This window comes from Eulemur rufifrons, chromosome 4 (genome assembly GCF_041146395.1).
Source record: "Eulemur rufifrons isolate Redbay chromosome 4, OSU_ERuf_1, whole genome shotgun sequence".
NCBI classification, from domain to species: Eukaryota; Metazoa; Chordata; class Mammalia; order Primates; family Lemuridae; genus Eulemur; species Eulemur rufifrons.
In genome coordinates, this window is record NC_090986.1 from 5,778,450 (window position 1) to 5,922,628 (window position 144,179).

Consider the following 144,179-nt stretch of genomic DNA (forward strand, 5'->3'; position numbering starts at 1 on the left):
TGCTAATGCAATGAGAAATGGTTTTAACTTGAGAATTTGAGGCCATATACAGGCTTTAAATACAACATCCTGACCATTTAATTGAAATAGGAAGACAGCAGTGTCAATGATACCACCTCAGCCCTATTAGACTGTCTCTTATCCAAAAGACCAATGATAACAAGTGTTGGCAAGAATGTGGACAAAAGGGAACATCTGTTCACTGTTGGTGGGAATCTAAAGTGGTACAACCATTCTGGAAATGGTGGGGAGGTTCTTTAAAAAACTAAAAGGTAAAAGTATCTTCTGATAACAATTCCATCATGGGGTAAATATCCAAAGGAATGTAAATCATTATGTTGAAGAGATATCTGCTCTCCCAGGTTCATTTCAGCATTATTCACAATGGTCAAGATATGGAAGTGACCTAAGTGTCCACCAAGAGGTAAACGGACACAGAAAATATGGTTCATATGCATGATAGAATAGTATTATGACTTAAAAAATGAAGGAAATTCTGTCATTTGTGACAATATGGATGGAACTGGAATATATTATCTAAGTTAAATAAGCCAGTCACAGAAAGACAAAGTGTGACCTCACTGTTATAGGCCCAACAGCTTCTTGCGCTTTGTGCAGTAACAAACCCATACACTAAAAGAGCAGTTGTTGCAGAGAAAGAGTTTATTAAGTGGATGGACACCAAATGAGGTGGGAGGGAACCTCAAATCTGCCTCCTCAAGGGGTCTTGGACTGGGGTTTTATAGGTCATTTTGGTGGTTAAGAGGCTAAGGGGCTGGGGTCACTGATTGATTGGGGCACGGGAGGTGAAATCATTAGGATGTGAAAATGGAATCAGTTCCTCAGACTGGCTGGCAACAGCAGACCCACAGGAATCCAGGATCTAAAAAACATCTCAAATGGAAATCTTTACATTTCTTAACATTCAAGATGTTATAGAAAAAATTAAGGGTAATGCACTGTGACAGGATCTACTTGACCTTAAGACAAAAAGCAACTATAGGAGAGCTAATGGGCAAGCTGTAAGTAACTACAAGGAAATGGGCTAAAGGGGCAGCTGCTTGTGCTCAGCTGTGTTTCTACTGAAAGTCTATATTTTGTTTAGATGTTAATGTTTGCTTTTCAGTACGATGGTTTCATCACTTATAGGTGAAATCAAAAGTCAATCTCACAGAAACAGAGACTACAGACAAGCAAGGTGTTTACCAGAGGCTGGGGCAGGGGGAAGGGAAGGATGGAGAAAGAGAAGTGTTTATGCAGGAATACAAAGTTTCAATTAGACTGGAGGAAAAAGTGATCTATTGCACTACATGATGATCACAGTTAATAATAATGTATTTCAGCTTTCAAAATTGCAAAAAATGGAAGTTTAATGTTCTCACCACAAAAAATGATAAATTGGTGAGGTGATGGATATGTTAATTAGCTTGATTGAAATTTTTCATAATTTATACATATATCAAAACATCACATTGTGCCCCATTCCAGAAAATTAAGAAAAAAATAATATGGTGTACTCTTGTCACAGACATGTGAGAAACTCAATTTCCATGTATTACAAAAGAGGAAAAAAATACTACCCAGATTGAACTGGGGATGATACCCCATTGTACCCCATAAACATACAAAATTATTATTTGTCCAAAAACAAAAGTCACATGACCTGCAGCTGGTTCCAGTTCCAGTGATACTGATCTTCAATCTTTGGCCACCACCTGCTGACACCCAGATGTGAGCCCCGGATTGTGGATGGGGATGTGTTCTTTCACAGAATTCTCCCTGGTTATTGTCTGGCCCCAACAAGGACCTTGAATCCTCCTTGGAGCCCCCCACCCACTGCACTGGCTCTGCTGGCCATGCTCAAAGGAGCTGAGGCTCACAACTGAAGGTGGAGAAGAAACTACCAGCTGTGGAGGATTCTGGGGCTCCATAGCACATTACTTTTATTTAGAATCATAGAATTGCCTTTAGTTCAAGAAGGCAGCTTTTTGATATTCGATGGCAAACGCTACACACTACACACACACACACACACACACCCCATGAGTAACACTTTAATCTATTTGAGTGCGCTTTGCTCCAGGGGTGATAAGTCCCATCCCCAGTTCAATCTGGGTAGTATTTGTTTTCCTCTTTTGTAAAACATTGAAATTGAGTTTCTCACATGTTTGTGACAAGAGTATACACCACATTATTTTTTTCTTAATTTTCTGGAACCCTGTACTCAACTGGAATAATTTCCTGGTAGCAGTTTTCAGCCAATCATTGCTTGAAAGCACAGATGTGACATCCACATCCCAACAAGGACTTTGTTATAGAAGATTCTTTATGCTTTTTAAATAGAAATAGGGGGCCTGCAGGTTTCCTCTTTTATTTCTTCTTTCTTTTTTCTTCACTGTTGAGGAAGAAAAGTTCTATGTGTCCATGAAGTGGAACTTCCATCTAACTTCACAGGCTCCATCTTTAGTCTCCCCTGTCACCCCCTCCAGCTTGTTATGCAGCACTGTCCTTTTCTGAGCTCCTGCACTTCTCAGCTGACCCTGACAACAGCAGTCAAGGACAGGTGGCCCTCTGCACTTCCAGTCTGTTCTTTCCTTCAGAGCAAAAAGGAGGATGTTCCAGTCTCTGTCTGTTGGGTTTTGTCTGCTGATAGAGCTTCCCTGTCCTTTGCAGTTGCATTCAATGGGTTGCCCTCTGTCCGGGATGCAGAGTCATTTAGTATCACCCATGGGTTGATCCCCAAGAACAATTTATGCCTATAATTTTTCTGGAAGGGCTTGACTCTGGAAGTTGATGGGGACCTGGGAAATATTCTTCCAGAGGATCTTGAGCCAGGGTTGGCCTGCATATGAGAAAGACAACATCTTCCCCTCCATGTGCCTCCTGGGCAAAGACTTGGAAATCTTACTAGGGCACACTGCTGGGGCAGAAGTTGGAGGAGGGAAAAAGAACTCAGAAGGTGCTGATGGTTTCTGGGCTCCTAGGTAGATAGAACTTCCTGTAGACAGAAACCCCTCTGTCCTCCTTTTCAGTCCAACTGACACACTTGGTGGCACGAGAAACTTTGCTCCATGTTTTATTCTTATATTTACACATTTTTTAATTTTTTCCTTTTACACAGGGTGTGTATTTAAACAACCAGATACTCAGTTTCAAAGGGAACATATATGAGATTCATCCTGGTAAGTATTGTTTAGCCCTATGTAAAGACAAACTTGCTCTGTGTATAGCAGCTACATAGAAAAAATTATGAAATTGTTCTTGGCATTATAATGACATATAAAAATATTAAAGTTCTCCAATTAAACAAAAAATGCAAAAATTATTGTGTTTTGTTGTTTTTTGTTAAAATAAAGTCTGGAATATAGAGATAAGAGATGAATGAGCAGCCACTGGAGAAAGGGATTGTTTTCACAGAATCAGTATTTCCCCCACCCCATCTCCATTGTCTGTCCATCGACACTTACCATTGGTCATTAAGTACAAACAAACAAAAGCAGTAACATGTTTGTGCACTTACACTAGATTCTTCATGTACAATAAAGGAGTTGGGAAGGAGAAAGTAAAGGAATAGAGAAAATGATACTGTACCATCAGGATGTGGTGGAACCATGTTGAGGCTTTCCTCATGAGACTATCTGCTCGGTCTGTGGAAACAGAGATCTGGGGCAAAGTAGCAGGTTCATTCTTAGCAGGCACTTTGCTGATGGAACACAGCAATTGTATCTCTGTCCCCCTTTCCAGGTGTGCGGCTGGAATCTGATCTGCCCCATGGACAAACCCTGTGATTCACCACAGGCTTCCCCTCACTGGCTAAGTGGTGTGTGTCCCTTCCCTTCACCTGCACCCAGAACCATCCTACCCTCCACCTTCACTTTCATAGGATCATAGGTCTCAGTCTTGACTCAGGCTCTGCTTTGTCCATAGCAGAGCCTGAAGTCACTTCAGCTGCGTCTTCACAAAAGAGGTCTGGGGTCTGCACCAAACTAGCAAGTCAGCAGCACCAGGGTGGAAGGAGGAGGAGGTTTATGGGATGTTTTATCACCATTTGTAAAACAACAGCAGCAGCAGCAACAACAACTACTACTTCTAATATTGGCAATAATAATTATAGTAAAAATAATGATTGTAATTATTGACATGCTTACTTTATATATAATTGCATTATTTTTTAATGTTATAGAATTTATTTTAGTAATATACATGTTACTTTTGTTATAAACATCAGAATCTAAAACACCCCACCTGATGAATGGGTATCACCTATGGTCCTATTGCCACTCACTTACTGGTGCAGGTCCCCTCACAATCCCATCCCCAGACCTACAATCTCTTTGGTCAATGTTCTGAGATGACAGCATTACCTTAAGAGTCAAATGATCTTCTGGGGTCTTGTAAAATAGCTCTGCCCTGGTAAAACCTAAGGATGCCTTCAAGACATGCTCAGCTGCTTGGCTAAATTGCAGCAGAAGAAAATGTCTTTTCAGCAGATTTATCTCTATGCCACTTGCTTTCGGAGGAAGAGGTGGTTCAGGCATGGCAGTTTGATTCGTCTGTGTTGAAAATCATAAATAGCCTACAAATACCTAAAAGAGATGAAAAGAATTTGCAACATGTGGAGTGCATTATAGATGCTTTCAAATTTCTCCTATGATGAGAAATGAAAAATGGAACATTAGGCTGGGATTTCCTAAACTCAACCCTCAGCCATTTTCTCAAATTATTCCATGAACTTCCAAGATGCTTCAGAAGCATTCTCTATAGGGGGTTATTCCCAATGGTAAAGAATATTAGATGGATGAGAATCTCCCAGAAATCCTGCTTATATTTTCTGCAAGAAAATGCATAATAATGTCCATTGCCAAAAATAGCAGTAATTATTCATCCCTCTTTGTATTCATTCCCTTTGCAGTGTGCTCTTTACAGCTGCTCCCATCACAGAATGTTTCTGGAACCTTTCATCTGGTTGAGCTTATTTGCTCAGGCCAGATAAGCTGTGAATATGACAGTGTGCCTGTTTTTGGCCTAGCGACAAATGTTCTTACACTGTCATCTCCACAAGAACAAGCCCATGTTAGCCTGATGGATCATGAGATACCATAGGGAAAAGAACTAAAGTGACTCAGTCGACAGCTAGCTTACCCCAAGAAGCAGAGCTACCCAGTCAACCAGTCGTTGACCACACATGGCTGAAGGAGCCCAACTGAGACCTGAAGAATGGCCTAGCTGTGCCCAGCCTACATGGCTTACAATTCAATAATAAATTATGTTTTGGAGTGGTTTGTTATGTAGCACTAGCTAACTGACACATATACCCAGTGCAGATAGAATGCTAGAATTAAATGACAGGTTGATTACTAGTTACCTGAGAAACAGAAAGCACTCTATATGTTTTGGGTTTTTTTTTCCTCCTTATTTAAAGTTGGATCTCTTGTTATATGGTGTTGAGTTATACAGAAATGCATGTAGACGTGTGTCCATGTGATTGGCACTTAAACACACAGTGCCCCACACCATAGGAGGAAACAGACAGCCACAGCCTGATCACTAGGGCCAAGGCCAAAGTGTAAAATAAGAAGTTTGCCTTTAATCTAGTCCCTCTACATCTGTACCCTCCAGGTCAAGGATGTAAACATACCTGAAGACATGGATTCCCTCCTCCTGGCTCCTCATGTACTTTGTTCACTCTGTGATCTTTGGAAGTGGCCTTTGCCCCTGGCAAGCAGCAGGTGGGCAGCAGTGGTCTACCTGTGGACAAATACCTGCTTGCAGACACTTCTCTTTTTCTGGGCACTGTCTCTCCCACACTTGGGCCTGAGGAGAGATGTTGGCAGGAAATGGGTGTCCCCTCACATCTGGAAGAAGGGGGTAAGATCCTTCATTTCTCTGAGGTCAGAGGAGTCAGAGACCTCAGAGCTGCACTTCAATGTGGCAGCCACTGGCTGCTGAGCATCTGGAATGTGGTTGGTCTGAATTGGGATAAGCTGGAAGCTTAAAATACAGAGTGATTTTTGAAAGATTTATTACCACAAAAAACTTTGTTAATAATACCTCATTGATCACATATTTAAATGATAATACTTTGAATGTATTAGATTAAATAATATATAGCAATTAATTTTATCTGTTTTGTTTTCTTTTTTATTTATTTATTTTTTGAGACAGAGTCTCACTTTGTTGCCTGGGCTAGAGTGAGTGCCATGGCATCAGCCTAGCTCACAGCAACCTCAAACTCCTGGTCTTAAGCGATCCTCCTGCCTCAGCCTCCCTTGTGGCTGGGACTACAGGCATGCACCACCATGCCCGGCTAATTTTTTCTATATATCTTTTTAGTTGGCCAGATAATTTCTTTCTATTTTTAGTAAGATGGGGTCTCACTCTTACTCAGGCTGGTCTTGAACTCCTGATCTTGAGCTATCCACCCACTTTGGCCTCCCAGAGTGTTAGGATTACAGGCGTGAGCCACCGTGCCCGGCCTGTTTTGTTTTCTTTTATGTGGTTACTAGAAAACTTAAAATGACATGTGGCTCCAATTTTATTTCCACTGGCCATTGCTGCCTAGGTGGTTGGCCTCACTTTTCAAAAATCAGACTGCCTCCACAAAAGACCAGAGTCGCCACGATGGTTATGTAATCATAAATTTAAAATAATTGTCATTATATTGTTTCCAATTTTAAATATTGTTTATATTATTCATGAATGAATATAACTTTATATGCAAGGTTAAATGGGAATGTCCCTCAGGTCGCGGCAGGTTCCAGCACTGGGAGGAAGTCCTGACTAAAAAGGGACTGGATAGAATATAGAGCTTGAAAACTAAGACCCTGTTATTCTGACCTCCTTCAGCCACGCCTGGGATCGCATCTACTGTCACTCTGGGCATAAGGGGGCGGGGCCTAGAGCCCTATCCAATCAAGGCCGTGGGGTGGGACTTGTCTAATTTGGCGCCAAGCCGGAAGGGAGGGGGCGGTTTCCGGGTTCTGGCTGGGCGTTTGTCTTCTTTGCCCCAGTGTTCGCTGCTGAGGTCCGTTTTCGCTGCTCCTCCTTCTGGCAGGGAGTTCCACGTGGGTCTGTCGCAGCCTGTGTCACCCTGTGACTGGCAGGTACTGGGAGTTTCGTAGGGAGGACTCCGGGGCACCCCGGAAATCAGGAAATGGTGAGTTTAGAGGCCGCGTGTCGGAGATGGGGCGAGGGGCTGGTTGAAACCCCCCAGAACCGGCTGTGGCGGGAATTGGGCCTCCCCGCGGTGAGCTGTGAGGTTAGTGGGCCTCAGTCGCTGCTGGGCCTTCAGTGGCTTCTACCCGCAGTGGGTAGCTGGGCTGGCAGTTGGGACCCTGGGCGTCCTGTCCCGTCCCTGCAGGGTGCATTTGGCCGTAGCCCGGAGCTCTCTCTGTGCAGCTCTGCGCCCGCATCCCGGTATCTCCCCGAGATTGTGAGATAGTGACGGGAGGGCCACCAGGGGAGGACCCCGACTTGGTGTGCAAGTTCGTGCATGGGAGGAGCTGTGGTCCCAGGGTCTCTAGTCCCTGTGTTAGGTAGATTGTAGATTTGGGCTCTCGGAAGGTGCCCACCTTTGTCCCTACTAGAGCCGGAATACCTCACTATCCACCTAATTCCTTTCTCCTGTTAAAAGTTAAATTGAGGCACCATTAAAACATTAAAGAGTTTATTTGAGCAAATAGCAATTTGTGAATTGGGGAGCATCCAACCGTGTTTTGTTAATTGGGGGTCCCCCAGAGGGGCATACAGGATAGGCTTTCGTAAGGTACATGAGGAAGCAAACCCAAATCAGTAATTGACCGGTTACTGTTATGTATTTGCCTTATTTGGACTATCCAGGTGGCTATTTTCTGGTTATATAATCAGAAGTTAATGGATGACTTATGGTTGGTTAAACTTAAATTTTGTTTCTAAGTTAATAATGTACAAAAAATGCATTTGAGTTAGATATTGGTATTATTAGGTAGGAACCCAGGGCACTAGAGTCATTTCAGTCTGATTGCCTCTTATTTTGTTATTTAATACTCCATAGAAGGAGTAGATCAATTTAGATCAATTTGTGAAGTATTGACATTATATTACATATTGTTATCCTTGAACATTAGATGTCTTTCTATTTATTCAGTTCTTTGATTTCTTTTGTCAAAAAGTTTTTTAAAAAAATCAGTGTAAAAGCCTGACACTTCTTTTGTTAAGTTTTTCTAAGTGTTTATCGTTCCTTTTCTTAATGCCGTGATGAGTGGAATTGTTTTCTTAATTTCATCTTCATATTGCTCATTGCTATTGTGTAAAAATACAGTTGAATTTTTTGTGTTGATCTTGAACCTTATGACTGCTGAACTCATTTATTCTGGTGAGTTGTAGTGAATTTCTTACAAACTTATATATGCAAGTTCATGTTATGTGCAATAAAAACCCAATTCTATCTGTTCTTTTCTTCTATGGAGAATTTTATTTGTTTTTCTTATGTAACTTCTGTGGAGAATATTTTTAGTCCTATCATGAATAGGGTGGTAGAGTGAACATTCTTGTTCCAAAACTTTGAAGTCTTTTATAATTAGGATGTTAGCTGTAGGTTTTTCATAGTTTCCATTTAGCAGGTCTAGAAATGTTTCCTCGTATTACTAGTTTGCTAGGAGTTTAATCATCAATAGGTGTTGGATTTGACAAATACTCTTCTGTGTCTATGAAAAGTGTCTTTTCTTTATTCTGTTTGTGTATTTCACTGATTGATTTTTGAATGTTAAGTCAACATTGCATTTGTGAGTTAATTCAATGTGGTAATGATGTACAGTCATTTGTGTGGCTAGATTAAATTTGCGTGCTAGGTTATTTTTGTGGCTTCTCTGTGCATATTCATCAGGGATATTATTCTGTAGTCATCTTTACTTCAAAGCTTTTCTCTGGCTTTAGTATCAGGTTAATACCGTCCTCATAGAATGAGTTGGAAAGTATTCCCAATAATGTTCATTTGTTTTTTGGAGGCGTTTGTGATGAGTTGGCATTAATTCTTCATTAAATGTTTAGTAGAATTTACCAGTCATGGAATGTGGCTCTAGGCTTCTCTTTGTGGAAAGATTTTAAATTAATTTAATAATTTTACACATATGTCAATTTATTAATATATAGTCTACTTCTTTTTGAATTTACTTTGATAATTTGTGCCCACCAAAGTATTCATTTCAAATTTATAATATTCTATTTTTGTAGATTTTTCTAAATAGTTAACACTGAAAATTCAGGGAGTACAATGTAGGATGAGACTTTAGTGTAATCAATGATTGATATAAAATTATCTCCATTATAGGATGAAACATGACTAATTGCTATACCTAATATATAATTCATTATATAAGCAAAATGTGTTATTTAAGCTAAAGAAAACTAGTGAAGCATGCCATTTGACTTTAGCTTTTATTAAGACAGCATACTGAGCCTCCCTCATCTTTTTCATCAATATTTAGATAGGGCAATAAAACAAATTTTAATAAGAGCAAATGCTAAATAAATACAAAATAATGAATGGTATTAAAAATGGAAATTTGATGGATCAGAGTGGTAAATAATTATTTTGTCCATATACTGTGTTAGCTACTATTCTAAGTCATTTACACGTATAGATTTATAGAGAGGTTAAAATGCATAATACAATGGTTTATAGACAATGATAAATTAACACATTTATAATATTAGTTAACACTTAAGCCATCATAGAAATAAAATATGTTTTGGTATATAATACATAATTGAACATAAAATATTAAATAATTTTATTAGAAAATTTGACTCATTAATCATAGTGACAAATGGACACTGGACAAATGGACACAAATATTCACCAGAAAACATGAAATACATATTATTTTTCAGCAGAATAGAAAATTATTTAAAACAGTAATGTTTTAGGCCTAAAATGGCATTAACTTTATTAAACAAGTCACTTTTTTTTAGGTATTGTGAAATGACTATATAAATTAATATAATCATCCAGTATAGCTTTCCAAATATAAATTTCATTTTTCTCTTTTAATGAACTTCTTGATTAAATGGAAATCCTACCTCAGATTATTTTTAGAGTCAGGTACATGCTAAAGAGGAGGCATGGGGATTGGAGCCAAGAGACCTGAGTAATGATTGTACACTGTTATCTCATGATGATATAAACACAGTAATTCTGGCCATATGCAAGTACTGTTCACTGAAATGGAGTATGTCTTTTCAAAATTTGCATACAATATAAATTAGAACTTTGCATGTTAAAAAATAATCACCCTTTACAAATTATTTTTACTGTATGGTATATCAGAAGAGAAATGTTCCAAGTGAAAAAAAATTGCTGTGTTTCATGAGGTGCTGTTGTCTGCCAGAAGATGGCTATATGAAATATTCTACTCATGTGTACACTATGGATATTTGTGGTTATATAAAAAATTATATATAGCAAAATCTTTTAATAACAGGCAACTAAAAGTAACAAGAATCTCACAGTTCTAAATAAAATTGAAAGAAAAATATGAATACTCCTCAGGAGCAAAATTAAATAAAGGAAACAATCCAGAGGAGTAATCAAACTAAAAATCAAGTACTCCCTTCACTTAACTAACAAATCACAATGATGACAAATTCATGTGGGTTCTATCCAGCTTCCAGCAGGGCAACTGGAAGAAACAGAAATCAACTGACCAAAATACACCCTAAATATATTATCTCCCAAATATGAGAAGTAAATTGTAAATTTTGAATCACAAAAAAAATAAACTACCAGGATGAAGGGTCAGAAGAAACAGATGTCATATAAAATTCAGATATTGGAATTATGTTGTAAATATTAAATACAGCAGGGAAAATAAAAAATCAAAATAATGTCAGAAAAACAAGAAACACTTAAGTGTAAACAACAATATTTAGAAATAAAGCAGAGAGCAAAAAATATAAGAAGTAAACTTAATATACAAAGTATAAGCTAAACATTTAATTAGACTGAGTTGATGAAAGGACTAGATATGAAAATAGGATGAAGAACAAAACAGTCTAAGTTTTACACTAGAATATATAAAAAGAATGAAAGACGATAACCAAAAAATGATAATTTATAAATTTCTAAAAATAATCATAAATAAATCCATGAATTCAGAATTTGTGTCAAAAGAGATTTAAAAAACTACTTAACAGAAATTACAGTAAAATTGCATACCACCAAGAGAAGTGAGAAAATTAAAAGCAGTGAGATAGATAAGCCACAAAGTTGAAAGCAAAATCTCCAAATCTTTAGAAGCCAGAGCACAGAAAGAAAGATTGAGAGAGGTACGAAAGTATTTAGACTATTAAAAGTAAAATTTTGTATATTTTTATTGAATGAAGTAGCACATCCTCTCATACTTGAATAATTTAATTGATGGAAGAATAATCTTTTTTTTTCAGGAAAAAGTTTCCATAACTAAGTTATTAAAAATTGATGGCATTTCTAGTGCGTATTTTGCAGAATAATGCTTATTCTTTTATTAGAACTGATTAGCACCAAAGGACTGACAGTGACATAGACATTGACAGTAAGACTCTGGACACGCAGGATGACTGGGTTGTACATGCAAAGCAGGGTGCAGGATTATGTGATGATTGAATTTACCTAGTACATGACTACAAAGAAAATCACCAGCAGCCGATGGCATGGGTGGGGGCCCTTTACTCTGGGGAAACTCTCAGGGGGAGGATGGTGCTGTGAAGGTGCTGGGGATACCTCTGATGCCTAGACAAAAGAGTCACCACCATGTATGCACCTGAGAGTAGCGTAACTCCTACAAGGAAGGTATCCCTGGATGTTGTCAGTGTGAACATCACAATCCTGATGGTGTATTATAGCTCATGGGGGAAAGTGAACAGTATTTGTTCCAATTCAAAAGATTGGTCTGGGTCACATTGGAAGAAGCCACAGTGTTGAAGATCAGGTATCTACCGCAGGACAAACTAAAGAACCATAAAAAGACAAAAACATGTAAAATGTTTTATGTATGTGTATTCAAATTTTTTTTTTAAGCCTTGCCAACCAGGTGGTGCTGGGACTGATGGTGATGGCCTGAAACATACTCAGGAGGCATGTGCTGCAGATGGAGAGGCTCCTCATCACCCTGTTAATACAGAAAAAAGTGAATTAAATTTGAAGTCATTCTGAAAATTCAGTGACGCACACAGACCTGGGAAAACACCAAAACAGTACAGTGAGGAGCATCACTATGTGGATGAGGGCCAAGTGACAGGTGATCAGGTCAGTGGGCTTCTGCCTGCAATGGAGGAGTGTGAAAATATGGACAAAAAGAAGGAAGGTGCTGGCTGAGTGTCCAATACCAGCTTGGAAAAGAAAGATAGTTTTCAGTGGTAACATATGGTAAGTGTGTTGAACTAATGACAGGGAGGAAACATACAAGGGCTGTTGGAAAGTATCCAGCCATTGTTAATACTATTTTTCATATTACAATATATGGCTGCATACTTTCTGGAGAACCCTGAGATATCATGTATCTGGAAGAAAAATAGAGTTCACATCATCAATATTCTTTTTTTAAATAGTCAAAATTTTTACCAACTGCCATCATTTTTACTTCACCCAGTTATTCTTAATAACCCTGACTAGCTCACTATAATTATTGAAAATACAGCCTACTTACTACTTTCTACTTAACATGACACACACATGCACGCCTGTATCAAACACCAACAATTCATAATCTTGCCTATACACAGTATTTACGACACTCCAATTTGACCAATGCCGTTCTCACTTTAGAAAAGTTTATTTTCTGCCTTTTCTCATTTAATATTTAGTACCCAGAAGAATGATAGGTATATAAAATTATTCTATTGTATTTATAAATCTGAAATGAACAAATTTTGTGTTAATAAAAAAAGACTCAACAAAACAAAGAACTGGAATAAATTCACTTGTCTTACATATCACTTCATTTTACACTTTCTATTCTTCATCTTTCTTTTATGTTTATAAAAATCTATATTTATACTCTCCTCCCTGATAATCTGGATAATCTTTCTGTTTAGATCAGCAGATTAGCAAACTTGGTTCCATCTGCAATTTTATTTTTCCTTTGCCGTGAAACTTAACGTATTCCTAAAATCTGGGGATTAGGGAATTAAGACTTAAGCATCTTTGGGAGCATTAGTACACTTACAAGTACTTTTTTTTGAGACAGTCTCCGTCTGTCACCCTGGGTAGAGTGCATTTGGCATCATCATAGCTCTTAAGTTGAAATATGTTACAAATTATAAAAGTCCTTTAAAAAAATCTATAAATTTATGCCTTCATTAGACCCACAAAAATGGTTTTTTTAACCTGGACAAAATCAACTGTATTTAGTTATGTTCATTAAGATATAACTGAAATTATGAGAGGAGAATTTTAATACTTAATTGAGGCAATCCTACCTCATCTTGCAGTTGCTATCCTCAAGGGTGAGCACTATACTGACATCTGCCAATGGCAGCTTTTTGGTGGCAACATTCCCTCAGTGATTTCAAGTGAAAACTTAATATTTATATTCATAGAGTGGGGGCAGGAGTGTGTCCACTGCCACCACCTGCCTCTCGAATGTCTTCCAGGCGATTATGGTCAGTCCTAGTAACCTCAGGTGGGGCAGAGCTTGAAGGAAAATCTCCCAAATAGGATGACTCTTTCATATTCCTGCGGTGGATCCTCCAAATTCTGAAACATCATTTTTCCTATGTATGTGACTGGCAAATGAAGTAACAAAAATAGCACAAAGACAAAAAGATTTGAGATACTATTCTGCATTCTGCTGTTCATCCTGACAAAACCAGTCACTCCATGCAGCACTGTGATCATGCCCTGGTGTTTTATGTTTAGAGACTACACCCTGGGCCAGTGGCTTCATGGTTTTCATGTGTACAGGTCAAATACATTTGACTATTGTCTCCCCCAGATCCTTCCTTGAGTCCAGAGCTACTAAAGCCATCCTTCTTCTGGTGAGCACCTTTGGATCTTTTTACAGTCTCCTCATCTTTCAAGTTTGTTTGGCCCTTTTTCATAATCCCAGTCAGTTGAAGGTGCACATCTCTGTGATAACCAATGCATTTTTCCCACTGTGAGTCCTTTATTCTTATGAGCAGAGATTCCAATGTATCCAAGTTTGCTATTCGTGGATAAGTAACCTAAAATTCCCCAATCTTCTCAGAAATATGTGAGTTATATGAATTTGTTCAATGTTGTTTGTTCAGTCATCTCTATAGGATTTTAAACACAATTGTGAAGTAATCACAGCACAAGAAACTGACAGTATATACATACGTACATTTGTATAAGCATAAATGTGGGTGTACGTATTTGTATTGGACAGTCAGATCATGCCTATTATTTCAAGCAATAATATTGGAAAATTTTACATTAAGAATGTAAAAGTAGTACTAGTTGTGACAATGAGAAAATGCTTTACCATAAAGTCTGTTATATTTGATATTTATATCACTATGGTAAGTGATTAATGGTTAATTTGTCTTTAAATTATCCAACTGAATATGGTCAAATACTTTTTGTCTTTAATAGGAACAATTGGTCTATTTTGATGATATAATAATGAATACATTTGGGACTGGATTTTTTACTTACTGTGTGGTTTTCATGATAACCTGTTTCAGTCTCTTATTTTTGATATTCTTTTGTATTAATTTTTAACATAATTCAACCTTTTTCCTCTTTGTAATTGAAAGTTGTATATTTGTTTTTTCTTAGATTTTAATTTAGAAATTACACCTTGCCTTTAAACACTAATAACAGGGTCAAGTGATTTAATACCTGTGTCCTGTGGATAATGTGTTTGCCTTTCTTCAACTTAAAATATTTTCCCATTTATTTAAAATAATTAAAGATACATGCGGAGGTTATAACTGGGTAGTGAATAAATGGAAATTTAAAAAGTTGGATATGATTCTGTATGAGACTTTTTAGATTGCAAAAGGACATTTTTAGCCCACAGATGTTTCCTGTGATCCCAGCCAGTCACTATCCTCAAGGACGAGCACTATACTAACATCTAAGAGCAGAGGCCACTTTTATTCCTTTTATACTTTGTGTAAATATTATGCAGCAGGAACTTTTTGTACATGGCTTTTTTTCTTTTCTTTTTTTTTTTTTTGAGACAGAGTCTCACTCTATTGCCTGGGCTAGAGTGCCTTGGCGTAAACCTAGCTCACAGCAACCTCAAACTCCTGGGCTCAAGCAATCATTCTGCCTCAGCCTCCTGAGTAGCTGGCCCTGCCCGGCTAATTTTTTCTATATATTTTTAGTTGTCCAGCTAATTTCTTTCTATTTTTTTAGTAGAGATGGGGATTTCACTCTTGCTCAGGCTGGTATCGAACTCCGGAGCTCAAATGATCTGCCTCGGCCTCCCAGGGTGCTAGGATTACAGGCGTGAGCCACCGTGCCCAGCCTATACATGGGTTTTTAAATTCCATAGGTTGTTTTTAATTTATTTGCATATTGTTGTGGATTATTTCTTAGCATTGAATTCCATAGTGTAAATATCAATTCACTTAATTATTCCACTGTGATGCACATGTGTGTTTCAGTTGGGGCTATTAGGAAAAGTGGTGGTATGCAAATTCTGGAAAATTTTTTGGTGATAAATGAACAAATTTCTGCTGGAAACATAAGTAGTAGTAGATTTTTTGTGGGTTTTTTTTTTTTTTGTTTATATGTCTTCAGTTTTAGGTGATACTGTCAAACAGTTTTCCAAAATGTTTTTTTCAAATTTCACACCCACCGACAGTGTGTTAGTTTTCTGGTGTCCCAGCATCCATGCCAACATTTAGTGTTTTCTGTCATTTTCATTTTAGTCTGCTGATGGCTGTGTGATTATATCAGGCTTTATTTGTATTTCTCTGATTACTAAGTGGAATATTTTTCATGTTTTCATTCGTTGAATGACCTCTATTTTGAAGATTGTTATTTTATTTTGTCCATCACCCCACTATTTCTTTCTTAGCACTCTCTCTTTTTCTTTCTTTCTTGCTCTCACTCTTGCTTTCTGTCTCTATCTTCCTGTCTTTTGATGAGAAATTCTTAATTTCAATATAATCTCATTTGTTGTTTTTTCCAGTGTAGTAAACTTCTTTTGTTTTAATGAATCTTTTTCTATTTTAACATCACAGATATTCTTCTTTTTTTAAAAATCAGGATTTATGTTTAAATTTTGATTTTACATTCCCTTCAGAATTGTTTGTTGTATAGCTAATGATTTAAGTATTTTTCCAGTAAGCTAACAAAATTCAATTTATTCTAAAAATGTCTTTTTTTATTTGCTGTCACCTGTCATTGCCTCACGCAAGTTAACATCACCTCATTCTCTTACCCTCGCTGGAGCTGGAGCCCATTTTACTAAGTGAAGTATCACAAGAATGGGAAAACAAGTACCACATGTGCTCACCATCGAATTGGTATTGATTGATCAGCACTTATGTGCACATATGGAAGAAACATTCATTGGGGGCCGGGCGCGGTGGCTCACGCCTGTAATCCTAGCATTCTGGGAGGCTGAGGCGGGTGGATCGCTCGAGGTCAGGAGTTCGAGACCAGCCTGAGCAAGAGTGAGACCCCGTCTCTACTAAAAATAGAAAGAAATTATATGGACAACTAAAAATCTATATAGAAAAAATTAGCCGGGCATAGTGGTGCATGCCTGTAGTCCCAGCTACTCAGGAGGCTGAGGCAGTAGGATCGCTTAAGCCGAGGAGTCTGAGGTTGCTGTGAGCTAAGCTGACGCCACGGCACTCACTCTAGCCTGGGCAACAAAGTGAGACTCTGTCTCAACAAAAAAAAAAAAAAAAAGAAACATTCATTGGGGTTCAGGCAGGCGGGGGAGGAGGGGATGGGTAAAGTCACACCTAATGGGTGTGGTACGCACCATGTGGGAGGGGCATGCTTGTAGCTCTGACTTCAGCGGTGCAAATGCAATAGATATAACCCAAACATTTGTACCCCTGTAAAAATTTTGTAATAAAAAACACTTGCACAGCTGATGTTTTTGTGAAGATCATATATAATTATTTCTATTTCTTTCTTCCTCTTTCAGTTTATGGCAACCCCACAGTACAAAATAGCTAATGTTACTTTTGGTCAAAAATCTTCAGTGGGACTTTTTGCTCAGCAGATAAATTATTTTTACATTTTATTCTATTTTTTATTTTTCATTTTGAAATGTTAATTGACAAATAAGAATTGAATGTATTTAAGGTATACAATGTGATGATTTGATATATGTATACGTTGTATAGTGATTATCAAAATGAATTTAATGAACATACTTGCTATTGTTTGAATGTTTGTGTCTCTCCTAAATTCATGTTGAAACTTAATCTCCAAAGTACTAGTATTAAAACATGGGGCCTATAGGAGATGACTAAGTCATGAGGGCTCTGCCCCCAGCAGTGGGATTAGTGACTTCATAAAAGAGATTGAGGGAGTGAATGCTACCCTTTTAGCCCTTCTGCCACATGAGAACACAGCATTCAGTGTGCCATCTTGGTGTAGCAGAAACTGGGCTCGGATCAGACACTTAACCTGCCAGTGCCTTGATTTTAGACGTCCCAGACTCCATAACCACAAGAAATAAGTTCATGCTGTTTCTAAATTATCTATTCTAAGGTATTTTGTTATAGCAGTAGAAATGGATTATAACTACATCCATCACTACCCATGCTGTCCATTAAATTGCCAAAACTTGTTATAAAATATGTAACTGAATGATTATACCTTTTGGCCAACATCTTCCTATTTCTCTCACCCACCAGCTCCTGGAAACCACTGTGTACTTTCTTTTTCTGTGAGTTCAAAGATTTAAGGCTCCACATATAAGATCAAACAGTATTTGTCTGTCTATGTCTGGCTTATTTCACTTAGCATACTGTCCTTCGGGTTCATTCATGTTGTCACAAATGACAAGACTTCCTTTTTTGTGGGAGAATACTATTCCACTGTATATATGTAACACAATTTTTTTTTATCTATTCATCCATTGATGGACATTTAGCTTGTTTCTATATCTTGGTTATTGTGTATAATGCTGCAATAAACTTGGTACTGCAGATGTCTCACTGAGATACTGATTTTTTTTTTTTATATGTACCTAGAAGTGGAATTGTTGGATAATATGATAGTTCCATCTTATATATTTATTCATTTATTTTTTTTAACCCTGTACTGCTTTTCATTATGTCTGCATCAATATTCTCATATTTTTAAGAGAATGTTGTACCCTACTCAAGACAATTCTTCCTGGATCTCTCGGTTCAGTTTATCACATCTTGTGTAAGCTTCTTTTTTAAACTATCGTTTCAAGGATTTTTTAAAATAACAAATACCCTTGGGAGACGCCAGTAGTATCTCTCTCCTGCATAAAGGGTAAATAAATACCTGAAAGAATTTAATAGAGATTATGTCTCTGTGTGAGGCAATGGTTGGAAAGATTTCCTTTGAAACACATTGAAGTATTGGAGTTTCTTAATCTTGAGGTTCCTCAGCCATGATACAAGTGTGTTGTGCATAAAATATCCAGCTGGGTCTATTGGCATCATCTTTATGTCACTTGGGGTGAACATAAGGAACAAATGCAAATGTGAGACTTTATTCCATTTGTATGATGAATAATTATTTTTTATCAGACCCAGAGTCTCATGCCTTCTTTTGGCATGAGATACATGAAACCGACAGTCCATCTTGTTGGCTTGCAAAAAGGGTAGAAATCTAAGACTTTTCACATTTTTGATAGTTTTCATGATGTGGACGGGATGCTGATAGATATATGACTTTGTGTATGAGGAAAGTAGAAAGATTCTTCACAGGCGTAGTTAGGGGATATGAGAAGGCTCCTCAGATCAAGTAGAAAATTCTCTCACCATGTGGGAATGAAGTGAGAGTAAGATCCCTCTGCTCTCTGACATGCTAATGAGGCTGTGTGTGAGAGGGAGAATTGAAATTCGCTGTCTGAATGTCCTTCATTTGTTGTTTATTCTTGCCCTATTAGGAAGAAAAAAGAGCAAGAAGTACCCAAAGCTAATGTAGTACTTTGTATAAATTGACAATATTTAAGTTCCTGTGGTTTTTCTGAGACCATTCAAAAGACTGCTAGAAACTAAAAGGAAGTGTGGCTTTGGGGGACTTTGCCTACTAACCGGGTGTCAATCCCTATACCCACTGAGCCTCCCTGCACATATACCCCACTTTAGCAACTTTATGGAAAATGTCAGATACATTTGAAAAACTTGGGGAGAGAACAACTCAAACTTATATAATTCTATTGCATACAAATGTCCAAGTTACCATCCTATATGGTCCTCTGGGCAGGGGCAGTAGGTGTAGAGGTGGGTAAAAATGCCAAGGACAGTGGGGTGAACCCTGGCTGAAAAGATGCAGATAGAAGCTTCTGATTCTGAATGTTCCCCAAATACTGGAAGGTACAAAGAAGCCAAGAGGACAGCACAGACTTTAGGATCTGTGCTTTGAACTTTGAAAAGTTCAAAGAGAATAATCCCTCCCCATTGCCCTGGCCCTACCTCCTGGATACACTCTAGCTAGCCTCCTGGTCCCTTGCATTCTCCTGCCCTGGGGTTAGTGTAAAGTTTTTAGACCAGGTGTGCATAGAGGAGAAGTATACAAAATAAAACAAACAAACAAGAAAACCCACCAAAACTCGACTGACAGGTTTTGAGCAGGTTTCACAATGAGAGGAGGAAAGTCACAGCAATGGAGGTAGGGCCCTTTGGGCTAACTCAATGTCCTATGTTGTTTCTTCATCAGAATTTATAGTAGGAATTGTTAAATTTGTGCTTCCCTGTCCCATAAGACCCAGAGTGGATTATTCCAATTCAGGTGAGGGACAGGTAGAGAAGTATAAGACAAACTTCCTTGCCATTTGCCACAGAGGAAAGATCAGGATCTGTCATGAGTGACTCTGTGCTATGATGTCCAATATTTTTACTCTGTGGATGACGTTCTATTGACTGCCAAGTCATAAGCTTCTGTCTGGGATGGTATCTCTCTGCCAGCAGGGGTAGCTGATAAGACTCAAGAAAATCCAAAGCCCCGCTTTCCGATTAAGGCCTAGTGGAACTATGCAGGCAGGTTAGCATTGCGAAGTTTATCCAGTGGTCAAGGAAAACTTAATGATGTTGCCATTTGGAGGCCCTGGCAAAGGGATTCAACTTCCACTAAAGAAATCTCTTGGGGCTTAGAATCATAGGCACCCTAGCACTACTAGTTACACTGATTTGAAAGCCAGCTGTGAGCTTGCAACAGAGTTCCTGGCAAACTGAATCCTAACCCATCAAGGGCTGGGGGCTCCTCAGCTTTGTATTCCAATTTTGAGGTGGGCCAATTTGAACTCTGTCAAAGACTTCAGAAATCCACTTGTTAAATGGAAAGAATATCTTCTGGAAGGAAATTGGACTGACAAATATCTCAGTTGTAAAGGGAAAATTAGGATTTATCTTTGGTGGTTATTTTATTCCCCCCTCCACTGGCTGAATCAAAGCTGCTGGCTCTATGGAGAGAGAATCCTTTGAGACCATTCCAATTCTTTGTGATGTAGGCATGGAATTCTAGTGAAGAACACGTGCTTCCAGTATCCAGCTGTCTGAAGCCACAGTTGTTTGAGATGATGGAGAGCTATTTCTTTTTTCCAAAGACACTTAGTACCCCATGGCAGAGCTTAAGCTGGATCCATGCAGCACTGATTCCACTTTTTCCTTCCGCTGTAGCTGGGACTCCTCCTCTGCTTTTCTACCACCAAGAGATGAATCTGTATTTGTCAGTATTTGCATAAGTTAGAGACATAAATCAGGTAAAGGAACCCTAGACCCAGCCCCCAGCATAAACTGACTCTTGCTTATTTCTCTTCCCACTTTACTAAATCAATTATGTTGGCACAGAGATGGGTCTTTCAGGAGAGATTAAAATGTTGTACTTCCAGAGAAGCTAGTGGTGCAGAGCAAAGGTCCTAGTGGGAATCAAAGCTTCTGCTCACATTTTCCAGTTTATCCGTACTGGTAGATGGATCCAGGAAACATCTCAGAGCCCTGGAAGGGATTATTAAGATAGGGCAGTGTCCCTATGGATCAGAAGACATGTGCTCATCACTCACATTGTGAAGTCAGATTCTCAGAGTTGAGCCTGTGTGGTGGGGCCACAGAGCAGTACACGCCTGTGAAACCTCTGATCATGAGTGAGAGATGAAGGTCTGGCTCAGGGTGAAGTCTCCTTTCTGAGGGAACATTATGCTTCTGTGGGTTTGAGATTCTGTGCCCTTCCTCAGCAGAGCAGCACTGACTGAATAATTGTTTGAGGATCATGCATAAATCAGCCTTCTACATTTTCAATTTCTTAAATAATGAAACAGAGAAAACATTTTATCCACTTCCAAATCAAGTATGAGCATGAGTAACTTCAGTGAAAATGTCATAGGAAGGAATTCTGGGGCCCTGCACCCCAGAAACATCAAAAACCCTGGTGCAACCTGTTAGAATTAACCTTGTCAAAACTTGAGTTTTTTTTCCCATATAGATTCATCTTTCATTAGACCTTTATTTTGTTATCGGTTGTGAAGAATAAATCAATTTTTTTTTTGCCTTTGTGATAGGAAAACCAAATTCCCACACCCCAAGTTTTAATGCCATCCTTACTGTAGTTGTTATTGCTTATGAACTTTCTGCTATGGGCTGAATATTTGTGTCCCTCCACCGCTCAATTCATATGGGGAAACTTAATCCCCCGTGTGATAGTAGTATTAAGTGTGGGGGCCTTTGGAGGAAGTGATTAAGTCAGGACTGTTCTCATAATAGAATTAGTGCCTTTGTGAAGGAGATTGAAGGGAGCATCCTTGTCCCTTGTGCCATGTGAGGACATAGCAAGAGTAACAGGGTCTTCAACAGACACCACAAGTGTTGGTGCCTTGATCTTGGACTTACCAGATTCCTGAACTCTGAGCAACAAATTTCTGTTGTTTATACAGTTCCCAGTCTAAGGTGGTTTGTTTGTTTTGGTTTTGGGGTTTTTTTTTTAGCAGCCTGAATGGACTGAGACATTCTTATGCACTTTGGTCTATTTCTGAATTTTTAGCTCCCCTGATCTATCAGTCTTTTCATCAATCAGGTGGGCTCTGGTTGGTTCCGGTTGGGCATCTCTTCCAGCTGGGAGCAGCTGCGGGGCACCAGGAGGCTGGTCACGGGCCAGGGCCAGGCCCACGTACGTACATGCAGCTGCCGCCAGCGCTCCGAGACCTGTGACACTGCGTGGGGCTGTTGTCGCCTTGCTGCTGCCCTTGCGGGAGGAAGTCCTGGGCTGGCCGGGCTGAGAGCACCCTCTGGGAAGCAGCCCAGTGCAGGCTTGAGCAGCGGTGCCTTCTCCAGGAGGAATCCGTTGTTAGCAGCGCTCTCCAGGTTGAGGCAGCTGTGGCCCATGGGCTAGGGAGTGCCTCTGTAAGGCAGGTCACACGGAAAGCATGACAGCTGCCACTGTGGCTGCTATGTCTGCAGTCAAATTTTATTCTCGTAGGTACAAGAATGTGCTCCACAAATCTGTAATTTCTTAGAAATACAGATTCTCAGGCAAAACCTAGATCAATTGTATCAAAATGTGTGGATTTTTAATATTTCCAGATGATTCCTATGCACATTAATGATTATTAAGTGGGGTAGATTGGTTCTCAGTTTCACTATAAACAGGAATCATCTTAAATACTAAAGTTTGAATCCATGACTCAGACTTATTAATTTACTGGGTCTTGTCTGAAGCCTGGGTGTGGCGATTGTTAAACACTTTCCAGTACATTATAATATGCTTAAGAACCATGGTAGGGCAAGTACAGAGTTAGTGCTTCAGTTGGTGGTATTTGTCTTTTTGTGCCTGGCTTTTTTCACTTAACATAACGTAACATCCTTTAGGCCCATCCATGTTGTAGCAAATGCCAGAATTTCTTTCCCTTTTGTGGGTGAAAAATATTCCATTCTATGTCACATTTTCTTTATTCACCAATCCATTAAAAACACTTCCCTTGTTTCCATACCTTGGCCATTGTGAATAATACTGCAGTTGATACATGGGAATACAGATGTCTTTTCAAGGTACTGATTTTATTTCCATTTGATGATATATGCCCAGAAATGGGATTGCTGGATCACATGGTAGTTTTAATCTTTAAAAATTTTATTTTTTAAAAAAAATTTTTTTTATAATATTTTTATTTTTTATAGTATTTTGAGGAAAATTAAATTATAATTTTTAAGGAATTCTATACTGTTTTCCAAAATAGCTGTATGAATTTACATTCCCACCAACAGTATGCAAGCCTTCCCTTTTCTCCACATCCTTGCCATACTTATTGTTGCTTGACTTTTTATTCATGGCCATCCTAGGAGATGTAAGTTGATATCTCATTGTAATTTTGATTTGCATTTTGCTGATTAGTGTTGTTGAGCACATTTTTGTATATTTTTCATCACTTTTATGTCTTCATTGCAAACATGACCATGGTGTTACTTCAAGGCTACTGCAGCCCAATATTCTCAACGTGGAATTTGTTCACACTTAGAAACACTTATTATTTGCTTTAAGAAGCTATTGGTTTTGTTTGCATGTTTATTATCCTCTATGCAGCACTTAGAGTAAGAGTTATTATTATACATTAGCATGTAGTTACTGACTGAATATTCAGCTCTGCAAAACTGTTGTTGTTCTCATGACTGATAAAGAACCTTAGGCAAAGAGCTGGAAATTACTTTTTTAACTCCCATCCCAGTAAGTGGCCTGAATTATGATTTATATCTAGATTGTTTGTCAAAAAATGATACCTACTCATAGTACTACACCAGCAAGGTGATATATATATGTGTATGTATATATATGTACATATATATATATATTTTTTTTTTCTAAGACAGGTCTTGCTTCATTGCCTAGGCTAGAGTGCAGTGGTATCACCATAGCTCACTGCACCCTCAAACTCCTGGGCTCAATTGATTGCCTTGCCTCAGCCTCTTGAGTAGCTGAGACTGGAGGCATGTGCCTGGCTAATTTTTCTTTTTTTGTTGTTGTTGAGACAGCATCTTGCTATTTTTCACGCTTGTGTTGAACTCCTGACCTCAAGCAATGCTCCCACCTCAGCCTCCCAAAGTGCTAGGATTATAGGTGTGACCCACTGTGCCCAGCCTATGTATGCCTTCTTGATCCAGAAATGAGATTACAGTGGTGCCAACAACCAATATCTTTGCAGAATACTGCTGTGAGCTATGCAGTGGGATTGAACCTGTGAATAAAAGATTAAACATTGTAGGGTACTACTAAACTATTATTGATTGTGGTCATTATGATTTTTTAGTAATAAATGGAATTATAAGAGCTAATGATAATGTAATTATTATGAAATCATACATCAATGTAAGATAAATACTAAGTACATCTATAAGGCGTGGGGATAAGTGCTTTGAATATTATTGGAGAGATTCATAGTGAGACTTGAGGTGATATTGCAAATTTTTTTAAGCAGAAAGTTTTGAAGGCTTTGGGTTTCTTCTGCTATATGAATCCCAGTATCACAATGTAACTTCTGCATTCCATTATTTCTACATGGAAAATAATTTCATCATAATTAATAAACCACAGAGGTTTTCTGCAAAAACAGGTACTGACACCGTTAAGCACATCACACACGCAGCATTTGGGAAAAGAAACATTCTACTCGTTGCCACTAAGACACATGCTTTCTGTACAGCAGTTGATTATTGTGTCATAGGTCCACTAAATTATAATCACATGCATGGAGATTTTGTACCAATATTTTTATTTTTCTGAAAATGGTGTCTGTGATTTAAGTAGAGAAGATTAATTTCAGAATGACAATCATAGAATTTAAGTATCAGCTTACATTTACTAAGAAAAACATTAACTTCCATTACTGTGTATTGAATGATATTAGGAGAAGATAAGACATCAGTATAGGGTCTAGGATGTAGGACTTCAGTCTATTTTCAAGAGATCAACCCTTCCCTAGGAATTATTTTTCCATCCCATGTGTATTAGGCACTGGACTAGTTTGAAATCAGGAAGAATCCATTTTGCAGACAGGTGTACTTACCCATAATTCTGATAAGTTTTCTTCCCTTACAGACTCTGCTTCTCAATCTGAAATCTAAAATACTCACCTTGCCAGGTTCAGTGGCTTACACCTATAATCCTAGCACTCTGGGAGGCCAAGGAGGGAGGATCTCTTGAGCTCAGGAGTGTGAGACTCTGTCTCTGCTAAAAACAAAAAAAAACTAGCCAGGTGTAGTATTATGTGTCTGTACTTCCAGCTACTTGGGAGACGAAGGCAGGAGGATCGCTTGAGCCCAGCAATTTGGGGTTGCTGTGAGCAAGGCTGATGCCACTGCAATCTAGCTGGGTGACAAAGTGAGAGTCTGTCTCAAAAAAAAAAAAAAAAAAAAGAAAGAAAGAAAGAAAGAAAAAAAGAAACATCCTCAGCTGACTCCTTCCTGATTTCAGCGTGGTGGTAGTAATGTGACAGTTTTCGCAGTCACGGTATATGTAGAAGGGAGGCAGGAAAACCCTGAGCTAGACTCATGCCATTCGGTGACCTCACCTCTCTACAGAACTGCTGTTGTCATTTTATCTATAGTGGGATTGACAGTACACACTAATGGAACTGAGATTGTTTCTGAGAAAAAAAATTATCTTTGTCATGAATCCCCCAAATAATTGCCAGTTTCCAATCAGCATCTTCAATGAGACAATTAAAACATTTGTGAGAGGTTCTTTCTTTTTCCATGATCCCTGGAGGCAGACAGGGTCTCATGTAGAAGAGAGAAGGAAATGCTGAGGTCTGACTCTGGAGGTATTGGCAGTGAGGCCTGTTCTGTACACTCGATTGTGTGCTTCCATGAGAAGGTATTTTACCCAAAATTGAACACTTTGTTAACTCCTGGGTTCCTGAGTGTCTCTTTATTTAAGTTATAGGAAGAAATATGAGATGATGTAAAAAAAATAAGAATGCTACAATGGGTTGGATATAGAACATGGAATATGATATCATAAATTTATACTAAAATCACTAAAGAATCATTAGCTCAACCCAATCGATGTACATGGATTTGAGAAAAAGATGATATGGAAATTTTCTACAAAAATACTGTTTACCTATATGGACCCTGTTTAGATTCAAGATGTAAACAGAATAAGGAGTAGGAGTAGAAAAGTTTATAAAAGAGGCTCTCACAAAGTTTCAGATCAGGTGGTTTAATAGGAGGATTTTACAGTCATATTTAAATATCATGTAAGTCAATGCTTCTAACTCAAACTGAAGACATTACAATGGAAATATAACTTCTAAATAAATTATGGGCCGGGCGCGGTGGCTCACGCCTGTAATCCTAGCACTCTGGGAGGCCGAGGCGGGTGGATTGCTCAAGGTCAGGAGTTCGAGACCAGCCTGAGCGAGACCCCGTCTCTACTAAAAATAGAAAGACATTATATGGACAACTAAAAATCTATATAGAAAAAATTAGCCGGGCATAGTGGCGCATGCCTGTAGTCCCAGCTACTCGGGAGGCTGAGGCAGTAGGATCGCTTAAGCCGAGGAGTCTGAGGTTGCTGTGAGCTAAGCTGACGCCACAGCACTCACTCTAGCCTGGGCAACAAAGTGAGACTCTGTCTCAACAACAACAAAAAAATAAATAAATAAATAAATAAATAAATTATGAAAATCAAATGGATCCTTCATAAACAAAACTTCCAAATGCTGTACAAAGTACACTATTACAGAAAAATCTCATCTCTATGCACATAGAAATACGTAAAATAAAAATACTAGCAGACAAATCCTAATTGATTATTAAAAACAATACATAATGACAGTTTATATATAAAGTTTGAGAGTAATTCAATATTAGGAAATCCACTGATAATATTCATCATTTTCATAAAGATAAACAGAATGGTTATGTAATCATATTCATAGATGCAAAAATATCTGTTTAGCAGAATTTAATGTACAGTACTACTTAAAACCATTAAAATTAGGTATTTCAAACTTAACAAAACAGCCTTCATATTTATGGAAAATATGAAGGAGATTACTACTATTTTCAGAAACAATACTAAAAAGTACAATATTGTCTATAGTATTTATTAAATTTGCAGTGAGTTTTATCCAAGGCAATTGAAGGTGGAAGAAGAAATGGAAACAAATATGTAGGACTCAATTTGCCGATGAAATGATTATATACCTGGAAATACAAAGGAATTGTAGAAAAACCTAATACAAAAAATACTTTAGTAAACTAATACAATGTAATATTGATGCACAAAATTGTAGCAAGTCTAATTCTTAATCATTTATGGATACAGTGTGAGAAGAATACAATGAAAAATTATAATACAAATTTTAAGAAGTAAAATAAAATTACCTAGGAACAAATCTAATTAAAAATGTACAGAGTCTATATGAGCAAAGTAATAAAATTATTGAAATATATGAATGAAGACTTAACCAAATGGAAAGTCATGTCATATTCTTGGATAGAAAAACCAGTAATATAAAGAAGTCATTTGTTAAGATAATTTCAACATTGTATTTGATCTGATTATACTTTATTGACATGGATCAGTATTTTTTTTAAGGTAGCAATTATTTTGCAAAGTGGACATGGAGGAACAAAGTTACAAGAATAGCCAAAATCCCGGAAAAAGAAACACAATGAGAGTGGTCTTATAATAAGTTAAAACACATTAAAATAGTCTGTAACTAAAGCAGTGTGTTGTTGATACAAAAATAGGCAAACAGACCAGGACAGTAGAAAATTCTAAAATCTACCAAGGTGCATAAAAGAAGTTATGCAATAAAAACTACAGAGGAGGCACTTTTATTGATACCTGGTGATTGGAAATGGATATTCCTTAAAAAAAAAAAAAAAAGGTGAAAATGGATTTATTCTTTACACATAATAGTAAGATAAATGACATGAGAAATCTAAATGGCAAAAAATTGAAAACATACAAATAGTAGAAGAAAACATTGGTAAATATTTCTACTAGCTATGAGAAGAAGTCTGGCCTGTGACTCAGACCAAGAAATGTTAACAAAAAGAACAACAACAACAAAAAACATTGATAAAATGTGCAGTATGAAACCAGAATATTGTGTATGGTAGGAAGCACCATAAGTCAAGTAAAAAGGAAAATGCCAAATGGGATACCTATTTGCAAATTATATAACAGTTAGAAGCACACGTGTGTTCATTCTAGAAAATAAGAAAGCTGTCAGAACATCTGGTCTCATGGCACAAAAACACAGGCGGCAATGTGTAGGGTCCCTCACTGACCTGTGGGACCATTTGAACTCAAAAATAAATATAGACTACAGTGTATTGAATCCTATCAAATATGCTAAAAATAGTATTAGGAAAATTATTTATATGGTTTGTTTGCTAGGGCCACGTTATGATAATTATGACAATGGGTAAAAGAAATAATCAAGCTTTTATCCTTCCTTTCCTGATCAGTTAGTTTTGAATGTAATGAAGAGCTCATGACAAAATGCAGTTCTTAATAGAAGAATGAGAACTACTACATGCAGAGGATACAATAGAATTAGAAAACTGCTATTTTGCAAGAGTCAGTGAAATAAATGAAATTAGGAAAACATTAATCAGTAACAATAAGCAATTATATGAAAGAAAGAGGCAGACATTCTCTGGACCCATTGATCCACCTTAATATAAATAAATGTGGAAAAATCAGACATGTGCCTCCAGATGTGCTGTCTTAATTGGGTTGTTCAGGAAGCTTAAAATACAGAGTGGCTGTGAAAGATTTAGTACCCCCCACAAAAACTTCATTAATAATATGATATTGATCACATTGAAACAATAATATTTTAGATATATTGAGTTAATTCAGTTTTTGCAGTAAATCCCATGTATTTCTTTTTCCTTTATGTTGCTACTAGAGAATTTAAAATGACACATGTGGCTCCTACTTTAGAAATAGTAGACATTACTGCCTGAGAAAATTGTTTCTCTTTTCAAAACTCAGGCACTCCTCAAAAGACCAGAGGCCATGAAGGTTATATCTGAATCATTTTTTTAGAGACATGGTCTTGCTCTGTCACCCAGACCACATTGCCGTGGCCTGATCAGAGCTCACTGCAGCTTTCAACTCCGGGGCTCAAGCCATCCTCCTCCCTCGGCCTCCCTAATAGCTGGGACTGACTATAAGCATGTACCACTACACCTGACTAATTTTTTTTTTTTTTTTAATTTCTTGCAAAGATGGCGACTTGACATTTTCCTCAGGGCTGGTCTCAAACTCCTGGCCTCAAGTGATCCTCTTGCCTTGGCTTCCCAAAGTACTAGGATTACAGGTGTGAGCCACCACACTTGGACCCAAATCTGAAATTTTAAAATATTTGTCATTATAGTTTCTAATCTTGAATATCATATATATTACTCATAATGGATATAACCTTATATTATATACAAGGTTAAATGTGAATGTTCTCCAGGCAGTGCAGGTCCCTGTAGAAAGAGGAAGCCCTGGTTACAGCCATGAATATATGGGATCCCATCACCTGTCACTCAGGGGCTTAAGGGTAAGGTCGTGGGGCCCTATCCAGTCAGGAGTGCTGGGGTGGGAACTATCAATTCAGCCTGAGCGGGAGAGGCAGGAGTGGCTTCTAGGAACAGGGAGGGCTTCTGTCTCTTGCACCAACCCACCAAGCTTAGTCCCTGGTCAGCCCTCCTTCTCTTTTGCTCTGGGAGGTCCAGGTGTCTCTGCCACTGCTTCTGTCACCCTGTGACCTTCAGGTACTGAAAGATCTGTCAGGAGGATGTCAGACAGAAGCGGGAAAATGGTATGCGGGGCTGGCTATCCTGGGTGTTGGAACCGCTCAGAACCGGTTGTGGCGGGACCCAGCCTCCCCCATTCACTCTGGAGTCTGAGAACCAAGTTCCCACTGGTGCAGCCAGGACTCTGGGGGCCCTGTCTATCCCTACCCGTGACTTTGGCCCTGACCGAAGCCCTCTCTTGGTAGCTCTGCACCTGCAGCCCTGTGACTCCCCCAGCTTGTGTGGTGAGGACGGTAGGGTCATCAAGGGAGAATCCCAATTCAGTGTGCGGGGTTCATGTGTGGAAGGAGCTGAGGTCCATGGGCTCCCCAATCTGTCCTTTCTCCTGTTACAATTAAAACTGCGGCACTGTTAAAACATTACAGTTTATTAGAGTAAACAGCGATTTATGAATTGGGGAGCACCCAGCCTTGCCTTGTGTTTGGGGGTCCTCCAGAAGGGCTAGAAGGAAAGGTTTTTATAAGGTGTATGCAGAAGCAAACTGCAATTCAGTAATTGCTTGGGTACCATTATGTAGTCACCTTATTTGTGCTATCCAGGTGGGTATCTTCTTGTTTTGTAATCAGAAGTTAATTGGTGGTTTTTGGTTGGTTAAGCCAAAATATTGTTTTTCTCTAAGTAATTTACAAAAAAAAATGCATTTGAGTTAGATATTGGTATTATTAGGTAGGGACTCAGGACACTGGAGTCATTTCTGTCTAACTGGCTCCTATTTAGTTATTTTAATACTCCACAGAGGGACTTGTTTTCCACTGCGTTTTCCAAATGTATGGCAAGTAGGGTCTCAAATCCACCACCCTGTTTCTACAGCCTAACTCTTCTAGGGCTTGCAGTAAAATCTTAAATTTCCAGTTCCTTTTGACATTCCCAAATGCCAGCTTCCTCTTTCCAATTCTCATTGTCCACTATTTTTTCTTTATTGTAGTTTTCAGAGGGACAGAGTGTCTTAATTGTTAATTATTTCTTTTACAGAGCAGTGGGTGGCTCTTCTTAAATATTTTCTTTTTATGAACATTACACATGAGGGGAATTCAGAATATTCAGTTAACATTCATTGTAAAATATCTTTGTGCCTCTCCTTTTATATTCCCTAGGCACACACACCTTACCCCAATGTATTTAGGTTAAGCTTCCCCTTTGGTAACTTTAAGGGTGATGAATCCTCAGCCACTCTGTGTGTTTTGATGGTGTTGGACTATATAACTGTCTAGGAATGACCAAAGATGCCCACAGTGGCCATGTCTTTTAGAGTATTTAGAGAATATCAGCTCCTAGTTCATCTCCCTGAAAATCTGAAATATGAGGGTGGAGCCTCTCATGGGAGCAGCTATATGTTTTGGGGCTGAGAGGAATATCCTGATGTGCCTTCACTTAAAAAGTTACATTTTGGAGACATTTACAATTTTCTTCCCCAGCCCCAGTTTTCATTTCTTGGAGGCATATTGGTGGCCAGCCAAATGGATGCTGGTACTAAGGAAAAAAGAAATGATTCCTGCCCTCTGGAGTTTCTCACACATATGAAGGGAGAGAAATCATCCCGAAGGACAGGGAAAACATACCCCAGTGAGGTAGTGCAAGAATGTGCAAAGCAGAACACATTTCAGGCACACAGAGAGGCACAGTGCGGTTTCTCCTGGGAGGGTGGTCATCCAGTACTTCAGGGAGCAGGATAGGGGTGGGAGGCTGTCCCGAGGGATAGGAGGCCTGACTTCGCACTTGAGTCATACGTATCGGTGTTCTTGCCACCACTGCTCCCCCCGAGGCTTGTCACTTTGAGATTTGTTCACTTATTTCAAATGTGTTTTTCACCAACTTTAAAATGAATTTTAACAGTAGAGTTTGAAAGATATGAAAATATTTTCAGACAGCCAAGAAAAATGTAACTTTTAGAACAAAAAATCTGGACATATAATATTCCATTTGTGAAAAAGTTTTATAAATTTTTTTCTTCCCCAAACTGAGTGTAGTAAGTTTTTCTGTTCTTTATTTAGAGGTGATTTTGAATGGAATTCTAGGGCTTAGTTTTGAGAATGCTACCTGGGAGGAGAAAAAAATGAAGGAAAAATTTCTCTTCCAGTTTATTTGAAAATAAGTGAATACATGTCCACAAGTCTGGTAGAAAAATTGGTGAATGACAAACATTGACCAAAGCATCCATTTCTGTCTTTTTTGCAGGCTGGGGAATTTGTGACAGTGGATAACTGTGTTTTACTTACTGCTATCTGGATGTTGGAGTTTAATGCTAAATCTTATGTGGTGGCATTTGGCAACTCCCAAATTTGTTTACTAAATGGCTTGTTATCATGGAAATAAAAATTAAATGATCTGTTTATTTTCTAAAATGGATAATACTTTTTCTGTTGGGATAGGACATTTGAGTGCCTTACAATTTCTGTTATATTATGATACATATATATTTTTTCTTCCATGATTCCTGGCCCTCAGCTCCTATAAGCCTTCCTATTTCCTAAGTGACTAGAGCAATAAGAATACATTTATTAGATTATTTGGTCTTGTGTCCTTGGTTTTTGAAGTGGCTGCTAATCAGTAGAGGTGAAAGACATTCTTTTGTTATTTACAAGAAGCCCTTTCAAACCCTTGAGATTATGGAGTTGGTTTTTGTTTTATTTTTTACTTATTTTGTTTATACAGCCCTCATAAATGAGCTTATGTCATTATAATAAGGGGATTTCTAGAAAGTCCCTAGAAATAACTCTTTGGGAGACTGGTTGCCAGGGGACACAGCCACATACCTAGAGGAATGGAATTTTTATTTCCATCCCCAAACTCTGGGGAGAAGAGAAGGTCTTAAGTTAATTACCAATCACCTGTGGTTTACTTATTTATACCTATGAAATGAAGTTTCCATAAAAACCCAAAAGGGTCAGGGGTTGGGAAGCTTCCAGATACCTGAACATCTAGAGTTTCCTAGAAGGTGGTGATTCTGGCAAGAGCATGAAGTTGTACCCCATCTCCAGGTAGATAGTGTTGGAATTGAAGTGAGTTTGAGACCCAGCATTGTTTCTTGCAAAATTTGATTGCTCGCTTGTTGATAGGGAGGAGTGCTCTCACCTTTGGTCACAGAACTCTCTGTGTTGATTGTTGTGGTGTGAGAGAGGAGAGGAAAAACATTTATGATATGAGATTTTTTTTTCCCCCTTAGAATTTCCTTTCATCTTATAAACATAAACACTGAGTTTAAGTGATTATGCTGGCTTATTTAAACACTGTGTTTTCTCATTTAAAATTATGTAAATAACCCTGACCAAAAAGCTGAGGCCTGAGCCCAGGGATTGCAAGCTAACGCCAACCTTTTTTTTTTTTTTTTTAGACAAGAGTCTTCCTCTGTTACCAGGCTAGATGCCGTGGCATCAGCCTTGCTCACACCAACCTCTAACTCCTGGGCTAATGCAATCCTCCTGCCTCAGCCTCCCCAGTAGCTAGCTAGGACAGCTGCCCACAACCACAGCTGGCTAATTTTTTCTATTTTTTGTTGCCTGGCTAACTTTTCTTCTATTTTTGGTAGAGATGGGGTCTCAATCTTGCTCAGGTTGGCCTCTAAATCCTGACCTCAAGCAATCCTTCCACCTCGGCCTCCCAGAATGCTAGGATTACAGGCATGAGTCACTGTGCCAGCCCTATGGCCAGCCTTGAATCTGCCAAAGGAGTTCACTAAAGGCCCATTTAGTTCTTCCTGGGGAGCTTCCGCTGCAGGTTTCCCAGCCTGCTCACACCAACCATATAAGGAGCATTTTATAAAATTTTTCTGCCATGTAATTCCTGTTTACCTAAGTATTTAAGAATTTTATTCCATGATTTCAGCTTAAGTTTTTTATTTTCTTGGTTGAAAATATGAGCAGATTGAGTGGTATGGTCTGAGGAAGCAGACATAAGTTTTGAAGTATGCCGTTTGTTTCACGCTGAGTTTAAAAAGTAATATAATCCCCCATGGACTCACCGTCCAGGTGAATAAATAAGCTGTGGGCAGTTCTGGTGTGTCTCCCCAGAGGGGACCAAACTTCTGACTATTTTTTGTTGTTTTTTGTAGCTTAACCATCTATGTATCATGAAGCAGACTTTTCCTTAGTTTTTCCTGACTTTTCATTAACTTAATGTTCCCATTAATATACCATTAAAATTATGCTGAAAAGGTTTTTTTATGGTTTCTGGCCTCATGTGTGGTACACATGATGCTGAGCCTATGGGTCACTCAATTTACTCACCTTTTGTACTACATGTGGAACTTGAGTGGTTTCAAGTTTATTTTATATTTTTGACAATGTCATTCTTGGTTTTGTTCTCAAGTGCAAATCACTTTATACATTCGTTCACCTAAAGAAAGAAACTAAGAGGCCAGGTGTGGTGGCTCAAGCCTGTAATCCTAACACTCTGGGAGGCTTAGGCAGGAGGATGACTTGGGCCCAGGAGTTTGAGGTTGCTGTGAGCTAGGCTGATGCCACAGCACTAGCCCAGGCGACAGAGCAAGACTCTGTGTCAACAAAAAAAAAAAAAAAAAAGAAAGAAAAAGAAAGATACTAAGGTGTAAAATATGATTTTAAAGAGTTTATTTGAGCTAAGTTTGATACAGGTGTCTGGAAGACTCAGAACCAAGTAACCTTGGATATGAGCTCCATTTTGTACAAGCATGTTTTTAAAGGTAAAAAGGAGAAAAGGATTGGGCCGATGAAAAGGTGTCAGAAATTCCCATTTGGTTACCCAAACATTGATTAGTGATGGGCTATTGTTGAACTATAGGTTATAAGTTTTGGTGTCCAGAATGTGGCATTGTTAATTTATAACTACTTGTGGTATCAGTAAGTCTAGAGTTGACATAACAAGCAGCTTCAAGAGATGATCACTTAGCTCAAGGGACAAGGGGTGGAGTGGGAGGCTTGCATTCCTCAAATGAAAAAGGTCATTTTCTTTCTAATTTTCCCATTTAGATCAAAATTCTTTTGAAAGAACTAATGACTTATGCCTGAGTGTCAAAGTGTCCCTCACCAATGAGAGGACTTACTCCAAGATAGTCCTGTCCTATGTTAAGTGATGGGGAGAGAGATTTCTCAGTGATAAATTTTATGATTGCCTAAAAACCATATTGGAATGGCATCACAGAGTGGCAAAACTTGAGACTTCAGTCAAGTCATTGATTTAGCTACCTGCCATCACTTGTTTTATCATCTCTAGTCTTGAATACCATGATTTCAATTTTCTTAGAAGTAAAACAGTGAGAGACACATAACATTAATAGTTGGAATACTAGAAATATATTCAGAATTATAAAAAGAGAATCTGTATGCCAGAAAAACAACAATCCTATTCCATTAGAGAGCCAACTAAAAACATGATGAAGAAAACTAAATTCATGTTCTTCTGTAGAGACTTGTAACCAAGTGGCATCTTCTTTCATTTTTCCTAGATTAGTTTCTACATCACAGGAAGTATTTATACATATACAACAAGAGGCGTTTGCCACCATACATACACTTCCTTGCTTAGCTAATGTATAATCTAAAGATTGTGAGTACCTAGTATAACCTCAGCCTGTTATCAGTTGTTTTTAGTTGAGGTGTGATGGAGGCAGGAGTTTCATTAGCAATTTTTGCTAAAGTTGATTTCTAATCATGGGTTTATGTGAATTTTCAACCACAAAGGTAAAAGCATGCTCGCAATAAAATTCATGGACCTATGTTTCTTCATGTCCAGGCAGATAATTAGCATTTTTCACCCCAAAGAATGTCCATCTTGCCTAGAGAAAAGTTTGAGGAAACTAGTCCAGTGTTGGGCTTTGTTCAAAGCTATCTCTATATAGTGGTGTGACCAAATATCATAATCTCATCTACACGGACAGAAGAGTAAGACATAGCTCCACCAGGGCTTGTTATTTGTAGCCAAAAACCAGTCCTTCCGCTACCGCTGCACTATCCCTCATCCACAGATCCTTGATAGCACCTCTGTTCTGAATATTTTTCCCCACAAACCCTCTTTTTTGAATTTTCAGTGTGTCCAAGGCCTCCCCTGTGGTGTTTGCACTTAGGACCTTCTTGAGTTAAAATGTCCGTATGTTCAAGACCATGCTCCTAGATCTGGCTGGGCAACAGCAAATGCAACAGCTAAACAGGGAGGGCTTTTGCCATTCTTTTTGACTCAGGAATATCTCTTTGTAGGATCTGGAAGTCATTGCTTTCAAATTTAAATAGCGAGGAAGATGGAATTCTATCTAACAGTTTTTATAGGAAAGTAGGAGCCTATCTTCAGCAAGCCCCTGGATCCAAGTTGCAAATCTACATCTTGTCATGAAGACAAGAGAAGTGAATTTTTCCCTTTAACATAGCCAATTCAAATTTTCTTTCTATATAGCCAAAAGAGATAGCCTACCCAATTACCAGGTGAATCCAGGATGCACTATATGTGACAAGTGATGCTGTCAAGTTTTCTGTGTGGACTAAGTATGGTGACTATTCTTTATTTTTGGAACCTCTCAGAGTGCTTGTGATGCACATCACATTCTGGTTTAATGATGTAATAAAACAGTTTTCCTGTTCTACCATGGTGGATGGCTTTACAGCTTTTCTGGGGCTGGAGATGATTTTCTTATTTATTATATTTCTGAAAAGCTGTCCAGACTTTCCAGACATGATGGAAACATATCAGGTACCCACCAGGCTACACTCTAGAGGCGTCTTTCCCTCTGGGGCCTCCACTCATAACACACAATTGTGCAGCAAAGTGTACACTGCCTCAAAATCTGTAGGCAGAATGGCCTCTCTGCCTATTTGGTATCTACGATCTCTTCTAGAATAGTTACAAAAGATTTCTACAAAAAGTAACTTCACAGGGCAGCAATTAGTCATTTCAGCTCTTCCTTCAATGCTCTTGTCAGCTCCAGAATTCAAAGTGGAGTCAGAGTACATAGGGCCTCAAGACTCAACCAGGCTTTCACATGTGCATTGAGTAAGCTTTAGAATCTCAACTTCTCCGTCCTCTTCTTCCACAAATGTTCATGGATTTGCAGAAGGCACCTGCCAATTCCCCACTCTCCAATTCCCAAATTTATAGCTTGAAATTTACATCCAGGTCCTGGGGTTCTTCAGGATGTGTTAGAGCCTTTCCACGAGGGGTTGTCTCTAGCTTCCCTCCGCTCACTGTAACACCCAAGAACACAGAGCCTGGTTGATCCCACCTAGAATCTGCATATAAGATCTGGCCTCCACCTGGGATTCACAGACAGGGCCAGACTTTGAACTGAGGATGTACAGAAAACTCAGGGGAGACATTTTCTGCATTGAGAGAGATCAACATACATATCTTAAAGTCTCATTTTTGGAGTGGGGTTCTCTGAATTCTCCAGACCTTCTCCAGTGTTCTGCTGCAGTTGTGTGAGGGGCAGCTGGTATAAGGAGAATCTGGTGGCAGAATCTGTAAGTGTAAGGTGCATGTTAGCACCTCAGCAGTGGGAAGGCAGGGCACAAAATGTAAACATCCATGACCACAACTATACCTGCCTGTACACTGTGTACTGGGTATTAGGGTATTCTTGTCCTTGCTCTTACCCGAGAGAGAGCGGATCCTGGATAAGTAATAGCACACAGCTGATCCAGGTTCAGCTGTTTCACCAGGAAAGGTTTATTCATTATTCTCTATGGGGGCATCAGCCTAGTGTCACTAGGGACCCTCTCATCAGGACCGGGGTGTCCTTGAGACATTGGGGATGTCCTGTGCACACTGGGCTCAGGCTGAGAACAGGGTTTAATCCTGATTTTACCTCAGAGAAAGAGGAATGAGTGATGCAGGGAATGTTTCCTCATAGAAGAAATCTCCTTGGTTTGTGCCCAGAAGAGAGTTGTTCCAGTGTCCTGTTACTTGAGCAAAGAACAAGAAGGACATTTGGAGATGCAAACCGATAGATAAATCAATTGTCTTCATTTTATCTGACCATGAGAGAACAAGATGAAGCAGGCATGGTCACTAATGTGCAGAAACTGTCAGTCTAGAACAAATGTATAGATGGCAGAATTTAGCATTTTGTGATCAGTTCCAAGAAGGGAGGTGTTCAAGGGACTTGGTCATTATGTGTGTCACTTATGTTGTATGTGCTGATGTCACCATCTGCAGGGCCATTCATGGACAGAAGAGTTGTTATGATTATTTCTATTGCTTTTACCTTGTTAAGAATAAATATTTAGCTTCTAATATAATTTTCCTAGGAAATCTTTTGTGTTTGAGTTAAATGTCTTTTTATTGTATGTTATAAAATACATGAGAATAGAGTTTAAACAGTTAAAATCAAACAAGCTCTGCAAGTAAAACTTCTCTTGGACAGGCTCAAGAAAGAGAATGGAAAACCAACCAGCAGCATAGAGATTAGAAGCCTTAGGCCCACTGCCTGCCTTAGCCCTGCCCAGATCCACACTCTTTTGAGCCTTATCAGGTTTGGCTGTACCCTGGAATCCCATCTCACAGAACTAGCTAGAAGAGATTAGAATTTTGGGTGGCTGCCCCTGCTGTCTTTCCAAAGCTAGTGGTCACAAGTTTTTAAAACACAAAAGCAGGTAAATGGGAATAAAGAAATATATATTTTGGGGACTTTTTTTCTTATTAAGACATGTTTCTAGATATATCCCATCTAGCAATCTGTTTTTCATTCCTGCTTATCCAGTACTTGCTCCACAAGTTATAAAAAGTTAAACATTAACACAACAGTGAAAAATTTCTCTGAACCACAGTCCAACCTTTTTGGTAACACTATCTGTATTTAGGTTTTATTTTATATTTTTTCTTCTTAAAATCAGTAATAGGGAAACAAAAGAGAAATAGAAATACTGGGTCTTTCTTTTGAATCCTGCTTGGAATTTGGAAAAACTAGTATCTGACTCCCACGATACTGCTATGAAGATTAACTCACACAATGTGACTTTCCCAGCCTTCCCAGCGCAGTGCTCTGTAAGGGACTGGTGAGCACATGGTACCTGCTTAGTAAAGGTTGCATTAATGCACGTGTGCGCGTTGTTTTACAAATGTAGGCTGACTCAGACATTGCTGCCTTCTCCAGCCTTCCAATGTAATTGTTTAATCAAGCTTTTTATATAAATCACTTTACATCATTGTTTCAAAGGAATAAAATGTATTATTTTTTTTGAAATTTGGCATAACTGTAATTCTATTGAGATAATTACAGTACATGATAAGTTGTGTGTCAGATACTAATATTAAAATTCCCAAAGATATGATATTTCAGTTTTCTCTTTTAAAATAAACTTTTAAAAATAAAATATTGACTTCTAAAATAGTTTTTTTATATGAATATGAATAAACAGATGCCTGAAGTAATTCACAGAATAAAAACTCAGTAAAAATAAGATTTCTGAAATGCTATGGTAAACTACAGATTTATGGAACACTGGGTAGGGTATTAAGACTTACACAATACCTCCTCTTGTTACTACACAGAGAAAGAAATGGCCATACTTCACCACTGTAGAAAATGACTAACAGGAAGTTTAGGACTTTTGAATTTTTGAAGTAGCTGGGCATTTTTAAAATATAGTGATAATTCCCTTTTATTATGTGAATTTGAATAGTTTAACAAAAGGTTTGTTTTTGTAGAGATTTTAAAAGGGGAGAGAATGCTAGAAATAACAAATGTTATCTAATTATTATGGCCTGAAACATAAAAATCCTTGAAGTTTTGAAAAAATACTAAATGACATAGTCTTAGGCATTAAAATGTTTGTGGAAGAATATAGCAGATGTAGATAGTATATAATTTGCACGAATATTCACAATTAGGAATTCTAGGCTGCATTTTAACTGAGTCACAGTGCATGGAAACTTAGAACCTAACTTTTATAGGCTATCAAAATTTTTGCCACCAGTGCTCAATTTTGTCCTAATATATATAGAAATTTTGTGAAGCATATTAAGTTACAGTTTGCACAATTTTATCTCATTTCAGTGATTTTTTTTCTTCTAATCATTTTTTTCAAAACAGTATATACCTACATTTGGGGTTTACTTTGTAGGCAGTAAAAACTATCTGAAGTCATTTCCATTTATCAAAAAGTCATAATTTCTTGATAACTATAGAGTAATGTTTTCTTTAAACCCAGCAGTTACTTTAACTTATATTTCATAACTTGTGTTAATATTGAGTAGCATGAATTCTCCATTGAGAAATTGAATAGCATACAACTAGTAGATGTAAATTTTGTCAAAATAAAAATTATTGCTTTCTAAATATATATTTACATTATTTCTTGAAGAATAGTCCTAACTGGATTAAGATTTGTGTTTTAGTGTAATAGTTAGAAGTGCCTGTTTGGAATGATGGTGGGCAACTTAGGAAAAACAAAGTTGTTATGTACAGAAATGTCAATTACAGAGGGTCCACCACCACCCTCAGCTACCTGGGTTACAATAATGCTTTATTCAAAAGTTTCCAATTTCACTGTCTTGTTTCATAACTTTTTTAGCGCAGAGATGTTTATTTTCAAGATAATCTGTTTGATCAGTCTTTTTCAATGATATTTTTAAATTTTTGTGTCCATTCTAAAAAGAGCTTTCATTCTCCATGCAAATGAATGTACTCTCTTATTGTTGGCTAATAATCCTAAGTAGGGTTTTTTTACATGTTCTTTTTGATCATCTGAAATATTTGAGTCAATAATATTAATCCTATTGGATATTTTCTGAATGGATACCCTAGTCTCTGGACATTATTTATGTAATACCCCACCTTTTATTAAACATTTCAAAGGCATCTTTTTTTCAGGCACTCCCATTTATTTCAAATGCAACTTTTCTCACACATCCTGTGGATGTATAGATAAGAAATACATAGAGATATTATATAAATACATAAAGGTATCTATTTATATAAATAGATACCTGCTTAGACAATGCTGTTTTCACAATAATAAATAATCACTTTTTTATCTCTTAAAGTAATTAAATATAAAAACAAATTTTACATCTTTAATTATATTTGCATTTCAATAGTGCAATACATATACACATAAAATTATGGATTTAATTTAATATTATTTGATTAGAACTTGAGTATCTATTTTGACACATGAGATTAACTTCAAGTTGTCTTTTGTTGACTTTGACCAGTTTCTATTTTAGGTAAGAATACATGATAAAAGCACATTCAAAGCTTTCTATATTTTTATCTTTTGCATGAGCTTCTAAAACCTATAAATGATTTCATTTTGAAAGTTAGTGGAAATAGAATACACTCCGCTAAGGACATCTCATTAAAGTATGCCACACTTTATTTATTTATTTATTTTTTATTTCAAAAAATTTTTATTTTAGGACACTTATATGCAAATCAAATAAATTGCTATTAATAATTAAATATATTTACATTCTTATTGACAATCTCTCATCCCTTCATTTCCGTGAAACCATTTTTTATGGTTTTTAAAGTGTTTTTTCTCTTTTTCTTCCTATTCCTCAGTTAGTTCAATAAACTTTCTTCCTCCCCCATTCTTTGTATAGTGGCATTCTCCAGTATTCTGTCCTTGGTTTTATATTCTTCTAATTCTACAACTTCTTGGATACTTTCAAAGTGGCTTTTTGAAAAAAGTTTATATATAACATACATACACAGTAAAATAGGCACATAGTAAATTTCAAAGCCTACAAAAATTGACATTAATTTTCACAAAAAAATTCTTTTCCCAAGAGTGAATCACTGGTGTATCCTTCTAGAGAGATTATGTGTGTATGCTAGTATATATGTATTTATATATTTACTTTTTATTCTTTTAAAGTTTATTTTTATATAAATAGTATACTCCATACTGATTTGCATCTTTTAAATCTAGTAATATGTAGAACAGTTCACATCAGTACATAGAGATGTATTCCATTCTTTTTAGTGGCTGCATGGCATTTTTTTGGTTTGTATTTTCCTCCCCCTGCGTAACATCTTATTTTGAAAGAATTCAAACTTACAGAAAAGTTTAAAGAACAGTACAATTAACATCCACTTGTATGACTACCTTTCTTCTTTCCTTTCTCCCTTTTTCTGAATCTTGGGAAAGCAAAAAGCTTATTCCAAAATTATTCAATATGTATATCTTAAGGACTAACACATTCTTTTTTTTTTTTTTTTTTTTTTTTTTTGTTGAGACAGAGTCTCACTTTGTTGCCCAGGCTAGAGTGAGTGCCGTGGCGTCAGCTTAGCTCACAGCAACCTCAGACTCCTCGGCTTAAGCGATCCTACTGCCTCAGCCTCCCGAGTAGCTGGGACTACAGGCATGTGCCACCATGCCCGGCTAATTTTTTCTATATAGATTTTTAGTTGTCCAAATAATGTCTTTCTATTTTTAGTAGAGACGGGGTCTCGCTCAGGCTGGTCTCGAACTCCTGACCTTGAGCAATCCACCCGCCTCGGCCTCCCAGAGTGCTGGGATTACAGGCGTGAGCCACCGCGCCCGGCCAAGGACTAACACATTCTCTTACATAATCACAATACCTTTATCACACCAAAGAAATTTAAAACTTCATACAGTATTAGCTAATATAAACCTGTATTCATATTTCCACAGTTGCTCCCCAAAAGTCCTCTATAGTGTTTTGTTTCTCTCTCCAATCTGGGAGCCAATCAAGAATTAAGACTTGCACTTGGTTGTCATAGGCCTTTCATTTAACTACTGGTTAGATGGATGAAGTATGCCACACTTTAAAGTCAGGAAAACAAAACTTTACTCTGTGTGGTTATATTACCAATGATACATAGTTATTTTCATTCATTTTAATTTGTTTTCAATTTTAGGGTTTGCCTTTTAGTTTACATATTTAATATGCACAACATTGAAATGTTTATATCTTACACATAAAGCATTATCAATATTCATTTTTCCCCACATTTGTTGTACTACACAATGTGCCATGACCATCCCACAGGCACACAGAGATCTGTCTTCTTCATTTTCACAGCTACCTCAGTGTTCTAATTAAAGTGTGCCTTAGGATTATTAAACCTGTGTCCTATTAATGGACGTCAGGTCCATTAACGGGCAAATCCACTTGGGATAAACTTGAAAATAGTTGTTTTATATTTGTCATGCTCTAATTTCATAGTAAATTCCTAGAAGTGGGAGTCCAGAATCCCAGGTTAATTCCCAGGGATTTTATACATTTTCTCTACATGGATTATATAATATTGGCCTCCCAGCAGAAATGAAAAAAAGAAGAAGAAAGAAGATGGAGAAGGAGCATGCAAATACCTAGAACTACTACTGCAAAATGATATAGTAACTTAGGAAAACAGTTTTGCAGTTTCTGATAAAGTTAAACTTACCATCTGACCAAAATATCTCAGTCCTCAGTATTGACTGAACCAAATTGAAAACTAAAGTTTATACAAAAACCTTTTTTGTGGATGTTTATATTGACTTTATTTATAATTGCAAAGAAACTAGAATTAAACCAGATGCTTTTCAACAGGGAAATAAATGAACAAAAATTGGTGCATCCATGCAATAGAATTCTAGTTGTCAACAAAAATGAACAAACTACCAGTCCACACCACAACATGAATGAATCTTAAGTGCATCTGTGTAAGTGAAGGAAGTCAGATTGAAAAGGCCAAATATTATATAATTCTATTGATATGGCATTGTAAAAAACACAGCAAACATATAAGGATGAAAAATAATTAGAGTTGCCAAATAATGGGCTGAGAGAAGCAGCTTTTTACAAAGAACAGCAAAAAGGAATTTTTGGGGTGAGGAAACAGTTCCTTATGGTACTGTGGAGAAGAATGTGTGAGTCTATACAGTTGTCAAAACCCACTAAACTGTACACTGCAAAGAGTACATCTTATCTATGTAAAATTTAAAAACCCAGAATATTGAGGAATTCAGATGGAAAGCATAAGAGAAATAAGTCTTACTGTTCTACAAATGTATGACCTAACCCCATTGAAAAGGGAGGGAATGAAAGGTCCTGACCCAAGTAAGTAACTTTGGAAAACAGTGTTTTGATTGAATAATTTAAGATTCAAGAACTGTATATAAACACTTTATGTATGTATGTATGTATACATTTATTTATTTGTTTATTAGAGAGAGGGTCTCACTTTATTGCCCAGGCTCGAATGCAGTGGTGTGATTATACCTCACTGTAGCCTTAAACTCCTGGACTCAAGCAATCTTTCTGTCTCAGCCTCCCAAGTGGCTTGGACTACAGGCGTGTGCCGCCATACCCAGCTACTTTTAAAATTGTATTTAGAGACAGGATATCACTATTTTGCCCAGGCTGGTCTTGAACTCCTGGCCTCAAGGGATCCTTCCGCAGCCTCCTAATTTTCTGGAATTAGAGGCATGAGCCATTCATTATATCCAGAAAACACTCTTTTTTTTTTTTTTTTTTTTGAGACAGAGTCTCACTCTGTTGCCCAGGCTAGAGTGAGTGCCGTGGCGTCAGCCTAGCTCACAGCAACCTCAAACTCCTGGGCCCAAGCGATCCTCCTGTCTCAGCCTCCCGAGTAGCTGGGACTACAGGCATGCACCACCATGCCCGGCTAATTTTTTCTATATATATTTTTAGCTGTCCATATAATTTCTTTCTATTTTTAGAGGTGGGGTCTCGCTCTTGCTCAGGCTGGTCTCGAACTCCTGAGCTCAAACGATCCGCCCACCTCGGCCTCCCAGAGAGCTAGGATTACAGGTGTGAGCCACCGCGCCCGGCCTCAGAAAACACTCTTTTTCAGTTGGTAAATTTGTTTTCTACAAGTGTATATATTAGCAATTCTATAACTACTTTACATGTTAGCATATATACTGCAGATAATTACTTCTCATTTGTCACTCTAGTGAGAAAAAGTTATAAATCAATGAAGAAAGAATGCTAGAATAAATTCTGTGGTGCTAGACTGGAGTAAGGAATATCAGAATGAACCTGTATCTATTGTAATATATTCATTGAGATAGATAGTTACAGTGAGAGAGAGAGAGAGAGAGGAAGAGAGAGTGGTAGGTAGGTAGGTAGATGATAGGTACATAGATAGATAGATAGAGAGATAGGTAGCATGTAGGCATACATCAGTTCATATTTATACATATATTTTCAAACTCTGCTGAGAAGTCTCAGAAGTTTTGACACCCTAGAACCAGTGAAAACACCTCATTCTCAGATCTTGGTTTCTAAATACCATTTTTCAGGTCTGCCTCAGTGGCTCACATGTGTAATCTCTGCAATTTTATAGGCCAAGGTGGGAGGATCACCTGAGGCCAGGAGTTTCAGACGAGACTTAGCAACATAGCAAGGCCCTATCTCTACATAAATAAGCAAAAGACAAATTAGACATGTATGATGAAATATGCCTATAATGCCAACTACTTGGGAGACTGAGACAAGATTTCTTGAGCCCAGGTGTTTGAGGTTGCAGTGAGCTCTAATGATGCCACTGAACTCTAGCTTGGGTGACAGCGTGAGACTGTATCTAAATAATTAATAAATAAGTAAAATAAATACCATTCTTCAACAAGATGAACCAGGGCTTCTTATAAAAGTAGATAATTCTAGAGCTGGAGATGAAACATGTGACTTGAACCTAGAGTAGCTTGTAAAGCCAGAAAGCCAAAAGATGCTTAAAAAGATAAATCTCACAGACCTGTCACAGGAGATAAAAGAAATTGTTCTGTAGCAAGGATTTTGTATTTTTTTATTTACTAAAGTTTTATAGTATTAAATCTAAGTATATTGTGATATGTTAAAGATGAGTATTTTAATCTCTACGTCAATCACTAAGAAAATTGAGAGGCATCACTTACATGCTAATAAAGAAATCACTTTGAATATAAAAAAGTATTTGTAAAAGAATGTTTGTAGACATTTTAGTCATAATAGCACAAATCAGGAAACAATCCAAATGCCCATCAACAGGAAAACGGAGGAACAAATTGTAGAGCACTCATACAACAGAGTAGTACTCAGCAATAGGAAGGAATAAACTATGGAAGCACAGACCCAGGACGAATCTCATAAACCTGCCATATGAGACGAGCTGCACATAAGATACATATTGTATGATTTCAGTTAAAATGAACCTACAGCGAAAAAACCAGCACAGAGACAGCCTCTGGGATAAGAGAAAATTTCCTGGGAAGGAACACAAAGGGATTTTTCTAGGATGATAAAAATATTATATTCTTAAAATGGGTGAAAGATTATATGGGTGTGTTTGCCAAAAACATACAGTTAAGATTTGTGCCTTTCAATGTGTGTATATCTTACCTCACTAGTAAGAAAAAAATAGTGAAGGGGGTGGAAAAATCGAAGTATAGAAGAAAGAACAAATGGCACAGGATTAGTAGATGTTGAAGCTGGATGACCAGTCAATTATTCTATTTTGTTTATTTTGTGTATGTGTAAATGTTCTGTAATAAAACACTTGTATGAAAAGACAAAATTGACCTACAATATTAGCTCTTAAGATCTTAGTTACCTTTGGTTAGCGGGGAAGGAGAAAGTGCTTGTTGGGGTACCTGAATGAGACTGGTTCTATTTCTTGGTTACAGGAGTGTATTTGTTTTGTATTAATTTATCAAGCCTTAAATGTATGCTTTGTGCATTTATTTCTGTTTTACATAAATAAAAGATCATATATTTGTACAAAAATCCTAACTCAGCATCTCAGAATAATGGCAGCATTTTGGTCTATGTTTTAAAGTGGAATATGTTCACTCAGGGCATCATCAGATAGATTTTACTATTCCAAAGTATCTATTAATGCCCTAATGCTTGATGACTCTCTAGATCTTTCCATTTTTGCCTCAGTTTGGCAAGTAGCATAGTATTAATTTTTTGGCCATATATTTTCAGCAAAGCCCTCCCCCCACAATGATGCTCACTGAAGCGGAGGCACATGGCACAGTGCCCTGAACCTAGTGTGCAGTCAGTACACATGGAATTAAGTTGAGTGAGAAATAAAAGCAGGAACAGAGGTCTGTTCTGCAAAATGTAGGAAGTAGGTAATGCAGGTAAGCATGAAGGGCCACAACTCATCGGCAACCATTTTTACATTCATTTGAGAAAACATTTGCAATTTGCTCATCGAAAGATGTTGGTTCAAATCAGTATATGTTTTGGCTTGACCACACACAGTAATCACCTGGAGAGGTTTAAATGACACCGTTGCCTGGGTCCCAGTTGAGGAATTCTGATTTATTTGGTCTGTTCCAACTTGCATTTGAGAGAGGTTAAAAGGTCTCCCCACCCAGGTGATTCTAATGTGCAGCCAGGAGTGACAACCACTGGTTCAGAGCAAAAGATGCATTAGCTATGCTTGATTGCCTTGTGGACTGTGCGGATTTTCCCCATGTCCAGTCCTGAGTTTGGGGTCCTGACAAACAGATTTGCCCTCTTAAAAATCAAAAGACACCTTCAAAATGTGCTCAGCTGTTTGGCTCCATTACAGCAGGAGGAAATATCTTCTCAGCAGATCTATCTTTATAGCACTTGGTTTCAGAGCAAGAGGTTGTTTCAGGCATAGCAGTTTGGTTTGGTCTTTGATGAAAACCATGAATAGCCTACAAATACCAGAAATAGATGAAAAAAATTGCACACGTATCAAGTGAATTATGTGTTTTCAAATTTCTCCTAAGATGAGAAATGAGTACTATGTTATTGGGCCTTAATTTTCTAATCTCATTGCTCAGCCATTTCCCCAAATTATTCCTGGTCCTTCCAGCACACTTCACAAGCATTCTATGGAGGGGATTATTCCCAGTGGTGAAGACTACTAGAAGGACAACATTCTCAAAGAAATCCTGCTTCTATTGCAGAAGAGTGACTATCCAGAACCTCAAAGGCCTAGGGATCTGCATGAATAATGTGGCCTATATAGATAGATGTACATGAGCTTTGCAGTCAGGCAGAGTTGAGCCTGAGTCCCAGCCCAGCTGCTTAGTAGTTCCTTGAATTTTAAGAGTTATATAAATGTTGTTGGCAAGAAAATGCATAATGATACTCACTGCAGAAATGGCAGCAATTCATCCATCCCTGAATCTATGCCCTTTGCAATGAGCTTTTACAGCTTCTCCCATTGAAAGATGGAATCTTTTTGTCAAACTTTGGATCCGGCCTGACTTCATTAGCTCTGGCCAATTGAAAGCTGTCAGTATGACAGCATTCTAGTTTTGGGTCTAGGTTCAAAAGCTCTTGAATGCTTCAGATTTTCTTTTAGAACCCTACCCTCTTCATGAGAACAAGTTTATGGAAGTCTGCTGGACGATGAGATACTATGACATCCAGCTCAGCCTCAGGAGCCAATGAATCAACCAGTAGCTGACCACACATGCTTAAAGGAGCCGAGCTAAGCCCAGAAGAATGACCCAACTGAGCTCAGCCTAAATTGCTGACCAGCTCAACCAAGAGCCAATAAGTTTTAAGGTGGTTTTTTATGCAGCAGTCCCTAACTAATATATACACCTGGTGCAGACAGGATGCCAGATTTCCATGACAGGTTGATTACAAGTTACCTGAAAAATAGTAGGTTTCCTTTTATTCTTATTTAAAGTTGGATTTCTTGTTATTAATAGATAGTGTTGAGTTATATGTTAATAGAAATGCATGTAGACATGTGTGCATGCAATTGGTGCTCAAACTGACACTTCCCCACGCAACAGGAAGAAATAGACACACACAGCCTGACCATTGGGGTCAAGGCCAAATTGCAAAATAACAGGTTTGCTTTTAATCTATTTCCTCCACATTTAACTGTGGAGGTCAAGATTGTAGATGTATCTGAAGACCTGGAGTTCCTTCCTTCTGGGGTCCTATCATCTCTGTTTGATCTCTGGATGGGGAATGGGTCCCCAGCGAGCAGTGGTCAGCAGTGGTCTACCTGTGGACATTTCCTGCCTGCTGCCCCATGCTCTATCTAGGGTTACCTTCTCTACTACTCTTGAGCCTAAGGAGAGATGTTGCTAGAAAGGGACGATTTCCTCACCTCTGACAGAAAAGGAGGTTCAGGCCCTTCACCTCCCCGAGGTCATAGAAGTCAGAGCTGCGCTTCAATGTGGCCAACATTGGCCATGTGGGGTTGCTGAGAACCTAAAATAGACTGGTCTGAACTGAGGTGTGCTGGAAGCTTACAATAAGATGATCTTTGAAGACTTACTATAAAAATACTTATTTATTAATTTTATATTGATCACATATTAAAATGGCAATATTTTAGATATGAATTGAGTAAATTGTTACAATCAATGTCGCCTTTTTTCCTTTTATGCATCTAATGGAAACTCTAAAAGGACACGTGTGGCTCATATTTTATTTGTATTGATTTGCTGCTGTAGATTGTCACTCTTTTCAAAGCTCAGACTGCCTCCTCAAAAAAAACCCCACAGGTCCGGAAGGTTAGGAAATGTGAAATTTAAAAATAATTTTTATTATATTTTTTCCATTTGTGAATAACATATATTTGAAATGAACGAGCATAAGATTAAATGGAAATGATTCCTGGGTAAGGTCAAGTCCCAGTTCTGGAAGAAATACCTGCACAAAAATGCCAGCCATTAAGAGCTCAGCTTTAAAGCTTTGACTAAAAGATTTTCAGCTGTTCCAGATGTGACTTAATAATACCTGTATGAAAGATCACATCAGGCGAATGGATGAGCGACATGTGATTCCTTGTTTGATCAATAAATTGTAAAATGATGGCTTGGAAAACCAGGCTAACATCTAACCGTGGTGTTGTAATTAGACTTGCTTGTTAAACACTTAAACTGTTTGTCAATAAAACAAATACTTATTGTTTTAAAAAAAAAGAACCATGGGAGGCCGAGGTGGGCGGATCGTTTGAGCTCAGGAGTTCGAGACCAGCCTGAGCAAGAGCGAGACCCCATCTCTACTAAAAATAGAAACAAATGATATGGACAGCTAAAAATATAGAAAAAATTAGCCGGGCATGGTGGTGCATGCCTGTAGTCCCAGCTACTCGGGAGGCTGAGACAGGAGGATCGCTTGAGCTCAGGAGTTTGAGGTTGCTGTGAGCTAGGCTGATGCCACGGCACTCACTCTAGCCTGGGCAACAGAGTGAGACTCTGTCTCAAAAAAAAAAAAAAAAAAAAAAAAAAAACCGGTAATTGTGGGGCCAGGAGTGGTGGCTCTGGTCTATAATCCTAGCACTCTGGGAGGCTGAGGTGGGTGGATCTTTTGAGCTCAGGAGTTTGAGCCCAGGCTGAGCAAGAGCCAGACCATCTCTACTAAAAATAGAAAGAAATTAGCTGGACAACTGAAAATATGTAGAAAAATTAGCCAGGCATGGTGGCACATGCCTGCAGTCCCAGCTACTTAGGAGGCTGAGGCAGAAGGATCCCTGGAGCCCAGGAGTTTCAGGTTGCTGTGAGCTAGGCTGACATCATGGGACTCTAGCCCGGGCTACAGAGTAAGACTCTGCCCAAAAACAAAGAAACAAACAAAACAAAACAACAACAACAAGAAAAACCCCTTAATTGTGACTTTCTTTACTCCCACCAGTAATTGCATCTCTTGTCACTCAACCGGAGGAGGCAGGGCCTGGAGCCCTATCCAATCAGGGCGCTGAAGTGAGTGAGAACTGTCCAATTGAGTGCTCAGGAAAGTGGAGGGGGCGGACTCCACAGTCTCAGTTCCCTGGCGATGGGCCCTTTACTACGGGGCTTTTGCGAGTGCTTCCCAATCCTGGTCTGGACTCTGGGGCTCCTTGTTGTCCGCTTCCGGAGGGCCAGGTGACTCTGCTGCAGCCTGTGTTGCCCTGTGACCTCCAGGTACCTGAAGATCCATAGGGAGGATGTGGGGACACCCGGGAAGCTGGGAAGTGGTGAGTACGCAGGTCTGCCTGCCCTGGCGGGGTGGAAGCGGTTGTGGTGGGACCCGGGCCTCCCCGCCGCAGTTCCGGAGTCTGCCGGTCTAGGGCCCCTGACGCAGTTCAACCCCCAGTTCCCTCCCATTCAGGGTGTTGTTGCCTGGCAGCTGGGGCCCAGAGTGTCTGGTCTCATCCTGTTTGGTGAGTTCACACTGGCCCTGAACCCTGTCTGGGCAGCTCTTCTATTGCACCTGCTCCTCTCCCCAAGATTGTGTGGTGACTGGGAGAATCATCAGGGGAGGGTCGCGTGGGAGGAGCTGGCGTCTGTGGGGTTCCCAGCCCCTGCTAACTCTTGTTAAAAGTAAACTCAGGCAGCAATAAAATGGTAAAGAGTTTATTTCATTGGAACTAAAGCAGTTCAGGAATCATCAGGCCTCCAGCGATGGGTTGTGGTTTGGGGGCCCACGGGGGTGGGACTTGAAGGGAAGCCTTTTATCAGGTGTGGTGAGGAAGCACACCAAGTTCAATAACGGATTACATTCATGTGCTTAACTTATTTGGACTATCCAGGCAAAAATCCCATGGTTTTGTAATCAGAGGATAATTGGCAGTTTGTTGTTGGTTAAGACTAAATTCTGTGTCTGTTATTTCTGGGGGTTGCAGAGGGAGAGAGAGAGACACATGAAGCCTCATGTGTAGCAAAACGCTGTTTATTTTGAGCATCTGGGTGCAGATGAGTGGAGGCAAAAAAGCGTCCACACCGACGGAGAGGAAAGCCTTGGGTTTTATAAAGGGTTTCTCAGTGGGGAGTTAGTACCTGGGCCAGAACAGCCGCTGCATTAAATTTTTTTTTTTTTAGCAACCATTTTCAGGGACACCTGTCCTGGTCACATCCATCCTTCAGCTGTGGCGTCGCTCTTATCAGGAGAGCTAGGGAGGGATGAACTTCCTCTCTTATCAGGGAGGGCGGGGGAAGGAATGCTGGCTGGAGCTGTCTGTTATATTTACAAAGTCCCAGAACTTTCCAGACTCCTGAGGCTATTGTTTTACAAGCCTCAGTTTTACATTAACCATATTCTGTCCTGTATGTACTTCTGGGGTTCCCACCTGGAACAAACCTAACATTCCACACTTTTTGTTTTATACATATAAGAAAAGGAAGGGTGGGGTATGGGAAAAGGGTAAAAACTAAAAATTAGAGAGATTGGAAAGTGGGCGTTGTTTTCTTTCTGACTTTTTGTTTTTTCTATCCCTGGAGATTTGGTCATCTTTGAAATGCAGTCAGGCCAATTGCAGGGAATGTGATCTTTGCCCCTGAGATTTGGTTTTGGGCAGGAAACAAAGTTCTGGAGTTCACCCCTTCATTTGTCTAATTTTTTGGAGCTTGTACCTGATGTCAGACTCGGACTGGGAGATAAAGTGTGTATTGAGGAGTAAAGTTCCTTCAGGAGTTCCTATTTGATAATTTAGTAATGGGCCTGTATTAGGGACGGTGACTGTCCCCACTGGCTGGACAGGGGTAGGTCTATGGATTTCATCACCATGTGCCAGGGCATTAAGTCAACCTCTCTCCTCTTCGGGGGATAGAGTAGAGGAAAGAATAGCGTAGAGGTCATGCCAGGTCAGATCGTAAGTAAAAGGGACACGTACCTGCATGATGCCTTCCACCCCAGCCCCCAGGACTTGAATAGAATGACAGCAAGTAGCAGGGGGACTGAGATGAGGGCAGGGAGCAGGCTGAGGGTTAGGCTAAGGGAGTTCTCGTTGGGGATATCTTTATGGGCGAGGGCTGAGAACACAGGAGTCGTGATCTGAGGTTTGAAGTTTGTCCAGGACAGGGGTGGGAGGGGGAGGCCTAGAGTGTAGCAGTAAGATTTGAGCCAGATTACAGTTCATGCAGAGTGAGAGTAGAGGGTAAAAAAGGTGTAGACATAGGGAATCTTGGACCATTTGTTATTGCAGTGACAAACATTGTAGTGAAACCTGGTGTTTTGAGAAGAGGAGTAGACTGCGAGTTGCCCATGTTCCTGGAAAGAGTAGGGGTCACACGGGGCCGATTTTACTCAATTCTAGGCATCCTAGAATGAGGGAATAGCTCGGAGTGAGTAGAGTGCGTGAATTCTAGCAAAGAGTCGCAACAGGCATCCTTGTGTTCAAGGAGGGCCCCAGGTGCTGAGAGTCCTCTGGCTCATGGACAGGACTTTTGAGTCATCACAAGTAGACAAGAACGAGCTTGTGAGCTCCTACTCACTAGGAGCGGGATGTGGATTTGAAGGTCAGTGAAGGAAGAAGACCTGTGGGACTTCTTGGGGATGAGAGCACGAGAGATAGGAGGAACCCAGGGCGAGTTTGCGAGCTTTTACTCCCTGAGGATGAAATGTGGATTGTGAAGATCAGCAAAGGGAAGATCCAAGCCCCAGTCCGGTGTCTGCCTCTCAGCTTGGTTCAGGAGGGTCCGGGTGGACAGTTACCTTTTCTTGGCTGAGCTAACGCGCTCTGCCTACACTCCAGGATCAGAGACAAGTTAGAGAGGGACCCCTGCAGGGCTCAGGAAAGACCCATGGAAACCTTGCCTATGAGGCAGGGACTCAGAGGAAGGCAGGATTCAGTAGTTAGGCCAGGATGAGCTGCCGCTGCCTACTGCTTCCCGAGTTGCAAGGCTTGCCTGCTAGAGATCCAGAGTCATGTCCACCCAGTGTGCCCTCCCGGGTTTCTGCACCAAATGTTAGGTCCGGAGCAGAGAGAGACACATGAAGCCTCAGGCATAGCAAAACACTGTTTATTTTGAGCATCTGGGTGCAGACGGGTAGAGGCAAAAAAGCATCCACACTGAGGGAGAGGAAAGTCTTGGGTTTTATAGAGGGTTTCTCAGAGGGGAGTGAGTACTTGGGCCAAAACAACTGCTGCATTAATTTTTTTTTTAACAACCAATTTGGGGACCCCTGGCCCAGGCACATCCATCCTTCAGCTCTGGCATCACTCTTATCAGGGGAGCTAGGAAGGGATGAACTTCCTTTCTCTCAGGGAGGGAGGAGAGGAATGCTGGCTGCAGCTGTCTATTAGATCTACAAAGTCGGGGACTCCCCAGAGTCCTGCGACTATTGTTTTACAAGCCTAAGTTTTGCATTAACCACATTGTGTCCTATACATACACTTCGGATTCCCACCCGGAACAAACCTAACAGTTTTCCTCTAGGTTAAAACTGGAGTACAAGAAATGATTCTAAAAAAAAAAAAAAAAAGCAACAACAACAACAATGTAGTTTAGTCATGCTGAATGCTTTTGAAAATTGGGAAGCCTCAGAGATTTGCCAGAAAATCATCATCCTTCTAACCTTGGCTTGATGCTTTGTGCCCTCACCCCAAGAGCTGTGAGAGCCTCTCTGAAGTTTCCTTATCTAACAAAGAAAGCTCCTTATGAAAGTCAATACAATGGCCTTCTATTGCCATCCTGTTTCCTCATTAGCTAGTGCAGATATATATACTATCACTACTGAATGGTGTTTCCCTCAAAATAATGTCTGCCTCTCAGGTTCATTCAGATGCCAAAAAGAACAATTTTCAAGTTAATTTCTTTCTCCCTGGTCCATTCATTCTTGCTAATAACCGTTTTTTGCTTCTCAAAAGAATGGTATGCATTCCCCATCTCCATATTGTATGCAAAATAGTACTTGAGCATCTGAACCCCAGTGGGAGGTTGGGGTAATCCCTCTGTGATGTCCCCAAATGCACATTAATACATCATATGCCTTTTCTCCTATTTGCCTCTTGTCATTTGATATTCAGTGAACTTTCCGAGAATAAAGAGAAAAGTTTTCCTTTGGCCCCTATGTTAGTAATTTACAGGAAATAAATTTGAGTTCCATTTTGGTTTGCTGAGGTAGGAACGCAGGGCACTAGAGCCATTGCAGTCTAATTGCCTCCTATTTATTTTAACACTCCATAGGAGGAGTTGTATTCCCTCCATTTTCTTTTCCTTTCTATCTCTCTCCTTTTTTTCTTTCTTTTTTTTTTTTTTTGAGACACAGTCTTGCTCTGTTGCTGGGGCTACAATGCAGTGTCATAATCATAGCTCACAGCAATCTCAAAACTCCCAGGCCAAAGTGATTCTCCTGCCTCAGCCTGCCAAGTAGCTGGGACTACCGGCAAAACCCACCATGCCCAGGGAAATTTTTTTCTACCTTTAGTAGAGATGGCATCTTTCTGTTGCTCGAGCTGGTCTTGAACTTCTGACCTCCAACTATCCTCCCACTGGAGTGTCCCAGAATGCTAAGATTACAGGTGCAAGCCACAGCACCCGGCCTACCTGTATTTTCTAGATGTATGGCAGGTGGGGCATAAATTCACCACCCTGTTTCATCAGCCTAACTCTTTTAGGCCTTTCAGTAAAATCCTAAATGTTCAGTTTCTTTGCTACATTTCCAAATGCCAGCTTTGCATCCAATTTACCATATGAACTGTTTTTCCTTTATTGCCCAATGCAAACAGATGGAGTATTTTAGTTTTCTTGTCATTTCCTTACATAACAGAGGGTGGTTGTTTTTAAAATATTGGTTTTCTATTTCTGAACATTTCACATGGGAAGAAAACACGATAATTTCATGGCATTCTGCTGTAAAAAATCTTTGTGTCTCCCCTCATTTAATCTTCCTGAGACACACACACTTTCCCAGAATGTCTTTGGGTGAGGTTCCTCTCTAGAAACTGTATGGGATGATGTGTCCTCAGCCACGCTTATGTCTTTTCCTGGTCCTGGGTAATGACCCAAGGACCAGGGTCCTTACTTGAGTGGGCATGACCCAAGATGCCCAAAGCAGCCATGTTTTCTGGAGTGTCCCATGAATATCAGTCTCTGGGACATCTCCGCCCAGAGGACAGCCTGAGGTATGTGGGTGGAGCCTCTCAGGGGAGCAGCTGAATTTCCTTGAGGTTGAGAGGAGTCTCCCCTTCACCTAAAAAGATAACTCATTGGGACTTTAAGAATTTTTGGTGCCCGCCTCTGTTTTCATTCCTTTGAGACACATTACTGGTCAGCCCATCAGATGTTGGTATTCAGAGGAAATTTCACAAATCATTCCTGCCCTCTCAATTCTCTCAAGTTTGTGAAGGGAGAAAAACTATTTCAAAGGACAAGGTTAACCCACCCCAACAAGGTGGGGCAAAACCTTGCAAAGCAGTACACCCTTGATGTGTGCTGGAAGGCAGAGTGCATTTTCTTTTGGGAGGGCAGTCATCGAGCACTTTAGTGAGCAGGATGGCGGTGGGAGGATGTCCCAAGGGAAGTGATGACCTTACTTGACACTCAAGTCAGACATTTCTGTATTCCAGTCACCAGTGCCACTTTTTGAATTTGTTGCCTTGAAAAGCTTTGTTGCTTTATTTCAGCTTCAGTGTTTCATTGATTGTAAAATGCATTGTATCTGTGGAGCTTGAAAATGAGAAAGTATTTCTCAAAAGGCAAGAGAAAAGTAAAATTCAGAAAGGTGAATTAAATAGGGAGTCATATATTCCATTTCATTAAAAAAAAAACAACACCTTATTTGCCATTTTCCCCCTAGAATGAGTGTAGTAAGTTTCTTAGATCTGTTCTTTTTCAGGGGTGATTTCCACTGGAGTCCCAGGGCTTAGCTTTGGAATGCTACCATGGAAAAGAAAGAGACAAAGTCTCTTTTACTTTACGACTGCCTAAAAATGAATACATTTTGACAAGAAAATGTGGTAGGTAAATTGATTAATTACACAGATTCACCAAAAAGTTCTCCTTTGAAGGAGGGTAAAGAATATGGAGAGTGGTTAACTCTGTTCGGACTTATGGGAGTTGCACTTCAACGCTAAATCCTGTGAAATGGGACTTGAAAACTCTTGAGAAATGTTCATTGCTTACTAAATGATTTCTTTTCATGGAAATAACAGTTAAATGAAATGTTTATTTTCTGACAAGTATAGATAATTTTGCTTTTTATGTTGAAGTATGAAATGTAAATGCCTTACAATTTCCTTACCTCTTATAAACATCAACACTGAGTTTGTGGGATTTTGCTGAATTATTTTTATTTTTATTGTTTTTTTGAGACAGAGTGTTGCTTTGTCACCCTGGCTACAGTATAGTGGTGTCATAATACCTCATTGCAACTTCAAACTCCTGGGATCCAGTGATCCTGCTACCCCAGCCTCCTGAATAGCTGAGATTACAGGTGTACACTACCATGCCTGACAAATTTTTTCTATTTTTAGTAGAGATAGGGTCTCACTCTTACTAAGCCTGGACCCAAACTCCTGGCCTCAAGTGATCCTCCTGCCTCGGCCTCTCAGAGTGCTAGGATTACAAGCATGAGCCATCGTGCCTGGCTTGAATTATTCAAACACTGGATGTTTTCCCATCCAAAACTAAGTGAATAACCTTGACTGGGAACCAGAGTTTTGAGCCAAATGACTAAGCTAATGTCAGTCTTGATCTTCCAGAAGGTGGTCATTGAGGGCCCAGGGAGCCTCCCCTGCAGATGTCCCAACTTGCTCCCATCAGCCAGGAAAGGAGCCTTTTACACTGAGAGAAGCTTCAGAGCCCTGGGAAGCTAGGGGTTGATCCACAGGCAGATGGAGTGGAGGTTGGGATGGAGGTAGGGGTGAGTGATGAGATGCGCTTTCTGAGGGTGTAACTGCTATTGTCCTAGGGCTCTTTCTAGACATTGTTCACTACAACATATGTTCAATAAAATATAGTCTTAATTATTTAAAGAAGTATTGCGACAGGGGAAAGCACCAAGTACAAATCTGCAAGCATCATGAAGGTTACACGGACAAGGGCTTTTTTTTCATCAAGGGGAGCAAATGAATTTAGAAAGAAGGTGGGAGGGGAAGGGCAAGATGGATGGTGGAAAAGTAACATCCTAGCTTAGAGGCTTTATTACCCTGAAGTCGGCCTGTTCTTAGGAGGAGCACAAAGGGGGTTTGCATGTTGGCTCAGGCTGAGGATCAGTCAATGTTTGGGGGCCTGGGGGGAAGAAGAAAACCTTAAGCAAAGTTTGGTCAAGGAATATTTTGTTCTGACCACTGAAAAGAAAACTGTTCTAATTTTTTATGAGGGAATAAATGGAAATTTAAAGAATCTGTGTCAGGCTTTGTGACATGTAAAAAAAAGAGGAATAACCTCTTTCGTAATGGGATGGATGTTTCTTGGCAGTAAGCCGCTATTATAGAACACAAAGGGTGGGTGATTTCTTTCATCACAACTATTTACCAGGATTACCTGCCCAAATCTTCCCCCGCCACTTTCCCTTGCCCTGTACATCTCTTCCATTGGGCTTTTTCTAAGTGGTGTACTTTATAGTATACTGAATTGATGAATGTAAGTAATGTGGTTTGGTGAGTTCATTGACTAGTTTTATCAAATTATTAAACTTCAGAGGGGGTTCCAGGAGAAACTTATTGATAGGCAGTTGCTCAAAATTATGCATGGGCCCCTGGGGCTGCCACTGGCATCTGCAGTGAGTGCAGTGTGGTAGGACTGAGCCCTGAACTCATGAGGTCTGTATGAAATCTGTGGTGTCAGAATTGACTTTTGGGGAAACATTTGCTCCCGAAAAAGTGGTTGGTGTTCATCAGACTCCACACATTTGGTGTGAGAAGTGTCAGGTTTCTCAGGGAAGGGAGAGTCTGTTCTCCTGCACATAGGCTGTCACACCACGTATTGTGCCGTGACTCTGCATCTCCTCCTGGGGTCAGAGGAGACTGAGGACACAGGAGGAGCCCTGGGGTCAGATCCCTCTCTGCAACTTGCTGCCCCCTGTGATTCCCACCCATTCATGCAGTGGTGCAGCAGGCACTGATGGAGCCACGCCCCTCCCAGGCAAGTCTCCTCCTTCTGGAATGGAGACCACAGCTCCATTGCTCTTAGAGTTTCCCACCAAATATCCACACTGGAGTCCTGGTTTAGCTCCACCCCTAGACTCCAAATCTGCAGCAGAAATCTGGCCCTCCACCAATCCAGGCTTACAGCTGGATCGCCTGATTATAATCCCATGCCTGCAGGGACACAGGAATGCCAGGGCATATCCCAGCCTGAGCTAGTATCTTGAGCACTGACAGCCCAACATAAGTGACTGGGGCAAACATACTAATTGATAGAGGTTTATTGGGCCAACATATAAGGACGTGCTTGGGAAAAACCAAACCACAGACAAATCTGTGACTTTTTCCAAGGGGGGTTTTGGGAACTTCAGTATTTAAAGGTGACATGGATAGAGAAAGTAAAAGGAGGAGGGGTTGGGAGTCAGGCAAAATTATTACATTCAAAATTAATGTTTGAAGAGAAAAAGGAAGTGAAAGAAGAATCAATTATGTAGATGTCCCTGGATAGGTAGAAGAAAGGTTGATCTTGTTTCTGTTATGCACTTGGGAAGACAAATTTGTAATCAACATTATTAGTGTGGAGTTGAACAGACTCTAGTTTTAGGGGCTAGACTGAAAGTGCAGATGAAAAGTTACAACTTATGAGTCCTTACTTATGGAAGGCCAATGACGAATTTCCTTTTGAATGATCTGTGTGGGCAGTCCATGCATATCCCTGAAACCTTTTACCTCTCCATGATCTGGCCTATGCATAATGCTAGTAATAACCATTCATTTGTAAGGTGTTGCATGACTCGACCACCAAGCCTGACTTTTGCTTCTGCATAAGGAGCTTGAGGGATTGTCCTGAGATTTTTAGTTTCTTCTACAGCACCAACCAGTCTTTACACCAGCTCTGCACTGTCTCTCATCCATGAGTCCTTGATAGCCTTGTCTTTCTTCTGATTTTTTTCTTCCCCACAAACCTTCTTACTTGTGCACATAGTGTGACTAAGGCTACTCCTCTGGTGCCTGAATTCAGCACCCTCTGGAATATAGTCATGAGTGAAGGGCGTGGCCCTTGACATGGCTGTTATAAGAGCAGATGCAAATGAAAAATACCAACCGGTTCCTTCAACTTAAAAACATGAGATTATACTCTCTTCTCTTTCTTTAAGTTTTTAATTTTGTATGTACTTTTTTCTCTGCCACTTTGAAATATATGTAAATTATTTTATGAGCTAACGGGTCTTTTGTAATTTATTTTTTAACTCGGGGATTGTCTTTCTTTAAAATCTAGGAACCATTGCTTTGAAATGTAAGTAGTCAAAAAAATCTGCATGTATCCCAGTTTCTTTTAGAGAGTAGGAACCTCCCATTAGTAGTCACCTAGCTCCAAGTTGCAAAGTTGTCTTCTGTCATGAAGATATGAAAGGATTTTTTTTTTACTTTGACTATAGCCAATTAGTAAACACACATGGTCTTTCCAATTCCTGGGTGAATTTTGGGTGCACGACCTTTGAAACATGGTGCTGACAAATCTACTTCAGGACTAATTATGTTGACTTTTCTTTATGTCTTTGCAATCTCTTATCGGATTGCCTGAGATGTACAGGACATTCTGGTTTAATTGTATAACAAAAGTTTTCCTTCTGTTTTACCATTGTGGAGAGTTATTCTGGGCTTGAAAACAATTTTGGTTTTAATTATATTTTCCAAACACTTTTCAGAATTACCAGGCATGGTAAAAAAACATAAAGTGCTCACCTGGCTTCACTCTAAAGAGCTCTTTCCTCCTTGGCCTTCCAGTAATAACTCACAATTGTGCAACAAAGTGCACAGTGCCTCCAATATCTACATCTAGAATGGTCTCTCTGCCTATTTGCAATCTGCTGTCTAGAGCAGCTTAGCCAGATTTCTACAAAAATAATATTACAAGACAGCAATCATCCCTTCCAGCTGTTTGTCAATGACCATGGCATTTTCAGACCTGAAATTTATCCAGAGTCTGTTGGACTTGTAAACTCAGCCAGGTAGACACATGTGCATTGAGTAGGCCTGAGAATCTTAACTCCCTCTCCTCCTCTTTCTCAAATACTCATGAATATGTAGAGGGCACCAGCTGCTTTCCTATTCCTCCAAGACCTCAATCTGCAGCTGCAAATTCTGAATCCAGGTTCTCATGATCATAAGGATGTGATAGAGCAGCTTCTAGTTCCCCCTCATTCTGTATCACCCAAGAATACAGAGCCAGGTTGATTCCACCTGTAATCCGCACATAAGGCTGGCCTCTACCTGGGATTCACAAGGCAGGGCCAGTCTTGGGACTGAGTTTGTACAGAAAACCTGAGGGAAACATTTTCTGCATTGTGAGAAATCAATATAGACTTTGTGGAGCCAGCCTTTATTAAATGAGGCCTTTTAAGTTTTCCAGATATTGCCCAATTAGCTCTTAGAGTTGTATGAAGGGTTTCTGCTGTAAATAGAATCTAGTGGCAAAGTCTGTAAGTATAAATAAGCACCTCAGCTGTGGGAGGCCAGGGCCACAAAATATTCACAGCCATGATCACAACTACAGCTTCCTGTACAGTTACTTGAGTAGGGTGTTCTTCTCCTTCCTCGTACCTAAAAGTTAGCTGATAAAGGACAGGTTATGTCACACCTGGATCCAGGATCAGCTGCCCTACCAGGGCATTTCCATTTTTTCTGCTGACCTCAGAGAGTCAGCCTGATTCTCTCCTGCCTGGATCAGCATGGGGATATCAGCCCAAGCTCACTGGGGACGCTCTCACCAGCATGTGGGAGGCTTGTGGACATTTGGGGATGTCCTTCCATGCTGGGGTCAGGATGACAGGATATAATTCCACTCCATTTCAGAGGAAGAGGAATAAGACATCCAGGCTTTGTTCCTCCTCACAGAGAAAGAATCTTCCTTGTTGGTGTCCAGATTGGAGTTGCTGCCGTTTCCTGGTACTTCAGTGATAAACAAGGAGGAGGTCCTGAGACACAAACTGATAGATCAATCAATTCTTCCCATTTCATGTGAGTATTAGAGGAACAAGTAAAGCAGGCATGGTTCCTCCTGTCCAGTCTAGAGCAAATGGTTAAATGGTTGAATTCAGCATCATGTAGTCAAGACGAGGAAGTTGTTCAGACTTTTGCTTCATTTGGGCCATTTTCCTTACGTTGTGAGTTCTGATGTCAGCACATGAAGGCCATTTATGAACAGAAGAGTTTTTTTATTTGTCTTTATTGCTTTTACCTTTTTAAGAATAAATATTTGGCTATTTCTAAAACAATTGCAGAAAAACTTAAGTGTTTTTGCTTATTATTGTATGTTATAAAATGTACGAAGAAGCCTAGGGTGGTGACTCATACCTGTAATCCCAAAATCCTATGACTTAGTGTGGCCTGGAATAACAAATGGTTTATATGCACAGTAAAGCCTGAGAGGCAATGCTTAGCTACGTGTTTTCAGATCCAGTTTCCAATTACGATCATGTGTCCAGTTTAAAGAAACACCATCATCTGTGCCCTCCTTGCAGATTCTATTTGTGGGGGTTGGAGCATCTATATGGTTTTAATTAAGTGCCCCACGTGATGCTAAAGTGAGTCCAGGGTCAAGCACAAGGGCTCCCAGATATATTTATGAAAGTTGAGTCCAGCCTTTGTTGCACGGGGACCTCACAGAGTCTTCCCTGCATGGGTTTGTGGGGTGCAGGGCAGCACAGCCCAGCCCACGTGCTCACTGCTGTAGCAGATATTGCTGGTGTCTGTGGTAGAGGAGGGCATCTGTGGGCAGGAAGGGAGAGAAACCACTCATTGGTCTCCATGTAGAAGCTCCATGTTCATGACTCTGTGATGAAGGACAGGGAAGGGTGTGTTTTTTTGCACTTTGAGGTTCCTCTGCCTGTGGGTGTAGTCGTAGCAGATGAAGGGGCTGTGCTGATGCCTTTGATGGCACTTTATCAAAATGCAGATGTGATTTGTCCAGATTCTCTCGCCTGAGAAAAAGTTCCAGAGAAGGAAGAGGAAGAAATGGCTGGTTCTTATGTACAGGTCCCAGGTCCAGAACCATGTTCACTTGTCATCCTGAAATGTCATGTGTTTAGAATGAAAACCTTCCTTTCTCTTGTGATGTTTTTGCCTAGTGAGTTTGTTTCAATGATTCCTTTGTCCTTTTTTCTTGTAATGGTCAAGGTGCTCTGAAAAATCTTCCCCGTATAGCAGAGCTTTCTATTCATTCTCTCCATCCAGGCCTCTTATGTGCCATGAACACTTCTCAAAAAGTTTATGAGCTGCAATATAGAAAATGTTCCCTTTGTGGCTGTCAAACATGGGATCATGTGGCAGCCTAAGATTCTTATTTGGGATAGGGACAGGTCCTTGGGTATCTGTGAGGAAGGGGAACATGAAACTGTTTAGGTTCCATGTGGATGCTCCGTCAGCTCTGTGCTTAACAGGCTGAAGTAAATGCACTCTTAAAGTGTTGACATTAATTGCCTAGAATAACTCAGAGTTTTGAAAAAGAATAATTAGAGGAGACTTGCTTTCTACGATGCTAAGAAAAGACTTTACATACACTATTAGAGATTATAAACCATGGGAGATACATAGAGCTTGAGATTTGCATAAAATTGATGTTTCCTCATGATTAGATTTGAATTATGATTTACTTTTTTTCAGCCACTATCATCATAGCAATGATGTTGTGTCCGCCTATGTGAATCAGCACCTGATACCAATTTGCTCTTTTATGGTTGTTAACTTTATACACTTAGTTAAGGTGCTTTTTAACAGATTTTTCCTCTATAAATTATTTTTCTCCATTAATACGCACCTTGGGGAGATGTGTGTAAACCATCACGTTGAATCTGGAAGTTCCCCTTTGTTCTTAGATTCTTTTTCATACAGCTTGCTTTGGAAAAGGAAGGCTCTCATCTTTATTTACTGGTCTGATAAACTGGGATAAACCCAGGCTCTACCACTTGGTGGATATTTGCTAAAACATCCTCCTGGGCCGGAAGCGTTGGCATCACTCATGAGCTTGCTAGAGATTCAGGCTTCATCCCTTATCTTCTGAATCAAAATCTGCATTTTAACCAGATCTTCCGTTCATTGTTGTACACATTAAAATTTGAGAGGTACCTTCTAACCCACCATGACTTTTCTATCAGAGAAATATACACAACTTAATCATGTATGATGTAAATACAGCACTCAAAAATATCCATGGCTGTTTGAGTGGCCTTACTTTTATGCTGTATTATCTAAAAAATATAGTAACTGCACTGTTTTTGTGGATGTTATACTGTCCTCTTTCCCCAGACTTACAGAATACATTAGGAAATACTTTTTTGTTAAAATTATCTCATGGGATAATTCCAGTCACTCGTATAAATCAGAACCAGTTCTCTTTGCTCTCTCATTTCACCAGGACTGAAATTATCTCTGCCCATGGCTCCTTGGTAAGTATGTGTTTTTTTTTTTTTTTTTTTTGCAGGCACTGTTGACATTCATGGATGTGGCCATAGAATTCTCTCTGGAGGAGTGGGAATGCCTGGACCCTGATCAGCAGAATTTGTATAGGGATGTGATGTTAGAGAACTACACAAACCTGGTCTCCCTAGGTGAAGAGAACTTAAATACACCGTTCCCATTCCACACTAATAATTTCATATTTTTTGTAAATTATTTTCTGGGAATTTCTGCTTTGCATGAATGAGTTTCTGATTGTTGTTTCCAAGAAAGACTTGGGGATTTTTGATATAGAAAAGAAAAAAATTCAAAGTGTTTTATCTTGACGTTAATCTCACCTCTTTTTGAGCTGCAAATTTGTATCTTTCACTCTACATACATTGGTAGTAATTGCAGAAATGTAGTGGCAGAAAATACTGTTGCCCATCTCTTGAAATGCAATTTCCACCACCAATTTTTGATTCCGTAGTACTGGGTAGTGGAGCTAAGAACCCATAAATTTTAAGTGCTAAGTATTTCAAAGTTTCTGTCAGGAAAGAGTATTTGGAGATTATTTTTCTAGAAGTTTCTATATGTTCTCTTTTCTCTACTGAGCACAGTACTAGATTGGTAATTGGAGAATCCCAGTAAGAATCATGTGAATTTTTTCTAATAAAATAGGTCTTGCTGTCTCTAAACCAGAGCTGATCACCTGTCTGGAGCAAAGACATAAACCTTGGAAGGTGAAGAAATACATTGCAGTAGCCAAATACCCAGGTAGGTGGGAGTGAATGAGGCAGATGGCACAGGTGAGAGAGGTCCAAAATTTAAGGAGGAAGCCAGAGCTTAAAATGGGGTTTGGGAAGCTGTGCTTCAATGAAAATGATTTCTAAGAAGCCTGGGTTTCTTTCCCTTGGTCTCACATAAGGGCATGTCTTGTCTTTGTTTTTTAATTCTCAAAGCACTGATTCCCCGTCAGTGATCTTCCTTGAAGGTTACAGTGAGAACCAAAGTTCTGTTTGTGGCTACAAGGGACAGCAGGATCTGAGTCCTGTGCTATTGCCTTTCAGGACATGGTAATATCTGTGTATTTTTGAGGAAGTCTCTGTGAAACAATTTTTTCATTTTCCTTTTGCACCACATCTGAAATGTGTGAGTGAAGTTGTGATATTAGAACTTGGTTCAGGTTTCCCAGGCACACCAGGAACAGATGTGGTATGTTTTCTGCTTTATGGTTTCCTACCCTATGGAGGTTTTAAATGTAATTTTACAGGAAATTCATACTCAGTAATTTATCAGAACTCTCTAAATATAGGAAGTTGAATGTTATTTTACTTCAAAATTCTCTTTTTGTATCAACTATGATAAATAATTTAAACTCTATATGCCCTAATTCCTCAAATTTAATGTAGCTTAAGGTATCTTTTTTCTACATTTCTTAAATATAGTGTGTCTTTGGGAAGCTTAGAACATTGCTGAGCATGTATTAAGCTCCCACTTTTTACTTTATTTTTTAATAACTGTCATTTTATAGTTTTCTCTTACTTAGTTTGAAGTTTAGTGGAACTGTCTCATCTATACACACACACATGTGTGTGGATGTGTAACATTTTTTACAAATAAAAGGTATATATAATTATTTGACATTTGTATACATTGTGAAATGATTGATAAAATCAAGTTAATGAATATACCAATCACCTCACGATCACCTTTTTTTTTTGTATTGAGAACACTTAAGGTCTACTGTCTTGGCAAATTTCAGGATACAAGTTATTATTAACTATAGTCATGGTGCTATACATTAAGTCTCCAAAATGTTTTCATCCGATAACTGAAAGTTTACACCCTTTGAACATCTATTTTCCCCACCACAGGCCCTGGAAACCACATTTGTATTCTCTACCTCAAACTTTTTAGCTTCCCTAGATAAGTGAGATCACACAGTATTTGTCTTTCTGTCCCTGGCTTATTTCAGTTAGCATAATGTCCTTCAGGACCATCTGTGTTGATGACATGGCTGAATAATATTTTTTGTGGCTAAATAATATTCAGCAAAATATATGTGTGTGTGTGTGTGTATATATATATATATACCATATTTTCTTTATCCATTGAGAATTTTACAAGCAGCTTGTTTTCATATCTTGTCAATTGTGAATAATATTGCAAAGACGATAGGGGTACAGACATTTCTTAAAGATACTGATTTTTTTTTTTTTTTTTTTTAGAGTCGCGCTCTGTTGCCTGGGCTAGAGTGCTGTGGCATCAGCCTAGCTCCCAGCAACCTAAAATGCCTGGCTCAAGCGATCCTCCTGCCTTAGCTTCCCGAGTAGCTGGGACTACAGGCACATACCACCACGTTGGGCTAATTTTTTGTATTTTTAGTTGGCCAGCTAATTTTTTCTATTTGTAGTAGAGATGGGGTCTTACTCTTGCTCAGCCTGGTCTCCTGAGCTCAAGCGATCTTCCCGCTTTAGCCTCCCAGAGTGCTATGTTTACAGACATGAGCAACCACACCCAGTGAAAGATACTGATTTTATTTCCTTTGGTTATATATACAGAAGTGGGATTGCTGGATTGTATGGCAATTCTTTTTTTTTTTTTTTTTTTTTTGTGAGACAGAGTCTTGCTTTGTTGCCTGAGCTAGAGTGAGTGCTGTGGCATCAGCCTAGCTCACAGCAACCTGAAACTCCTGGGCTAAGCAATCCTTCTGCCTCAGCCTCCCGAGTAGCTGGGACTATAGGCATGCGCCACCATGCCCAGCTAATTTGTTTTTTCTATATATATTTTAGTTGGCCAGATAATTTCTTTCTAATTTTAGTAGAGACGGGGTCTCGCTCTTGCTCAGGCTGTCTCAAACTCCTGACCTTGAGCGATCCACCCGACTCGGCCTCCCAGAGTGCTAGGATTACAGGCATAAGCCAGCACGCCCGACCTGTATGACAATTCTAATTTTTCATTTTGAGTAGCACCTCCATACAGGTTTTCATAATGACTCCACCAATTTACAACTCACCAACGGTATAAAGGATTTCCTTTTCTTCACATGCTTGTCAAAATTTGTTATCTACTCTTTGATATTAGCCATGCTAACATGTATGAAATCTTATTAAGTGCCTAATGATTAGTGATGTTGAGCATCTTTTCATATATGTATGGCCATTTATATGTCTTTGTTGGGAAAAGATCTTTTGAGTCTTTCTCCTATTTTTCAATTGGGTTATTATCATTACTGTTTTTGTCTCTTATCAGACATATGGTTTACAACCATTTTCTCCCAACCTTTATGTTTTCTTGTTCCATTGTCTTCTTTGCTTTACAAAAGATTTTTTAGTTTAGTGCAGTCCAACTTATTTATATTTACTTTTGTTGTCACATGTTTGATGTATCCAAAAAATTCTTTGCCAAGCTCATTATGAAGGAGGTTTTCCATATTTTTTTATGATTTTTAAGGATTTGTGCTTTATATAAGTCTATATTTTGAATTAATTTTTGTGTATGGTATACAAGAAATGGTGAAATTGTATATTTTCTTGTGAGTATCCATGTTTTCTAGCACCAAGTTTTGAAGTATTGGTGAGACTATAGTTTCTGCACTGTGTGCTCTTAGTGCCCCTGTCAAAGATGAATTGACTTTACATGCATGGATTTTTTTCCGGGCTCTCTGTTTTGTTCCATTGGTTTTTTTTGTCATTTTTTTATGGATGTCCTAGTCTGGTTTTATTACTGTAGTTTTGAAATTAGTTTGAAATCAGGAAGTATGAGGCCTCCAGCTTTGTTCTTCTTCCTCAGTATTATGTTGGCTACTGAAAACATATTGTAGTTCCATAAATATATTAGGATTGTCGTTTTTTTTTTACTGTGAAAAAATGCCATTGAAATTTTGATAGATAGTCCATTGAATCTTTAGGTGTCATTGCATAATATGACACTTTAACAGTATTTATTCTGCTAGTATATAAACCTGTGAAATCTTCACATTTGTGTCTTCAATTTCTTTCATCACCAACTTATATTTTTCAGTGTAAATCTTTCATGTTTTTAGTTAAATTTATTGCTAAAATGTTTATTATTTTGATGCTACTATAAATGATTATTTTCCTTTTTATTGGATAGTTTGTTACTGTATGAAAACAAGTGACATTTGCGTGTTAATTTAATATTCTGCTCATTTACTCAGTGCATTTTTTAGTTTAAAAAGGTTTTTTTTGTACTCTTTTAGGGTTGTCTATATATAAGATCATGTCATCTATAAATAGTGATTTTTTTTTCTTTTCTATTTCATGGCTTTAAAATTTTTTTTTCCCAATATTTTTGCCTAAGACTTCCAATGTTATCATAAAATAGAAAGATTGAAAGTGTGTACAATACAGCCATGCATTTGTGTCTCTGCATTTGAAGGAGCAAATATGTCATGCACTTTTCATAAACCAACTTTAGCACGTAAAGATCTTTCCTTTTTGCGTCCACAGCTTGATGGGTTATCCTCTGGACTTGCAAAGAATAGGGGTTCTAGTTGGTTTACAAGGCTGCTTCTAGGTCAGCTTTGATGCTTCCCTTTAGTGGTCTGTTACTAGGGGCTTGGACAGTTGTCAATTCTGTCTTGTTCCTGGGCAGACTGGATTGCCCTCCAGACTTTGATCTGTAGGACAGGAAGTTGCAGTTGGGTCTGCATATGGTGGGGAGGGTGTCAAGTATATGTATGGGTGTGGCTTCCGCTGAATATGTGAGAGGTTTTCCCCAGGGCACGGTGTTGGTCCCTAGGTGTGCAGCACTGGCCATGCACTGTGGCTGAGAGAACTGGAACTGAGTTACGGCTGCTTCAGAGACCACAGTGAGTGCCAAGGTCTGTAGGCCTGCCTCCATGGACACAAAGGGACATTCCCTGCAGGCCTCTGGAGAGGGAGGATCATCCCTAGACCATGGCTGGGAGGAGCTGAAGTTGCTTATAGAGTCACTTCAGAATTCTCAGTGGTACCAAGTGGAGTGAGCCATTTCTTGGTCTGTATCCAAGACCAGGGGTTCTCAAGTTTACCACGTGAATGAGGGCCTGCCTTCTCAAAATGACCCTCTTTGGTCTTGGGCTTTAGTATTATTTTACATCCTCTTTCCTGGATCTCAAAGCTTTTATAAAAGGACTTAGATTTTGCGATGGGGGTCTCATAATATCACCCAGTCTGGTCCGAAACTGCTGGACTAAAGTGATCGTATTTCCTCAGCCTCTGAGTAGCTGGAATTACATGTGTGAGGTATTGTGCCTGGCTTTCATAAAGTCACTTTTGTCCATGGATGGCTGCCAAATTTTAGTTGCTGTGGGTAGACAGAAAAGTAGGAGACTTCCTATTCCACCATGTTGTTAATGTCACTCTCTCTATAGAATCTCACTTTCTATTTTGTTCTATATCAAATTTTATGTCTAAACATTTCTTGTTTTGCAATAACGTATTACTTCATTTCTTTTTTAAGTTATGTCCTTTGACATAAGTTTATTGTGTATTTTGTTTTACCTACACATTATAATTTTGGTTGAAATTGCAACTTCCTATATACACTTTATCAATGTCTGGTTTAATTCAAATACAAATCAGCCATATGTCTATAAAAAATTGTATACATATTTTACCTATGCATTTATATGTTTGGGAACACTGATTTGTAATGTGTGTGTGTGTGTGTGTGTGTGTGTAATAGTTTTATATATAAAATATATGTCACACTCTAAGTGCCTTTATAAGAGCTTTGGGATCTAGGATCCCAAATATAAAAATATTTTTTATATATATAAATTATAGGTTTCCAGTGAATGAAACTTTGTATTACAATTTAGTGTCCTTCTTTGTCTTGTGACAATTTTGGTGTAGTGTGTTTTATGAAACAGGACAGCTTTTGACTCAAAGTAATAGTTGCCTAATATGATTGTGACTCTCCTGCTCTCATTTGCTTAACCATTGCATGGAGTGTGTTTTTCCATCCTGCCACTTTGAGTCCATTTTTTTCATTAGATCTAATTGTGAGTCTGTTATAAAGAGAATATAGTTGGATCTTGCTTTTTGAATTTCCTTAAACCCCTTTACTCAATTTTTTTCTTTTGATTGGGTATTTTAGTCTGTAAATATGTAAATAATTGTTTGAATGGGAAGGGCTTACTATTGGATTTTATTAATTGTTTTCTTTGATTCTCGCAGGTGTTTTGTCCTTGTTTTCCCCATTTTCTGTCTTTCGTGTCTCATTGATTTTTGTAGTGACTTGCTTTGATCTTTCCTTTTTTAAAAATATATCTCTATAGGTATTTTATTTTGGTTACCATGCGGATTACATAAGAGCTCTTATAGTTACAACAGTAAGTTTATAGTTAAACTTGTAAGTAACAGCTCTTCTTTACTTGTATACAAAAATTCTTCTTCATTACATCTGCCTTACAATTTATGTTATTGATATCTCTAATTGTATCTTCTTATACTGTATATCCATTAACAGATGTTTCTTTATTTATTTATTTTTTTTTTTTTTGAGACAGAGTCTCACTCTTGCCTGGGCTAGAGTGCTGTGGCATCAGCCTATCTCACAGCAACCTCAAACTCCTGGGCTTAAGCAATCCTTCTGCCTCAGCCTCCCAAGCAGCTGGAACTACAGGCATGAGCCACCATGCCCGGCTAATTTTGTTCTCTACATATTTTTAGCTGTCCAGATCATTTCTTTCTATTTTTACTAGAGACGGGCTCTCTTTCTCACTCAGGCTGGTTTGGAACACCTGTCCTTGAGTGATCCTCCTGCCTCAGCCTCCCAGAGTGCTAGGATTACAGGCGTGAGCCACCGCACCCGGTCTAACAGATGTTTCTGATCATTTTTGTGCTTTTATCTTATAAACTTTAAAGCATGATTAAGAGCATTTTCTGCACCATTATTCTAATACTGCAGAACTTTATTTAGATTTAATTGCATCTCTTTCCCAGACAGGGTTTCTTTTATTTCAGAATATTAAGGGGATAAAAAAATTTTTGATTATATGAATCACTTTTGTAATACTTGAGTCATGACTACAGGTGTGCCCATCACCCAAATATTGTTCATTTTACCCATCAGGCAGGTTTTTGTTTCTCTCCTTTTTCCAGCTGCCCCCTGCTTGATTTCCACCAAGTTTTACTTTCCTCTGTGCACATGTGTGCTCATCAGTTAGTTCCAATTTAATAATGAGTACATGTGGTGTTTTTCCAATACTTCACTTAGGATAGGAGGGAAGATGGCAGAATGGTGGTGACCTCCTGGATTCGTGCTCCCGGAGTGGAAGGCATGGGTCTCGGACTGCCACAATGCTAGAGGTTCACTCTCCTACAAGAATGGCGGTGTGAACCCACAGAGAATCAGCGTGGGACAGAGAGAGAGCGAGAAAGGACTGAGAGAGAGAGAGAAACCACCTCGGGAGCGGAAGAGGAGCAGCCCCCCCAGCGGAGGTAGCAAAATCCTGAACAACACGCGAAGGGCTTCCCCTAGGGACAGAGGATGCAGCTTACATGGCGCTCACGCATGCCCTTATCCAGACTAAAGCTGAAAGAAGGAATCTTAAGGATTCATCCAGATGGGAAGGGCTCAGCGAAAAAACTCTGGAAGTATAAAGAATCAAGATGAAACCTCACCCTCAAAGAGGATTACTAGTTCACCACCAATTAACACAAACCAGATTCCAAATAGCAACATGTCACAGGAAGAATTTCAAACATGGATCATAAACATGCTGAACATTATGCAAGAAAAAATGGATAATCAACATAAAGAAACCACAAAAAAGATCCAGGACTTGGAAGAAAAATTCACCAAAGAAATCGAAATACTGAAGAAAAATCAAACTGAACTCCTGGAAATGAAGAATTTATTCAAGGAGCTTACAAAACACAGTGGAAAGTCTCAAGAGCAGGGTAGATCAAACAGAAGAAAGAATCTCAGAGATTGAAGATAACACTTTCCAATTAAATAAAACAGTCACAGAGTTAGAGCAAAGAAACATGAGAAAAAACCAGAGTCTACAAGAAATGTGGGATTATGTGAAGAAACCTAACGTGAGAGTTATCGGCATTCCTGAGGGTGAAGAAGACAATAAGCAAGGGTTGAATAAACTATTTGAAGATATAATTGAAGAGAATTTCCCAGGCCTAGCCAAATCTCTAGATATACAGGTTCAAGAAGCTCAAACAACCCCTGGGAGATTCATACCAAATAGGAAGACACCACGTCATGTAGTCATCAGACTGACCAAAATATCCACTAAGGAGGCCCTTCTTTGAGCTGTAAGGAGAAAGAAACAAGTAACATACAAAGGAAAGTCCATCCGAATCATGCCAGATTTCTCAACTGAAACCTCACAAGCAAGAAGAGATTGGGGCCCCATTCTCACTCTTCTGAAACAGAATAATGCCCAGCCTGGAATCCTGTACCCAGCTAAACTCAGTTTTATATATGAAGGTGAAATTAAGACATTCTCAGATAAACAAAAACTCGGGGAATTCACCAAGACAAGACCAGCTCTCCAAGAAGTACTCAAAACAGAGTTACACATGGTCCAGCACAAGAAGGACCCTCGAATGTAACACTAATCAAGAGATAAATATAAAAACCCAGTTATCATAATGGCTCAAGAGAGAAAACAGATCAATGAAATTCAACCCAACTTGAGGAAAAGCAATCTGTCTCACTTATCAGTTCTCTCATTAAATGTGAATGGATTGAATTCCCCATTCAAGAGACATAGACTGGCCCAATGGATAAAAAAATATAAGCCAACTATCTGCTGTCTTCAGGAAACTCATCTAACCTGCAAGGATGCATTTAGGCTGAAAATAAAAGGGTGGAAATCAATATTCCAAGCAAATGGAACCCAAAAGAAAGCTGGTGTGGTGGTTCTAATCTCCAATAACGTAGTTTTTAAATGAACAAAAGTAAAGAAAGACAAAGATGGTTACTATATACTCATGAAGGGTACAATTCAACAAGAAGACATAACTATACTTAATATATATGCACCCAACCTAGGTGCACCCAGATTCATAAAGCAAACCCTACTTGATCTGAACCAAATGATAGATAATAACACTTTAGTAGCCTGAGATTTTAACACACCGCTGACAGTTCAGGACAGATCCTCCAAACAAAAAATAAACAAAGAAATAGTGGACTTAAATACAACGCTCGATCAAATGGGCCTGACTGACATCTACAGGACAGTCTACCCAAAAACCACTGAATATACTTTCTTCTCATCAGCTCATGGGACATTCTCCAAGATTGACCATATCATAGGACATAAAACATGTCTTAAAAAATTTAAAAATATAGAAATTATACCATGCATCTTCTCAGATCACAGTGGAATAAAAGTAACAATGAACCCTAACAGAAATCCTCACTTCTACTCAAAGTCATGGAAGCTAAATAACCTTCTCCTGAACAACCATTTTATAAATGAAGAAATTAAGTCGGAAATCAAAAGATTCTTTGAATTAAACGACAAAGGAGATACAACGTATCAAAATCTGTGGCACACAGCTAAAGCAGTCCTGAGAGGAAAATTTATTTCCATAAACACTTAGGATAATTGTCCCAACGTATATGTAAATTATTACAAAAGGCATTAATTGATCTTTTTTATGGCTGTCTAGTACTCCATGATGTAAATATACCACATATTATTAATCCAATCATAAATTGACGGGCACTTGTGTTGATTCCACGTTTGCTATTGTGAATTGTGCTGAAAGAAGTATTTGAGAGCAGTGTCTTTTTGATAGAAAGACTTCTTTTCCTTTGGGTTGATACCTAGTAATGGGATTGTGGGATCAAATGGTAGGTCTACATTTAGTTCTTTGAGAAAACTCCATACTGTTTTCCATAGAGGTTGTACTAATTTGCAGTCCCACCAACAGTGTGTAAGGATTCCTTTATCTCTGCCTCCATGGCCTCATCCCCTGCTCTCATGTGCAATGTCTCTGCATGGATTCTGAGCAGCTCCCCAATGAGCACAGAGGTCTGCAGTGGATGGGGGAGACTCCTCACAGTTCAAGCTGCCTACAACTTCCTCTGCTAAAAAGCAGTGCTACTTCAATTCTGCTGTCTTCTCGTCTTCCCAGTAGTGTGAATTGTATTGGGACCCCCCTGGCTTAAGCTCTGAGGTGGGTAGTGCTTATAAGAGTCGGCTACATCTTGTTGGATTGAGTCCGTAGGTGCTGTAATGGGCTATATGGTCATTCTCCCTGTCAGTGGTGGATGCTTGCAGGAAAGAGCCCAGTGCAGAGGGGTTCTTTTGTGCCTGGAATAGGCTTCAGCCCCTTAGGAGAAGCATTTGACTATCCCAGACAGTAGGAGGGGCCTGCAGTCCCTAGGGGATTGCTTCCTCTCCAGCACAACAGAGGAGAGTGGGAGAGTGAGGCTGAGTGGGCTTAGGTTGAACAAGCCTGGAAGGCTCTGCAAAGTCTTGGCAGGGCTCAAAGTCCTATCCCAGGGCCCTGGGAAAAGCCACTGGGAGAGGGGCCAAAAGGATCTATCAAAACTAAAAAGACTGCTTATGGGGGAGGGGCTGTCTGTAATTCACCAACTGGCTCTTGGAGTGAGCTCCGCCCCTCTCTCATTATCCCTGCCCTGAGGGGCTCCCTCCAGTGTCGGTTTGCAAATGGGCACAGAAACCTGCTGTGCTCAGCCACAGTGGGACCACAGGCTGGGAACTTTATGCCAGGGATCCACTCTAGTCTGACAGCGTGACTTTCCTGTGGGGGTACGGGCATTTCACCAGATTTCTGTGGCTCAAACCCCCACTGTATTCTCGCATCATTTCTTCCCATGTGGGCTCCCTTGCCTACCAAGTTAGTCTCTCAAATCTCTCCATTGTTCCCCCTGGGAATTCACTCAAGTCATGGGGGCACAGGATCCAGCCCATGTGTCTTCTTCACTGGCTTCTGTCTGCACAGAGTACCACAGGCAGAGGACTCCCAGACTGGGCACCCCTGGGGCCACCACAGGTCCCCAGAGGAAAAGGTGTGGAGAACACTGTAGGTGATGAGAGGTGGCTGTCCTCCGAGGTGCAGTGGCAGGGAGGCAGGGAGGAAGAGAGCCAGGAATAGAGCCAGGACCCTGACTCCTCCAGTCGCCCTCCTTGGAAGGAAGCCTGCAGGAAACATCCAAGCTCCAGAGCCACTCCTGTTCTCCACACAATTCAGTGGGTGCAGCAGTGCCCATGCGCATAAATGTGGGGAACCTCACATACAACTCAGTAGCCCACTGATTACCAAAGGTGTGTAGGAAGGAGAAACGCAGTGCTCCCTTATTCCTTCACTGGGCTCTGAGCCTCTTTGGGTTTGATTCTGACCAGTTTCTTGTCGTCTTTTTCTTTTTCCTTTTTCGTGTTCTGCTTCACAACTTCCCCCTGTGAAGTATGCAGCCGGCTCTGGCACCTCCTCCAAACTACACATGAGCTGTGCCCATTCCTCCCTTTTGTTTATCTAAAACACTTTCTTCCCTCTGGGGTGCTCCAGCAAGTGATGGCTCTACTAGGTCCTCGGGCCCTCTCCCCTCTTCATTAATTATTATTATATAATTTTGTGTTGTTTTCTAGCATCATTTTATTTTCAGTGAAAGGGGCTTCCTTTGGCGCTTCTTGTAGGGCAGATCTAGTGCTGACAGACTCTTTCAGCATCTGGTTATGTTGATAAATGTTTATTTTTTCTTCTTTTAGGAGGATAGTTTTGCTAGATACAGTATTTCTGCTGTGCGGTTTTTGTTCTTTAGACACTGTGACTATATATCCCAATTTTTTTCGGCAGGGCAAACTTTTTGATGATAAATCCACTGGTTCTCTCATAGAAGCAAGCTTGTAGATGACACATCACTCTTGTCTTGCAGCTTTTCAGATTCTCTTTTCTGTGACTTTCAAAGCTTTGCTTATAGTGTCTTGTTATGGGTCTTTTTATTTATCCTAGTTAAAGTGTGTTGAGCTTCTTGATTTCTTCATTCTTTTTCTTACATTTTAGATTTGGGCAGTCATTTCTATTTGTGTTCTTCAGCTCCACAGTTTGTTTTCTTTTATACTTTTTGTTGCTGTTCTAATTGTGCTGTATTCATTTAGTTGTCTGTGTTTCCATGTCACTCATTGTGCACTATTCAGATGGGGCTTTTTAACTTTCTCAGGTAATTTATATATCATTATTTCTTTATAGTTAATATCTGATTATTTATTTTGTTTGTTTTATTGGGCTAGGGTATCCTGATACTTTGTGTATGTTATAATCTTTGGTTGATATTTGGGGATTAAATAAAAATCCATCTGTCACAATCTTTAACAAATGGCTTTGTCCTGGGAGATTCTGATATGAATTGCTTGGGCTACACAATCTTGGAGCCTCCCAAATCTATTCTCAGAATGCTTGTTCTGTGGAATTGTATGTTTATTTTCCAGGTATAGTGATTTTTCCATGTTTTTTCTTAAGGCCCTGTAATCATTTGCTACACCTATTGTATGCCACTTGTACTGAAGTCTCTCTGCTGCCGTAACAGTCATTTACCTTTGTTTGCAGCAAACCCAGTCTACCTTCCAAAGCACAACACAATTATGTTCAGCATTCTGTGTTATGGGAGACACTAACCAGTCTCTGGAAAGGCCCCTAAAAGTCCAAATGTATATGTGTGCCACAATTCTCTTTCTCATTTTGGGGAGAATCCAGGAGTTGATCTTTTAAACCCATATAAACCATGCTATATTAATATTAGGAAGGGCAATTGTAAGTAAATGTAACAAGCTTTTCTTCCTCTTCTAGGTGGCTTCTGGCACTGTGCTCTCCCAGGATGCTGCAAACATTTAATTGGTTTTAAAATTCACACAGAAGCAATTTGGGCAGTATATTTTTTATTAATGTTATGTAGGTATAACTATATTAGGGCCTGTGATACTTTACTATGCTATCTTGATAATGTGCTTGCTATAATTTTATATGTTAGATTTGTAATAGATGTTCATCTAAGGCTGAAAAAAAAAAAGTGGGATAATTTGTTATTTTTATTTCTTTCAGCTGTGTCTTCACATTACACCCAAGACTATTTGTCAGGGACAAGCCTGAAAGATTCATTCCAAAAAGTGCTACTAAGAAATTATGAAGGCTCTGGACTTCATAATTTAAGTTTAAGGAAAGACTGGGAAATTGTGGGTGTGTGCAAGGTGCAGGAAGAATGTCATAATGGACTTAACCAATTTTCCACAGCCAGCCATTGCAGTGTCATCAGTTGTAATAAATGTGTGAAGGTCTTCAGAAAATTATCAAAACGAAATAGACATAAGATAAGACATACTGTAGAGAAAACTTTCAAATGTAAAGAATGTGGAAAAGCCATTAACAAATGTTCACACTTTACTGAATATAATAGAATTCATACTAGAGAAAAACATCACAAATATATAGAATGTGGCAAAGTCTTCAAATCTTGCTCAAGTCATTCTAATCATAAGTTAAGTCATGGTGGAGGGAACCCCTACAAATGTGAAGAATGTGGCAAAGCTTTTCAGCGGTCTTCATACCTTAATATACATAAGAGAATTCACACTGGAGAGAAACCCTACAAATGTGAAGAATGTGGCAAAGCTTTTATCCGCAATTCACACCTGACCACACATAAGACAGTTCATACTGGAGAGAAACCCTACAAATGTGAAGAATGTGGCAAAGCCTTTAACTGGTGTTCAAACCTGACCAAACATAAGACAATTCATACTGGAGAGAAACCCTACAAATGCGAAGAATGTGGCAAAGCTTTTAACCGCTGTTCAAACCTGACCACACATAAGACAATTCATAGTGGAGAGAAACCCTACAAATGTGAAGAATGTGGCAAAGCTTTTAACCAGCGTTTTCACCTGACCACACATAAGGCAATTCATACTGGAGAAAAACCCTACAAATGTGAAGAATGTGGCAAAGCTTTTATCCAGCGTTCAACCCTGACCACACATGAGACAATTCATACTGGAGAGATACCCTACAAATGTGAAGAATGTGGCAAAGCTTTTATCCAGCGTTCACACCTGACCACACATAAGACAATTCATACTGGAGAGAAACCCTACAAATGTGAAGAATGTGGTAAAGCTTTTAACCGGTGTTCAAACCTGACCACACATAAGACAATTCATACTGGAGAAAAACCCTACAAATGTGAAGAATGTGGCAAAGCTTTTAACCGGTGTTCAACGCTGACCACACATAAGAGAATTCATACTGGAGAGAAACCCTACAGATGTGAAGAATGTGGCAAAGCTTTTAACCAGCGTTCACACCTGACCACACATAAGACAATTCATGCTGGAGAGAAACACTACAAATGTGAAGCATATGCCAAAGCTTTTATTAGGCGTTCAACCCTGACTAAACATAAGACAATTCATACTAGAGAAACCCTACAAATGTGAAGAATGTGGCAAAGCTTTTAACCGGTGTTCAACGCTGACCACACATAAGAGAATTCATACTGGAGAGAAACCCTACAGATGTGAAGAATGTGGCAAAGCTTTTAACCAGCGTTCACACCTGACCACACATAAGGCAATTCATACTGGAGAGAAACACTACAAATGTGAAGCATATGCCAAAGCTTTTATTAGGCGTTCAACCCTGACTAAACATAAGACAATTCACACTGGAGAGAAACCCTAGAAATGTGAAGAATGTGGCAAAGCTTTAACCGGTGTTCACCCCTGACCACACATAAAAGAATTCACACTGGAGAGAAACCCTAGAAATGTGAAGAATGTGGCAAAGCTTTTACCCGGCATTCACACTTGACCACACATAAGACAATTCATACTGGAGAGAAACCCTACAAATGTGAATGATGTGGCAAAGCCTTTACCCAGTGCTCTTACCTTACTATACGTGACAGAATTCATACCTGAAAAAAATCCTACAAAACCAAACAATGTGGCACATCCTTTAATAACTGTTCACATATTACTTGTCATGACAGGGGTCATACTGGATAAAAGCATTATAAATGTAAAGACTGTTGAAACACCTTCCACAAAATAAAAGTCTTAGAGTGCACCATGGTATTGATACAGGGAAAAAAATTACAAGTATAAAGACTGGTGCAATACATTTACTTATATCGCAGATCTTATTTATTACACACAGGATTCATACTGGAGTGTAAACCCCTAACAATTGCTTAAACTGTATTGAACTTCACAGAATTTGGACTGGAGAGAAGCCCTACAAATCAAATAAATGCAGAAAAATATTTCTTCAAAAAATATGCCTTAGGAAACATCAGCATTAATATGAAAAGATATTTTAGAGATACAAGAAATATGAAAAAGTTTAATCATAACTGAAGTCTAAATAAGCATCAGAGGATTTACAGTAGAAAGCACCAAGGCACTAACACTTTCAGACATTAAAGCAGAGGGTCGATTATGAAGAATAATCCAAAGTTAAAAGATAATTTATTTGTATGTAGGCTTAGAAAGAGCAGAAGATTGATTTTTGGAGGGTTATAATTACACTCAAATTATGCTATTTTGCATTGAAATGGTTTTAGATGTTTGAAAAATATTGATGTAGTTCAACACTCAAATCACTGGCTGCTATGCTTTCATTCCTATTCTTTCTGTGAAAGGATGTGGCCAACTTTTGCTGCATCAGAGCTATGAAAGACCTTTCTAAATTATGTAGGCATCATTTTTGTACTCTTGCAAGGAAAATTAAGGACACCAAGACGTAATATTCAGTAAGAAAATCTAAGTGGAGAGGCTGTTTTTGATCCAGCCATAACACTGTTTTAAGTAAATTGTGTGGTAGATTTTTAATATAATTTTCTTCTGAGGACATTTTCAACTTTAGAAGTAAATTGTTTTACCAATTGTATGTTATGTAATAGAACAAAGTAGATTTTGAAATGCTGACTAAGACTATGTGTGATCTTAATTTGTTTTAATAAAACAAAATTGTTTTTAATGTGTTGCATGTTGTGTATTGAATGAGGTCTTAACCTTCCACCGAGATTTACCTAGTCCACTTTATTCAAAGTCCAGATAACAAATGTAAACAATATAATATTGGGTAACATAGTGGAACATAACATTACTAAGGAGCTTTTTTGCAGAGGCTTTAAGCTTCAGTTAATTTGAAAAAATATTGCTTCCATAGGTTATATTTTCATTCTTTTTCTTCTTTTTGCAACTATTAAGGACCATTAAAATGGTTATAATGAGATTATATAGGAGTATAATCAGAGGCCATACATTGCTGAATAATGAATATTTGCAAATTTTCACTGTACATACAGAGGAAACATCTTGTGTATATCTAGAAAGAACAATAAACCTTACATCATCAATGTTCTTTCTTAAATAGTCAAATTATCACCATAGTTATTGTTTCTTATTTTATCCACTTAGTCTTGATTAACATGGACTATCTCATATAAATTCTGAAAATCTAGCCTCTGCATCATTTGCCACACTAAACATGTATATGGAAAACACCAACGTATCCACAATTATGTTCTTTTGAATGCACACTATCTATGCTTTTATTGTACCTTGGCCTCCCATTGTAGAAATCATATCTTTCTTGTTCTTTATTCCCTTATTTTATATTTAACTTCCAAAACATTGATAGGCATATAAAATTGATTAAACCAATGAAAATATAATATCCACTTGGGTCTTTCTCACATCTCACCAATCTGACACTTTCTATTTATCACTTTTCCACATTTTTGGACCCTTGTGATTACACTAGATGCATTCTGTGTATTCAGAATAATCTATTTTTAGTCAGCTGTTTAGCAATCTTGATCTCACCTTCATCCTGTGCAATCTCTATGTGAACTCTTCATCTCAAACAGACTAGCTAATATACAATTTTTCGATTACCAAAAGGGTAAACACTACTTTTAATGACTTTATGACAACCGTGATGTTGCATCAAAATAGTCACATGATTCTTTTCCTGTGACTTCACTTGCAACAAGGATATTCTCCTATGCCTTGAAAATCACTGACATCTCCAATAACCAAGATAATCCCACCGATTTTTTTCAGGATATCTCCTACACCAGAACACCTTGTAAAATTTCACTGAATTATTGTGGAGTTACTGTCTCATGTTATTTGTCTCGGATTCAGGCATCACTAGTTTAATTCAGTGCTTAGAACAATTACAATTCAGCTTTATGACAGAAAAAATTAAAAACAGCACATTCACTTAGATTCTTCCCTGAGATGAGTGTCCAATTATATTCTAAAGTCTCTCCTATCTATGTCATCACATGCATGTAAATATATAAGGCAATGTAGATATGCTGATAATCAGTATTTCTGGCTCATACTCAAATTAATGGCTGATGTAGAGAATTGTTCTAAAACCAGCTGGTATATAAGAGTTTGTAAAGGACACATCTTATAGTTGATCATCTTTCTCCAAAAGCTTAAACTAATAAAGGGACATCATTGTCTTAACTACCAGAAGCAAAAACTGATAGTCGCCACCAACGTACATCTGCATCCTCGGTCCATTTCTTTGTTCTGCTGTCAAGTTGGACCCATGAGAAGCATCCAAATAATACTCTCTTAAAGGTATCGTGGTCTCCACATATTAGGAATCCTAGTCTGGTATGTTAAGGAATTATCAGTTAAAAAATATTTGGGCATAAGCTACTAATATATGTACTAATATTATAACTATAATGAATATACAGTTATTCATTAACTATATATTATTTCAATGGAATAATGTTGACAACTAAAGTATAAGTATTTTTATATCTTTTGGAAATATATCTTAACTCACAGAATCAAACAATTGATAGTTGTCAAAAAAATATATGTATGTGCAAAAAAGTCATTTGTTGTTGGTCTACATTTTAAACTTTGTGTCCTGTGTATGAATTTAATGAATCTGGGAAACCCAACAAGAAAAATCATGCAATTTGCAATAATATGGTACCCACTAGGGAGAAACGAAATTTTAAAAAAATTTATGGAGGTGGCCTATAGGTTGGCCAGGATACTAATAACTGAGTACTATCTGATACATTGAAAAGTTAAAATCCTAACGCACATCTTAGCACTCATAAGAAGTGACAACCATGGCCTCCTGGAGCTGAAGGTGAATCCTCTGAGAACCCTCAGTGAACATATGACACAGAACAAGTTCATTCTCATACCGGCATTCACCCTAGGCTCCTTTCAATGTCGTAGGTCCGAAAGCACACGCACAATCATGAGTAATGAAAAATAACACCATCACATGAACCAGTAAAAAAGGACTGATCATAATGTACCTGGGCATAGATCAGGGGAGGGGAAAAATAGGAGTGAATTCAAAAAGCCATTTACAGAAACCCAGGAGCTGTTTTGCATTAGAGAATATGTTCTTTTGAAGAAAAAAGAAGTTTGGTAAATCTATTTACTCTTCTGTATCACAATATCTAATTTTTAGAATAGCGCTATTTTATAAATGATATCATTTGAATAGTGATCTATATACTTTGCCATGTGCTGACTAAATATCTGTATGATTCTTAAATTTTCTTACTATACTAATAAATATAGAGTCATTTTCATCACTAATTTCACCACAGGTATTGAGCAGCATTGGAAGACCTATGAGGGCTCGTTGAGAGCATAAAGTGATTGGGATCATTGCAGGTTACAAGTTGAGAGAGGGTTACTTGGTCCAGTCAGTGGCAATAGCTGGCAAACTGGAAAACAGCTGGCAACTTCAGAGAAGGAAAACTTATTTCTCACCAAGATCAGTTCCATGGAAAGATCGTTATGAAACGCGCAAATGGCATAAGGATAAATATGCTGCACAGCAGATACCACTGAATGACTGCAATACATCGACTATTCTTTAGAAAGTTAACGGAGTGTAAGCTGCAAGTGGAGCCACAATGTTTCTGACAGGAAGATTTATAATTCTTAGCTTCCCTGAGGAAAAGCACAGGCAGGAAAACTGTCACTGTAAAAGTGTGGGACAGAGAAACAATTGAGGGACTTGATGACTTGATCTCAATTCCTGTGCTACCAATTTTGGGAACTGCTATAATAAAAATGCTTTTGGCTGTCTGTGTGTGTGTGTGTCCAGAACAAAGAAGCAAAGTATATACTCTTTTTTTCCTAAAGACTTGGAAGTTCTTTCACCATCACACCCCTGTGCATCGCTCTGAAGGCAAAATGAAAGTCATATATAATAAAATATGAAAATATTGAATATGGTTGGACATTTTCAAATTGTAAATTGGAATATCTTCTGTTCTCCATGGACACTTGACTACAATCAGTTGATGTCCCTCCTTTCTGACATCATCCACCCTAAGTGCATACAGTTCAGACTTTTAACATGAATGCTTTAATTTTGTTTCTAATGTTCAGAGAAAGACGTTTTTTACCATTAAGTATTCTTGAGTGTCTGATGCTTTCCTGAGCCACAAAGGAACAATTGTCATCACCATTATTGTTCCTTTTTATTTTCAACCCATCCTGATTTCATTCTTTTTGTCTTCATTTAAAGAAAGGCACAATGAGGCACTATCCCTACTGAATTTGGACACCATTTGCTAGTAAATTTCAACAAAATAAAAATGAACTTGTCATATTTGCAAACACATGTTTGAAGAAGAAAATTAACATATACGCCCAAAATACTTTAATAGAATGAGAGAAACAAAATGGAAATAGAAATTGCAGCAAGGTATGGGATGGTTTGAGATAACACAAAACAGACAACACAACAGTTCCTCACCTGTAGGTTGGCGTAGAAACTCCTTTCTCCATTGTGTGCCTTCGGCAGTTTCTGGACCAAGTGCTAGCCGGCTTGTCTACAGTCTGAGTCTTAGAGTCAGCGTCACCTCCTGGAGTTAACTACAGTCTCCAAGAAGGAGACTGATGGAGATAGTGGAGAAATAGCAAGGTGAGCCACACAGGTCATATGTGAAGGACACAGAGGCATGTTAGAAGGTGGCAGTAAAAGAGAACTGCCTTTAAAACCTATAGCAACATCATATCTCATGGCAAAATATTCAACACTTTCCTCTTGAATCTGAGAACAATACAAAGATGTATATTATACTATTCTCATTCAACATTGTACGGAAAGTACTATTCAATGCAATAGTGCATGAAACAGAAAAAAAAGGTATAAAGATTGAAAAGATTTGTAGATGATGACTGTCTATATAGGAAACCTAAATGAATCCACAAGCTATTTGAATCAGCATAAGCATTTAGTAAGGTCACGAAACACTAAGTCAGTACACTAAAATAAATTGTATTTCTATATATAATAAAGAATTAGAAAATGAAACTCAAAAATATCATCTACAGCAACATTAAAAAACAGCAAATATCTAGGATTAAATCTAACAGAAGAAGTCTTGTATACCTATACAGTGAAATGTGCCAAACATTGCTGAGAAGAATTAAAGGAGAACTAAATGTTTATGGGTTAGAGGATTTGATATTGTTAAGATTAACATTAATGATGAAAAAATTGTTCTATAGATTTCATATAAGCACAATTAAAATCCCAGCAGGATCTGTACATGTTTGTATATTAACAATTTGATTCTAAAATTTATGTGACAGAGCAAAAGTCCAAGAAAACCTAAACAATCTTGAAGAAGAACAAAGTCGGAGGACTTTAGGTAGTAAGACATACTGTAAAGGTACTGGAACTTAGACAGCATGGAATAGAATATGGATGGGCAGAAATATCAACAGAACATAATGGAGAACCCCAAAATAGACCTATACCTGACTGTCCACAAAGGTGACATTGCCAGGCAGAGGCTGAGTCAACTGGATATTCATGTGGGGAAGGGAGCAGTGGAATGAACAGTGACCCACTGGCCCCTACCTCACTCCAGACACAACACCCAAAACCCCAGCAGGGTGTGCACCTAGATGTGAAATAGTAAAAATTCCAAAAGACAAAAGGATATTGTCTTTGGACAACGGAATAGGCAAAGATTTCTTAAATAGGACACAAAATGCACTAAACATATAAGAAAAGATTGACAATTAGATGTCACTAAAATTAAGAAGTTCTGATCATCAAAAGGAATCATTAAGTTCCTGACAAGGCCAGCCAGATATATAATGCCTCTACCTGATAAAGAACTGGTATCCAGAATATACAAAAAATTCCTATAAGTAAGACCCACAACCCAATTTAATAATGGCGGACAGATCTGGAAGAGGCATTCCATAAAACAAGAGCTCCAAACGGCCAGTAACACGTGAAAAGGGGCTCAACATCATCAGTCGTCAGGGAAATGCAAATTCAAACCACAGGGAGATACCCACAAACACCCACCAGAGTGCCCCAAATGACAATGACAACACCAACTCGCCGTTGAAGGGAAGTGACTTGAACTCTTATCCCCAGCTAGGAAACTGTTTGGTGGTAAATATATGCCTACCGTGTAACCCAGCAATTTTATTCCTGGTAGTAGTCACCAAGGAAAATGAACGCCTCGTCTGAAGAAAGGCAAGCATGAGCACTTACAGACAGGGGCGAATGCAGGGCTCTCCATAGTGCCACCAGGAGAGACTTTTCACACCAACACATTGAATTTTTCAGTTTCCCTAGAGGGAAGGTGACCAGCGGGGGCGCTCGGGAGCAGCGGGAGTGGCGCCCTTCCCTCACATAAGCGCTCACCAGCCCCGCGGGCCTTGAGCCCCGGACAGTCCTGGACAAGGCATTTGCGTTCAGCAGAGTCAGAGATTTGGGCCACCCGGGTTCACGGATTTCGTTACAGCTGACGACAGCGAGGGCAGCCCACCTGAACAGCCACTTGGCTGGAGGCCGTGCACTGGGGACGCAGCGAGACAGAGTATTATCTTCTCTCCTGTCTCCATCTGACGAAGCGGACCGGAACCTCTTCCTCTCCGACTCCGTGCTGGCCTCCAGCAGCCCGCCCTTCCTGCCTCTGGCCCCGGGAGGAGAGAGATGTGGTTGTTACCAGCTAAGCTGCGGAAGGCATGGGGGGCAGGGGTTCTGAGGCCCAGATTGAGGGACGGGTCTGGGTTGGGGGATGGATGTGTGTTTAGAGGTACGGGTCTGGGGTTGGGGAGGGGAGGTCTGGGGTTCCGACGGCAGGGGGAGGTGGGCAGTCATGGAATTCCAGGAAGAGCGGAGAAGGTAGGGAGAGCAGGTCCAGGGCTTCAGGGGGCAGGTGGGTGGAGGTGGGCAGGTGTGTGGGGGGAAGTTCTGGGGTTCTGAGCAGGGCAGATCTGGGGTTCCCAGGTAAAGCGGAGTAGAATTCTCGGGGTTAGGGGCGGTGGGGTGGGAAGGTCTGGAGTTCCAGGGGGAGCAAGGACTGGTCAGGGGTTCCGAGGGCGGGGTTGGAGGAGGAGGATGCTCTCCGCAACCTTGGGGGAGGGGGAACAGGCCTTGGGTTCCGAGGGCTGGGGACTGCTGCTCAGCCCAGATCTGCCCTCTGGCTTGCACAGCGCCCCAGCCCCTAGTCCCCTGTCGTTTGGCGTCCTGCCGTTGCCCGGGGAGACGGACCCTGGCAGCTCAGCGCACTGTGCTGTCACAGGGAGGGGGCGGCGCGTACTGGGCGCGCGGCACTGAGGCCGGCCGCGGTAATTTAGATTCATGGGTGCTCGGGGGCGACAGGGGTGCGGGGTTTAGTTGCGCTGTGTCAGGGGCTGGGGCAGGGAAGGCGATACCAAAAGGCTGCAGTCGGTGGCGCTCAGGCTGATCACCGGTCCAGGTTCAAGTCCCGGGCTGGGTCGGAGATGCAGCTGGAGCAAGGGCGGAGGCGCGGGCCAGGACCTAGAGGGCCTGGGTTTCCAAGCAGGAGGGTCAGCTTGTGACCAACACATCCCCAACCCGGGACCCACTCTCTGTCCCCACGTCTAGGCTGTCCTGGTCACACAGATCCGCCCTGGCATTCAAAACTCCTTTTCAAACAAAAGACTGGGCAGATCACACCCCGCCCCTTCCTCCCCATCTCCCAGGACCGCCTGGCTCGCCCTACTCGCCCCCACCCTGGGACTGTCTCCAACCATTGCTCCCCTTGCCCCCCAACGAGACGCCCCTGACCTGGCCCTGATGTCAGGCTTCAGGTGGGGCGATGGGAATGCGGGTCAGGAGCTCCGCTTCTTGGCGGCCTGGGACCTGGGTGTCCTCTCCCCGGTTGTGGGTGTCCCCTTGCCTGCTGGAGGCGATGAAGTGGCCAGATCACCTCCTACGTCCTGCGAAGGAAACTGGAGCGGACTTGGCCTCCGAAGGGTGACTCTTCCGTCCCCGCCCCGCCCCCGGGTGTTCTGAGTCCCTGCTGTCTATGCAGCCAGTGTCCCATGCCACCCAGACTCCGGGGCGTTTCCTGGCTTCTTTGTCCCGCCCCTGGTCTGGCATCTTGGCTGGGTGGGAGTTGGGTGGGGGGTGCGGATGGGAAAGACCCATCCACTCCTTCAGTGCCTCCACTAGATCAAAACCTAAATGCCATCTTTATTGTGCTTAAATCAGTTTTATTTTACGTTTAATTTTCCAAGATATGCCACAAGGGAGGTTCTTGTAGTGGCTCTTATACGACTCTAAGTGCTTCCCCTTGCTGAGATGGTGTCTTTCTCGCACCTTTACTGTCTTCACCCCAGGAAACCCACTAAACTCTCACCAGCACCCCTTCCCGACTGGCCTCTAGGGGTTACATAAATCATGGCTACATTAAAAGATGGCCCTCATCTCCATCGGCGGCTTCGCTGTTTTACCTCCCCATTTTTTCAGAACTAGGGCAAGCCGATCCTCTGAGACCCACCAGTAAATAAATAGGCCACACACTACATGTACCTGTGAGCGTTTATTGTGCAAGCAGCGTTAAACCGCACCAAGCAATCATGCCCCGCCACCAGCGCATGGCTGTGAGCGCCAGTCTTGATGTCGCCTGCACCCAACGTCTCCCCTCCCTCTCGCCCTCCCTCAGCCACTAACAGGGGTAAATTGCAAATTTCTAACGGTCCCAACCGGCCCAAGGACCCGCTTGGCCGAGCGGCACGGGAGGCAGGCGCAGGTGTGGTGATCCCATTGGCCGAGAGTGGCAAGAGCCGCGGGGGGGTCGCGTGTGGGCGCATGGGGCAGCTGGTGGCTGCAGAGGCCAAGCGGCAGGTCATGCTGCACCTGGCGGCCAAGCTGGTGGCTCCTTCTGGAGGAAGGCGAGATGCCAGAGGAGGGGCCCTGTGCTCACTGCAGGTGCCGCCTGGGAGGGGCGCCGGTGGGCGCGGCTGGTGGGTGTGGGACCGAGACGACAGTGGCCGCCCAGCGCCACCCTGAGCTGAGCCGTCCTGTCCTGGGGGGAACTTCCCGGAGGGACAGTGGAGGGGGATGGGCCAGGGCTGCCTGCTGCCTGGGCATCACCGCAGCCGGCGTCACTTCATGTTTTATATTAATATTACAGCTGCCTTGGCCGGGCGTGGAAAAGAAACTCATGGAGCGGCCTCGGGTGGGAGTCACACCCAGTCGCCGTCTGGGGAGGCAGCAGGGCAGGCGCGGGCTGGGGCCTCTGTCTTTGTCTAAAGGCAGGTTCCCCCAAGGACAACTGTGCAGCCGCTGACACCCACCTCTGCCTTCCAAACCCTTACTACTCTTCTCGCACTTACAGAGTTAAAACGAGGGAAAAGAGCGTTCGGTGCTGTTTTTAATGAACTTGCTGGTTCACGGAGCTTTGGTAGAATATGGACAGTTTGAGAAATGATGGCGCCTTCAGTTGTTTGCTTTTCAACCCTAGAACTAAAGCGTATCCTTTCCTTGTTCCTCTCTCTTCCTTTTCCTAGAATAGTTTAAAAAGGCTTTTTAACTATATGCAGCATTTTGTATGATTTTGGACATTTGTCTTTTTTCGGGGTCTGTGCCACCATTGAGTCATTCTTCCTTATTTCCACTCTGTATTTTATCTGCCAAGCAACGTGAAAAGGTGTCTGTATGTATTTTTCCCTTTTCTCTGCCATTGGTTTCAATTGCAGTGTGTGCCTGGAAAACTGAAAAAGAGAATCTTGGGTTGTCCCTTCAGAATGTAACAGAACCAAGCTCCTCCTTTTTTTAAATTGTGTTTGAACCCATCTTTCTAACATCTGGGATATACTTTTGATTCTGGCAGATTGGCCCTCCCTGGTGCTCAAATCTCCAGTTGCTTTCTCCCAAGGTTACTGATGTTTTGTCCCAATTCTTCTATATAGGAATGTAATTCATGGTAGTGGCTCCCTAGTTGCTTTCTCTAACCTCTAAAAAGATGAAATTCTCCACAAGAGAAGCCAGAAACAGTACCAGAAATGGAGTCACGTATTAAAGGCAGCATTGTGAATGCCATAGGCGTAATACCTGCATAGCTGACTTTGTAACCTGGAGCAAATTGCTTCATTGATCTGGGTCTCATTTGTGAAATACTGGCTTTCACGGTTTGAGCTCCAGGTGTAACTAAGTTTGATGAGTAAAGAAAACGTGTTAGACTAGGGGAAAAAACAATTCGCTAACAAACCGGCTCTTTACTAACAGGGGTTTTCTATAGAGCCCATTGGCCACGATGGCTGCAAGGAACAAATGGCCACTGCACTTCCTACAGGAGAGAGGTCCTGGCAGCCAGGGATGAATGAGAACCAGAGCCTGGTACTCACTGCCTAGGGGCGGGGCGGGGAAGGGCGGGACATTGTCAGTCACTTCCCTGGGCTCTGAGGTGGGCGCCTAGAGGGAACTCTGGGTGTGACGTTTTCCTTGTATCCAGGCGACCACAGGACACTAGTTGGCAAGGAGCGGCCAGAGCAAGCAGCCTTCAGTATGGAGGCTGCAGCGGAAGGAGGGGGAGCTCTGACCATGCTTTTTCCTGGCCCTGGCGGTGCCCCTCAGAGTTTGTTGGGTCTCCATCCCTTTTAAATAAGCCCAGCTGGTCACCACCCTCAAACCCCTGTCAGCTCAGAGGCGGCAGCGGCCGGCGGGAGCGGGCCGTGGCGAGGCTGGAGCCCAGCCCAGGGCAGGGTGCAGGGACAGCGGGCGAGCAGCAGGCGAGCGGCGGCTGCTGAGCGCGGTGGAGCTGGGGAGGGAGCGAGCGCGCGGGCAGCCCCGGACAGCAGCCGAGGCGCCTCGTGGGGAACACGCGGAGCTGGTGTGTGTCTCCCAGTGCCAGCCCCAAGCTGGGCCGGCGCCCCCATCCAGCCCAGCTGGACTGTGAGGTCTACCAGGCGGTGGGGGGGACCCAGCAGCAGTGGCGCTGGCACCCACTGCCATGAAGACTGCCTAGCTGGATTTTGGCGCTGGTGAGGGCCACCACCTGCAGCGCATCAGTGCCCAGGAGATGCCTGAGAGGCACACTTCTGGCCTCTGCTACCCCCAGGGTCCCCCAGGAGGCATCCACACCCTCGGGCTCCTTCCTGCCCGGACCCATTCTCCCGAGGCTGGGCACCCGGGGTGAAGCCTGGCTCTGCCTCACAGCCCCACCCCTGATTCTTTCCCTGCCACTCGGCCTGTTTCTTCCCCTCCCTCCTGCCCAAATGCCCAGTTCTTGCTGCCTCTTCCCATTTCCCCAACTCTGTATGGGACCCTCCCTGAGGCCTTTTATTTTTGTAGCTCTATTCATCATCCCATGGGACTTGATAAAGATATTTTTGGTGTATTCCCTCCCATTTCTGAATGAAAACTCACGTGTGCTGGCTTCGGAGTTCCCATCCCATCCTGGGTCCTTCCGCGTCCAGATGGAACCTAAGTGAAGGAGCCGGGTAAGGGCCTCATTGTTCCTTCCTCGCACTCATTAAGTATCTGATACTTGGGACAGCTGAGACCCAAATGTTTGAGGATTTCTTACTTAAATTCAAAATAGAGGTTGCCATAGGACTGTCTATATGGTATTTTTAATAGGCTGCTTTATTCCTTCCAACTATAATTTGAACACAAAGAAAGAAAATTGGGGGGTTGGTTCCAATAACTGTAAACAGTGTGAATTTTACTGACAGGGCTGCAGAAATTTTGTTTTGTTTGTTTGGTTTATTTTTAACCAATGTGTTTTACCCATAGAGTTCTGATTACTTTAAAATTCCCACTTTGAAACAGACATATCTTCAGCCCTACTCCAGTGATATAACAAATTTCATTTTCCTCCTCTAAAGGAGAGGTGGTGTAAAGGTTTGGGAGTTAAAATGTCAGACCCTGCCTGTGCGAGACTGTTTCCATGGCTCCCCCTCCTCCACCCTGAACAGAATCCTGTTCAAAGATAAGAATGTTTAGGTAAAAGTTTTTCAGACTTTAAACCACTGGGGGGCAGGGGGGCGATAGTGGGGGTGATGGGTGGGGTAGAAGAAAAGAAGGAAACATTTGATTTTTTTTTACTTCTAGAATTTTGGAAAGGGATAAACCTAGGTAAAAATAATTCAGGATAACAAGATGGTTCTTTTATAAAAATAAGTGTTTTGAAGTAGAAAGCATTGTATCATAAAAATGGTTAAATATGTTTGGCTTTTTTGTTGTGTTTAAATGCCAGTGGTTTCATTACTATAGAGGAAATGTCTTATAGCTCTTCTATTTAAAATTTTTTAGCCTCAACCTATTTAAAAGCTAGAATAATTAAGCCTCACGACATAATGAATGTGCCTTTGTAACTGGGAAGTACTGTATTCACTATTCAAAATATTGAAAAATCATAAAAGAATTAACAAATATATTATGTTAATTATTTGACTGTGCTTTTGTACAAAAAGCATGTGACCACTTGTGAAAATTTCTGCTCTGCTTCGTGGTATAGGGTGAGCTTCTCAGTGATTTTACAAACCAGTTAGTAGATGGGTACCATAAAAATTAGAGCCCCAAATAGACTCTTTATATCATTTTTTAGCATTTGCAACATATTTTTATGTACATCTTATTTGGCCCTTCCAAATACAAATAAGGCATATTTTCCCTATATTGCTGATGAAGAAACAAGGACTTAAGGATCTGAAATGCCTATGTAAGTCCACTGCTGAATAGAACTAGGTTCTAAGCTGTCAGACTGACATGGAAGTGTTAGATATGCCAAATTTGGTTATTGAAAAATTTAAAACACTGAGGAATGCATCTTAGATTAATACTTTCCTCATAAAGTAGACCTATTTCTTAGAACTTATTCCTGGGTTGATTACTTCCACTTAAAGTTTATTTTACACAACTCAGAGGCAACATTTTTCTCTCCATCTTTTTTTTTTTTTTTTTTTTAAAGGGACTGGGTCTCACTGTTGCCCAGGGTGGGCTCAAACTCCCAGCCTGGGCTCAAGCTCCCATTTCAGCCTCCTGAGTGGCTTGAACTACAGGCCTGGGCCACCTTGTCTGGCTCCATTTTGTGTCCACATTCATTTCTGTGGATGAGAATAAAAGTAGAGAAAACAAAATGGCCTAAATTTACCAGTCAAATAAATGGGTAAAAAATTTTAAAGAGTTTGTTCTGGTAACTGTGAATTGAAGCTGAGAGTGCCCTGGCAGACGAATGTTAGGAGAAACTGGCAAGAGGCCAGGTAAAATACCAGACAGTAAGCATAGAGTGATGAAAAAAAGTGTTAAATCAGAAAAGTTAAAAAATAGTTTGTGAGCACAAAACGTATCAATTTATGTTTATTAGAATTACAGTTAAATTTTCATTTCAATGTGTGCCCTAAAACTGAATCTTGTGGCATTCAGTAAAGTGATAAGAGAAACCTCAATGTTAGCATTTCCCCATTATTCTTGAGTTCCCACAGAAACATGGTTAGTACACCAAATATAAAGTGTAGACACATTGAAAGTTTGCTTTTAATATTTTTATTTCAGATAATTTTATATCAGTTTCCCTGGAAACTGAGACATTTCTACTTAGATATAAAATATTTTAACTTTTCTACAGTGAAGAATTGAATTATTTTGGTTACTTAGACAAAATCATATGTAAATGGTGCTCTGCTTTGTTCTTTTTCTCTGAAACATTTTGGAAGAACATGATTTCTTCAGGGCATTTCAAAGAGATGTTCCTAAAAATCTAGTATAGATTTCAGATAGACTAAAAAGTATTTTCTGCCACCTAGGCTTTATTTAATAGTACATGTAGGCCGGGAGCGGTGGCTCACGCCTGTAATCCCAGCACTCTGGGAGGCCAAGGCGGGAGGATCGCTCAAAGTCAGGAGTTTGAGACCAGCCTGAGCAAGAGCGAGACCCCATCTCTACTAAAAACGTAGAAAGAAATGATCTGGACAGCTAAAAATATATATACAAAAAAGAAAATTAGCCGGGCATGGTGGCGCATGCCTGTAGTCCCAGCTACTCCAGAGGCTGAGGCAGAAGGATTGCTTGAGCCCAGGAGTTTGAGGTTGCTGTGAGCTAGGCTGATGCCACGGCACTCTAGCCCAGGCAACAGAGTGAGACTCTGTCTCAAAAATAAATAAATAAATAAATAAATAAATATAAAATAGTACATCTAACATAACTAATGGTAGTATCAGTAACACAAAATATAATGCTAAGATCTTATTATCTAATATAATTATTACTCATCAACTTTTCACGCAGTCTTTTATGTTTTAATGTTAGGTACTTGTTTTGGGCAATGGACAGAAAGACACAAGGGTGGCTTCAGCTGAGTGAAAAGGATGACAGGAGGAGTATGGCGGGTTAAGGCCTTGTATGCACAGTGGGCCTTGACAAAGTATATATTTAGTTGTGATGGGAAACCACTGGAGGACTCTAGCCTGGGGAATAATGTTATCCTATAAGAAAAATATTAGACTGGCTTATCAGAGAACACACTGTCATGCAGGGATGGGTGAGGAAGGGAGACCAGCTAGGAGGCTGGTGGAGTGGTTCAGGTGAGAGCCAAAAGTGAACAAAAAGAGAATAAAGACCTAAAATAGGCTGACTTGAAGAAAGCAAGTGAATATAAAAGTAGATAACAATGTTACAAATACATAAGTCACAGAAAAAGAAATGCAGATGATCCTTAAACATATCTTCACACATAAGAGAAAGGCAAATGAAAACTATACTGCAGTCTCTCTCCTACTGGGAGAAAATCAAAAACTTGACAGTACATTCTTTGGTGTGGCTGTGAAGAAAGTTACATTCATATTTTGCTGGTGGGAATGCAAAATGGTTCTAGGCCATGAATGGGAATTTGGCACAATCTCATAACATTGCAAATAAGTTTAATGCAGATATCCTACTTTGTCAAATTTATCCTGCAGGTACATCCCACAAATATGAAACAACCTATGCACAAAGTTTTTGCTGTGTTCTTTTCTTTTTTTAAAATGAGGGACAAGGTCTACTCTGTCACCCAAGCTAGAGTGCAGTGGACTGATCTTAGCTCAATGTAGCCTCCAATGACTGCGCTCAAGTGATCCTTGCACCTCAGCCTCCCTAGTAGCTAGGACTACAGACAAACATAATTGGCTTTTGTATTTTTTGTAGAGACAGGGTCTCAATATATTGCCCAGGTGGGTCTCAAACTTATGTCCTCAAGCTTTCCTCCTACCTCAGCCTCCCAAAGAACTGGGATTACAGGCATAAACCACCACACCTCGCCCGCACTATTTTTAATAGCAAAATATTGGAAATAAATGTCTAGTAAGGGACTGGTAAAATAAAGTGGTATATCCACACAGAGAAGAACCATGGCGTGATAAAAAAGAAAATCTCTATATGCTAGGGAGTGATCATTAGGATATGTTACATGAAAAAAGCAAAAGAGAGAACATATGTTAATCTATATGAAAGAAAACAGGGGAAATATGTATTTGCTTATTTAATAAAAAACAACATTTGTGATTGTGTGTGACTGTTTTCCCTTTAACTTTAGTAGGTAGCCAAATTGCATATTTGCTCAAGATATCATTTTGGCATGGGTTTTCCAATGAATGCTAAATGTTTAATTTTTGCTTTTAAGTTAGTGAAATCTTCATTTCATAATTTATTGTGCATTATATAGTATATATATTGCTCTTCCATTTCATTTGATCCTCACAGTGTTTTGAGTTAGGTAGTCTAGGAATTATACATGTTTTACATAAGACAAGACAGGCTCTGAGAAGTGTAAATTGAGTATCCAAGGTTTTAAAAAAATAAAACTTGGTAGATCAAGAATGTAAATTCCAGATCCATGGCATATAGGAACAGAATTTATAGAATGACTTATGTGGACCTCTTTGAATACTACCTTTTTATCACCTTTTTTAGCATATTAAAGTAATTAAGCTTTAGGGTTAAAATATTATAGTAACATTGGATAATAAATAATATGGAGGTACTCGTAACCCAGATATGTTTTTAAAAGTCTAAGAAATGGAGTTAAGTGCTATTAAGACATATATAAAGGGTGACAGTTATATTACAGTATATGAAATGTCACAGCTCGTCATGGTCACTAAAACATAGATTGAGGATTAAAACAGTAAAGGCAAGACTGAGAACTGACGCAGAGCAGGTATAGAAGAGGTTTGAAGCCAGAGTTCGGATTGTCAGAGGCTAGGAAAGCAGAAGCGAGCCATGCATGAGCACTGGCCTGGGCACGGAAGCTCTGCCGTGGCTGTGTGCCCTCTGGAGAGACCCGCCAGCTCAAGGCCACCAGGTAAGACAGTGTGGACTCAGACAAAATGATCAGACTTCACGGTGGAACTGAGAGACTTCAAATGCGTGTGTTACGGGCCATAGAACTAATACAATGTGCAGCACAGGGATGACAGAGCAGGCCAGTCAACGAAGTCAGCCTTTAAATGGGTGGGTGCCCAGCACTTAGCCCAGAAGCTGCTTCTATTTAACTGGGATATATTGAAATTAATATGTTAAAATCAATCTCTTCCTCGAAAATATGCCACTTCCGTCAGTTAATTTCTTGGTCACTACCCTCTGCCTTTAATATTAATATTTTGACAAGAAAAATTATTTCTTGACAGTTTATAATTGCATAAATTTAACACTAAATTTAATAATACATTTTGTTTACTCTGAGTTGTATATATGTTTATATTTTTAACATCTGTGTAATTGAGATCTTATAACTGTTAGTAATAGAATCTTAGATTAGAGGAAAAGAAGTATTCAATGTTAGTGGTGTCTTACAGATTTTTTTCCTCTGAAGGATGTTTACATTAAGACCTGAGATACATTTTTAAGTCTTATATTTCTTCCATCATAATTTCATGCTGTTTAATTAAGTTTTAACTTAAATTGATAATACAAAAGTAATGGGTCTCAAAATATAATTTTAGCCATAACCAATAATCATAATATCAAAAATATTTCCCCTAGTTCCAAACATTCTTAGAGGTTTTTTTTAAATAATTTTTCAAGGCATTCACATACAATGCATGGTATTGATGTGTTTTTATTTTCTGGACATCTTTCCAAATCTTTCTATGTGCATATTTCTGGGGCCCTGGCAGCTCCTGAGTACCCACCATCATAGAACACAGCTCTGCCTTTTTCCCCTGTTTCATGGGAAGTCCCAGCAGAGCTGTGATTGATTGGTTAGTCCTGGGTCATGTGGCCACCCTGAAACCTCAAGGTAGAGGAGTACCAGCTTGGCATTTGGGTAATTTTGCTTTTTTTCTGTGCATTGTCATTTCTTTTATTGTAGCCTTCTTGATCTTTGTATTTTAATACATAGTAGAACATCTTGTGTGTGTGTGTGTGTGTGTGTGTGTGTGTGTGTGTAAGTCTGCTCCCATTCGATTCTGGTACCTAATTTTCCTGGACTTCCATTGAAAATTCTTAATTAAACTTTATTATGACTTAGGTACTGATACCTAATATGGCTTCTTCTGCAGATATTGTCATTTTTTAGATTCAGTGGTAGTATATATGATTTATTTTTTGTAGGAAGTAGTCATGAATAATTTCAGAAGCTTTAGATTAGAGACCATTGTGAGTCTCTTCCTGCCACGTTGTGACAAAAAGTATTTTCTAAATAGCTAGTATTGTCTCATCATCTTTTTTAAAATATAGGAAAAAAAACCTTTCAAATAATTTTTGTGTGGATCTTTTACATAAGAATAGTTTTCTCCAAAAGCGGTTTAATAAACTTCAAATCAGTGAAGGAATTTCCATGTAGAACAAAGCAGTTGGTTTAGGTCTGTAAGTTTCTAGTGATCTGGCAGTATCGTTAAAATGGATGATTTAGATTTCTATTAAAATGGGAAGCCCAAGTTGTGCGTATTCATGTAAGATTCAATCCATATTACTAGGAGGGGACAAAAAGATTCTAAGTAGATAAATTTGTGAAATGCTGAGTTAGACAGTATTCACTGCTAGACTGATTAGCTTTTAATATTTAAAGGTGTATTTTGATTCTGTAAGAGCCAGGGATATAGTGTATTGTAATTTGACCACTAAACCCCTTTTTAAAACTTAGAGCAATTATTATGAGTTTTGAGAAATATTGCCATAGCCATTAATCTGTCTGGAACTTGGTCCAGTTTCGTACAAGATTGGTTAATATAAGTAGCTTGACGTGGACACTGCTGAGGAGTGTCATAGCCCTCTCATGACAACTTTCATTATCCCATATGATGGCAAATTTTCTTTTATGAAAATTCCAGAATCTGTTTTGTAGTCTCATGCAACTAGGAGATTATCCCACTTTGGTGCAAGGTGGACTGCAGGCATAGATAGGGCCAAAAGTTTTAGAAGAAGCCCTATGACTTTCTTCAGAAGATACTTTTGATGAAGGTCAAAATTAATCATGTTGTTGGAAGGAAGGCATGAGAGTTTAGCTTTGGAAATTGAGGGCAAAATTTAAAAATTTCTTTCTGTCGTGGAAGTGTTCCTGTAAATTAGAACGTTGAACTTTTTATGCAGCCCTCTTAAATCTGCCATGGTGACTAACCCCCAAATAAACCACAGCTGACTAAATTTGTTCACTTGTTGAATGGAGTTAAAATTAGCCATTGGATGCTCTAAAGAATGCTAGCCACAAGCAACCTTCTTTGTTTTAGCATATTTGCTATATTGAGCTGGTGTCTGACAGTAATTGACCACAACATCACTTGTTGCTTCAGACTGTTCCTGAAATGTGCTAGTCATAACAGCATAGAGGAGGGCGATTGTTATTTGTATTTGATAAGCAGAGGGGAGAGTATGTATATGATTTACCTAAAAGTTGCCTCAGATTATTTAGGTACAAATATTTTTTTAATTGTTTTATTTTCCTTTATTACTGTATAACAACATAGTTTTGGGATCATATAAATTTTGATTTAAAATTCACATTAACATATGATAAAAGGAAAGACAAAACAAATTTGAAAGTCATTATTATTGCATTACTATACAGATCTAAATACCCAAAGGAAATCTGTAAAGTTAAGTTTTATAGACTACTTCATGCTACATAGAATGCAGAAGAAGTATTCTGATCTTTATTCAATTGTTTTTCAGGATTAAGTCTCTGCATTGTAGTAATTTCATGGTTTTGTTTAATGATTTTATTAGCTAGAATATAAGACAAGCATATTCAAATGAAAATAGGAAGGTTATGTTTTAAAAAAGTCACAGATATACCCTACCTTTAGTCTACATGTATGGAGATATTCAACAGCTATGCATTTCCCAGTGAAATTTTTAAATTGTTTTCTTTATATTTCTTTCATATTTATTACGAGAAACTCCTCTCAAGACTGTTAAAAGTGATTAAAATTGATGTGTAGCTTTTTTTTTTTTTTTTTATTTTGACACAGGGTCTTGCTCTGTCACCTAGGCTGTAGTGCAGTGGGGTGATTATAGCTCACTGCAGGCTTCAACTCCAGGGCTCCAACAGTTCTCCCACCTTGGCCTACAAAAGTGTTGGTATTACAAGCATGAGCCACCATGTCCAGTGATGTATAGCTATTTTAAAAATCAACTTGTCTACTCACCTATCTTCTTCTTCTACAGATGAACCTTCAGAATTAAACCCTTCTGATCATTCAAGTGCAAGCACAATTCTCCTGAGAAAAATCTCAAATGGATTCCAAGACAATATTTTATTTTCTCCAAGGAAAAAACTGAAAACTGTTTCTGTTTTATGGGATGTACTATAGAAGATATTTAGAAGAACTCATAATTAGTTTATATTTTTCAACTTTTTGTATATTCACTTATCTTATTTTAATACATGATCCACCTGTTTTAGTTGTCACTGTTTTAGTGAGAACCTGTAGACTTTCTGTTTACACATATTGCCACCTTTTTATCCACACAATGTATTGGTCATGTGATTTAGAAGTGGTCATAGATTTATCCCTTTTGCTCCATATTTCTTTGGCCTTTTTCTGCTGATCCAAAAAGCACATTTTAAAGATGAATGACAGGATTTAGTCTACAATTAGGTTTTCATTTCAACAAATCAAAAAAGTTAGTTGTTCACATGTAAGAATTGAAACTGTGATTTTTGGCTTCCTTTATCACAATGACCTAACCAAATGAGCCTGTCACATCCAAATTTGTGCTACTCAGAACTTTTCAGCTATTCAGAACCTTTTCATCCTAATGTAATACAAATGTAAACATGCCCTGTGGTGTTTCACAGTTAGCCTCAGCAGTGAAACTAGTGTAATTTTCTGTGTCCTGTTTGTTTTAGGATGAGACTCAGCACTGAGGATTTTTCTGTACTTCTGTTTTTTTTCTTTAATGTTATGTTAAATTCTAGTTTATGTGCTAAAAAAAACATATACAACTAAGTTTTTCAGTTGATCTCAACAGCAGGAATACAAGAAGTGAGGATTCTATAATAATACTTGAATTGATGTAGCACAATAAAAAACGAGGGTTTCAATCTGTCACTTCAGAGGAGAATGACAACTGCGTTCCAGTCAGCAGGTAAAGCGGCTGCATTCAAAGCCAAACTAGACTTACGGGGGCAATGAGTAACACTGGGAATTTTGACCTGTTTCAAACACTAGAGATTTTGGAAGAGACTGAGCTGTGCCTGCCTTTCTCCCAGCTGGTACATGATCACCTATCTCAGCTTTCAAAAGGGTTTGAGCACTACTTCCCGACCACAAAGGAGCCCAAACTGGAAAGGGATAGATCCACAACCCATTTGGGAATAAGCCAGGTGAATTGACTTGGGGCTAGAAGAGGATCAACTGCTTGAGAACGTAAATGACAATGGCCTTAAAAGTATGTTTGAGACAACTTTAAATCTCCATACCTTCTGGATTAAAGTCAAGGCAGAATATCCTGAGACTGCCACAAAAGCACTGAAAAGCCTGCTTCCATTTTCAACATCCCACTTTGTGAAGCCTGGTTTTCTGGAGTGACAGCAACCAAAATGTGATGAAGGACTACACTGGACATAAGCAACACAATTCGAGTGTCATTGTCTCCCATCACTCCCAGATGGGACTGTCTAGTTGCAGGAAAACAAGCTCAGGCTCCCACTGATTCTGCATTATGGTGAGTTGTATAATTATTTCATTATATATTATAATTCAGTAATAATAAGAATAAAGTGCACAATAAATGTAACGCTCTTGAATCATCTTGAAACCATCCCCCTCCCTTGTCCATGGAAACATTGTCTTCCATGAAACTGGTCCCTGGTGCCAAAAATGTTGGAGATCACTGTCCTAGACTATAGGACAGAGATGTCTTCTAACCTCCAAGAATTTAGGATGAAGATGTTTTTAACCTCTTAGATCTAGAGCCCCAAGATAAACCACCACTAGAGGTTTCTTTCAACTTCTCAGACCTTGTAATGTGCTTATAATACCATCAACAGCATATTGTAAGTAGGCAAAAAGAAAAGAGAGACAAAGAGCTTAATAGACTTCACATTTATGTGCCACACAGCAATACAGAAAAACACTCAACATAAAAAGAAATTCAAGAAGTTCCAAACAAACAAACCGCAGTTTCACCTAAGAAGCCCTGGGAGTGCCAAATCAAAACAGTTATGTTAGTTTCTCTGTTTTTCCTCTCACAAATCAAATGGTTAGGGGATTATCCAATCCCAAACTAATGGGAATTCCAGCACAATTTCCCAAGTTGAGAAGGGCATCCCTTACTCTGTGGTACTTTTGAACAGCACCCACCTGCCTGGACACAAATTTCAAAATCCAAATTGAAAGTTTTTTCCTTCAGAAGCAAGCAGGGTGCAGCCATGGATGCATGAGAGGCTGGTGAGAATGTGGTGGAGGCGGGTAATTGTGGAGAGTCCAAAGCTGCCCCCTGGCAAGTATGGCCAGGCAGATGCTAAGGGGCGCTGTTGGTCTCTCTCTGCTCTGCAGCCACTGAACCACAAGCAATGACATCCTGAATGAGCCTGTTACTGCATGTATAAGGGGGGTTACTGTTGCTCATCACACAGAAAGCTAGTTATCGAGACAATGAGGATTATCAAGGAAGAAAGGGTTTATTTTAGTGGACGTGTCTAGTGGGAGGGGGAGGTATGGACTATCTCAAATCTGTCTCCTCAACCAACAGGGTCAAGGGGTTTTCTGGAGATGAAATGAACAACGTATGAGGGGAGTGAGCACCATTACACGTTGAGGGTGGAGTGTGGGGCACGTAAGTATAGTGAGAAATCATGTTTGATCACATCCCGTGATCAAAAAATGGTTGATAAGTGCCTCCCAGGGCGGGGATGTTAGTATTATGAGCTAGGGGTTACTGTTAGTCATTTTTTAGCCTTGTGTATAGGCTCAGTGGGCCCCTGGGCACAATCTGTGGCGGAGCATCACTTGTCTCGACTTCTCTGAACAAACAGGCGGGGCGAGGCTTTGCAGTTTCTCATGACTGTGAGGAGGCACATCATTCCCGGGAAAGGAACTCAAAAGGGAATGCGTCAGTGCAACAGAAAGTTACAAAGTTCTGGTCAGAAAATTTTACTGGTCTGGGAACTTGAAACATAAGAGAACAAGAAAAAAAAACTATAGAAAAATTTTCTTGCTTATGGAGCTTGTTACAATTCCCGCCCTGCCCTCCGTCCCGTCCTCAGTTTATTTTTTAATCTTGGGGAATCAGGGCATCAATTGATCTGGCTGTTTTCTATTGAAATTGAGTGCAGTTGGGATATGAGAAGTGAAAGTTTTGAGCCCATTGTTAAAAATATTTATGAGTCATGACTGAATGTCTTTAGTATCATTCTTTGAGTGTTTTTGTTTGTTGTTTTGAAGCATCATTTTAGTCCACACTTAATTACTATATCTGTTATGAGGTAAATTAAGAAAATCAGTAGTAAAAGGGAAAGGCTAAAGTTTAAGATTCCTGAAAGAATAGAGGGAAAATCTTGAGGCATTTAAGAGAATAGTCTTGAGAACTAATTTTTTTTTTTTATTTTTAGATTATTTGTATTAACCTATTTCACTATGAAGCTTGTTGTCTAATTTTCTTAACAGGTATTTTTACTTTCGTGGAGGTATTTATGTAAGTTTAGAATGAAGACTTAGCTATAAAACAAACATTTTTGTTCTGTTAAAATGTAGTCAAGAGTAGTGTGATTATCAAGAACCACTCGAGCTGAAGCATCTAAAGAGTTTGTTATTGTAATTTTATTAGTGTTAATTTCCAACACTAATTTAATGGAGAGGTTGCAGAACATGCACTGATGAGCTGTCACTTTCTACTAGGGTCGTAGGATGTACTCAAAGAAATAGTCATCTCCATCTGGATTTTCCCTGAGAGATACTGCTTTGGGGCTCCCCAGATGGAGGCTCTGTCTAAAATTTTTCTACTTATTCATGAAAATAATTTTAGGGAACTGGTCTAATGAGCACCTTTAGATCTGTTATGGACTGAGAAGGGAGTGGTGAGGAGTCCTAATAAACAAGTATCCCCCATTCTGCTTAAGTAATTATAAGTCCAAGCAGGCTTTATTTTTTTTTTTTTTTTGTCGCCACAGACAAAAATATATCTAAGTGCTGTACAAACAGTACTTGTTCTTATTTGAAGTTTTATAGAACCATTTTAGGTAACATTAGGATTATATTTTTAAACTAAGGGTCTGTAATAAGAGGGTTGATTCTGTCTCTGGGAGTTAGTTGTTGGCAGGCTGTCAGTTTCCCATAGCCTTGAAGACACGGTTTTTGTTCACGTACTGTAGTAAAGATAGGGGTCTTGTGGTCTTTGTCCAAGGGGTTAAAACATTTGTTAATAATTTAAAGAAGGGCCGGGCGTGGTGGCTCACGCCTGTAATCCTAGCACTCTGGGAGGCCGAGGCGGGTGGATTGCTCAAGGTCAGGAGTTCGAGACCAGCCTGAGCGAGACCCCGTCTCTACTAAAAATGGAAAGACATTATATGGACAACTAAAAATCTATATAGAAAAAATTAGCCGGGCATAGTGGCGCATGCCTGTAGTCCCAGCTACTCGGGAGGCTGAGGCAGTAGGATCGCTTAAGCCGAGGAGTCTGAGGTTGCTGTGAGCTAAGCTGACGCCACGGCACTCACTCTAGCCTGGGCAACAAAGTGAGACTCTGTCTCAACAACAAAAAAAAAATAATAATTTAAAGAGGGTGGTGAAAAGACTGTAACTGTCAAGTTTTTATAATAGGTGGTCAATTTAGAGAGACCAATTGTCCCGTAGTAAGTACACCTGTGAAAGCACGGGTCCCTACTGTCACCTTGTACATAATGTCTGATAAAGGGCTGGGTACAAAAGAAACATGGGACCTCTGAATATGGAGTTATTAATTATACCCTGTAGGTGACCAAGAGACAGACTTCTATGACTTTAATGTGCAAGCGGGTACATTAGTGAAACTGTATACAGGGACAACTACAGGGTCAGAATGGTCTTGTACTGAATGAGGTTTAAGATGACAAAACCAGTAGCAAGACATGTTAGTGGAGGAGGTGATAGTTTGAGAAATCTTAACTAAAGAGTTATCTCACTAGGCAAACAAAAATTTTGAAGGAACAAGTAAGATGTATAGGGTATATAACTTTATGTTACTTATCTCTTTTTGTGGAAGAGTAACTTTAGGTCCTCTAAGGGCTCATAAGTCCACTGTTCCTCTAGTCTCTCAGAAGGTGATGAATTTTGGAGATGTGGGGGTCTCCAGTAGGGGTCTCTTTATCTGAGTGTGATGGATCCACAGCTTAACTCCTGTGCGTTTAACTGATGAGTGAGCTGTCAGGAGCATCTCAAATGGGTGAATCCATTGTGGCTATAGTTGACTTTTAGGATGCTGGTTTCTCCAGGTTTTCAGTTACATCTTGTCTCCCGCCTTTATGGAATAAAGGGACACATCCATTGGAAACCAGAGGCTGTTGGAAGTAAACTCAGAAATATCAGTTAGTATATTATCAAGCTGTTTTACATATGAGTGAGCCTCCATTACTGGGGGCAGACAATTATTGGGTAAGCCCTGGCTGGAGGCTCTTAGGAATGGCCTCTCAGAAAATTTTAAAGGGGCTAAGTTCCAGCTTAATTCTGGGGGCCACCTGAATTTTTAACAGGGCAAGGGATAACACTTTGTGCCAAGTTAAATTGGTCCCCTGACAAATTTTAGAGAGTCTTTTTTTTCATTATCTGTTTAGTTGTTCTTTTTTTTTTTTTTTTTAAGACTGGGGTCTCTATGATAAATGTCTTAATAGTTTTTAATTAATTTTTAAATTTCTTGATACTTTTGGGGTGTTTTTGGCAACAAAGGCTGTTCTGTTATTACTTTGGAGAGTTTATGGAAGTCCAAGCTAGGAATAATTTTTTTGAAGGACCTTAGTGACTTTTGATGTCTATTTAGTCTTGGTGGGATAAGCTTTAACCCATCCTCAAAAAATATCAAGAAATACCAGTAAATATTGAAAATTTTTAGGGAGTCATGGCCTCACAGTACAGTCTACCTCTCAGTCTTTTCTTGGGAAACTCTTTTGTATTATATTTTTTCTTTTAGGGGCAGCTGTGAGGCTTCAGGAGGCTTTGGGTTATTTTTTTAAGTATGTAAGTCCATTTGGGACTATTGTTTGAATAGTTTTCTGTAAGTTGGGCCCAGGCATATGGGGCTGTGTTTATTGTAAGGTGGCATCTCATCTAAAATGGGCACTCTGATGACTCTGTTTAAGCACTTGTCTGACAAGACATTTGAAAAGGAGGACCTTTTTTGGGTTTGTGAGTCAATTTTCATCATTCCACTTTGAGAATCTTTGTTTTTTAGTTCTTTCTAGTTTCTTTTTAGAATATTGGGGGTAATGTTTACCTAATTGAAGAGAGGGAATTAGAGTCAGTTGACAATTTGTTAGTGAGGCTGCCCTTTCTGCAATTAAACTTCATAGTGTTTTCTTTTGTAATATGAGTGTCTGTGTTCTGATGTCCCCAGCAGTGCCTAATGCCTATCTCCTTAGGCAGTAAAACTGTTTTCAATAATTTAAGAATTTGAGGCCCATTTATTTTTAGAAGTAAGATATCTTTCTTTCTTTTAAATAGTTCTATGAGCATGTATCATCATAAAGACATATTTAAAGTCTGTGTACAGATTGATATATTTATTTTTCTACGATATAGGGCTCTAGTCAATGTAATCAATTCCACTTTCGGTGCAGACATCCCAGTGGGTAGGGCTTTTGTCTCAATGCCTGTTGGCTGGCAACCACAGCATATTTAGTTTTGTGTTGTCCATGTTCCAGGAAGCTGTTCCCATCTGTGAAGAATACTTTATCCTGGTCTAACAAGGGCTGATCAGTCAAATCCAGGTAGCTAGAATAGACTTGGTCAATGATTTGAATGTAATCATGAACTAGAGAGGTGAGAATCTATAAGCAGTAGGTGGCAGGATTCAAGGTAGACATTGTCTTAAAATTTACATTAGGATTATCTAACAGAGTAGCTTGATATTTGTCCAAATGGCCAGTTGTCAACAAATAGCCCCCATTCTGTTCTAGTAGGGATAACACATAATGTGTAGTATGAACGGTCACTGGCTGTCCAAGTGTAAACTTTTTAGCTTTTTGTAAAATGTCACAAGTAGAGGCAACTGTTCTCAAAAAAGTGGGTCATCCTTTTGCCATTATACCTAATTGTTTAGCGAAATAGGTGATGGGATGTTTATGAGCCCCCAAGTTTGGGTTAATACCCCCAGTCCAATTCCTTGTCTTTTTTGGATTAACAAATCAAAAGGCTGTGTAAATCCAGGAGGCCCAACGCTAGGACAGTCATAAGGTTAGAGTTAGGGTTAGACAAAACAAAACTCAAAACAGAGTACTTTTAAATGAATTTTTACAGAGGGAGACTGGAGACAAGTTTTCAAGAATTTTATTTTAAAGCAATCAGTACCACAAATGACCTGTCCTAGGTCCAGATGGCATAAAAGCCCAAATGGCAGAGACAGAGGATTTTTAGTGTGTACATCAGTTTTGGAGAATGTAGTTGAAAAGATTATTTTTATATTTAGGGATCAAATTTTTATTTCTCATAGTCACACACACATATACATTTATATATCAGAGGGACTGTAGTTTCAATAAATAAGTCTAGGGAGTGTCAAATATAAACTGCTGGAGGTCCTATTTTTCCAAATGGTTGAGGTTTCTAATCCAAAGAGGAATTTCTCTGGAGCCCCCCAAATGGAGAGAGGAGCTTTTAGGTCCTACTCTCCCAAATGGTTGAGGCTCTCGACCCAAATGGGAACTCCAGAGAAACTCCCCAGATGAAGAGAGGAGCTTTCTGCTGTGGAGTACCTTTAAACACCACTCACCCATTGGGACACAGATGTCAAAATCCAAAGGTCAAAGGTCTATCTTTCCCTGACAATCAGGGATGCAGTTTGGGCTGGTAACAGTGAAGCTGGAGGGAGAAACCAAATCCAAACAACAGCAGAAATTCAGCTGGGCAGCTGCTAAGGAGGCTTTCAACTCTTTCCCCCATCTATGGCCACCAAGCCACAAGCAATGAATCCTGGGCAAGCCTCCAAATTGTTAATGAACCCACAAGGGGGGTTCACTGTTGCTCACCACACAGAAAGCCAATTACTGAGACAATGGGGATTGTCAAGGAAGAAAGGATTTATTTCAGTGGACGTATCTACTGGGAGAAGGGAGGTATGGACTGTCTCAAATCTGCCTCCTTGACCAACAGGGTCAGGGGTTTTTCTGGAGGTGAAATGAATAATCCATGAGGGGAGTGAACATTGTGATGTGTTTGGGGTGGAGTGCAGGGCGCACAAGTGCAATGAGAAATCCTGCTACTACATACATTCATTATGGGAATAACCACCACCATTTTCTGTCCCTATATGTGCATATACTTTTAAATTGTGGTAAAAAGAAAAACACAACATACAATTTACCATCTTAATCATTTTTAAGTGATTCTTAATCATTCAGTAGCTTTTGTTTACTAAAATAATACTTTATACTGTTTTAACCTGTATATTTTTCTCTTAGGGAAATAGCTTCTCTGGATATTTATAGCTTTTCTCCCTTTGCTTATTTACATTTGCTATAAATCCCAGAATAATATTAAACAGTGGTACAATAAGAATCTTTGCTTTATTCCTCAGATTATATATCCCTGAGAATTCAGGTGGATAGTCTTAACAATTAAAAAGGTATCTTCCTTTTTTAATTTACCATGTTAATTTTTAAGAAGTGTATATTGATTTTTATCATATGGTCTTTTCTACATCTTTCAGTTGATACATATGGTTTTTCTCTTTGATCCAATTATGCCATGAATCATGTTAACACATTTCCTGATATTAAACCAGTTTTGTATTCCTTGAATAAAATATTTGATGAGTGTATTTCAACTGTGTTACTGAGCAATGAATTCAGTTTTTTGGTAGTTATGCAAATGTTTATATTTGTAGCTATATTTATGCAGTTTATATCAGCATTACATTAGCTGCATGAAATAATTAAGAAATTAGGCCAGACATGGTGGCATGCACCTGTAGTCCTAGCTACCCAGGATAACAAGACAGGAGGATCCCTTGAGCCAAGAAGTTTGCAAAAGACCAATTTGATCAACAAAAGCAAATAGGCCTGTTTGAAACAGACTTTTTGTACAGAAGAAAACTTAGAAAAGTAAATTATTATTCAAAGTAAAATTAGGATGGTATGGCATCATTTAGAATCAGATCAGTTAATCAAAAAAAAAAAAAAAAAACTGAGAACAGAAAATGTTACTGGAAATTTAAAACACAGTTTCAGAATTTTAAAACAAAGCAGTGAAGAACAGATTAAATACTGAATAAACCTGAATAAGTGAATGAGAAGAAAGTTAAAGAAATTCTAATAGAACACAAAAGAAGATAAAAATTCTAAGTGGAGATATTGGAAACGTGAAAAATATATACAGAGAATTCCACATAAATAAATGTATATACTAATATGTGTATATGTCTGTGCTTTTATACCAGAAAAATATAAGAGGAGACAATTTTTCCCAGGACCTGGGCTCTCATATTGAAAGAACATCCAAAGTAACAGGCATAGTTAGGGGACAGGGGATATAGTGAGAGAGAGAAAAAAACAAAAAACACCTTATAGCTAAACTTTGAAATAACGCAAAGAAAAATCTAAATTTCAAGACTAATGAAAATATTCCAGAACATGCAGATAGCAAAAAGCATGATACTCAAAGAAAGAAAGAAAGAAAGAAGAAAAGAAAAGAGAAAAGCAAAGAAAGTGGAAGAAAATGAGATCAGCATCAGGCTTCCCTTTCTGTCCCCAGAATTTTGGGGACAAAATGTGATTCATTAATTCTCTAAACTTCTGGGCTTTCATATATGTTCTGATCAGAGTGTAAGCTCCACAAGTGTAGGGATTTTTGCCAAGTCTTCAATGTTGTAGCCCCTGTGGAGCTTAGATATCAGCATTACTAACTGCATAAAATAATTTAAAAATTAGGCCAGGCATTGTGGCATGCAGTCCTAGCTACTCACATTTTTACCTATAGAAAGGGATAATAATTCATATAAGTTATGAAGCTTAAAATAAAAACACAAACATAGTGCCTAGAGCAGTCAGTATCTGGCACAAAGTAGTTCTCTTATTCTCTTGAGATCATGGAACTGTTTCAGTAGTAAAGACAGTATAAAGTAGGATTGAGCACTAGATGAGAGAGTGGCCCAAATTATTAAATCCTAGGTTTCCTTCAGCCCTGAAGTCCTTTGAGTCAATGTGCAGTTAATTACATTCTTTCTTAGTAAGCTTCTTTTGCTGATTAATTTCTGAAAGCAGAAATCTAAGATTTTTTTTCCTTCAAAAGAAATTTAGTCTTGCATCACAGTAAGGTTTCTGTGAGGTGAACTGAGCATCCAAAGCAGCATTTCAGAAACTGGTTCCACAGATTTGGTAAACGTGTGCACTGTGGATCAACACTCCAAATATAACATGTAATGTATAGTATTTCTCAACCTTCTTGGAATGCAGTACATCTATTAACATCTTACAGAATCTGTGATTAGTTTTGGCAACACCAATCTAGACCATTCCCAGATGTTATTCATTTTTATTAAGAATTTTCTTAATTTAAAAAGGCAGAGGTAGAGTTAAAATCGGGGAATCTCAATTCCTTCAAATCGTTGGAGAAGACCTAGGAGATCTTCTCTAGTCTCTCTTACCCTGACTGATGTTTATACCACCTCTATTTAAATACTTCTACTGATGGACAACTCACAACCATTCCTGTGATTAGATTCCTCGTCTTATATTGAGCAAAGAGTCTGTCTCCTGCTAGTCTTCAATCATCTGTACCACCATTTGTTTTTCTTCCATATAGTATTTGAAATGAACATTAGTTTTCTAGGTTTATATCCAGGAGAAAACTCTAGATCTTTAAGCTTTTCTTCCTCGTATGATTTTTTATCCTTTCACCATTCCAGTTGCTGTCCTTTTATTATATTTTATTTGGTTAGCATCCCCCTTAAATAAAGTGACCATATTTAAACACAACACCTCAGATATCATCCAACCAGTACAGACCACAGACACACTATTACCTGCCCACATAAGATAAAATATTCTTTTAATGCAGTTTAGCAATTGCATCTTATCATTAACTCATTAGGAAGTCATGATCAACCCCATTTCTTTTAAAAGAATAAGTTATGTCTTCCTACTCTATTCCCCAAAACGCAGGATCCAAATTTTGGTGATTGACTAAGCCGTGGTAATAATGTAGTCTCATGAATATATTTACATATGAGTAAGCTTGGTCTGCGCACTTAATTTTTAAGTGTAGATATTGATACACATATGATACATATATATCATTAATAAGCATTACAACATCAGGAAAAGAAAAAATTAATGGCAAGGAAAAGAAGTCACATCACCACCATCTTACATTCTTTTTTAAATTTTGTTCTTGTCTGATGAGAAATAAAACTTAACATACTGTGAATCAAATGTTTTGATGAAGTTAAGATCCTTTATGTCTATTGCATTCCCTGAATATCAGCTTACCAATCACATTAGAAAAAAATAAGCTTAGGTTACTGTGATATTGTGTTAGAAAGTCCCTGTTTTCTCCAAAGATTTACCTATATGTGTGTCAATATCTATAAGTGTCTATAACGTTTCTTTAAAATTCTACAGTAGATTAGCACATGGATTTCTAGTCTGCAATTTATGGAATCCAGTACTTTTATTCTCAAAAATTTCAGTCATTTGTTATCTGTAGTCTTGTACCTACACTACAATCTATAATTTCTCAAAAGGACAAATTTATTTAGCATCATGAGATATAATTTTGGTCCTAGAGAGTTTAACTCATTTAAGAAAGCCAGGTACTTACTCATCGACTTCTCCACTATCTTGAACTTCAGTGTTCTCTCTCTTATACTTGTTCTACTTCTTAGTTCACAATTCTCTTTACTGAAGAAAATGAAGGTAACCCAAGTATTGAGAATTCCTATTGTCTTGTTATCCTCTATTAACATTACACTAGTTTCTCCAAGTCGTAGGCATGTCTCCTCATTTTAAAGTACAGATTGAGCATCCCAAATCTGAAATGCTGCAAAATTCAAAAGTTTTTCACCATTGAAATGATGCTTAAAAGAAATGTTCATTGGAAAATTTCAGATTTTAGATTTTGGATTTGTGATAGTCAACTGGTATAATTCAAATATTCAAAAACAAACAAACAAATCCAGAACCCTACTGCTCCCAGGCATTTCCTCAACCTGGACTGGAAAAGGCCCTTTACATTATCTTAAGCTCTTTTATTTTGGTAGCCTCAGCTTGATTTGAACAACCTGGGCATGCTACTGTTCCACCCTGAGTTGATATCCCCTTTTCCCATCCACTATATATGTCTTCCTAAAATAGGGGTTAGGGGAAGTGTTTATCCCTTTTTTGTCTCATTGAGATCATTTATGATTCATTTTTTAAGATTCTCCTGTTATTCCTAAAAGGAATTTTATTTTAGAGTTTGTTATCCTAGAACCTGTTATGTTTCTCTTGTCACTTTTTTTTTTTTCTGTGTTGGAAATGATGGTTCCTAAAATCAAGGTCACTAGGATCTATGCCTGTCCTTTCACCCATAGTAATTGGAATGTGTATTTCCTCCTAAAATAATGGGATATATATTTCCTTCCCAAATTTCTCTGTCTTCTACATTATTCATTCCAAGTGGAATTTGTCCTCAAGATAGCTGTCCTTCTATTCAGGGGACAGGCACAAGAAATACCAATACAATGTCTTTTCCCAGCCAACCCTGGAGCAAAGATGGGTACAGGGAGCAGGGCTGGGAGCGGCCTGGGCTCTGAGACCCACTGTAGGATAAGCTGCAAGTTGCCCAGAGCACCAGCACTATTGCACTTTGGGAGGCTCTGAGGGGTATGTTTCCTGTGTCAGAGTTTTCATAGACTAGAGGGGAAATATCCTCCCCCTGTTGTGACCCTGGGAAGAGTGCCTGGCACTAGAGAGGAGAGGGAAGGTGGCTCCCAGTTATTAGCAGTCTTGTGCAGATCATGGACTTTTCTATACATACTTGATACTCACACCTGTTGTATGAAATAGGGTTAAGAAAATTCATTAGGTCCCAGTGAAAGTTAGGTCCACAGACCATGGTACTAGTTCTCATTCAGGAGCTCTGAATGCATCACACAAGGATTCCAGTGATTGTACCCTGATTTGTGTTAGGACCAGGTAAGTCATCAACAGGAGCTGAATATTCACTATGGCAGAGGAGGGGAGGACTTGAGTACATCCATATTTATATTCTGAGCCCTGAACTTAAGTAAAGTTGCTTGTGTCCAAGATTCAAAATTATTTTCTTGACTGGCTTAGTTTTATTGACCAGTAAGCTTAGAAAAACAATTGCTTTCAGAAATTAGCTCATTGTATGTACTTGGAGCTGGGAATAGAGATATGGATGTGAAACATTCTTTCTCTCCTATCTTAGAACAACCAAATAAGACTCAGAGAGATGGACAGCTTGTCCCAGGATTCAAAGCCCTTCAGGTAAGTTGATTATAAAAGTCAAGAATTAGAAGGTCTTCCATCATCAAGTAAAGTCTTTTTATATTAAAGCAAAGAGTATTTTTAACTTTCTATACTAGAACAAATTTATTGAAAATAATCAAAGACAAGAATATAGATGAGGTTCTAAAAGCAAAATTATAAATGTCAACCTAACCATATTAAACAGACCATAAAAGTACTAAGACCTTCTTTTGATCCTACTGTTAAATGTACAGAGCCTGTGGCACAGAGGACATCTTCTAGAATTTTAGAAATGAAGGCCTTTTACCTTGTGGCACATATGCCCTTCTGTTCCCAGGAGGAGCCATTTGCAGCAGTCTTTAGGAAGTCAAAAAAATGAAGAGCAAAAAGAAAAACAAATAAGTAAAAGTAAAAATAGCAAAAGAAACAGCAAAAGAAAAAAAGAACAGCAAAAAAGAGAGGAAAAAGGACAGCAAAGAAAAAGCAAAAGAAAGACTTAAGAAAACAAAGAGCAAAAAGGGAAAGAAAGAATTTTTTTAAAAAGTGCCAGAATAAGAAAGAGCAAAGGAGTGAAGGAAAGAAAGAAAAAAGAATGAAAATAAACAGCAAAATAAAGAGAAAGAACTGAAAGAGCAAAAGAAAGAATGAGGAAAAGAAGAGAGTAAAAGAGCAAAACTATAAAAGGAAAGAATAGAATGAAACAAAGTAAAAAGTCAAAAAAGACTGAAAGAAGGAAATAATGAAAAAACTGAAAGAAAGAGTAAAAATATGGTGAAAGATAGAAAGTAAAAGGAAGAGCAAAAAAACAAGCAAGAAAGAGCAAAAGAAAAAGTAAAACAAAAAGCAAAACAGTGAAAGAAGAAAGAATAAAGAGCAAAGAGTGAAAGTAAGAAAGAGTAAAAGAAAGAACAAAAATTGAAATAAAGAAAAAATAGTAAAAGAAAGAAATAGTGAAATAAAGGAAGAGTGAAAAATTGGAAAAGAAAGGAAGAAAAGAAGAAAAGAGAGAATGACAGAGAAAACAAACAGGAACAAAAGTGAAAGAGTGAAAGAAAAGCAAAAGAATGGGACCTGATCAAATTAATCTGCACAGCCAAGGAAACTGTCACAAGAGCAAACAGACAACCCACAGAATGGTAGAAAATATTCGCATGCTACACATCCGATAAAGGGCTGATAACTAGAGTCTATACAGAACTCAGGAAAATCATGAAGAAAAAAATGAAACAATCCTATCAAAAATTGGGCAAAGCAAAGAAACAGTCCAGAGAATAAACAGACCACCTACAGAATGGGAAAAAATTTTTGCATACTACACATCAGATAAAGGACTGATAACAAGAATCTATTTAGAACTCAGGAAAATCAGCAAGAAAAAATCAAGCAACCCTATCAAAAAGTGGGCAAAGGACATGAATAGAAATTTTTCAAAAGAAGATATAAAAATGGCTAACAAACATATGAAAAAGTGTTCAACATCTCTAATCATCAGGGAAATGCAAATCAAAACCACAATGAGATATCACTTAACCCCAGTGAGAATGGCCTTTATCAAAAAAACCCAAAACAACACATGTTGGCATGGGTGTGGAGAGACAGGAACACTAATACACTGCTGGTGGGACTGCAAACTAGTGCAACCCCTGTGGAAAGCATTATGGAGGTATCTTAAACAGATTCAAGTAGTCCTGCCATTTGACCCAGCAATCCCATTACTGGGCATATACCCAAAGGAAAAAAGGTCATTCTGTAACAAAGACACATGTACCCGAATGTTTATAGCAGCACAATTCACAATAGCAAAGATGTGGAAACAACCCAAATGCCCATCAATACATGATTGGATTAGTAAACTGTGGTATATGTATACCATGGAATATTACTCAGCTATAAGGAATGATGAAGATACGACATCTCTATGGTTCTCCTGGAGAGAGTTGGAACCCATTCTATGAAGTGAAGTATCCCAAGAATGGAAAAACAAGCATCACATGTACTCACCAGAAAACTGGTTTCCCTGAACATCACCTAAATACAAATCTGGGAACGACACCAATTGGACATCAGACTGAGGTGGGGGGTGGGGGAGGGGATAGGGGTATGCCTACAAAATGAGTGCATTGCGCACCGTTTGGGGAGTGGTAACACTTGAAGGTGCTGACTCGGGAAAGGGGGGGTGGGGAAAAAAAATATGAAACTGTTGTTTTTAACTTGCATTGTTCACTTAATAATTTATCATGAATATTTCCCATATTATTTCATATCATTGTACAAGAAATAATAAAAAAAAAAGTTGGGCAAAGGACATGAACAGAAACTTTGCAAAAGAAGATAGACTAATGGCTAACAAACATGAAAAACTGCTCAACATCCCTAATCATCAGACAAATGCAAATCAAAACCACAATGAGACATCACTTATCTCCAGTGAGAATGACCTTTATCAAAAAGTCCCAAAACAATAAATGTTGGCATGGATGCGGAGAGTTAGGAATGCTCATACACTGCTGGTGGGACTACAAACTAGTACAACCTCTGTGGAAAGCAATATGGCGATACTTCAAAGAGCTACAAGTAGAACTACCATTTGATCCAGCAATCCCATTACTGGGCATCTACCCAAAAGTACAAAAGACATTCTATAAAAAAGACATCTGCACTCGAATGTTTATAGCAGCACAATTCACAATTGCAAAGATGTGGAAACAACCAAAGTGCCCATCAATACATGAGTGGATTAATAAAATGTGGTATATGTATGCCATGCTGTTCTCTTTAGCCCCAAAAGAATGGTGATCTAGCACCTCTTGTATTATCCTGGCTAGAGCCAGAACCCATTCTACTAAGTGAAGTATCTTAAGAAAGGAAAAACAAGCACCACATGTACTTACCATCAAATTGGTTTTAACTGATCAACAGTTAAGTGCACATATAGTAATAACATTCATTGTGTGTCGGAAAAATGGGAGGGGGGATGAGAGGATGGGCATATACACACATGATGGGTGTGGTGAGCACTATTGGGGGGATGGACACTCTTGAAACTCTGACTTGGGTTGGGTAAGGGAAATATACATAACCTAAACATTTATACTCACATAATATGCTGAAATAAAAAAGAAAAATAATAAAATTAAAATAAAAATAGGCCAGGGGCAGTGGCTCATGTCTGTAATCCTAGCACTCTGGGAGGCCCAGGCGGGAGGATTGTTTGAACTCAGGAGTTCAAGACCAGCCTGAGCAAGAGCAAGACCCTGTCTCTACTAAAAATAGAAAGAAATTATCTGGCTAACTAAAAATATATATAGAAAAAATTAGCCGGGCATGGTGGTGCATGCCTGTAGTACCAGCTACTCAGGAGGCTGAGGCAATAGGATTGCTTGAGCCCAATAGTTTGAGGTTGCTGTGAGCTAGGCTGACGCCACAGCACTCTAGCCCGGGCAGAATGAAACTCTGTCTCAAAATAAATAAATAAATAAATAAAATAAAAACTTCTATTTGAAGCAACAGACACATACAAAAAAAGTGGGCAAAGAACATGAAGAAAAATTTTTCAAAAGAAGATAAACTAATGGCCAAAAAACACATAAAAAGTTGCTCAGCACCTTTTATCATCAGGGAAATGCAAATCAAAACCACCATGAGATATCACTTATATCCACTAAGAGTGTCCTTTATCAAAAAGTCCCAAAACAGTAAATGTTGACATGGATGCAGAGAGAGAGAACACTCATATACTGCTGGTGGGACTACAAACTAGTACAACCCCTGTGGAAAGTAATATGGGGATATTTCATTGAGTTACAGGTAGAATTACAATTTGATCCAGCAATCCCATTACTGGGCATCTACCCAAAAGTACAAAAGACATTCTATAAAAAAGACATCTGCACTCGAATGTTTATAGCAGCACAATTCACAATTGCAAAGATGTGGAAACAACCCAAGTGCCCATGAATACATGAGTGGATTAATAAAATGTTATATATGTATAGCATGGAGTTCAATATAGTCACAAAAAACAATGGTGATCTAGCACTTGTATTTTCCTGGAGAGAGCTGGAGCCCATTCTACTAAGTGAAGTATCAGAAGAATGGAAAAACAAGCACCACATCTACTCACCAACAAATTGGTATTAACTAATCAACACTTAAGTGCACATATAGAAGTAACATTCATTGAGTGTCGACCAGATGGTAGGGTGTCAACCAGGATGGAGGGGATGGGTATATACACACCTAATGGGCGCGGTCACACCATCTGAGGGATAGACAGGCTTAAAGATCTGTCTCAGTGGGGCAAAGGCAATATAGGTAACCTAAATATTTGTATCCCCATAGTATGGTGAAATAAAAAAAAGGAAACAAAATCTGTAAGGACAAAATTTTCATTATTAACCTTAGGATAATGGTGCACATTATAGAAAATCACTATAAAGATTGTATACAAATATACACAAAGAAACTAGCACAGAATATAACATTAAAAGTGCTCAAAAAAGATATGGTAAGATGGTTATAATATTCCACCATGTGGGGTTGGTTACATTTCGTTCTGTGGATATGCTGGTCACTGAAATTGTTCTGAGAAATGAGGGTCTATGAGGAAATTAATGGCAATAATGTGGCTAACTAAAATTGTACAGGCAATGAAAGTGTAACACAAATCGTATTTTTTGACCTTGACAATTTAGGGTTTTGGTTATGACAACATGATAATTAGTTGCAATGCCAGAACATATATGTGTATACCCAAGATATGAAATCAGAGGCATCACATCCTGATTATTGTTTCCTCAAAAAAAGCTGCTAGTTTCTGTAAAAATAAAAATAAAAAAGAAGACATAGATGGCGGGGGACCCCATAGAGATAAATTTCCAAGCTTAGAAGGAAGAAGATAAAGACGAGGAGATACTGGTGAGGATCAAACCCAGAGAGGCTTGGAGCCCAGTGAAAAGGTAAGGGGAGATTTCCCTCTCCCTCCTGTGTGCCTTTGGTGAACAGTGGGCTGCTACGTTTATTGAAGGCTTTTCCACACTCCACGAGCCCAAGCATGGTGGCAAATAAGTAATAGTGGGGTGAACCAGCATGTCTCTTGAGTTTGGGCAGTTCATGTGGGGCTCCCTTGAGAGAGTGCCATGAGAGGCCAGAGTGCTGGCTTTTCTTCTTCCAGAAGGGAGGGTGCTTCCTCCCTTGCACCTCTGCTAGCCACTGCAACGGAGAAAGCAGTTTGCATTGGGCTGACTAGAAGCTTTGGCCCCTCACCCACCCATTACAACTGCGAGAGAAGTTTGAGCCAAGAAGTTTGCAAATGGCTGCTTCTCTCCAACAGGCATGTACCCCAGGCTGAGATCACCACAGAGAGGGGGGCCTACACCTGTTCCTTTAAGGTTTTATTGGGAGCAGGGGTGCAAAATCAAGGAACTTCCAGACCACTGGTGTTTTGCAAAGGCGCATGCTAGTGGGTCAAGCATACAAAACAGGGGGAAATTTGAGATCTATACTTGGGTAATGAAGGATTCTACATGGAATGAACTAATGGGAGTGTGCTGTGGGGGTCCAAAGAGAAGTAATTTGGGAGAGTGCTGACCCCTTCCTGCAGAAAAACTGCACTACTGGATGAGAGTAGAAAGATCCCAGCCTGGGGCCTTAGCAATCAAGCATTTAGGCCTCTCATTCATGAATAGCCCTTCTGGATTGGAGAGTGCATTGTGACCCTCCTATCAGTGGCTCCCCCTAGTGGCCGGGAAAGCAACTTGTGAGCCTCAAAGAGGTTTTACAAAGACTTCCAGGCACCCACAACCTAGCCATGAACTGCTTTGCTCCTCCCCCAACCTCAGTGGTGATGGAGATCAAGCAACCGCCTGAGAGCTACAGGGTCTCTCCTAAAGCTTGGGGCACTCATGTATTCCACCTGGGGGACCAGAGCCTACCACAGGCACAAAAAAAAAAAAAAAAAAAAAATCTTGGCAGCTGGATCTTTCACACAAACATCAAACAATAAAAGAGAGAACAGCTCTACAGCTCATAACATCTTCCAACTCAAGCAAACAGAACATGGCTGATTCATACTCACAAGTACCACCCACCAGCTCAGAGATTAAACTAGGGGAACCAACACAATTCACACTGTTGGGAAGAGGTGAAGACAGCAGGACAGAGGCAACCCAAAAGGGTCATCAAACCTGCTCTAACACCCCATAGGCAATTCAGGATCAGCACTATTTTCCAAAGCACAGTAAGGAATTGACCCAGGGACAGGCCTGCAAGCCAGGCTTTCTATCCCCAGGACTTGATCAAGCAGCTACAGGAGAAGGAATCAGTGAAAGAACCCTGGAAATATAAAAGATCAGAGCAAAATGTCTCCCCCCTAAAGAAAACAACAGCTCTTTACCAATGGATGCCAACCAAAATGAACATACTGAAATGACATATAAAAAATTTGAAACATAGAGTATAAAAAAGCACAAAAAAATATAAGTGAAAATGAAAAGCCAACACAAAGAAACCACAAAAACAATTTGGGAAATGAATGAAGGATTCACTAAAGAAGTCACATTATTTTTTAAAAATCAAATAGAACTTCTGGAAATGAAAAATTCATTCAAGTAAATAAACACAGAGGAAAGTTTTAAGAATAGATGAGATCAGGCAGAATAAGGAATCTCAGAGATTGAAGACAACACCTTCAAATTAAAACAGCCAAAGAAAGAACAGAGACATAAGAGGAATGAACAAAGCTTACAAGAAATATGGGATTATGTAAAGAGGACAAATAAAATAATCATAGGCACCCCTGAGGGTACAGGAGAAAAGACACATGGGTTGGTGAACCAATTTGATAAAATAATTGAGAAAAACTTCCCTGGTCTTGCTAAAAATTTAGATATTCAGGTACAAGCAGCTCAACAAACAGCTGGGTAATTCATTGCAAAGAGGCAGTCACCATGACAAATAGTCATTGAACTGGCCACAGTTAACATGAAGGAGGAACTCCTGTGAGCTGTAAGGTAAAATATCAGTTAACCTACAAAGGAAAACCCTTCAGGCTGACTGAACATTTCTCACCTGAAACCTTAAAAGCCAGCAGGGACTGGGGCCCCAACCTCAGTCTTCTTAAAGAGAACAATGGCCAGCCTAGAATTTTACATCCTACAAAACTAAATTTCATATATGAGGGAGAAATAAAGACTTTTTCAGACAACCAAACACTGAGGGAATTTGCCAGCACCAGACTTGCCCTGCAGGAAGTACTCAGATCTCCATTACACATGGATCAGCACAATAGACACCCACCAGAGTAAAATCACCCAAAACCTAAAGCTCAGAGCCCATATAAAATAATGGGTCAAGAGGTAAAACAAATCAATAAAGTTCTACCCAACAAGATGAACAGAAAGGCATCTTACTTATCTATTCATTCCATAAACATGAACAGCCTGAATTCCCCACTCAAGAGAAATAAGTTGGTTGAATAGATGTAAAACACACACACACACACACACACACACACACACACAGGCCAAGTATCTCCTGTCTCCAGAAAACACATGTAACACAAAAACTCATTCTCACTCACCAGTGTCTTCTCCTCTTTACTCAAAATTAATGGATGGAAAAAAAATATTCCATACAAATGGAAATCAAAAGGAAAGAGGTGTAGCCATTCTCATTGGATACAATAAACTTCAAATTAACAATAGTAAGGAAAAACAAAGATGGTCATTATATAATGGTAAAGGGAGCAATTCAATAAGAACACATAACAATCCTATATTTATGCACCTAACTCAGGTACACCCACATTCATAAAGCAAACCCTACTAGATCTAAACAAAAAGATAAAGAGCAGCATCCTAATGACTGGGGACTTCAACACCCCACTGACAGAACTGGACAGATCCTCAAAGCAGAAAATAAAGAAATAAACACTGGTCTTAAATGGGACTCTAGAACAAATGGGCCTAACAGATATTTACAGAACCTTCTACCCAAAACTACTGAATATGCATTCTTCTCATCAGCACATGGAACATTCTGTAAAATTGATCACATCTTAGGGCACAAAACATGTCTCAAAAAAATTTAAAAAAAAAATAGAAATTATGTCATGCATCTTCTCAGAACACAGTGGAATAATACCAGAAATCAACTACAAAAGAAACACTCAATTCTACACAAAGTCATGAAAATTAAACAACATACTTCTGAACAATCATTGGGTCAAGGAGGAAATTAAGATAGAAATCAAAAGATTTCTTGAACTAAATGGCAAAGGGAACACAAGTTATCAAAATCTATGGGATTCAGCAAAAGAAGCCCCAAGGGGAAAATTCATAGCCTTAAATGGCTAAATCAAAAAGACAGAAAAGTCACAAATGAACAATCCAATGAATCATCTCAAAAAAGTAAAAAAGAAAGAGCAAACTGAAACCTAGCAGAAGAAAAGAGATAACTAAGGTCAGAGCAGAATTAAATGAAATCAAAAATAAAAAAAGATACAGAAAATCTATAAGACAAAAACTTGCTTGTTTGAAAAGATAAACAAAATTGATAGACCTCTTGCTAGAGTAACCAGAAATAGAAAAGGACCCAGATAAGCTCAATCAGAAATGAAAAAGAAGATACCACAGAAATACAAAATATTATCTGTGAATACTATAAAAATATCTATGCACATAAACTGGAAAAAGTTGAGAAAATGGACAAATTCCTGAAAACACACAAACTCTCAAGGCACAATAAGGAAGAAATAGAACTCCTGAACAGATCAATAACAAGAAATAAAATTGAAACAGCAATAAAATATCTTACCACAACAACAGAAAAATGCCAGACCAGATGGATTTGCAGCCAAAGTTTATCAGACCTACAAAGAAGAATTGGTTCTCATACTGCAGAAATTATTTTCTAACATCAAGAAGGAAGGAGCCCCTGAAAGATGGCGGAGTGGTGGTGACGGCCTGAATCTGCGCTCCCGGGAAGGAAGGCATCGATCCGGACCTGCCACAACGCTAGAAGACTGCTCCCACACAGGAACAGCGGTGTGAATCCACGGAGAATCAGCGTGGGACAAACAGAGCGAGTAAGGTCTGAGGTGAACGAAAATTGGGAACGCGGGACAGACACTAGCCAGCGGAGCGCGGGTCGGATACACCCGCCCCCAGCTGGGGTGGGTGCAGCCTCTCGGGAAAGCGGCTAGCCCTCCGCTCCCAATTGAACAGAGCCCTGACCCAGGCCAGCACAGAATCACTGAGGGATACGTGGCGCATTGCAGACAGGAGGCTTTTTTGCGAAATTACCTTAGAACCTGGGGGATCTCAGCTGAGACAGCGCTTGGCGAGGAGGGACGGATCTGCCCCAGGGCGGAAAAACACAAAAGACTCCCGGACAGCAAATAGCGTCGTACCCCGTGCTGCCTTTTTCGGCGGTTCTCCACCCGGTTACCCCTGGTGCGTGTCCTTGCTCGCCAGCCCCCGGGCAGTGGCAGTCTCTGCCTGCCGGGGAGCCGGTCCCCTCCAGCCCCGGAGCTCGGCAGGCGCCATCTTGAAAGCGAGGGCGAAACCGCTCGGGAGCCAAAAAGTGCCCAGCGGCTCTTTCTGCCCGTGCTGCCTTTTTCGGCGGTTCTCCAGCCGGGACCCCCGGTGCGCGTCCTTGCTTGCCAGCCCCCGGGCAGTGGCGGTCTCTGCCTGCCGGGGAGCCGGTCTCCTCCAGCCCCGGAGCTCGGCAGGCGCCATCTTGAAAGCGAGGGCGAAACCGCTCGGGAGCCATAAAGTGCCGAGCGGCTCTCTCTGCCCGGCGCCCTCCGCTGGTCTCTGAACCAACGCCAGGAGTGCGGGATATGCCGGGGGCCACGCTCGGGGTGAAGGGGCAGAGCAGCGCTAAGGCAAAAAAAAAAAAAAACGAACAAGAATAGGCTCGCCGAACTGTATATGTTATTCTTGGTAAATTTCTTCTGGGTTTTGTTTGTTTGTATTTGTGTTTGTGTTTTTTTTTTTTTTTTTTTTCCTTTTCTTTTCTTTTTCTTTTTTTTTCCGGAGGCTCACGAGCCGGACAGCCTCGGCGGGCACTTTTGCCCTCTGGGCCTCTGGCTGCCGCGCCTTTTTGAGCGGGGAGGTTGGATCCCCACCACGCTCGGAGCTGTGCGGGCGCGCAGACGCCATCTTGAAATCCACTGTGAAACCGCCCGGAACCCAGCAGGGCGGGCGTGAAGGGGCGGAGCTGCGCTAAGGCGTAAAAACAAAAACATCTAATGGCCGCTCCAGACCCAGCCGAGCGGAAGTTAAGGGGCGAGCTGTGCTAAGGCGTAAAACAAACAAACAAACAAAAAAACATTGAGTCGCTGAATTATATACTTCAGATATGTGTATCTTTCTGCCTTGCGGTGTGGTGAGGTGCTATGTAGTTTGTTTTTGTTCATTTTTGTTGGCGTTTTTGGTGTTTTTTGGTTTGGCTTTTTGCGTTTTTTTTCTTTTTCTTTCTTTCTTTTTCTTCTTTTTTTTTCTTTCATCTTTTGTTTTCTCCTCTTTCTTTTCTTTCTTTCCTTTACTTTTTTCTTTTTCTTTTTTTTCTCTTTCTCCTCTCTTTTCGCCTTCTAACTGGGGACCCACGGTGAGCTTCGGAACGGGCCAGGTCCCTGGCTCTGGTACATACCGGATCCTGAGCAGTCACCCCCAGGGTTGGCGATCTGCAGGCGCGCAATCGCCACTCTAGGGCCCACAGCCAAGTCACTGCGGAGCAATAGGGTACCAAGAGGCTCCCTGGACGGCCCTCTCCCCTGGTCCACGGACCTTATATAGGGTCCCCGGCCAAGTGTAAACACTGAATACTTCTCCAGAAGCGAGAGTGTGGAACCTGATCCCTGGGGACATTGGGCCAAGACAGACTTTTGCCCGTGGGAGCTACAGCAACTGGGGCGCTGAGCAAGCGAGGTCACCGTCCTCTCCCCATAGCTAGTATCTTGCCTGCAGATAGAGTCAGAAACCTCCCATATAGAGGAAGAACCAAAGGGAAATAAACAAACAAACAAATAAAGAGAATTTTGGTCTACTATTAGTGTGGACCCTGCCTGCCTTCTGAAAGACCACAACACAGTGTCCTAACTCACCAAAGTGGTCTTGGATCACTCCAATCCTCTAGGATTGGACCCATCGGAAGCAGTCCCCCAACGGAAACAGAAAAATCTCTAAACAATACACAACAGTCTCCCCCTATTGCCCAAAGAAGCAACATACCTAGACTGTTTCACAGCCTAAGAATAGAGCACAAAGAGTCCTGTTAACCAGACTAAATCTATAAGTAAAGATCCAACGATAAATCTAGATGGGAAGGGCCCAGCGAAAAAACACAGAGAGCACAAAGAATCAAATGGAAAGCTCATCCCCAAAGAGAAATACCAGCTCCCAACCATTTGACACAAACCAGTCTCAAAACACCAACATGTCACAGGAAGAATTCCAATTATGGATTATAAACAAGCTGAATAATATACAAGAATCAATGGATAAACAACACAAGGAAAACACACAAAAAATACAGGATTTGGAGGAAAAATTCACTAAAGAAATTGAAATATTGAAGAAAAACCAAACTGAACTCCTAGAAGTGAAGAATTCACTCAGAGAGCTACAAAACACTGCGGAAAGTCTCAAGAGCAGGGTAGATCAAACAGAGGAAAGAATCTCAGAAATTGAACATAACTCCTTCCAACTAAATAAGTCAGTCACAGAGATAGATCGAAAAAGTAAGAGAAATGATCTGAGTCTTCAAGAAATGTGGGATTATGTGAAGAAACCTAACTTGAGAGTTATTGGCATTCCTGAGGGTGAAGAAGATAATAAGCAAAGGTTGGACAAGCTATTTGAAGACATAATCGAGGAAAATTTTCCAGGCTTTGCCAATACTCTAGACATACAGATTCAAGAAGCTCAAAGGACCCCTGGGAGATTCATAGCAAATAGGAAAACACCACGCCACGTAGTCATCAGGCTGACCAAAATATCCACTAAAGAGTCACTTCTCCGAGCTGTAAGGAGAAAGAAACAAGTAACTTACAAAGGAAAACCCATCAGAATTACGCCAGATTTCTCAGCTGAAACCTTACAAGCAAGAAGAGGTTGGGGCCCCATTTTCACGCTTCTGAAACAGAATAATGCCCAGCCTAGAATCTTGTACCCAGCTAAGCTAAGTTTTCTATACGAAGGAGAAATCAAGACATTCTCAGATAAACAAAGGTTGAGGGAATTCACCAAGACAAGACCAGCCCTCCAAGAAGTACTCAAAAGAGAATTACACACGGATCAGCACAAGAAAGATCCACGATTGTAAAACTACTCAAGAGCTAAAGATCAAATTCCAGATACCACAATGGCCCAGGAGAGAAAACATCACAATGAAGTTCTACCCAACAAGCTGAACAAAAAACTGTCTCACTTATCAGTTTTCTCAATAAATGTGAATGGCTTGAACTCCCCGTTCAAGAGACATAGACTGGCCCAATGGATAAAAAAATACAATCCAAGTATCTGCTGTCTTCAAGAAACTCACCTAACCTGCAAAGATGCATTTAGACTGAAAATAAAAGGATGGAAATCGATATTCCAAGCAAATGGTAACCAAAAGAAAGCTGGTGTGGCAATCTTAATTTCCAATAACTTAGCTTTCAAACCAACAAAAATAATAAAAGACAAAGATGGCTACTACATACTGATTAAAGGCACAATTTATCAAGAAGCCATGACTATACTCAATACATATGCACCCAACCTAGGTGCACCTAGATTCATAAAGCAAACCCTACTAGATCTCAACCAAATGATAGATAACAATACTGTAATAGCTGGAGACTTTAACACCCCACTGACAGTACAGGACAGATCCTCTAAACAGAAAATAAACAAAGACATAATGGACCTAAATAGAATGCTAGAACAAATGGGCATGGCTGACATCTATAGGACATTCTACCCAAAGTCCACAGAATATACATTCTTCTCATCAGCTCACGGGACATTCTCTAAGATTGACCATGTCCTAGGACATAAATCTTGTCTTCAAAAATTCAAAAAAATAGAAATTATACCATGCATCTTCTCAGATCACAGCGGAATAAAAGTAACAATGATCACAAACAGAAACCCTCACTGTTACTCAAAGTCATGGAAGCTAAATAACCTTCTCCTGAATAATTATTCTATAAAAGAAGAAATCAAGATGGAAATCAAAAATTTCTTTGAATTAAATGACAATGGAGATACAACTTATCAAAATCTATGGGATGCAGCTAAAGCAGTCCTGAGAGGAAAATTCATATCCATAAATGCCTATATCAAAAAGACAGAAAACATGCAAATAGACAACCTAACGAATAGACTCAAAGAGCTGGAGAAAGAAGAACAGAACGATCCCAAACCCAGCAGAAGGCGAGAAATTACTAAGATCAAATCAGAACTAAATGAAAAGGACAACAAAGAAACTATAAGGGAAATTAATAAAACAAAAAGTTGGTTCTTTGAAAAGATAAACAAAATAGACACACCTCTGGCTAGACTAACCAAGAGCACAAAAGTAAAATCTCTAATAACCTCCATTAGGAACATGAAAGGAGAAATCACAACCGATGCTACAGAAATACAAGATATCATCTATGAATTCTACAAAAATCTTTATGCACACAAACTGGAGAACGTGGAGGAAATGGACAAATTTTTAGAAACACATAGTCTTCCCAGGCTCAACCAGGAAGAAATAGAGTACCTGAACAGACCAATATCAAGAACTGAAATCGAAACAGCAATAAAAAACCTTCCCAAAAAGAAAAGCCCTGGTCCAGATGGGTTCACACCTGAATTTTACCATACATACAAAGAAGAACTGGTGCCCATCCTACATAAACTATTCTCCAATATTGAGAAGGATGGAGTTCTCCCCAACACGTTCTACCAAGCCAATATAACATTAATACCAAAACCTGGAAAGGACACAACAAAAATAGAGAACTACAGACCAATTTCCCTCATGAATATAGATGCAAAAATTTTCAATAAAATACTAGCAAATCGAATCCAAGTACTTATCAAAAAAGTAATCCACCACGACCAAGTGGGCTTCATCCCCGAGATGTAGGGGTGGTTCAACATACATAAATCTATAAATGTAATTCACCACATAAATAGAAGCAAAAACAAAAACCATATGATACTCTCATTAGATGCAGAAAAAGCATTTGACAAAATTCAACACCCTTTTATGATAAAAACGCTTAACACAATAGGCATTGATGGAACCTACCTAAAAATGATACAAGCCATATATGACAAACCCACAGCCAACATCATATTGAATGGGGAAAAACTGAAAGCACTCCCACTTAGAACTGGAACCAGACAGGGCTGCCCATTGTCTCCATTACTTTTCAACATAGTATTGGAAGTCCTTGCGAGAGCTATCAGGCAAGAGAGCAGAATCAAGGGAGTCCAAATAGGGAAGGAAGAGATCAAACTCTCACTTTTTGCTGATGATATGATGTTATATCTGGAAAACCCCCAGGATTCAACCAAGAGACTCCTGGAATTGATTAATGAATACAGCAAAGTCTCAGGCTACAAAATTAATATACACAAATCAGAGGCATTTATATATGCCAATAACAGTCAATCGGAAAACCAAATTAAAGACTCAATACCCTTCAAAATAGCAACAAAGAAAATAAAATATCTAGGTATATATCTAACTAAAGAGGTAAAGGACCTCTATAAGGAAAACTATGAAACACTGAGAAAAGAAATAGCAGAACTTGCAAATAGATGGAAAAATATACCATGCTCGTGGATCGGAAGAATCAACATTGTTAAAATGTCTATACTACCCAAAGTGATCTACAAATTCAATGCAATCCCTATTAAATTACCAACATCATTCTTTACAGACATAGAGAAAATAATTATACACTTTGTATGGAATCAAAGAAGACCCCGTACAGCAAAAGCAATTTTAAGCAACAAAAACAAAATGGGAGGTATTAATTTGCCAGATCTCAAACTATACTACAAGGCCGTGGTTCTTAAAACAGCCTGGTATTGGCCCAAGTGCAGGGACACAGACCAGTGGAACACAACAGAAAATCCAAATATAGAACCATCCTCATATAGTCACCTAATTTTTGACAAAGCGGGAAAGAATATACTCTGGGGACAATAATCCCTATTCAACAAATGGTGCTGGGAGAATTGGTTAGCCACTTGTAGAAGACTGAAACAGGACCCACAGCTTTCACCTCTCACAAAAATCAAATCACGGTGGATAACAGACTTAAACCTTAGGCGTGATACAATCAGAATTCTAGAAGAAAATGTAGGAAAGACTTTTACAGACATTGGCCTAGGCAAAGAATTTATGAAGAAGACCCCCAAGGGAATCACAGTAGCAACAAAAATAAATGAATGGGACATGATTAAATTAAAAAGCTTCTGCACAGCCAAAGAAACAGTCACGAGAATAAACAGACCACCTACAGAATGGGAAAAAATTTTTGCATACTACACATCAGATAAAGGACTGATAACAAGAATCTATTTAGAACTCAGGAAAATCAGCAAGAAAAAATCAAGCAACCCTATCAAAAAGTGGGCAAAGGACATGAATAGAAATTTTTCAAAAGAAGATATAAAAATGGCTAACAAACATATGAAAAAGTGTTCAACATCTCTAATCATCAGGGAAATGCAAATCAAAACCACAATGAGATATCACTTAACCCCAGTGAGAATGGCCTTTATCAAAAAAACCCAAAACAACACATGTTGGCATGGGTGTGGAGAGACAGGAACACTAATACACTGCTGGTGGGACTGCAAACTAGTGCAACCCCTGTGGAAAGCATTATGGAGGTATCTTAAACAGATTCAAGTAGACCTGCCATTTGACCCAGCAATCCCATTACTGGGCATATACCCAAAGGAAAAAAGGTCATTCTGTAACAAAGACACATGTACCCGAATGTTTATAGCAGCACAATTCACAATAGCAAAGATGTGGAAACAACCCAAATGCCCATCAATACATGATTGGATTAGTAAACTGTGGTATATGTATACCATGGAATATTACTCAGCTATAAGGAATGATGAAGATACGACATCTCTATGGTTCTCCTGGAGAGAGTTGGAACCCATTCTATGAAGTGAAGTATCCCAAGAATGGAAAAACAAGCATCACATGTACTCACCAGAAAATTGGTTTCCCTGATCATCACCTAAATACAAATCTGGGAACGACACCAATTGGACATCAGACTGAGGTGGGGGGTGGGGGAGGGGATGGGGGTATGCCTACACAATGAGTGCATTGCGCACCGTTTGGGGAGTGGTAACACTTGAAGGTGCTGACTCGGGAAAGGGGGGGTGGGGAAAAAATATGAAACTATTGTTTTTAACTTGCACTGTTCACTTAATAATTTATCATGAAAAAAAAAAAAAAAGAAGGAAGGAATCCTATCCAACTCATTCTACAAAGCCAATATCACCTTGATACCAAGCCAAGAAAGGACAAACAAAAAAACAAAACTTCAGAACAATATCCCTTATGAATATGGATGCAAAAATCCTCAATAAAATTCTAGCAAACCAAATTCAGAAGCACATCAAAAAAACAATCTACCATGACCAAGTAGACTTCATCCCAGGGATGCAAGCATGGTTCAACATACATAAGTCAATAAATGTGATTCATCACATAAACAGAAGCAAAAACAAAGGTAATATGATCATCTCAATAGATGCAGAGGAAGCATTTGACATAATTCAGCACCTTTTATAATAAAAACTCTTAACAAAATAGGCATAGATGGAACATATCAGAAAATAATAAAAGCCACACATGAGAAACCCACAACCAACATCATATTTAATGGGGAAAAGTTGAAAACCTTCCCACTTAAAACGGGAAAAAGACAGCAATGCCTTCTGACACCACTTCTAGTCAACATAGTGCTGGAAATCCTACCCAGAGCAATCAGCAAAAGAAGGAAATTAAGGGTATCCAAATGGTGAAAGAGGAGGTTAAACTATCACTCTTTGCTAATGATATGAGCTTATATCTAGAAAACTCAAAAGTTTACACTAAGACACTCCTAGAATTGGTAAATAAATTTGGCAAAGTCTGAAGTTACAAAATCAATGTACACAAATCAGTACCATTCTTATACATCAAAATCAGTTGAGCTGAGAATCAAATCAAAGAGTCAATACCTTTCACAATAGCTACAGAGAATATAAAATACCTAGGAATATATTTAACCAAGGATATGAAAGATCTCTACAAAAAGAACTATGAGTCACTGAGGAAGGAAATTGCAGACGATGTAAACAAATCAAAAAATATGTCATGCTCATGGATTGGTAGAATCAACATTGTTAAAATGTCCATACTACCCAAAGTGATTTACAGATTCAATGCAATCCCCATCAAAATACCAATGTCATTTTTCACAGATCTAGAAAAAATAATTCTATGCTTTGTTTGGAAAAAGTGCCTGAATAGCCAAAGCAACCTTAAGCAAAAAGAACAAATCTGAAGGCATTACTTTACCAGACTTCAAGCTATCCTACAAGACTATAGTAACCAAAGGAGCATGCTACTGGAACAAAAATAGAGACATAGACCAATGGAACAGGACAGAGATCCCAGATATAAAATGATCCACATATTGCCCTCTGATCTTTGACAAAGCAGACAATATTTTATACTGGGGAAAAGAATCCCTGTTCAATAAATGGTGCTGGGAAAATTGGACAGCTATATGTAGAAGATTGGAACAGGATCCTTACCTCTCACCACTCACAATATTTAATTCAAGATAGATAATAGACTTAAATCTAAGACATAAAACTATAAGAATTCTAGAAGAAAACATTAGAAAAACTCTGTTAAATATCAGCCCAGACAAAGAATTTATGAAGAAGAGCCCAATGGTGATCACAGCAACAACAAAAATAAATAAATGGGACTTGATTAAATTAAAAAGCTTCTGCACAGCCAAGGAAAAAGAAAAAGTGAAAGTGAAGGAACTGGCTCTGACTTACAAGAGTCAGTTACTCAATAATTAACATAGTAATATTCATTAATCTATTCTCTATCTCTGAGGACAGAGGATGGCAAAAAGGTTCACAAAACAAGTGTGGATACTATACTTTTCTGGATAATGAAATATAAAATGAAGGGTAACAGAAACGTGAATTTTTTTTTTTTTTTTTTGAGACAGAGTCTCACTCTGTTGCCCAGGCTAGAGTGAGTGCCGTGGTGTCAGCCTAGCTCACAGCAACCTCAAACTCCTGAGCTCAAGCGATCCCCTGTCTCAGCCTCCCGAGTAGCTGGGACTACAGGCATGCGCCACCATGCCCGGCTAATTTTTTCTATATATATTTTTAGCTGTCCATATAATTTCTTTCTATTTTTAGTAGAGGTGGGGTCTCGCTCTTGCTCAGGCTAGTCTCGAACTCCTGAGCTCAAAGGATCCGCCCACCTCGGCCTCCCAGAGTGCTAGGATTACAGGCGTGAGCCACCGCGCCCGGTCTGAAACGTGAATTTTTGAGTGGTATATATGCATCATATTCGATAAGTTGTACATGTTTCTCATATGGAAATGTCATTATGCGTTAGAAGGGTACTTCCAAAATTTTACCGTGTACTATAGTGAATTGGAGATCTTATTAAAATGCAGATTCTTATTCAGTAGGTCTGGAATGGGGCCTGACGTTTTGCATTTCTAACAAACTTACCAGTAATGCCAACTCACCTAGCCCACGAAGAATATTTTGTCAAACATACAGTAAGTGGTAGAGACTGAGTTATAGCCTAGTTCCTCTGACCAGTAAACAAAGATGAGACCATTCATTTTCCAAAGCAAGCTAAGAGAAGAGAAACTAAGGAGGACTTCTAGATTAAACATAATAATTTACGTACATCAGTCAGTAAAACTCCCTGAGAATTTATTAATGATAAAAACAAATAATTAAATTTATAGTGGAGGAATCTGTCAGAGAGCACCTTAACTAAGTGAATGAAATTAGCATCAACTGTAAGAGAACAAACTGGTATGAGGTGCTGATACACATAGGACACCACACTACTGCTGTGATTTATTGACCAAATAATAAAGTAAATCATAATCTGAATCTAATCATGAGAAAACATCAGTTTTATGCAAAGTTCAAACCACATATATTTCCCATGATCCATAATTTATAATAATATTTTAAATAGTCTTTCTTTAGCACCCTAGAGAGCACATCTCTTCTAATTAATCTCTTTCTTAGAACTTTGTATCTTGGGCAATTAATGACATCCTCTTTTAATGTCCATTTTGTAATGCTCTTTTGCACAAAGATGATGGAGCATACGGATGGAAGCTCAACAGTACATAATCCCCTTCTTCACTGATATCTGAGGATCCAACCCCATGCCCAAGAGGAATCTTGAATATCTACACCTTCCCATGGCAACCTGTCAAAAAGGAAACCTTTTCAATATTGCAGGTCATAAATTCATGCTGAGAACTGTTCACAGTATGTAAAAAGCCTGGATGGAGAGAATGACGAGAAGGCTCTGATATATAGGGCAGAAGGATTTTTTAAAAGCCTATTGAACATTATATGAAGAAAGAAAAAAAAAAGGTAGCTAGGACAATGGTGTTAAGGCAGAAACACCAGAAGTAGAGAAGCAATGGTTTGAAAGTCCTAAATACATGACATTGTAGGAGTAAAAGTAGACATAGCCTAGGACCTGGGAGAGATTTGCCTGAGAACCATCCATTTCTTCCTTCTCCTCCTGTAGGATTCCTTTTCAGATGAGATTATCTTGACAACTCGTAGCTGCATTTTGAGAATATGACTTTAAAGATATCAGCACAACCCCTTCACCTGCTACCACCATACATACAGGCAGAAGGATCTTGAAGTACAGAAATGGTGACACCTGTCCTTTGTCACAATAGAGATTCAGGAACATTGAGCTCCCACGTAAAGAGGAAAATGATCAAAATGTGAGTTTCTCCTTTCCTGCCCTCAGGTGCCCACCCCTGCGACAGACACCAGCAATTTCTGCTGCAGCAATGGCAATATGGGCCACACTGACTCAGCGCCACCAAACCCAAGCAGAGCAGACCCTGTGACTGCCCTTTGGAGAAAAAAGGCTGAATTCAATTCTCATAAACAGATCTGGGAGCCCACATCCACCACCCTAGCCTCACCTTAGAATCAAATGGGGCATTTAATTAAAATGACATTGATATTTCCACCCAGACCGATGGACAGAATCTGTGGAAAGGGCACAGGTGATGGTGTTTCAAACTGGTATATTGTCCTAATTGGGAGCAAGGCTGAGAGCCACTTAGCTGAACATTGCCTCTCAAGCTTCAATCTACATATACATCACGTGGTATTCCAGGACCCACTCTAAGAAATATGACTCTGCAGGTGTGGGAGTGGTCTGTGGATTGGCTTCAATAACAAGTCCCCTGTGAGTGCTGATCTTGCTCCCCTGACCTTTAATCAGCAACACTCAGCTAGAGACACCAGGCACAGCACAGAGTCTCTTACACCCAACACTTCTATCACAACAGAAATACTGCTGGGCCAAGTGCAGACAGCCAATCATCACTCTGAAACAACATCTCTGATGGCTCTCTAAAGCTTACAGAGGCTAGAGACAGCAACTATATCTGAGGAAGTCTGTGTTTAGTAAACAGCATGTACACACGCATTAATGGAATGTTTACTGATGATGTTCTATGTGCACACAAGTATGTTACAGTGCACTGTGCTGGGAACCTCACATCGCCTGTGTTAATCCTCACAGCACCCTGCTCGCAACACCCATCTGGGCACCAACCAAGCAAATTCCTTCTATGAGAGGAGGAACAACAAATAGATGATACATTCTTCTCCCTCTTACATGGAAGGAGGGTTAGACCCTGTTGTCAGCCTGACCCCCGTCTGCACAGGACAACCCCAAGGTCTCAAAGACTCCTAGGTACTGCTGAGAGGGTACCCAGTGAGCATGGCCTGATGCCCCCATGGTGATCCAGACAGGATAGACTCGGGCTGACCCTGTGGAGTCTGCATAGAGAATAAACCTGGCCTGGTGGTGCAGTTTACCCTGAATATAGGTGTAGTATTACCGGTTCCGGATCCGCTAGCTCTGGGGTAAGAGGAAGAATACCCTACTCCGGCAACACGGTGCACAGGCAGGAGGAGTTATGATCATGGCTCTGAATATTTTGTGATCCTGACTTTTCAGTTTTAATCTTCTCCATTTTTATGTTGACTCAGGGAAGGGTCTGTCGTCCCTGGAAAGGTTGGATTTTATGCTGATGACTGTTTTCACTTACAGATTATGCACTTACAGAGCTAATGCAGGTCACTGGAGAAAATATGGAAAATTCCAGGGGCTTCACCTGGAGAGGACTCTCAGTGTTACAAAGTCCACATTGGTCTCTACATCCTCAGTCTGAAGTCTGGCCCTGTCTTTTGAATCCCAGCTGGAGGCCAGGTCTTGTATGTATGTTCAATGAGAAATTGCACTTGCTCTGTATTCTTGGGTTTTACTGTGGTGGGAAGGGAAACTGGAGGAGAGATTCCCTCATGCAGCCTTATCTAGTGTATCCTGTAGAAGTCCAGGCCTTGGATTCAGAATTTGAAGCTGCAGATTTGGAGACCTAAGGAAGTGGGGAAGCAGCAGCACCTGCTGCACTTTCTCTGGCATTTGAGCAAGGGGATGCAGCAGGTGCAGAGGTTCTCGGCTCTACGGTGTGTATTCACCCATCTGGGTGGGGGTCAGCCACATGATCTCCAGATCAGTTTCAGGTCTGAAGATGCAAGGAACACTGAAAGACAGGGCTGGAACTACTGATTGTCACCCTGTGAAGGTATTCTTGTAGGAATTTGGTCTAACTGTCCTCTAGGAGTGACTGTACTCCATCAATAGGCAGAAACATCAGAAAGCCTATGTTTTTAAAAATTTTAGGATATGTACTCATAAAGAATTGGTATGTGACTAACAGTTAAAATTGCCTATTTCAACCAGGTGCAGTGGCTTGCACCTGTAATCTAGTACTTTGGGAGGCTGAGGCAGAAGGATCACTTGAGCCCAGGAGTTTGAGGTTGCAGAGAACAGTGATGACACCACTGTACTCTAGTCCAAGGAACAGAGTGAGACACAGTGTCAAAAATATTGCTTATTTCTTAGGTCTTCACTATGAATTAAGATTACTAAAAGTTAAAATTCTGACTTGCATATGGTAATAAAGGTAGAGATAACAAGATAAACAATTCTACATACAGAGTGTACAAAGAAAATAAGATGTGCTTTTGGCAAAAAAAGTTATAAAAAAGCGACATAAGGATGTGTTTTCTTCTTTAAAAAGTAATTTTGCCTAGTTTAGAAGTTATTTAAATGTTGTATTAAAATTAAAGGCTAAAAGGGAAAATGAGATAAAGTGAATGAATATGAAAAATGAAGGCAAAAGAGACTAGAAAAGATTGTAAAAGGTTAAAAAAAAAGTAGATAGAAATCTCCTCTTGTGTAATCAGAGCTGATTGAGATTGGCTAGATCTATTTAAAGATTTTATTAAAATTAATTTACCAGTAACACAATAATACAATGGCAAAATTTGGTTTTCTCTTTTAAACAAGGTTTTCATGAAGTGGCTGGGCGCGGTGTCTCACGCCTGTAATCCTAGCACTCTGGGAGGCCGAGGTGGGCGGATCCTTTGAGCTCAGGAGTTCGAGACCAGCCTGAGCAAGAGCGAGACCCCATCTCTACTAAAAATAGAAAGAAATTATATAGACAGCTAAAAATATATATAGAAAAAATTAGCCGGGCATGGTGGCGCATGCCTGTAGTCCCAGCTACTCGGGAGGCTGAGACAGGAGGATCCTTTGAGCTCAGAAGTTTGAGGTTGCTGTGAGCTAGGCTGACACCACGGCACTCACTCTAGCCTGGGCAACAGAGTGAGACTCTGTCTCAAAAAAAAAAAAAAAACAGAAAAAAATAAATGCTGGGCCCTTTGTCTAAAATCCTGGGAATTATGGCACTTTTAGCACACAGTTCCCAGGCTGTTATGAGGATTAACTAACACACTGAAATTCCCAGTACAGTGCACCATAGCATGCTTATGAGCGCATGGTACATGCTCAATAAACATTGCATTAGTGCATATGTACATAATGTTTTCCAAATGCAGACTTACGCAGACATTGGTGCTGTCTCCAGCCTCTGTAAATTTTAAAATTATGTTTTTGGATAATTCCAGTCACTTATATAAATCATAAAAAGTTCTCTTTACTCTCTTATTTTATACTGGGAATGAAATTAACTCTCACCATTGCTTACTGGTAAGTAGATGTGTTTTTTTGTTTTTGTTTTTGTTTTTTTACCCCCTCAAAGGCTGTTTACATTCAGGGATGTGGGCATAGAATTCTCTCTGAGGCGTGGGCATGCCTGGACTCTGCTCAGTGGAATTTGTGTGGGGTTGTGATGTTAGAGAACTTCACAAACCTGGTCTCCGTGGGTGAGGATAACTTCAATACAGCATTCCTATTCTACACTAAGGATTTCATATTCTTCCTTTATAGAATGTTTTCTAGGAGTTTCTGCTTTGCATGAATGAGTTTTTGATCCTTGTTTCCAAGGAAAACTAGGAGATTTGCTAGAATAGAAAAAAATATTCAAGGTGTTTTATCTACCCTTTCTTTAGCTGATCTGTATCTTTCAATCTAGATTAGTGGTAATTCCCAAAATTTAGTGACATAAAATATTGTTACCCGTACCTTAAAATTCAATTTTTGCCACCAATTTTTGAGTCAATAGTACTGGGTTGTAGAACTGAGGACCCACAGACTTTAAATACTTCCTAAGTATTCTAAAGTTTCTGTCAGGAAATAGCAGCTTAGACTTATTTTTTCTACAGTCTTCTATAATGTTCCCTTTTCTCCACTAAGCACAGTACTAGATTGTTAATTGGAGAATCCTAACAAGAATCATGTTATTTTTTCTAATAAAACAGGTCTTGCTTCCTCTAAGCTGGACCTGATCACCTGTCTGGAGCAAAGCAAAAATCCCTGGAAGGTAAAGAGACACAGGACAGTAGCCAGACACCCAGGGTCATGGGAGTGAATGAAGGAAATGACACAGATGAGAAGTCCCAAAGGTCAAGGAGGAAGCTAGACATTAAAATGAGGTTTGGGAAGTTCTACTCCAGTGAAAATGTGTTCTGAGAAGTCTGGGTTTGTTTCTCTTGTTGTCACACAGGCACAGTTTCTGTCCCATTCTCTAAATTTTTCTAAGGACTCTATTTTCCCTTCAGTGATCTTCCTTCAACTTTACAAGGAGAGTCAAAGTTCTCTTCATGGAGGGTAGAATCTGACTGCTCTTCCATTGGTTTAGGGGGCATGGGAATATCTGCACATTTTTGAGAAACTCTATGTTAAACTGTTTTTTTAAGTTCCTTTAAAAATCATGTCAGTAATGTATGACACAATTTGTGGTATTGGGATTTTGTTCAGAAAACTCAGGTACAGGCTGACACCTGTAATCCCAGCAATTTGGGAGGTTGATTTAGAAGGATCGATTGAGGCCAGCAGTTTGAGACCAGCCTATGCAACATAGGAAGACCCTGTCTCTACAGAAAATAAAAAAATTAATAGACATGGTTGTGCATACCTGTAGTTTCAGCTACTAGGAAAGCAGAAGTGGGAAGATCCCAGGAGTTTGGGGTTACAGTGAGTTATGATGGGTCAGTGCACTCCAGCCTGGGTGACAGAGTGAGATCCTGTCTCAAAAAATATCCAAAAGGGGGAAGGCACACCTCTAATCCTGGCTTGAGTGAGGCAAAGTCATAACATGTAACAAAAATGTTTGTACCCCCATAGTATCCTGAAATTAAAAAAAAAAAAGAATATGATCTTGCTAAATTCTCCTTTCCAGATTTTTTTTAGGTTTTGTAGAATTCTATATATTTCAGGCCAATAGAATTAAGGTAAAGTAGGGATTTATACAATTTTATTATAGAAATGGCATAAGAAATAGACATACGGATACTAATTAGCAAAAAAAAAATGTAGATACGATAAACTGCCTTTTCTCACCTCAGCAAATAGTTTAAATATGTCAATGTCATGTACTTGGTGAATACATAATGCTAGATTTTAAAATATAAATTTCTGTTTGCTAATTTCTAAGGAATTTGGGATAGGTTTGACTTCCAAACCCCCAAAAAATCTTTTTTGATAATTTCCTATAACTTTGCTTTACTCAACATTTTTCTGATGCTCAAAAGATAGAAGAGAGAGGGCATGATAATTCATATACTAAATAAAGGGTGTTTAATTACAAATTTACTTACCTCAAAACCATTATGGTACTCAGTTGAATGTAATTTTCTTTCTAATTCCCTGAATAAGTTGCTGTGTTCTACATTATTTTTTGATTTCACTGTGCCTATTGTTTGTTCTCAAACCTGACAATATCCTCCAGATGATTTTCATTGGAGGCATTTCATTTTCTTTGATGAAAATGAATGGTTTAATGTGATTTTATTCTGTTCTCTCACAAATAATAAAAGAGAAAAATGACCGTCAAAAAAAAAAAAAATCCAAGAACACCACAACAGATATTGTTTTCTGCTTCATGTTTTCCTATCATGTAGTGGATTCAGATGTGATTCTACAGAAATTTATACCCAGTAATTTTATCAAAACACTAAACATCTCCCTAAATATAAGAAAATCTAATGTTATTTTTTTCAAAATTTATTTTTTAGTATGAACTGAGGTTGATAATTTAAACTCTATATGCCCAAATTCCACTACTTCAATATAATTTAATGTATCTACTCCCTACATTTCTTAAATATACTATATCTTTGGGCAGCTTAGAACATTGCTGAGCCTATATTATCCTTCTTGTTACCTTATTTTTTAATAACTCTCATGTTATAATTTTTTTTTGTTTAGTATAAAGCTTCCTGGAACTATGTCATTCATATATATTAGTGTGTATATATGTATGTATATATATGTATACATGTATGCATATACGTGTGTGTGATATCTGGATTTTTTCACAAATAAAAGTTTTATAACTATATTGTACACAATCTAATGATTTGATATGTTGATACATTGTGAAATAATTAATAGAATTAAATTAACATATCTGTCACCTCACACAGTTACTTTCTTGCAATGAGAACACTTAAGGTCTACTGTCTTAGCAAATTTTAAGCATATAAAATATTATTTTTAACTGTAATCAAAAGCAATATATGAGATTCTCAAAACTTATTCATGTTATAACTGAAAGTTTTTAATCCTTAGAGGAACATCTGCTCACTTTCTCTGCCTTCCGGCCCTGACAACCATCTTTGTACTCTCTGCTTCTATGACTTCAACATTTTTAGATTCCCCATGTAAGTGAGATCATGTAGTTTTTTGTTTCTGTGCCTGGCTTATTTCAATTAGCATAATGTCCTCCAGGTCCATCAATGTTGTTCAAATATGAGTATTTTTCTTTTTTTTTTTTTTAATGGCTGAGTATTTTCACCACACACACACACACACACACCCTATACTGTCCTTATTCATTCAGTGTCCACAAACCTTTAGATTGTTTTTATATCTTGGCAGTTATGAAAAATGCAATGATTATGGAGGTGCAGATATTTCTTCAAGATACTTAACTTTATTTCCTATGGTTATATACACAGAATTGAGATTGCTGGATTGCATGGTATTTCTGTTTTTTTGAAGAACATTTATACTAGTTTCCATAATGACTCTACCAATTTACAGCTCACCAACAGTGCAGAATATCTTTTTCTTCACATCCTTGTCAACACTTGTTATCTGTTTTCATTTTGGTATTAGCCATCCTAATAGGTGTGAGGTATCTCACCATGGTTTGGATTTGCATTTGCCTGATGATTGGTGAGCACCTTTTCATATACCCCTTGGCCCCTTTGTATGTCTTCATTGGAAAAATATCTATTTAGTGTTTTCCCTATTTTTCAATTGGATTATTATTTTATGCCTTGGATTTGTATGATTTCCTTACATATTCTGGATATTAACCTTTTATGATATATATGGCTTGCCAATATTTCCTCCCACCCAGTAGATTTTCTTATTTCATTGTTTTCTTTGTTGTACAGAGGTTTTTAGTTTGATGGAGTCCAACTTGTTTATCTTTGCTTTTGTTGCCATATTTTTAGTATTGTATCCAAAAGAAATCATTACCAATATCAAGGAGGGTTTTTTTTTTTTTTGCATGTTTCTTTTTAAGATGTTTCTTCATATCTTACATTTAAACCTTTATTTCCTTTATTTTATTTTGAGTTTATCTTTGGGCATGGTGTAAGAAAAATGTTCTAATTTCATTCTTTTGCTTGAGGGTATCCAGTTTTCCCAGCACCAAGTATTAAAGAGACTACATTTTCTGCATTGTATATTCTTGGTGCCCTTGTCAAAGATTAGTTGACCTTATATATGCATACACATAGGTTTATTTCTGGGCTTTTCCTTCTGCTTCATTTGTTTTTCTCAGTTTGTATGCGCATGTTATCCTGTTTTTTATTGGTGTAGTTTTGATGTATAGTTTGAAATCAGAAAGTATGATGCCCCATCTTTGCACTTACTCATCAAGATTACTTTGGCAATTCAAAATCTCATTTAGTTCCGTATCAATTTTAGGATTCTATTTTCTATTTCTGTGAAAAATGTCGTTGGAATTTTGATAGAGATTCAATTGAATTTATAGATTACTTTGGATAACATAAAACTTTGATATTTAGGCTTTCAGTCTATAAACATGGGAAATCTTTATATTTAATTGTGTCTTCAGTCTTTCACCAATATCTTATATTTTTTAGTGTGAAGATCTTTCACAGCCTAGATTAAATTTATTAATAAGCAATTTATTATTTGTATGCTATTATAAATGAAATAGTTTTCTTCCTTTTTATTGGATAGTTTATTGTTAGTGTGTGAAGACACAACTGATTTGTATATTAATTTAATATTCTGGTGATTTTCTGAGTACATTTATTTAAACAGTTTTTTGATATGCCATTTATGATTGTCTCTCTATATAAAGCATGTCATCTACAAATAGTGACATTTTTACTACTTTCTTTTCAATTTGGATGGAATTTTTGCCATTTTCTTGCATAATTTGTTTCCCTAGGACTTCCAGTACTATGTTAAAATAGAAGCATTAAAAATGGGCATGGTGTAGTGTGAATTTGAAAAAGAAACACCTCTTCCAGTTTTTATACTGGTTTCTGCAGGTAAAGATTTTTTTTTTTTTTAATCCCAAACTTATGTGGTCTGCTCTGGGATTTCCATGGAGAGGGGTATAGCTGGATCACAGAGCTGCTGCTAGGTCTGCTGTAGGATCCACCTTTAGTGGACCTGTTACCAGAGGCATGGGTAGTTGTGAATTCTGCCTTATTCTTGGGCAGACTGCATTTCCTTGAGGACTTGTAGGGCAGGAATTAGGGCAAGGTTCTGCAATTGGGTCTACATATGGTGGGCCTGATGCTGTGTGGCAGACCTTGAAAAGCACTGTACCCACTCTGGATGCCAGTCACACACCTTGGGGGCCTATCTGTACTTCTCACCAACCATCTATTAAATCAAGGGCTCCCATGACTCCTCCTCAAGTCCAGTGATTTGATAGAATTACAGTACTCAGAAAAACATTTTACTTATTTATCAGTTTATTTTAAAGGATACAACTCAGGAAGAGCCAAGTAAAGGAGATGTATAAGGCAAAACAAAGTCATAGAGGAAGATGAGGCAGGAGGATAATCCTGGTAAATAGCTGTTTACCCAGGTCTTTTGTTCTGCAAGAACAACTAACTGCAAAGAAACACCCTTTCCATTATGACTTCGATGATGCTCCCTTTTTTTACCTATTGCAAAACTAGACACAGACACTGCAAATTCTCATTTTTTCTAGACTCATAAACAAATAGCTGAAGAGTTTTGTTTTCAGTGATTATAACAGAATACTTGTTAACCACACTTTGTTTATATTTATCCCCTTCCCCCACGTCCTGAACTTTGAACTATCCTCAGCCTGAGCCAAAATATAAAACCTTTTTGTGTTCCTCCTAAGAACAGGCTGAATTCAGGGTAAAAGATTCTGGGATCTGCGATCTGATTTTGCCACACCTATCCTGCCCTCCTCTCCCACCTTCTTTCTAATCTTGTTTGTTCTTCCCTATAAAAGAAAGCCCTGTCCTGCTTAATCTTTGAGGTGCTTACAGATCTCAGAGTTGTTGCTTTCACCCTACTGAAATACTCTAGAATGAAGTCACTATTACCTAAATTAGAATTTATCTTATAATGTCTAAAAACAGCCCCAGGACAATAATGATTATACTGTCAGAAAGGGCATCACACCCCCACTTCCCTCCCAACCCTGACTGCAACTGCCTGTGGATCCCCAGCTTTCCAGGGTAATAGCTTCTCTCAGTACAAAGTGTTCCTTCCAAGGTTGATAAACAGACTGGGACACCTGCAGGGAGACTCCCTAGTGGAAACCAAGTGATACTTCAATGGTCTCCTTTTATAGGATTAGGATTGTCCTTTGACATCTCTGTACCCGTGTCTCTACTTCCCACTTAAGGTTATTCACTTAGTTTTAAATAAGAAAATATCCAGTGTTTGAAGAATTCAGTATAATCACTGAAATTCTGTGTTTACATTCATAGCAGGGAAGAAAACTGTTAGGCATTTACATTTCATACCTAAACAAAAATAGCAAAAGTACCTATGGCTTTCGGATAATACACATGTCACTTAATTATCATTTTCATGATAACAAAACATTTAGTAAACACATATTAAGTTGCCAGGTCCCTTCCCATAAAACTTAGCATTAAACTCTGACAAGCAGATAACAGGGTACAGAACAGAATTATCTACTGTCATACATTTCTACCTGCGCAGGAAAGGAACTGACGTTTCAGTGAGTCTTTGTAATTTGCCAATTCTTTACTATTCTTTCTTGTGAAAATGTATTTCTGTAGCCATGATAATTGATTGATTGACTGATTGATTTTTCCCCATGTAATTTGCAAAGCTATATCTTGGAATTCTGTTTGAAATCTTTCCAAAATAGAGCAGACCTCAGAACCTTAACATGCTTTGGGGAAGAGGAAAGGTAAATGAGAGCTTGTTTTTGAGACTCTGTTGCCTGGGCTAGAGTGCCATGGTGTCAGCCTAGCTCACAGCAACCTCCAAGTAGCTGGAACTACAGGCACACGCCACCACGCCTGGGTATTTTATTTCTATTTTTAGTCGCCCAGCTAATTTTTTCTATTTTTAGTAGAGACAGGGTCTTGCTCTTTGTGCAGGCTGATCTTCCTGCCTTGTCCTCCCAGAATGTTAGGATTACTGGTGTGAGCCACTGCACCCGGCCTAAATGAGAATTTTTAACAAATGGAATATAAGGCTAGTTTTTTTTTTTTCATTCATCTCTTTCTTACATAATTGAAAATATTTTCTTATCTTTCAAGCTCTACTGATAAAATACATTTTACAGGTAATAAAAAACTAAAGTTGAAATAAGTGAATAAATCTTTCAAGGTGACAAACCCAGGTAAGAGTGGTGCGGACTAGAACACAGAACAGGGCAGACTCAAGTATCAAATTAGTCCATCCTAATTCTATGATTTGGGGTGTAATTGAAATTTTGCATTCTTCCATAAACATCTTCCCTTTCTCCATCATTCCCTTCCCCTTGCCCCAGCCTCTGATAACCACCTTTCCATTCTATTCTCTGTTTCTGTGAGATCCACGGTTTTTTTTTTTTTAAGACTGAATTTCACTCTGTCACCCTGGGTAGAGTACAGTGGCATCATCATAGCTTACTGCAACCTCAAAGTCCTGGGCTCAAGGAATCCTCCTGCCTCACCCTCCTGAGTAGCTGGGACTACAGGCATGTGCCACCATGCCCAGCTAATTTTTTTATTTTTGGTAGAAATGGGGTCTCACTTTTCCTCAAACTGGTCTCAAACTCCTGACCTCAAGTGATCCTCTGGCCTCAGCCTCCCAGAGTGCTAGGATTACAGGTATCAGCCACCACACTGGGCCTTGCTCCACCTTTTTGATGACACATATAAGTAATAAAACCATCCTAATGAAAGGCAAACATTACATTCTAAATACAATATAGACTTTCAATAGAAGCAGCTAAGCACTAAGCAGCTCACCCTTTAGCCCACTTGCTTGTAGTTACTTACAGCTTGCCCTTTAGTCCCTCTCCTTAAAGTTGCTTTCTGCCTAAAAGTCAAGTAAACCTGTCACAGGGCACTAACGTGCCTTAATTGTTTCTTCAATGTTAAGAAACCTAAAGATTCCAGTTGAGAGTTTTTCTAGATCCTGGATTCCCATGGGTCTGCTGACACCAGCCAGTCTGAAGATCCTCCCCACTGAGGAAATGACTCAGGGCAAGAATGCAGGTTCACAACCTCACAGACTCATGTGCACTGCAACCAATCAGTGACCCCAGCCCCCAGCCCCTTACCCACTCAAATTCCCTTAAAACCCCCAGTCGAAGACCGCTTGGGGTGACACATTTGAGGTTCCCTCCAATGTCTTCATTTGGTGGACATCCAATTATGAAATTCTCTCTGCTACCACAACTGCTGTTTCAGTATATTCATTTGTTACCACACAAAGGGCAAGAACCTGATGGGCATATAAAACTGAGATCATACGCTATTTGTCATTCTGTGCCTGGCTGATTTCACTTAGCATAACTACTCCACTTCCATCCATGTTGTCACAA

The 144,179-nt window shown here is 39.3% G+C and overlaps 1 pseudogene; it reads left to right on the forward strand.

Annotated features, from left to right (window-relative positions):
- The first annotated feature begins 7,047 nt into the window (after nucleotides 1-7,047).
- LOC138382930 (zinc finger protein 737-like) lies at nucleotides 7,048-79,827 on the forward strand (annotated as a pseudogene).
- The last annotated feature ends 64,352 nt before the right edge of the window (nucleotides 79,828-144,179 follow it).